This window comes from Oenanthe melanoleuca, chromosome 4 (genome assembly GCF_029582105.1).
Source record: "Oenanthe melanoleuca isolate GR-GAL-2019-014 chromosome 4, OMel1.0, whole genome shotgun sequence".
Lineage (NCBI taxonomy): Eukaryota > Metazoa > Chordata > Aves > Passeriformes > Muscicapidae > Oenanthe > Oenanthe melanoleuca.
Genome location: NC_079337.1, coordinates 39,217,969 through 39,339,947, shown reverse-complemented (window position 1 = coordinate 39,339,947; position 121,979 = coordinate 39,217,969). Strand labels below are relative to the sequence as shown.

Sequence of the window (121,979 nt, the reverse complement as noted above, 5' to 3'; positions counted from 1 at the left end):
CATTGGTTTTCTTGTTGGAGAAACACAGAGTGCCTCTCATGGGTCAATATCTGAATGTGCATTTATAGAAAATAAAGCTCACAATGTAGTTTATTTCTAAACAAAGCAATGTACTGGTCTTGTTTCAGATAAAGAATTTTGCAATGATCCCATTGTTTTCAAGCCCAGATATCCAGTATGTTTTTAGGTCAAGACCTCCATACCAGTTCTGTGTTTGTCTCAAATTTGGGACTAAAAACTTTTCTCTATTTAGGAAGCTGTTGTATTTTCAAAGAGTTCATCTTGTTTATTTACAGCAAATAGGAGCTGACAACTCCAGAAGGCTTTTCTTGTCATCCCTCCTGGTCTTACTGACTATTCAGGAATCCAGGAAGATCACAACACAGACAAGCTAAGAACAGTCTCCATTGCACACAAACCCCCTGATGGCACAAACAAGCAGCAAAATATCATGAAGAAATTTCCAAGTAAAAGTTCTCTTTCAGGGTAGATCTATAATTTCATTATTTAGAACCCTTATTTGGTCTGTAAACTGATAGTACACCACAGGATTAACTCTCTCGTTGGCTGAGATTCACACACATACTTCTGTTAATGCTAACTTGATGTGTATGTCAATTCCTGCCATGTGTAGTGGCAGAACTCACTGTTCTTAATGGTTGTATCTTCGCTAATAAAGAAGATGCAATATTCTAAGAATATTGTATCAGGAGTCGATAAATTAATTTAACATTTATTCAATTCAAATGGTGAATTACTCTTGCACCACTAGTTCATCTTTCTTCCTCTTGCATTCCTTGGAAAAAATGCTTTCTGCTGTCCCCCAGACCTTTCATGGTATAGTACGGTTTTTTACAACTTAACAAACATTTTGTAAGTTACCTTTGACAAAACAGCCCAATATAAGAAAACAAAAAAAATCTTACTTGATTTTATAGCGTATCTTAAGGACAAGCCGAAATGCCCAACTCAAAGATCAAGACTGCTAACTGTTAAAAGCCAATCCTAAAATTTCAAGGAAAAATTTCTCCATCAGCAACTCCCAGTAAAAGGTTCTAATTCTAGTGAACAGAAGAGCACTGAAGAAACATGTCTGGAGACAACTTTGTCACTAATCTTAGAATAAGATCCATAAAATTCTCCAGAACTGTATGCAAGGGACAGATTTTAGAAACAGATTTTATGCTGTATTAATTATGGATTGCACACATAAACCAGAGTTTGTTTTTCTCCTTGAGATGCCACAAAAATTAAAAGCAAAAATAAATTATTTCTCAGCTGATAAGTAGCTAAATATAAGATTTATGTTAGTTGGTGTTGTGTAATACTGCTGGCCTAATTCCAGACACTAAACTCTTCAGCTGTCCCTCAACAGGTGTAAAGTGGTTTCACTAACTTTTTACTTCTGCAAAAACACATTAGAACTATTTGGAGACTCTGAAAACCTTGGGTATTACCATTCTTAAGGACTGAAAATCATGACCCCGCCTTGACTCTCTTCCCTTCATAACTGCAACTACCCACCCAAAATGATGCTCAAATGGACAACTATCAATGTCTCTGTCAGCCTGCAGAACTATCCTCTGATGCTATAAACACATGTAAACTTTTAGCATCAGCACTGAATGACAGGTCCCGTGAGTGAATATTTAAAAGCCCAAATTTCTTCAACATCTCCCACTACTGAACTAGTCAAAAAATTATATTCCAAAAGCCTGGGACAGTGCCACCAGCACTGTTGAGAGATTTCTTCCCTGTGCCTGCCTTGGTAGTCAGAGAAGTCCTGGTCTGTCAAGCGCTCTGCAAGGTCTAAGTCTATACTACCGATTTATTAATTTGAATGCTAAATTAAATAATAAATTATAAATATATATAAGCGCCGTGCCCAAAAAATCTCTTCTAGCCTTGCACTGTTTGTAGTTCACAGCTCATTTTGAGTGCCATTGTCCAAAAGCTTCAGAGGCTTAAATTAACAAATGTTATGTCTGCCAGCAGAGGGAGCCAATTTTATTCCATTACATCGTGAGGGAAACATTTTTGAACAGGAACATTCCTGGGTTTTTTACATTTATCAAGTCAGAAAATAATAAAATATAGTAATTCTTCAGTAACATCTGTATAGCATGATTTTGAAGGTCTCTGTGACCCATATAACTTTATTATTTGAATTTCATATGAGAGTAGGAATAAATTTTGAAACCAAGTCTTGTGGCATCACAAGACATACACTTCTTCCCCTTTCTTAAAGAATCCATTTCTTCATTTATTCAATTATTTTAGACAGTAATAAAGAACTGTGCTAATCACTTTTGATAAATAGCATATACAAAACAAGAACTCAGAGCAGCTTACTTTACCACATTTAAAGTTGTTATTATGCTTGTAACAGGTCTGCTTTTTGGTCCAAGAGGATGATGGAAAATCAGTCATTCCTTATTATTTATTACATTCTTAGATTTTTTAATTATACTTTAATTACACATGGGTCAGCAAAATGCCTTGAGTAAGGATCAAATGTGCCTCCTTTCATACCACCTGACAAAAAAAGATCTTTTCTATGTGCTGATTTACAATATAACTAAGCTAATAAAAATATTTTTCATGCAGAAGCAAGTAATAATATTGAATAGCAGACTGCGTCACATTTTTATGTGTGAATATATATATATATATATAATTAAATGAAATTAAAGTTTAGTCTAAAGGGAATGGCATTAATTTAGTATCTAAAAAAAACTGTATCAAGATGAAATGCTCTGTGGAATGGAGTATTATCCATTTAGATTTTAAGAAATAATGACACTAATCAACTAATGAAGTGTGTTCTTCTATATTCTTCATACAATCTCCAGGCTTTATTTCTCATGCCCTCTAAGCCCTTCACAGATATTTATTCCCATGTGTTTTTCATCCTTTTCCTCCTTTTTTCTCCACTTTTTATTCCCTGTGGAAACTATCTCACCATTTTCATTTTCTGCACTGAATGCTTAGCTTTGACTCTGAATTCGTCTCAACCACAGGCAGCTGAATTATTTCTTCGAATATTTATGTTTCCCTAGACCAAAAATGTCCTCTGGCTGTCATTTTTCACTGCATATGGTGAAAGAGAAAGAAATAGACAGGATAAATATAACCAGTGCAAGCAAATTTGCAAGTTTTCTTAGATTTATAAACTTACACGAGAAAAGGAACAATGGGGGTTTTATATAACACCTAGAAGAATGTGGTCCCATTCTTCTGACAATGTAAAAGTATTACTGCACTTTTAACTGCAACTGTTTGGTCACAATTGAATTCTTGTTTAAGATCTCCAAACAAAAGATGAAGGTCAAATCCTGAGTAGTAGAACTTGTGTGGGATATTGCCAGATGTCTCAAAAAAACACCCATTATCAGTAGATGAGCAGTATCTACAGAGCCAAGGCCTTTTCTGCTTTTGGTAGTGCCACACTGGAGAGCAGACTGGGGGTGCATGGGAGACTGGGAGGAGACACAGCCAGGACAGGTGACCCCAGCTGACCAAAGGGACATTCCAGACCATATGGCATCATGCTCAGTGTGTGAAGCAGGGGATGTTTGGAGTGATGGCTTTGTCCTCCCCAGTCACTGTTAGGTGTGATGGGGCCCTGCTCTCCTGGGGATGGCTGAACACCTGCCTGCCATGGGAAGCAGGGAATTCATTCCTTGTTTTGCCTTGCTTGTGTGTGTGGCTTTGCTTTCCCTGTTAAACTGTCTTTATCTCAATCCATGAGTTATCTGGCTTTTATCCTTCTGATTCTCTCCCCAGTCCTGCTGGTGGGGGACTAAGCAAGTGGCTGCATGGGGCTTGGCTTCTGCCCGGGCTGAAACCACCACAATTTCCAACAGAAAGCTCTGAAAGATGAATATCACACATTAGCCTTGTCTGGCATTTGGATGCAGAATAGAAAAGCTGCAGCAGCACAGCACTGGAAACACATCTAATTAAATAGATTTTATACACTTTATTGTAAAAAGCAATATGCTGGAACACTGTGTATGATGGAGGGCTGAACCGTATTTTACTTGCACTCAGCACGTGGAACAGACCGTATGCCTAAGTTTTAAAAAGCTCGCAATTTTTTTGGTTGTTTTGGGGGAGAGGTTTTGCAACGTGTTGGCTCACACTGTGTGAAACGCACCATCACTTCGTCAGTGCTGTTCTTCGGCTGTTTGGAGATCTTACACCGGGTAAGGAACCAAAGGGCAGGCCACAAGAAAGAAACAACCCGGGATGACAGAAAACTGACCCCCAGAAACCGGTTTAATGGCTCGCTGTTTGAAGCTAGTTAGCATTATTTGTGAGGGCAGAAATACTTCATCGGAAATAGACAGACTGGAGTTAAATTCTACATCTTAACGCGTTTATCAAGGGATTAATGGGGACGACTTTTGCACCTCAGCATGCCGGTGCGCCTGAGGAAGTGCGAGGGCGGCCGTGGACGCGCCTGGCCTGGAAGGATCAGTAACGCGAGACGGCAGCCGGGCCAGCGGGATTCCGGAACGCCTCCCAATGGATTTGTAGAAATGATGAGGCAGTAACTGCAGGGCGCTGACCCCAGACACGCTGGGCTGAGCTCCGCCATGGCTGCCCAAGGAGGGAACGCTCAGCCCAACGCGCTCCCCGCAGCGCACGGCAGCACGGCAGGGCAGAGAACGGAAGGCGGGTGATCCCGGCGGGAACCCGCGGCAGCGCAGCCCCTCCTGCGCGGCCGAAAGGGCGCAAGCACTCGGGCCCGGGGCCGGGCGAGGCGGGGCCGCCAGCACCACAGGCCGCTCCCCGCGCTCGGCCCGGCCCGCCAGCAGCGCGCCTGCGCCTCCAGGATGCGGCCGGGCCCGGCCCCCGCGGCGGCGCTGACGGACGTGGTGAGTCCGCCCCTCCCCTGCCCTGCCCGGCCCGGCCCCCGTCCCCATCCCCCGGGAGTGGATGGATGGGTGGAAGACCAGGGAGGTAGGTGGTGGGTGGGTGTCCTGCCTCGGCGGGGAAGCGCCCCCGCTCGGGCCGGCGTTCCCGCTGCCGGCTGGGTGCTCGCCCGCCGCGTTTGGGCCTCCGGCCCCCGGGACACCTCGGGGGGAGAGGCGGAGGCCCCTCGGTGCCCTGCCTGCAGGGCCCATGCTCTGTCACACGGGGGGCGTGGTGCCTCCGCACTGACCCCCTGCCATTCTCCATCGCCCTTGGCGAACTCAGCTTGCCTGGCTTTAGTCAGGGATTTGTTGGAAGAGGTCATCATAATGGTGCGAGGCTCTTCTCGGTGGTGGACAAGAGGCACCGGGCAGCACCTGATGCCCGAAGTTTCACCTGAACACGAGAAAGAGCCTCTTTACTGTGCAGTGACAGCACTGGAACAGATTGTCCAGAGAGACTGCAGAGTTTCCCTCGGTGGAGATTCTCAGGAGCTGTCTGGACACAATCCTGTGCGGTGTGTTCTAGCACGACCCTGCTTGAGCGAGGAGGTTTGGCCACATCACCCTAACACCAAGGCTGTGGGTTTGATCTCCATCATGGGCCATTCATCTACGTGTTGCACTCATTGTCCTTGTGGCTCCCTTCCAACTCAGAAGATTCTGTGGCCCACTGTGCTCCTTTCCAGTTTCACCCACACTGTGATTCTGTGATGTCCATGATGAGCCACTATCAAAACTGGCTCCTTTGCAGAGCTCTTTTTCTTATTCATTAACATTCTTCTTGCATCGCTATAATTCGAATAAAAACATATGTTACATCAACCCAGGCAAATATTTTTTCACATTCTGGCTGGCACTTTTGTGGGTCCCACACTCCAAGACCTTCTTAAAGCAGATAACTGTGTTATCTAAAATACTTCAGGATTATGCTTCAGGAACCAAATTTTTTCTTGGCACTCCAGAATCACTGAAACATGAAAATCCTTCACCAGCAGATAAACTGTAGTAGATTATTATATTTTAACAGCCATGCATATTTTGTATATTTCTCTTTAGAATGCTTTTAATGGAAAGAAAATTAGTCCTATGTTTTGGGCTTTTTATTTTGTGAGTAGCAATGGCATTGCACATGTAAGTGTCTCATATTTTGTAAGCAAACAGTAGTCCAATAAGTCTTTCCAAAGGGTCTTAGTATAATTATTTTTACAGATGCTTCGTGGTTTTTTGGAGCATTTAAAGCTGTTAGGCATTCCTTCTGTGGACTGTTATACTGAGCAATACCCACACTCATCTGTCACCTTTTGTTCCTCTCTGTACTGCCACAGCTGGTTTTGTTTGGTACATTGAATGTGATTGGGGATTGATCTGTCTGAAATAATCCTCTCTAAATAGAAGAGTGAAGCATGAGCTCTGGTGAAGTTCACGTTAAAATGTCTGCAGTGAGTAGTTATAAGGACACACAGCAGGGACTTTGGAAGGGAGAGTAAACAGCTGGCTGGTCTCTGTGGTGGCATAAGCAGCTCTCCTGTCAAATGTGAAACTCAGTCTTATTTCTAGAGGTTGGGTATGTCACACACCCCCACCCCCCCTTTGTTTTTTTTATTTCCCTGAAAGTATGATTTCCTAACTAATGAATGCATACTTATGGATGTGCCTAATTACCTTTCTGCTCAGTTCTGCCCTTGCTTTACTTGAACTGGAAGAATAAATATTGTATATATATTTATATATATGTGTGTGAGTGTAAATTATGGGAAACGTGACATTTGGATTAAAACAATGAGAAACAGTGACATTTTACCTAAAGTATTCCTGTATGGTAGAAATATAGAATTATGGCTTTTTTTGTTGAGGTAGGAAATGTGTTCCAAGGTGTAATTGAGGCGCTGGTTGCAGGGACTGTGCGCTGCTGCACCACTCACTTCCCTGTTTATTCACTGGCCTTCTGTAACCTGAGCAGCTGCAGTAATTGCTGGTGTGCTTGCACACTGTGGTATAACAGCAGTCAGTTGTGGCTTGAGAGAAGGCATGTTGAAATGGCTGTTCATTTTCCTTGCTTCTTTTTCTCCTTAGGCAATTCTAGAAGCTATGGATATACTCTTCAGAATAAGAGGAGGCTTGGATCTTGCATTTCAGCTTGCAACTACTGATGGTGTGTCTATAAGACTAATAGATTTACTACTTATATGAACTTTTATTAAGATGCTGTTTATTATATTTATTTTATTGGCATTTTAGCAGATGTTAAGTGCTTCTTCACAAATCTATATAGATTATTCTTTTATCTCCATAAATTTTCTGATGCTCTTTTTCCATCCTAGGTTTTTTGTTTTAATTTGAAATAAACTTTACGTTGACATTTTAACTAATTTCATTTGCATATACTTCTTACTTATGGATATGTTATTGGGATCACTTTTTAGCTTGAAGCTGAAGTTGACCCTAAAACTCTAAGCAAATAACTTCAGAATAACTTCAAAGCAATGAATTATGTTATAATGGGATTGTATTTATAGTGCTGTTTTGAGACTGTGGTCTAATCATTCCAGGAGAAATAGAGAAGGGGAACAAGCCAATGAGTCACTCTACTGAATTTAGGCAGGATTGGCTACTGCAATTCCATGTGATGGCAAGGGACTAGTCAAAACAATTTTATTAAATTTTATTAAATGTATGCCCAGCAGCTTTAAAAAAATGGTGAGAAAATTTTTGGGCTAATTAGATCCTTACTGTGTTTCAGAGGCATCAACAAAAAAGGCATTAGGATATGTTTTCAGTGATCTTGAAAACAAACTGTCCTCAGAGGTTCTTGTATTCAGAATTTGTCACAGTTCAGTCTATGTGTGGCCTAACAACGGTATGACCACGGTTCCAGAGCTGACTGATGAGTCTGCGTGTAAGGAGATAATGCGATTTATACAGTAAGTATATTTAAAAACTGGGGGGGATGGTTAACAGATTAATTTCATATTATAGAGATTTCTCTTTCTGTTAATAATTCAGATTTGATCAAGATGATGAGACCAAACGAAAGCTTGGAAAAAAAAAGGATAAAAAGTTACAGGATACGGTATGTTTCTAATACATAAAACAAATTGTCATTTAAACATTTTAGACTCATCCTCCCTCGGCCTTTCTGTACACAAATAGGCATTGACTTGACTTTAAGGAATGCTTTTAAAAGTCATTGAGACTCAATATGAATGCAGAAATCCACCAGTGGTAGATCACCACATGGAAGCTTTTCTTTACTTGCTTTTTTTTAACTCAAGTATTTAATTACTGACTTCAGTACCAAATACCTGCAATCTTACTTTTGCCTTCTTGTTTCATGTGTAGTTGGAGATGTAATATTGGTGTCTTTATTCTCTGCAGCAGCAGATAATCAATGTAGACCTCATGTTGGAAATGACATCTTCATTAGCTGCTTTGGCTCCAGTTATTGAAAGAGAAAAGAAGGAACACCACTACATAAATATGACATTACCAGTTGATGTTGTTGTATCTGTTTCTCCAGAAGAACCATGGGGAAAGTAAGTGTTATCCTGAACTTGCAATTTTCCAGCTTAATTTCTTGTTTTTCTTGAAATAATGAAGTAAAACTATAATTTACCAGTTTAATGAAAAGTATATAGTATTTTTGTGATGTAATTTTACCTATGTAAATAAAAGCTCATGTAGACAGCTGTTAACTTCAGTAATCTTGAGACACGATCCTTTTGCTGTCTATAAAAAATTCAGTTTATCAATGTCTGACAGATTTGATATCTCTTAACTATTGCTTAGCAAGGAATTGAGAAAGTCAGGAAAATGTTCTAGAAATTTTTGTATAAAAGTGAGAAGTGTATTTGTTGAGTCTTTGTAATCTCAGCCATAAATTTTGGGCTGCAGCTGGATAGGTACAGATGGAAAACATTTGAGTTTGCCTATGTATTTTTTCCTTGCATTTTTTCCGAATGACACTAAATAGAGTGGATAAAATGAAAAAAAAAAAAAAAAAAAGTCATATATTTCATTTTTATTTTGGCAAATGCTTATGCTGATTGTGTTTCTGATGTGAGAGCAGGGCAGCCACATTTGGGGGACTGAATCACTAGGGACTCATTTCTGTGTTTATACAAGCTTTGAGTAAGGCACAGTTGGGCTCTGCCTTTCCCTGTGGGAGCAGAAGCATTGAAGAAGTACAGTCATCTGGCCAGGTCAGACATGTATTTAGGTATTGTATAACTACAGCTGTGAGAAAAATCACTGCTCTCCTTTTGAAATATTCTCCCTTTTACTTTGCAGGGTACAAAATCTCCTAGTGAAAGCAATTCATGGGCAATTAGCTGACATGGAAAGATGTATCATGAAATACATGAAAGGCACATCAATTGTGGTACCAGAACAATTCCATTTCATGTTACCAGGAAAAAATCACCTCATAACAGTCTCATATCCTACGGGTATTTCAGATGATCAGCTGGAAAATTACAGAAAGGTAAAGCCAACAAACCATAACAGAACCTGATCTTATACTTTTATTTTTAATTGCTGTAGTTGAAGCAGTGGTAAGGCTTTCCATTTAATCAATGTAGAAAAAATACTAGAAGATACTGCAGGTTTTTAGACTTACTTTTATTACAGCCAAAGCAGTATACTGAATGTGGAAACTTGATTTATTAGAAGTTATTTTACTGAATCTACCAGGTCTCATTTTTGTAAGGGAACAACAGAAACTTTAAAAGTACATAAAATTAGGTATTTGAATTTCTTTTTTTTTTTTTTTGTTCTATGGTAGAACATCAGTTTACTTTTGGTGTTTTACTGCATTCAGGTTTTAACACGTGTCTTGAAAGGGTTAGTATTGGGGATTTTGTTTTGGTTTCTTTCTTGGGGTTTTGTGGTGGTGTGGGGTTTTTGTCTGTTTGGAGGGGTCTGGTTTTTGTAGCTCACAGGTGACCAGGCTTAGTTTTTGGCTTGTTTGCCTTTGGGTTGGCACATCTAGAAAAAAGAAAATGAATGAGGTGGAAGATTGTTGAGATGTGGCAGTCCTTTCAGATTGAGACTGATGCCAGTCCAGGTCACACAGTTTCTTGTACTAAGAGCAGGGAAAGAATATTCTGCAGCTTAGAGGTATAGAAGCTCTGGGGACTTTTTCTGTGTGAACCATTACTGGGTGTGTAAAACCCAGTCTAGCCTTGTGTTTGCAGAGGCCTCAGGCACTGGTGGCTCTGCCTGTGTTTCCTGCTCTGTCTGCTGTTCACTCTTACCCACTGATGGGAAGTGTTACTGCAGCTCCTGTAGCTGGGTTCAGTGCTGGGTCATCTGCCTAAAATGTATTACCTGTGTTACACACATTATCCTAGATGATCTCATCATGCCTTTCACTCTTAAGCTCTGGGAAATAAGATAATATATCTCTTTAAATGTGGCTGCTGTGTGACAAACAGAGCTTAAGAGATTTTAAAATAGACTGGATCTGCTTGAACCATAAGCCCAGTATCTTTACTTTGTCTCAGTACATGTTACTGTGTGCTCCAATATCAGTTAAGATTATAATTTGGTGTGTGTATCTATATTACTGTGTAGATAAAACTGTAATCCTTTTTTGTGATGATGTGTTTTATCATGCTTTCATAACAAACCTGTTACTCATGTTATGTAACAGGACTGCATAAAGTAGTGGGCCCTTCAGATGGGAGGTAAGCCTGCATGAGCTTCACTGGGGAGGTGAGATCTAGTAGTAAACATACCTCCTGAATGTTTAATTAACCCTATTTTAATAATTTGCTAAACTGTGCTGTTAATAGTATATGTTTATTGCTGCTTACAATGTGGTCTTTCTTTTAATCCTAAATTTGAATTTTGTTTCTTATTTTTATTTGAACTTGCATGTAGGAATTGCATGGGTTATACAATCTGCCTTGTGACAGACCATATTTCAAGAGAGCAAATGCTTATCATTTTCCAGATGAACCATATAAAGATGGATATCTCAGAAATCCACATTTACATCTTAGTTCACCTGGCATGGAGTCTGGTATGGTAAGTTTAAATTGAAACATTTTGTAGAAAGTACGTTTTTATTTAGAGATTTTTTTTCTTGAAAGAAGTACTTTAGATAGTCAGTGATGTGCAGATGAGAAAGTGAAATAATTGCCTTGACCTTTTAAGCAAAAGGGCTCCTCTGCACAAAATGGCATTGCTTTAATTTGCTGTATTTGTCCCAAAGAAATTGGATTTTCTTGGGAAAATAATGTTCAGGTTTATAGCATGTATTCTAAAAAGTTTCTCAGAACCAGGATGAGAAACTAAAACTATGAACAGAGAAGTTTAGAAGACAAAACCAGGTGGAGTAATCATGTGTGAGTTATGACCCATTGAATCTTCCAAGGATTTGCAGTTCCCAACTGAAAAATTTACAGTGCCAGGTCATATGACTTCTCTGAAAACTGCTGCACGTGTGATGAGATGCCTGTGTGTTCTCCCCTCCTGTGCAGGTTTATTTGGTACAAGGTGTATACAGTTACCACCACTATATGCAGGACCGCATGGACGACAGTGGCTGGGGCTGTGCCTATCGGTCTCTGCAGACAATCTGCTCTTGGTTCAAGCACCAAGGCTACGTGGATAGACCTGTACCAACACACAAGGAAATCCAACAGGTACAGAACATTTAAGGAGATTGTTTTATGCATATTTGTCTAGAAAGGTTGGTGTAGATTGTTCTTTAAATATCAAATTCATATATTTTAGAAGATATCTTTTGTCCCTTAGATTGGACTGGTGGTTCTGAATTGTTTATCTGTGTCAGGTGACATTATCTGTACAAATAAGATAAATTAAAATAGTCTTTTAAATGTTGCCTTGGATTTATGTTCTATTAGAAGCTGTGATATGACATTTTCACTGTTTTTGTCAAATGAAAAGAACAAAGAACCCAATGTGTCATGCTAAAATCAGTTTTAAAACTGGCTGTCATATTCAGTGACAGCTGGATTAGTTCCCAGATGCTACACAGAAATTTACTTACAACTTCTGCAACTTTGCCTTTGACAGTAGTGCACTTTTCCTGATTTTTGAACTCTCCTTCACTTCTTTTTTTTCTGTTTTAAATTTAAATGTATACCTGAATATGTTCATTTCTGTTATCAGCACTGAAGTAAAACTGTAGGTTTGTTTCTAATACCCATACTTGGGTATGCCTATCAAGGAATACTGCAGATACCTTCAGTCTTCTAAATATAATTCTTCATGTTACATTTATTTACTGAACATTTTTAGTAAAGTTTAATTCATTCCATTAAAAAACATTTATCATATGTAGCAATGATGCGAATACTAAAGGAAAAACCACATTTCCTGAACGTTTCTCAATCCACACCTAAATGCTATTGAAATCTGTGCACTTCTGTAGCATTTTTAGGCATCTGAAAGAGGGCAGTAGCCTGCAGAAGACCTTTAAGCTTTGTGTCCCAAGCAGAAAAGGCCCCTCTCAAATGCTGAACGTAACATAAGCCTCAGAATGAAGAAGAGTTTAAAATAAACCATGACCTTTGACATGAATCAGTAGCCTCTCCCTCAGAGCACTATTTTATGGATCCTTTCCTGAATGCTTTGAATAGAAATCCAGGCCTTTCAGACTGTGAAGTGGCTTCTGCAGTGTGCAAATGATGCACTCCATTATTAAAGAGTTCAGTGGTTGCCCTCCCATAAAGTCTGCCTGTGGACCTGGGGTTGTAGTCTCTGCTCATGGACACAGTTCTGCATTACTATCAAAGGGACATTTCCAAAACAGAGCTGCAGTGGATGAATTCAGCATCCATTGGTCTGCTTTTGACCAGCTAGGTTCAAAACACATGCCTATATAGATAAAGCAACTTTGTTCACAAAAAATTTGCTCCTATATGTTGTTGATATTTGGTTTTCTTCCTCATGATGTTGCAAAGGCACTGGTTGATGCTGGAGACAAGCCTGCAGCATTTGTTGGGTCACGGCAATGGATTGGTTCGATTGAGGTGCAGCTTGTTTTGAATCAGCTTTTCGGAATAACATCCAAAATATTATTTGTCAGGTAAGAATCACTACCTGTTTCGTAGCTTGGTAGTTGCTGAAAAGGCTGATTGCCTTAAAGTACTAATCATGATTACAGTACATGGGAGAAGAGGTATAATTAAAGAGATAATAAACCTTCTAAGGGTTCCTTGCTCATTAACTCTCTATTCCTACCTTTAGTTGTGTTAAGTACTTGCAGATGAAGGTGGTGTTAAATTTCTTGGGGGCTGGATTCCAGTTGCTATAAATTGCTTAATAATATGCAAATTGCCCACTTTTATAAAGCTGTGGTCTAACTCTTCCACAAGAAATGGGGCTCCCATTGGGTGTGCTTAATCTATAAATTCCTTCATGATATGCAAACTGATATGAAATTCAGCCTATTCCTTTGCACCAAAATTTTTGATGCAGGCACACAATCTGATGTTCACAGAGAACTGAATGTAGACTGACAAATAAATTATTACTGTGGCCACAGACCTAACTTGTGAGTTTAGGATTGAGGCAAATTGTTGAGAAGTCTGGAAAATAATGTTCCCCTTTTTGCATTTGTGTGACAAGCAAAGCAAGGAATTTGTTTCCATTCTGACAATCTAATGCTCTCATACGATGTAGGACCCTACAAAGATATTTGAGACAAAAAGAATAGTCTTTAGCATTTATCAGAAGAAAAATTACCATATTTTTTACCATTTAAGCAGCACTAAGTCAGCACTAAGCACACTGATAAAACTGAACATTTAATAAATACAGTGAAATTAAGAACACACAGTAACTGTGTGTATGAAAATATTAATAAAAATATTTCTCGTGTGTTATGTTTATTTAGAGTAAATTCACACTGTAGATGATCTAAAAGAGCATGGTGATGGGGATCCTTAATGTTAAGAAAATAGTTAAGGTCTTCAATATTTTAATCTCTTTTTTGTTCCAGAGCTTGTACTTGCAGATGATCCACCTATTATTTATAGCAGCTATGACAGGCCCTGCCAGTAGGAAGATTTTTATTCCTGCATATGAGGATATAGAATACACTCCTTTCTGAACTGGGTAGGATTGCTCATAGTGCTGCTACTAGGGAGCACCAGTTTTTCTCAGTGTTGTGAAAAACCAACATCACTACCATGCCAGGAAGAGGAAACAATCATTCAGATTTTTCAGCTGGTCACTGGCAGTAATAGCATTTTTGTCTTGGGCTTATTTCCAGCTAGCATCTCTAATTATTTATGGAAATAAGACTTTACAGCTGCACCAGCAGCACCGGTACTGGATCCATTATAATAAATACACAATTTCACAGTTTTATATTCTGTCTGCATTTAATCCATTCTTTCTACTTGGGAAGTAGGCACACAAACTTTCACTGGGTTTTAAAAACATTAGCCACTATATAAAGAAATATGAAGACAAGATATTAAAAATTTCTGTATTAATTTCCTTGCCTAGCAAATAGACTTTGTATTAGAAAATGTTTTCCAGATTTTGTCAGGAAGTTACACAAGAATAATCCAAGTGACTTTCTAATCAGTTATGTATGCAGTGAATGAGTATAATGGATAATTAGAGAAGTAAGCCTAGTGAGAATGACAAATCTGTTATTGTTTTTCTCTACCTAGCCAGGGTTCTGAACTAGCATTGCAGGGAAGAGAGCTTGCTAATCATTTCAAGACTGAGGGAACTCCAATTATGATTGGTAAGTGCTTGAGTGTTGAAGAATGCTAATGAAAGTGCATGGCCTTCCTGTGCTGAATTTCATTTCAATTAGAACCCATTTAATTTACTGGGCAAGAGTTAATCAAAACTGTAGATGAATTAAAAATGACGATTTTCCCAAGGTAGCCTCGAAAATTATACAGTTTAGTCTGGTTGGTATATCTCTATTCGGTATTTCTTTCAAGCTACATATTAAACATGGTAACCAAAGTCAGTTTAAAGGGTGTTTTTATAAATTGCTATTAAGTCAGAACTTGAGCTGACTTCCATTCTCGACAGGAGTAGAACTTCACAGAGCTCCCCAAAACTTCCCCTCAGGCAAGAGTACTGTTTATTTGGTTTAGATGAGAAGGGTATTATCCAAATTTGCTTTAAGACCAGTTTTAATAATCTAAAATATTGGTATGATAAGAAGTGCCATTTTTAAAAATACTGTGATATTATTTGAACTATTTTTTTTCATGCTGTGTTTTAGGAAATTAGTAATATTGAAATTATTATTTTCAACTTTAATAACATTAATATAAGCAATTCTGCAGTCTGTATTTGTAATTCCATAATACAGTGTAACTTTCTCGAAACAGAGGTGCCAGAAGTTCAGACTTTGGTATGGTGATGGTTTGGATTAGGTATTAGGAAGAAATGTTTCCCTGTGAGGGTGTGAGACACCAGAACAGGCTGCCCAGAGAAGCTGTGGGTGCCCCAAGGCCAGGGGATGGCCCAGGGCTTAAGGCCGGGTTCAGTGGAGCTTTGAGCACCTGGTCTGGTGGGAGGTGACCTGCCCATGGCAGGGGGATTGGACCTAGGTGATACTTCAAGTCCCTTATAACCCAAACCATTCTGTGATTCTATTAAATATTCTTGGCCTTTCAGCAGCCTTTTTGTCTGAATTCCAAGAATGTAGAATCCTATACTGAAAAATCTTTTAGTCTGTAACTTATCTTTCCCTGTAATGCTCTTGTGTAGGTTGGTTTTATTTTTATTGTCATTGGAGGGCTGGAGATGAGCTTTTTGAGGATGGGGTTTGGGGATTGTTTTTCCTTGTATTCTTCCAGAGATTTTGCAATCCCTATGTGCTGTGTGGAGTTACTACTACAGTATTGTGGGGATGTAAAGTATTGCATATTATCTGAAAGAAATATGCAAAAATTGACCTGTGCCTATCTCATCAAAATATCCCCTTTTTCTGTTTGCAGGCTGGGGAAAGGGAAATCAGAATTTACTATTCTGCCCCTGATATTCATTGATGTAACTTAGTAGTTACATCAATGACAAACCTCATCCAGGAATTTCTTTTCTAATTTTAGTCATTTTACCACCAGGAAATTTTGCTGATTTTTTTCCTACAGTTAGGTTTCTTTAAAGGAAAAGTGAAAAAGGGTGTTTGATATATTCTTGACTTAATCTGGTGGAAGTGTTGAGGATTTAACCTGCCTTGCTGACTTGGAAGAAATTTGGGAAATACATTCTCTACTTATTTTAGTTACTACAACTAAATGTCAGTTAGATGTAGTAAAGATACATTGTTTAATAATATGAAGAATCTTGTATCAGACACTGTCAGAATTATCTTGATACAAGCTGATCAGTTAATAGAAGGTGTTCTTGTACATTTATTTAACCCTTGCACATCAAGTCAACCCCAATGAAAAAACCTCAGCAATCTGTGTTTCTCCTATTTTAGGTGGAGGTGTTTTGGCTCACACAATATTAGGGGTGGCTTGGAATGAGACTACGGGGCACATAAAATACTTGATTCTAGATCCACATTACACTGGAGGAGAAGATCTGCATGTTATTTTGGAAAAGGTGAGGCTTGATGCACGTGTATACTCACACATTTCTGTATATCCACATATTTTGGTATTAAACAAATAAGTCTAGCCAGCTTCTCCATTCCTTATGGAAGAAGCACTGACCCCAGTTAACCTGCATACTGCAATATGCTAAGTAAGTTTCTGAAACTTAGTGTCTTTGGAGATGTATCAGATCAGCGACTACATCAAGTACTATAAAGCAATGTTCTTTATTTTATATGAATTAATCTGTCTCTCCTTTTACCCAGGAGTATATACAAAAAATGTGTTTTGTATTTTGAGTAAAACAGAAAATTCTGTTCAGGCTGAAGGATGCTCTAAATGAAACAGAAGATAATTTATTTTAAAAGTTATTTTAAAAATCTAACACTAACCCCATTCTCAGATCAGGCCTTGAACCATATTCAGAGGGTAGGTACCAAATTGTTTTGAAAATGTGGAAAAACTCCAAAGCACTCAAGGGTGTGTAATGTCATTTCCACGTTTAAAGCCGCTAAAAGGGATGATGCAGCACATTACAAACCAGTAAATATATTGTCAGAAATGTAAACTCTAAATCATCCTGTAAGTGCTAAGTAATCAATGTCTTTTCTGTTTTTCATATTAAGTTGTGAATAGTAACTTTTATTTCTAATCTTTCATACCCTTGTGTAGGCCCAACAAAAAACACAAACAAACAAACAAAAAACACAAAAAGACAACACCAACCACCAAACCAAAAAAAGAGCTTTTTTTGTTTAAGAAACATTTTGCTGGTCTATAATGATCAAAGCTTGAAATGAACACAGGAAGAAACAATTTCCAAAGAACACATAGGACCAAAGGCTGTTACAGCTATTAGCTGTTAAGAATGGTTCAGCGGTCCAGGAGGAATAAGTGCAGAACCCACTTTCCTCAGCAAAAATGTCTAGGGAGGAGCGAAGGTGGACTGTGTGTAGCTCTTTTCTTCAAAAACACCTCCAGTAATAATGTGGTACTCTGCAAACTTAAAAGCCTTTGTTAGACTGTTTCGTTCTGTTGAATCAGGTTGAACAGCACTATTTCTGGTATTAGGAGCTTTGTTTGGGGCTGAAATATCAACTATTACCAAAGAAGGCAAGGATTCAGGATAAGAAAGGGAAACTGTGAGAATGATGATGTTTTAGAATAACATTAGCCTCTCAGGAGCAGCAGAAGGTAGTGGGGAGGTGGGGATGGGGAGGAGATGATACTTCCTAAGAACTAAACTGGGGAGGGAGGAAGGAGGAGAGAGTCTTTGTAATGTGTTTTCCATAAATGTGTTTCCAGGCATTAGAACTGTAGAGAACTTTCTGAAAATTGTCACTGCATTCTATAGACATTTGAAAATTATTCATACAGCTTAAGATTAGTATGATTAGTTAAAAAATAATAGACCTAATAGTAGCAGATAGCTTTTAAATCTACTTCAAATACTGTCTTTCCTATCTTGCTTTTCCTTGGACAGGGCTGGTGTGGATGGAAGGGCCCGGAGTTTTGGAACAAGGACGCCTATTACAATCTGTGCCTACCTCAACGACCAAATGCTATTTAAATTCGCTCTTGTCCTGAATGTGCTGAGAATGAATAGTAGCTGATCTAGATAAAACTGTCCTGTTATTTATCAAAATAATGCTTTAAGTCAATCAAAACCCTGTTGAAATAGAAATGTTGGTTGAATGACTTAAATTAAGAAAATATTTTTTTAAATGAAACCTCTAGAAATAAGAGTTACCTGCTTGGAACTGTATTCCTTACAAATGCATTTATTAGGCAACGAATACTGTGTACTTTTCCATAGCAGAACTGTAGGTTTATATAGTATTTTCCTTCTGCTAGAATCTTTATAGATTAATGCCAAATCCTTTTGTTTTATGGAGTTTTTTCATGACAAAAAGATAAACTGTCCTCTGCCTTTCAAGTTCATTAGCCAGCTGTTTTATCCATTATGAATCTGTTCAAAGGCCTTGTTTGTTGCTGGTATTCTTGATTACGCATTTTAGGAGTGGGAAAAGAATGGCTGTATTTACTGAATTTTATTAATTTTGCTATTATATTTACAGAGAAAAAAAAGCAAGAGAATTCATTTTTCCATGTTCATTTATTTACAGCTGAACGAATACAAGTATTCCGGGGGGGGGAAAAACCTCACAACATTCTTCTGTAAGAAGTAATAATAAACAAGCTTTCCTCCTTCTCAGAAGGAGACAATGTCCCAGCACACACATCTGACTGCTCAGTTTATCATCCAGTCATGGTTCTTCAGACTTCAGATTCCCTTTATTTCATTTTGGGATTACAAGCTGTTTCTTCTAGCAGCTAGGAGACAAGATCTGTCATAGAAACAAACAAAATAAGTCTGGAGCTACTTCATCAGTACATCAGTAAGAGTACCTATGATTTTTATGTGTTAAAGTAGCCTCTTAAGTGGCATTCTATATATACTGTCCATTTCCATGAAGGCCCTAACCTTAAGTACCTATGGAAATCCATTCTTACTAGGAGGCTTCTAAATCTAACTGCTCTGTGTCTAACACACACTTGTTTTACTTGGATGCTAAAAACATTTCTAAAAATATCCTGAATTGTATTAAACCAATACTATTACACACCATCTGATCTTCTCCTCTTTCTGTTTATGGATCTGGTGGTTTCATTTTCTTGTTTCTGTGCAGTTGGATTCTCTCTCTGCAAACCATGTCTGTCACTTAATGAGTATCCAGACTGTCCTCTCAGTTTCATTGTCTGAGTATGCTCAATTGTCCTGAGGAACTTGGCACATTCCAGAAAGCCATAATCCAGTGCAAGGTCTGCTGCTGTCTGTCCACTGTTGTTGCACAAGCTGAAATACAGAATTAACAACAACCAATTAAATGGAAGAATGAGCGAGCACTAATTAAATGGTAATTTATGCAGCTGCATAAAAATAAGTACTGAGAATCAGTACCAAGAAGGTTTGTCAAGGATAGCATAGGGCTCATACAGGGGGCTGGTATTAAATACAAAAAGGAATAATTATTTTAAAATAAATTTGTCATCAAACTATTACTGGCTTAGCATATTAGAAAGGCAGAAAAGGGTGAGATTATGATCAGGACTTTTCTCTCAGCAATTATCAAAGAGGTATATAAACAACAGCATGTGAGCATGTGGTCTCTGCTCCTTTGTTGTTTATGTCAGTTTTTAATACTCCTATGGATATAGTCATGCTATATTTGCAGCCTTAGCAAGTTAAATGTACTCTGTAAAATGCACATCCTTTGACACTCTTACTGAAGTTACTAAACATCACTCAACTTACTCAATTTTAGCATCACCAGCAACAAGGAGAGCAAGACATTCCAAACTCCCAACTTTTGCTGCTTTATGTATCGGGGCTTCTCCAAGGCAATCCTAAAAACACAGTTTATATATAACAGTCATTTACAAGAAGAGAAGTAGGATAAAGCTGTCTTGTTCTCCAAAATATCTGTTTATGCATACCAGTCTGTTGTGAGCTGAGAAGGAGATTAAAGGAATATAGCTAGTAAAGTGTACTTGGTAACTACCATTACATGTCTGATATATTCATCACCACAAAGTCAAGTGCTGTCTCCTGCCGTACTCATTGCTTAACCTTTGCCTTCCAAAAGATAACTTACACAGAATACTCTCTATGCAGATTAAACAGCATTCCTTAGCACCATTCAGGGATTGCTGTGACCAACAGCTTGCTACCAGCTCAGAGGTGTAAGGAATTAAACTAAGCAACACGAGTAAGAATCCTTGCATTTACTGGAAGCAGGGACAAACATTTGGAGGAAAAATAAATGCTTAGTTGTATAAAAGAATTAAGTTGTTTTGACACCTGCATGCAGCACTGTAAGTGTGAAAATTTAATTATACTTTGCAAGTTAAGTTGCTAATGCAATATAGACAGGATTTCTGGTTCATGCTAGAAGTAGAATAAGCAACCCCAAATATCTCACACAATACAACTGAGTATAAAAAAAATGGTCTCTTAGATAAAAAGTGTGTAAATAATATTAAGTGGATTGACTGACATGCCAATGAGAAGTGGAAGCAATAAAATGTATGTGGTTTTTACCTGTTGGTTCAAATTCGCTCCTGTCTGCAGTTGCCAAAGTAGGAAAAAAGCTTCACCACCACAAGCAGCCAAGTGAGCTGGAGACTGACCAGAAGCATCTGCAGGTGCATTCACACCGGTTCCTGTCTCAAATAAGTTGCTGAAACTACCAGACTGAAAAGAGATATCAAAAGAAAAAAACAAATGTTACTGCCAGTGTAAGTCACGGCAGGTCTCAGAACACTGCATCACAGCAAAAAACATTCCCCTTGCAAATCTTTCATGTTCCTTGAGACTGCCTTTTTTTTTTTTTTTTTTTTTTTTTTTAAGAGCAGTGCAAGAAAGACTTTTTTGGCTTTTAATCTCTTAACCAGAAATACCGATCGACAGCGGCAGTGCCCCAACATTAATAACAGCAGCAGCTCCAGGCAAACTACACCTCATCACTTCCGCAGCTGGGCTCCCGGTAAGATAAAAATCACAGACAGACCCTCCCAAACCTCACCTCACCTCTGAACTGCAGTCCAGCATCAGCATCGCTGCCCTTTGCCGGGCGCGGGGCTGTGGAGCCGTGGGGCTGCGGGGCCCCGGGGCTGTGGGGCAGCGGGACCGTGGGGCTGCGGGGCTGCGGGGCTGCGGGGCTGCGGGGCTGGGGCCGGGGCCGAGGCGGGTCGGTCCGCGCCCGCCTCCCCGGCCGGCCGCAGCGCCGGGCCCGCAGCCCCGCCCCGCACGTAGGCAGCGGCGGCCGCCGCCCATTGGCCGCGCCGGGGGCACGGCGGGGCCGCGGCCGGGCCGGGCCGGGGCGCGGGGCTGGCGGCGGGGCGGCCATGGGGAGCGGGGCCGGCCGGCACGTCCCGCACACACTCGGAGCCCCGGGAGCCCGGCACCGGCGGGAGCCACCGCGCCCTGAGCGCGGCCTGCTGTTCGCTTGGTTGTGCTGCTGCCAGGCGCGGCCTCCGCAGTGGTTCTGCCAGCGGACCTTACCGCTGGCTTGGGAAGGCAAAACAAGGCAGACTTGGGTCTAGGAAAGAAAACAATTCCGAATTAACTTAGATTCCCCCCACCCATAAGCAGGGCCATCGTCCTACCCAAGCTCTGTCACTAGGCCAAGGAGACTGGCCAGACAAGCCACACTGTGAAACCGAGCTCACCCCTTCAGCACATTACAGCAAGTTCATCAGTTTGAGCAGGACTAGAAGTGGCAATGGTAGGTCTGGGCACAGCCACCTGTTAATTTCCGCTCTAAACACAGTTGCAAAAACAGAACTTTGATTGTCATCTACATGAGCTTGAAGTATCCCAGAAAGGGTGAGTGTCCAAGGTGTACAATTCTGTTCCTTTAGCATTATGGTATTTCTTTCTGTGTCAAATACCTTCATGTTTGTTATGGAAGCTCCTCATAATCAGTGCCATCACTTAAATTGAAAATCACGTATTTAAAAAACAAATAATAATGGCATGGTTTTATTAAACTGAGCTAGTGAAAAAGAAGCCTAACACTGTTCCCTTAGGGCGTACATAGTTCTGGAATTAATTCAAAGACATTATGAAATTACCTTCTGCTTCTCCTTTTGGAAAACTAATATAAATTATTTTAGTGGAATATGAGCATATACAGTACAATTTTTAAGGGTACAGAGATCCAGATAGATAGGCTGTGATCAATTCAGCAGAATTATTTCAGTAAGTGACAGTTTTCACTTCTCATTTACATGGAAAGAAGTACACTTGTGTAATTACCAAATGTTGTATTGGGTTTTTCCCTGAACAGCTAGCCAAGGAAATTAGTTAACAAACAAAATTCCTACACTTCTAACTATGCTTTGTTAGGGATGAAATACCTCTGCACAGATGCCAGAAATCCACAGTCATTGTTTATGCAGCTTTGAAGACTCTTTTGAAAACACACATATCCAGCATTAGCTTACAACTAAATAGTTTTGCATTGCCCAAGAGGCTGTGTTTAGGTTTGTTTTTGTTTTAAAGATCTTCCCTCCCTACATTACCTCAGCAATTCAGAGGTTTCAAGCTGCACCCAAGGAATCTCATGTTTCCAGCCTAGGCACTTACACATCTGCATCCGGCCAGCCAAAACTCTCTTCAAACTCCTGCTATTAATTAGTTCTTGAGCTTCAGGTCACATTTTGCACACCTCATTAGTGCCTGCAAAACTCTTCTGCTTTTGAGTAGCTGGTACTTGTACTGGTATAAACAGAGAAGCAGCAGTTCTCATCTGTTTTGTATGGGGCAGCCCCAAGTGCCAGTTAAAGCTTCCTGGCTACAGCTATTCTGGAACATAACTAAGCAAAAATTCCTCTGTGCTTTGTATCTCAGATCACACATCTTGCATAGACATCAACGAAATTAAATTGGAAAAATGGCACTAATAAATGTGTGAGCAGTGAGATAAACCGAGGTGTGCTGCTGAATCTCACACCCTTCTGCATCAAAAGCAGCCATGCAGTCCATAGTTGTCTTTGCTGAAGGGAAGTGCTGCTTTCTCAGACTGTTCTTCACTCTGCCTGTTAAGTCATTAATTGATGCTTAAAAAAATGTAGATTTCTTTGGTTGTATCATCTACACAGAATGAATCAGGATTAATTTTAGTAGTTTCTTGGTACTTAAAGTCATTTGGGACTGCTGGAAAACATCACGTTGAGCCCACAGCTTTAACCACACAAATCTGCAGGCATCACTCTCCCGTTTTGATTGTTGCCTCTGTCCCTGTTGCTATAGAAACAGATCACACTGCCAAAAATGGAAGGATGATAATCATCTGGAAAAAAGACAAAGCTGGGAACACAGCTAATGATTATTTTGAAAGCACTTTCTTGCATTTTGATATTATTCCCTTTTAGTAGGAGAGACAGCCAGAAGCAATCAATGAAGTGGAAGCAGTGCTTTACATTCCAGGAGAAACCTCGAACAGCATTTTCTTTCAATTATCCTTTTAAGTTTTTTAATATGTATATGGGCAAAACAAACTACATTGCAACAAACAGTTTCTGATCACTGGGAGTGGTGACTGAAGACTGCTGAAGTGTCACGGCTTGGTGCCTTTATCTCTGAATTGCATTCAGAGTTTCTGCTCCTTTTGCGTATAGTCGTGTTCGGCAGAGCATTTTGGGGTTTTGCTTTTCACTTCCGACAGGACCGGCGGTAACAGGGAAGATCCCGGTGGGCGCCCAGCCCGCAGCCCGTCCCGTCACTTATCGACGATCTGGCGCCGGGCAACGGCCGGAGGCGGAGCAAAACACAAACGGAGAAGGCCGTCGTTACATTCCCAGTGTTCCCCGTGCCCTGCCAAAGCCGCGGGAGCCGGCCCAGGCTATGGAGCAGGGCGGCGGCGGGCCCGGGCCCAGCGGCGGGAGCTCGGCCCCAGCGCGGGCCGCGGCCGCGCTCCCTGGCGGCCGTCGCCGGGAGAGCCGGGCCGGCACCGCCCGGGAGGCGCGGCCCGAGCCGCCCTCGGGCGCGGGGCTGCCGGGGGAGCTGGCCCGGTGCTGCTGGATGGCGCTGCGCTGCGAGCCGCTGCCGCCGGAGCCTTCCGCAGGTACCGCTCCCACCCCGCCCGGCCCGGCCGGCAGCTCCCGCTTTACTCCGGTGGAGGTTTGAGCTATTCCACGGTGGATTTAGCGCACACAAGGGCTAGGCTGTATCACTGAGCGTTTCTTTCGGGCTGTCTTCACTCAACTTTTCTGTTTTATAACTGAGCCTTCTCTTTTATCTTAGTCTTTTGAAGAGTTTAATAAAAAGGGTGCCCAGTCACCTTCAGACCTTTACGCAGGTTCCATCCCTATGGTACAAACCCGAACGTGTGTCTGTTTTTAAGCAGAGAACCTCTCCCCTGGTACCCTGCTTGCAAAAGCGAAGGAGCCGCTTGTGAGGAGTGATGGAGAACCTCCAGCACCTTTTCTGGTTGGACAAGAGTACTATGAACAGGTTGTGCTTTCCCTCTTTTAAGCAAATATTATAAAGCAGACAATTTTCAACACCTTTATCAGCAAAAAAAAGAGACGCCTTAAAAAACTTTCAAGAGGTGTCCTAGTGCCTGTTTTTGATCCCATTAAAATCACCAGGTGTTCCCCCTAAGTAAGCTTTTCCTACACTTTCCTCAAGCATTTAGTGAGGTCTTCCAATTCCCCCACAAGGTCTCCTAAGGACCAGATAAGTAAGCAGCAGCCTGTCCTTACAGCTAACCTCCAGGCCAGGCTGGGTTTTTGGGCAGCTGACTGCCCAAATACAACACACTTTGTTTTCAGTTAAAGTGAGAGTGAGCCATGACCAAGACACAGCTTTTGATCTTTCTTCCCCACCTAGGAACTGGAACTTGTTAAAATGTATAATCTTCAAGATCTCTGTCCTTGCCCACTTCAGCTAAAATTGGTCATCCAAGTCTTTGAAAGTAAATGCTCAGGGAACAGAGTAAGACTGGCTGGCAGGTGATCTTAAACCTCAGCTTCCTGTGAAAATTACAACTAAGTTCAGGAAGATAGAAAAGAATGTAGTACAAACACTGAGTCAGGTGTTTTCCAATGTGACATGCATGGATTCAGTACTGTTTACAGTGCAGCTGTGGTACTGTGTAAATCAATCTCATGGCTTGCAGCAGGAACAGAATTAGCTCACTCAGTCTTTCTGCTTTCTGGGCCCTGTCCTTAATGTTTTCTTTAATTAATTACCTGAGACTAACTCCATGGAGCTGAATGAACAGACTCCTGGCTGTTTCTTGACAAGCTGGCTTGGGTGTCCATGATAGATATTGCTGTACATCCCTAAATTTATTCTTTGAGGACATTTTAATTTTCAGATTTTTTAATGTATGTCTGTAGTGCCTAAAACTGCACATGCTCATAGCACTATACTTTTAGATACTAGAAAAAACCCACTTCCTAATCACAGCCCTTTGTTTCCTTCATACAGCACTAAATTCTCAGGAAAGGTGAGATTAAATGTGCCTCCTGTACTTTTTTTCTGATATTCATGACAGCTAGTTGTAAAAAGAAACTGGGTGGTTTTTTTCCCAGAGTTCTTTAAAAATACAAAGCCCCCACAGTCATAATGGATAAGCTCCCAAGACCATTAGAAGTTTAAGATACCAGTATTAATAGGGGCAATTGGTAGTTGTGAGGACATTTGACTGACTGTTGAAGTGTTGCTCGGTTCTCAGCTATTGCAGTCTGACTTTTTTTTTTAACACACATAACATTTGAAGTAAAAATATAGAGAAGAACATTTTAATTTCAGTGTTGTTTTTACTTAGTGTTTATGTGTAAAAATATTTCCGTTAGGACACCAGGCTCAGTCAGCTGTTGTATTACAGTTGTTTAACTGTATTTTTAAATATGGTTTCTTCTCACAGAGTAGAAGCAAGTACTCTCTGAGATCCATTCTTAGGAGTGAAAGTATCTCTATTGTTGCAGGTCTTAACTCTGTAAGAAACGTGTGGCAGACATCTGGGTCCATTAAAGTCTTGAGATGTCTAGTCTTTGTGAAACCAACCCTTAGCAGATGTAAAAGCGGACTGTTTACCCCTTGAGATGTTAGAACACTTGACCTAAGTTAAAGGATGTCAGATACATGGGGCAGGGACTCTGAATTAGACTTGATCTCCTCAAGCTAAAAAGATGGCAGTTTGTGGGTGGGGACAAGTTTGTCAGAATAGTTTTTGGTTACCTAGTTTTCTTGTGGTTATTAACTTACTTTGTCTCTGTTTTCTGCCAGTGCTGTGGTTGCAGTTTTTTGTTCTTTGTTCACGAGAGAAATACTCCAAGTGGAAAAATTGTAAGGGTGTATATATTATAGAGTTATTGTTTTGTTTTCCCTTTCCCAGGGGTTGTATAAAGAAGCATTAGAGCAATTTGAAAAAATCAAGGATACAGATTTTCAAGCAATGTATCAGCTTGGTGTAATGTATTATGATGGACTTGGCACTAAAAAAGACCCTGTGAGTAATTTAGCTGCACAATTTTTATTTTTCTTCCAATATTAGCTGATAATTACTAGGAGCTTCTTTGGAAGCATGATTATTTACTTTTTTAAACAGCCTTTTCATTTAGAGTTAGTTTCATAAAGTGCAGATGTTTACAGAGCATCATTGAAGAGCAAGGGCTCTGGGTTGAGGAGGTTCTCAAAAATGGCTATAATAAAATAGGAATTAAAAAATACAGTAATTTCTGTTTAATTAGCTTTCAAGGGCTTGGTTGGCCTTCGTGTGGAAGCTATGTTTAAAAATTGCTTTAAATTTTTTGCTTTTTAATAAGCAATTTTTGTAGATGAAAATAAAGTGTATAAAGGAAATCAACAATGGAAATCAAACAATGATATTTCAAAGCATAAAGTCTCTGGCGCAAAGATTTTTTAAAGGTACTTTCTAAAGGTACTTTCTATTCTTTTGGCACAGATGCCTGAGATGATTATGCTTCTGCCAATGATTGACAGTAATATTTTTAAATTAGACACATGAAAAATTACATTTACAAGATTTTGAAGAATTCAAACTGAAGAATTCTATTTTTTAGAAAAAGAAGATAAAGGAATGACTTGCTACAATAAAGAGAGTTAGTTTGTTGGTGAAGATGATCTTAAAAAGTGGCATGAGGAAAGGATACAAATATTAGGAATAAAAGGGTAGATTTTAAGACATAAGACCAAAAAAAAAGAACCAAAGAGTATATTAACAAATGGGACTCCTGTCTAGTGCTTACAGCATTGTCAGCAGAACTGAAAACATTCTGATTGGGGTTTAGAGGTGGTTTATTTTTTCTGCATGCCTGCCTAATGACCACATTTGCTTACTTGCAAATAAACATTTCAACAAACTTTCTTTCTTGCGCATTACAATATGAAAGCAAAACCTTTTATAAAGCACCACTTCTAGTGTATTTAAGCGTGGTGTCCATGCTAAATCCTAACTGTAAATCTTATTCCTAAAGTACTTCTGAGGCCCAGTTGCTCAGATGCAATGTTCTCCATCTGCTTATTTAACATTATCAGTTTTTGTTCTTTATGAATCTAAGGTATTTTAAATGCAGGGACTTGAAAGTGTACTATGTATCACCTTGCCTTCTTGTTAAGGTTGTTTTATGATTTCAGATACCTTATGCAATATTAAAAAGTTCTCAGAATTCTGAAACTGAAAATGTTACAAGTGTAGGATGTGACATTCATTTACATAAACACAGTAATATTTTCTGGAAAAATTTTTGTCAGTGGAGTAATTTATTATCAGATGAACATTTACAAGGAAATGTTTCACACTAAAAATATGCTGGGATCAAAAATTTAGGGGCTCTCTAGTAACCAAAGATCAGTTCTGCTTTGGTATGGCACTGTTTGCCAAGCTGTCCTTTCTGTCTTGCAGAAGTTAGTACATTCTCAGGTTATATATTTCATCCTCTTCACAGTCTGAACATAACTACTTAAATGGCTCAATTTTAGGAAAGGGGAGTGGAATACATGAATAAAATACTCAACTCTGATTCCCCAGAAGCAAAACACTTGAAGTTTGCAGCAGCCTACAATCTTGGCAGGGCTTATTATGAAGGATGTGGTGTTAAACATTCAACTGAAGAGGCTGAAAGGTAAGGGCAGTCTGTGATTTTCCTGAAAAAGTGTTAAGATTGTGTGTTTCTTAAACTTTGTTGTCCCCATTTTCTAAGGTTGTGGCTTACTGCTGCAGACGATGGAAATCCAAATGCATGTATAAAGGCCCAGAGTACTTTAGGAATGCTTTATTCTTTGCCAATTGTAGAAGATCTGGAGAAGGTAATGCCCATTTGTACCTTTTGAAATAAAAATTAGTTATGAATAATTTTATTTCAGAGAAATAGTACAGTGGTGTATTTGACTCTGAAAATTGTATTTTGAGTAGTTAGACATTATCATCCATTTAAGCCTGGATGAACAGATGGTCAGAATTCCTCATTTTGACTCACTTGACACTGCTAGCTAAGATTTTTTTTTTTTTTTTTTTTTTTTTTTTTTTTTTTTTTTTTTTTTAGTGAGAGTATCAGAAAGAATGATAGAATGGATTAAAGTTTTGTCAGCTTTGGTAACCTTCATAATTCAAGCAGGTAACGCTGATTGACAGCTCTGACAGTAAATTAAGCAGGTTTAAAAGCCTTAGAAGAAGAATTCTTTCTTTTATGTTTAAGCACTTCTTACAGGATGGTTGGTGTAAAAGCTTTTATGGAAACAGTATATAAGAAAATTAACTAAGCAGATATATACTCCAACTTTGTGCCTCTTGTTTAGGCCTTTTTCTGGCATTCAAAAGCATGTGACAATGGAAATCTGGAATCACAGGGAGCACTTGGCATTATGCATCTCTATGGACAAGGTACATGTCAAAACACTGAAGCTGCTTTGGAGTGTTTAAGAAAAGCAGCAGAACTTGGAAACATCTATGCTCAAGGCCATCTTGTGGAATATTACTACACTAGAAAATTTTACTCAAAAGCTGCTGCAGTAGCCGCAAGGTAATTTTTGTTTTATTTTTCGTTAGGGTTCTTCATGCAAGACCACATAAAACAGATTTCAATGATTAATGTCTTGTCTTTTGAACTCAAGAAATGTTTGAGATAATGAATTGCAAAACATCTTTTACAGAATAGCCAGTGACAAAATTAATACTAATAAGGTTCTCAATTACTCAGTATGATGGAACTTTTCCTTCTAATCCTATGAAGCAAAACAGCCTTGAACTAGAATCCAAAGCAGATGCCTACATGCAATCCTGCCTTCCTTGTCCACTATCCCCTCTAGGCTCCTGCCTTCACCATTCCCTTTAACCCCTACAGTCATGATGTCAAAGAACCCCCAGGTTGGAAGGGATCTCAGTGATCATCTGGTGTGACCTTTCTTGGCAAAAGCACAGTCTAGACACAATGGCCCAGCACCCTGTCCAGCTGAATCTTAAAAGTGTACAAGGCCAGTGAATCCACCACTTCTCTTTACCTGATTTTCCATCTTTGGTATGCTTCTCCCTTGATTTTGAGCAGGCTCAGAAACTTGGAGTTAAACCAAGGGGGTCTCTTGCTCCACCTACTTTCCTTACCTTTAAAGGGAATAAACAAACAGTTAATTGTGTTTCCAGGAGAACATTAATGAAAAATTCCCAGCACTCACCAGTTCCTTTATTCTCCATGGAAGCTTCCTATAGAGACCCTCCCAACTCTGCTGTGAGCTTACTGTTCTGAAATCTAAAACCTTTGTGTTAGTACTAAACCTCAGAGTGCTCAGTGGGATTCCAGACCCTCAATACTGTGATCACTACACCCAAGGCTATCACTCACTGAGGTCCTACAAAGTAGATTTTCTTTATTTGAGAGTAGCAAGTCAAGCAGTTCCTCATTCCTGATCGGCACATCTGACATTTGGTTGAGGCAGCAGTACTCCACTGCTCCATTCCACGAACTTCATGGATGTCCTGGGAGTTGCTGTATTCTTCTTGCATCTAATGCCAGGGTAGTTCAAGTCACCCATAAGATCCAGATTCTGTTACCCAAAGCTTACTTAAGTGACCCAAGTATTGTCTCGTTGGATTTACTGTCTTGTTTCAGAGATCAATACCAGATGCCCAGTGTAAGATTGCTCATGAGATGATCCCTCTGATCCTAGCCTAGAGGCATTCAGTAAAGCTTCCAGAATTGCCACAGTTAACTTGTCCACATTTGGGGCTCTTCTTAGCTCAGAGCCTGACTCCTCCTCTTTTTCTGTCTTTACAAAACAGCCAATCCATCCATCACGATCCTCCTGTCACGTGAGTTGTTCCACCATGTTTCAGTTATTCCTATGATTGAGTGACTTTGAGTGGGTGCAGAGCTCCAGAGCTCTGTTTGGTCCCCAGGCTGTGTGCACTGTACACACACTCTTGGTCCTCATCCTGGGAAGCAGCTAAGGAGCAAGAGTTGCTGCTCTGGTTGGCCTGGCTTATTCCCCAGTTGTTGCAAAATGGCACAAGTGCAACCACTCCAGGTCCACTTCTGTATCTTAAACTAGTCAAGTAGGACAAGAGCACTGCTGGCACAATGTTCTATAGCTGACAAACAGCACATTTCTGTGACAAACCTCCAGAGTTTACCAGTGTACTGCTAAAAGTTCAATCTGTCAATCAGATTATTGATTTGCTGGAAATAAGATGCAGATAGATTAACTGCTTGCACAAATGGCACATGACAATATTCGTGCTTTTCGGGGTATGTCTACATTGCTGTTGCTGCAAAGCAGTAAACATGTCACAATTTACCATCTTACAGAAGCTGCACTTGATGCACTATATGCCACTGCATAGCAGAAGCTCTGATAATTCAGTTCAGCTATGGATGCTATTTTCTCTACTCCATGCTGAGGAGGGGTAGAGCAAACTGTTTCTCTCTGAGCTACTGCTTTTCTTTCTTTTGCACTGTCAGCAGAGTGATAGCTGTTCAGTCTGGTCTAGCCTATCTCACCTGGAATGATTCCTCTCCAGTCAATGCTGCATAGTGGATTGTCCAGACAAAGAGTTCATTTCATCAGCTGCAATTGTGATTGCAGAAAACAGCCATGAAATACCACAGTAATATCAGAGGTGACCATTTCTTGAAATAAAATACCGCAACCATACTTGAGACAGTTCCACTTAATTAGAACTGACGTAAGCGTTGAGGCAAAAATCTCAGCAGTTCAGCCAGTAGTATCAAGCACCAATACCTTTTCTGCTAAATTTTTTCCTTCTATGTTCATAGCAACTACATTTGTTACATTATATACAAGCATAAAACACTTTGTGACTATGTACAGTATAAGCTTGCCTAATATTTGGAGTCTACATTACCTACTGATATCCCACACAGTTGTACTTACCAATTATACTTACCAATGTTCTTGAAGTCAGCTGTGCTGAAATAGAATTTTTGCCTGATTTGACTGGATATCATTATTTGCATCAGCATTCTGTAGATTATCTTTTGAAAAGGGAAAAATGTTATGTATCAGGAATAACAAGAGGTAATATGTTACTGTTGTTTTATTTGAATGTTCTTGCTAAATAAGAACAGTTGTGGTACTGTATTTGTTAATGGGACCAAATTAGGTGGAAGAACATCATTCTCAATACATCCAAGTGATCTAGCAAGTACTGAAGTGCAGGCAGTTGTTGAGAACAATCTTTCATAAACACTGATTTATAGGAAGTACCTATAAATTGAAATTACTTCCACTTTTCCTTCTTCTGTCAAGAAGACAGTCTATGTCTGTGACTTTGACACAGCTAAAATTACATGTAAAGAAGCATATAATTACTGTCTGGTACCTGGAAAGGATATGGGGTTTGGGAGTGTTTGTTTCAAGACAACAGAAAAAAATCAATTCCTCTTTAGCATTTTCTAATATTAAAGTGATTATACTTGATAATTCTAGCTTGATAATTAAAACAACATTCACTCTGTCCCTCTGATTCTCAAAATGGTTTTTAGTAAAAACATGCTGAAAGAAAATAATTGAGCTGAGACATCAGTAAGTGGTTTTCCTAAGAGTTTTATAACCAGGGGCTCTCAATATGCCCAAAATTTTCTGATTACTATGATTTGCCAATATCTTTGTAAGAACTGGAAATTTTTGAATCATAGAATCACAGAATGGTTTGAGTTCATTCTTTAAAGATGATGGTTCCAGTCCCTGTGCTGTGGGCAGGGACATTTTCCACTACATGAGATTGCTCCTGTAGTGAAATAAGAGCTACATGAAATACTACATGAAATAAGAGCTTTGCTTTCTTTCCACATATAATTTCCACAAAATAATTTTAATGGGAACAATTAGCACAAAATACGTTGCCTTTTATAACTAGTATAACTATAGTGAAAAGTTGTATACTTGTCTGCTGTTTAATATCACAATATATAAATAAGACTAACTTAAAATCAAATACAAAATAGAAGATGCCAAATACATGTAAATTTCAGCTTATTTTGGATAACAATGTAAACAGAAAAGAGGCATTGTGAAAGTCATATATGGTCAACATTCATTATTGCTTGAATTAACATTATCTAATGTAATGTAATGCTCTAAATTTCACAACAGGGTTATGGAAAATGATGACATCAACATGCTAGCCAAGATAACTGATTGTCATCCAACATATGTAGCCCAGGGGGCTGCTATGGCTGCTTTCTACTTGGCTAGATGCCTCCAGCTTGGCCAAGGCATAAAGAAAAACCAGCATGCTGCTGAGCAGTATTATTCCAAAGTAAGTTGAGAAAGTCTTACAGACTAGTTTATGTCTCCTGAAATGGAGCCATACCTTGAATCTGAGTCTAGTCTAAACTTGCTATTTCATTAAGGACTCTAACACTATGCTAAAAAAAATATTTGCAAGAAAATGTAGAGTGATGGAAGTATACTGAAAACTACTAAAAACAGCCTTGAAGGGAATATTATCTGCCCACTTGCTTAAGCAAGCAGTTTAACCAAAAACAACAAACCTGTGGTAATCACCACAGGAAAGAGCTTGGTAACTTGCAAGACAAACTAGCTAAACAATTTGAATAATTTTATACCGAATTAATTTGCTTTCTGTCATTCTCTCACAACTGAAAAAAATCAAAACTTCCATATCCTTTAGATTCTGTAACAATTATAACCTTTATTAACAATACTTAAACTGGCCATAACTGGTTCTTATGCTTATTTTTATATTTACATTTTCCATGATAGCTCAGGATCTACTGTTTCCCTGTCCAATATACACAGGGGGAAAAAATAAGTTACATTTTTTTCAAATTTCTACATTTGGAGTAAGATTGATGAGAAATAAGCTTGAGGAAAAAAAACTAATAATGGCCTCTAGAAGATTAATCTGTTGAGTAATATCAGTGATGCGTAAAGGCATCAAGGCAAGGTAATTATACCAGCTGAAGGGAATGTAGCAAGTTGGAATCTGTGCTTCACAGACTGTATGGTTTCTGTGCATGAAGTGACCATTTGTTTCTGCAGGTAGAATACTTTGGTGTCCATCTTGGTGCAATCTAAATGAATGGAGTTATGTAAATGATAAATTATCAAATAATTTTTATGGCTTTTTACTCAGGGAAGTCAAGAAGGGTTAGCAGAGCAGGTGATCTGAATACAATAATTTTAAATTTTTTTTCTCCCACTGTGAAAAGTGTTATATAGGATAGGATGAGGAGGAGATCAACAAAGGAACATAAGCTGAGCTATTATGACCACTGTAGTCATTATTCCTAGTTCAGGCATTGAAGAGGTCCATCAGGATTAAATTGCTGCATGGCTTTGTAGGGGTGTAGTCCTTCCCACTGTCTTCTAAGGTGTAGTAAAACTGCCACAACTGAAAGAAGACTACAACTTTCACTCATTATTCACTTGCTGTACACCTGAGACTGATCTAGGAATGTCACTAATGTCTTGCTATAAAGAGATAGTTCCTATGACTGATATCATGTGTTTCTAAATCAACAGCAAAAGAGAAGCAACATAAAATAAACAAGGAAGCTCCCTGAAACAGTAACTTCAGAAGAGTTGTGGGGGTGTTCAGGTTTTTGTTTTTTTTTTTAAAAAGTCTGGAAAATTCTCAAGTTAACTGTACAATGACAGTTACTTAAAGTCATGTTTGTTTTAAATGACTGCTCAGCTCTGGTTTGGCCTACCATTCTTACACCAAGTCAGTTTTGTAAGAGATGAGAAAGAGAATATAGGCATCCCTAAGAGTCCTGAAATAGATGATAGATGTGAGTGAAACTCATCCAGTCTTTAAGGAGATTTATTTTTCCAACTGTGGTGCTGCACATGCCATGCCAACACACAGAATTAAAAAAATAAACCCAAGACTAACACTATAGTCCAGTATGCTAATTTAAATACTATTTTTTTTATCATGTGGCATCAGAAAAAGGACTCAAATCCAAATATGTTAACTCTTCTATACTTTAGCAAGTTGACTCAGTTTTATCGGTACTTAAAGACTTTCTAATGTCATATTGATAACATACAGTTTTATTGTAGCTATAAACCAGAACTCTGATATTTTTTGTTTTTAAAGGCATGCCATCTGGATCCTGCTGTTTCTTCTCACCTTCAACTGGCAGCTAATCTTGGGAGAATTTAGTGTTTCTTCTAACTGTGACTGGTGTATAAATATATTCCCTACAATAAACCATCATTAATCTCCAGCAATTACAGACTGTTCATCACTTAAAGCTTGCTTTTCAACTTTGTATAAATTAAGATTTAAAGCAATTCACTGGTTTATTTTATCTAAAATAAAGAGAAGGTCAAAAGCTCACACTCTCTTTAACTCAGATGAAGCCAAGACAGATTTTTTAAAAATCATATTGAAGACTTAATGGTTTATTAAGGACATTTCACTGGGACAGATGTATTTTCTTCATGTCATATTGCTACATAGCACATGAATCATATCAAACCAAATAAAGATGGTTGTTTCCTTTCTGCATATATAATATTTAAATTTTAATATTCTGAAAAGCTTGAACCCAAACTTGTCTTATTTTCACATACAGCCCACTCACAGGCCATGACCATTTTTAAAGCTTGTTAGTGGTGCTTTTATTTTCTTCCACATACTTTCTAAAGCATCTAGATTTACTTAAGAGTAAATTAAAGGAGTAAATTAAAAGAGATACATTTTACTTTTGGATTGCAGAGACCCAAAGTTGGAAACTGACCAGCAGAACACCAAGCTTTACAATTCAAACCATACCAGCTTCTAAAACTAATAAATATTACTCAAGAACTGTGGGGGGAAAGCCCCAGGCATTAGTATGGAAATACTCAATACACATTCTCAGGACAAGACCTGTTTTCCTCAATCCTTCATATTGCATTCACACTGCCTCTGTATTAGAAATAGTTGGAAATCTTCTGGCTAGAAGTATGTATGTCTGAGCAATGTCAAGCCAGATCTTTTATCAAAAGATGCTTTGATTAACCACTAGAAAAACTTACTGATTGGTATGATAAGCTTGCACATTTCTAAATGCCTGTTTACTCAGGAAGCTTTGTAAGTGCAGAATTTGCCTTGCTTCTTAGGACTGTGCCATGACTTGAAAACTTTCCTGAAACTGTTGGAACAGAAAGCTAGATGTTACTAAAAATGTTGATTTAAATAGACCATACAGACTGTATGTACTTTACAATACAGCCAATCATAACTGCAAGTAGTTCTAAGAGCACAACTGTACCAAGTTGAGAAGACAGTAATGAGTGTCAGCTAGGGATTTTTGATGATGTTTAATTATTCAGATGTGCATTAACATCATATTTACATGTTTTTACATAAATTAAAAAAAAAAAAAAAAAACAACCACTGAAGACAGTTTTCTTTCCTTGTATAAAATAAGAGAAAGATTTGAAGGTTATTTGAAATTGGGGCATTTGAATAAAACAGCCCTGAATAATATCAGGGAAGTTATCAGAATGGTTTAATTAAATGTCTACTTGATCATTCATAGAAGCAATTCATAAGCACTAATCTCTGAACTAACATTTAGCACAGGCATTCTGTTAGGACATACCAGTTACAATACATAATTTTGACACAGACTTCAAAGCAATGTAGATATTTCTTATGAAACTAGTGCTGTCAAACTCATTGATCCATTGTCAGTACAGCCTCATTATGAAGTGCTGCAATCCAGTTGTGATATTTATTGCTTACAAATGCTTCAAACTACAGGAAATCTTTGGTAAAACCAAAATTGATAAAATTTTCACAATAGCTTTACATGTAGTATTGCACAACAAGGCTTTTTCAATACACAAGAAAAAAAAAAGGAATGCTCAGATCCTCAGTGAGGAGATTAGAACTGTACAACATTCATTATTTTACCACTATAAGCAAAATTTCTTTCCATAAATGTTTAAAATATCTTCTGGTTTCTTTCAGCATATATGAACATTTATTTTTCAATCTATATTTGAAACAGAGGAGTAGTCAAATAGAACAATTTAAATAAAAATTGGCAGCTATACAGCAATTTTTTTTGCCTACCCTACGACAGCATCAGATCTTTTCAAGTCTGTTTACTTCACAAAAAACTCAAGAGGAAAGAAAAATGCTAAAAATAATCATAGTCCTCGGCCCTCTATGGAAAAGAGGAAAATAAGTTTCATGTCTATTCTTGAACATAGACATTTCTCTAGTGGTCCAATTGTGCAGATTCAAACCTAAGTGGCATTAAGCTGCTCTAAATGAGCTCTCAGCTCAGGACACAGTTCAGTTAGCAGCAGTTCCAGCAAAACCTGGAAAACAGAAAAGAGTTAAGATGATGCAGGTACCAACCAAATGAGAATTTCTTCTTCCCTTCTGTCATTTTTAGACAATCAAAGTAACAGAAGCACATAGGTCTGATGACATTCATCATTTGTGCAACTACTTTTCTTTCATCCAGAAGTTAGCACATGCCCTACAGATAACATGGGAGATGTCTTAAGGCTGAAAGGAGGCAAGATTTCCCACCCACTATAAACTGGTGCTGTTCTGTCAAAGGCTCCATAGAAGCAAGCAAGCACCAGGGCATGCACCTTCTCTCCACTGCTGGGGCAGAACTGTGTGACAGGCTGCTGTCTGGAATGTGCCAGAAGAGACTGACTGACTGTGAGAGTGTTATACTTAGGACATGACAGCCCTCCAAGTGTTCACTCCTCAGCTGTTGGAACTAGTTGGAATATGCAGCTGGATCTAACTATGAGCCTGTCCTAGAGCTCTCCTTCTCTAGAATTCTCCAAGGTATGTTTATTTTTCTAAGCTGTATGAAGAATTAGTTTGTACCTTATGAAGTCAGCACATTGATGTGATAGAGGATCTCTTTCAGACAAAAACAATGCTGCCATTAAACAGTTTGTTATTCAAACTTAGTCAAGTGATCAAACCTAGAGCATCTGACTTATTTTAATAGTAAATGAATCTCTGCAAAAACACACCCCCTAGGCTTTAATACTGAGTGAGTAGAGCTTGGTAACTAACAGGATGATGAAGTTAAAAAGCTACTTTTCTGGTTACTCACATAAAGTAGATGCTTATTAGCCTTCCTCTCTTGCAATGCATTGAACACTTTCACTACACCATGACGGGCATTTTGTTGACCGACAAGATTCTGCAGAGTATCTGCAACAAACATTACTTCAGTTTATATTGTTTCACTCATGCTAGGCAAAACCTCCACCCAGAATCACAGAATCATCATTGTACTACCCAAAATCACAATCATCATGGCTGGAGGAGACATTCAAGATCATCTAGATAAACCATAAAGTCCCATGAAGGAGGGGAAGCAAAGCCACTGCACCTCATTGGCCCTTGGCTACAAGATACACACAGTCCCTACTCACCAATCTTTTAAAAACACAGCTTGAAAAGATATCCTTATTCTCAAGTTACCCTATAGATAATAGTGTGTGCATCTCAGAACATTTTAAGTGTTCTAACATGATACATCAAATGCCTTTTCAGTAGTTCACCTCACTAAGTCTCATCTCACACATCATAAAACCATTCACTTAAATACACCTTCAGCCACAAAGACAATTTCTACAACATTTAAAACAAATTTAGCACTTGAATTGCCTCTCTGTCTTCACAGATGATACTTCCCACAAGAAGGCAGTTAAGAGAATTCTAAGTCAATTATCTACTTTTTGGATTAAATTAGAGACTAAATAGTGATTCAGTGCTCCATCATTAATCTAAGGTGCATTCAGCTGTGTCCTGACATATGGCTCCAAGCTTAGAAACAAACAGAAAATCAAACAATACAACAAGCCAACCATGGAAGGCTGTTTAGGTTAAGTAGGTGAGTATATAACACAGGCAGTAAATGGAGGGTTGTTTACACATCAAATGACAAATATTTACATGCATGCATCTACAAGTTAATTAAGCTACCTAATGCATGGGGGTATATGAGGTACCTAAGTGAAGCCATAAAACAGCTCATTCTCTTCACATGGAGCAGAGAAAAGGCATTCAAGCTATGTTTAAGTGCATTTCCAAGTGCTAAAGGTAATGATTTTGATTCTTTTCAGTTAGATGCCTTTGGGTTTACATGATCTCTGAGAAGTCAGGAACACATAACTGGATTTCCTGTCCTGTGAGTGGGACAGAATGGAGCATCTCAGAATGGTGCTCCAGATATATGCTTGCTGAAAAGGCAGCTGCCCAGGCTTGGGAGATAAGGGTAGGCAAAGGAAAGTACTGAAAAAACCACTCCATCTAGGATCTTCTTCTGCCCAGGCTGCAGGTCACACTCACATTCAGTGCCCTGAGACCTCTTATCAGAAATAACACACAACACTGACAGCTGGGTAGATCCCCCTCCCTCTCCAACTTCAAAATTTAAGAGGAAGAAGTAGTTGGGGCAGTGCCATTCTCTTTATTTGGCAAGTAATTTCAAATAGCTGAGCCACATATTTGCTCACAGAAAACCAGCAGGGAGAATTGACTGAGGTTTCTTGATGAATATTATGCACAGAAATGCAGCAATTTGGATTTTGCATCCACCAGTAATAGCTGAATCCATGCCTTTTACCAGACAGGCACTAGAGCCAAAGTCTAAGACCAAAATCATCCTTATTTATGCAAATAGCCATAACTTAGAACTCTACAGGAAAATAATTTGATTAACCAGTTTCCTTACTAGTTACTAAATCTATGATTAAGCAGAATCAAAGTGATCTCACCTGGAATGTTTTCAAGTAGTTTTTGCTGTGCTCTCTGTTTTGTCTCCTGCTTCTGTTCATCACTCTTGGCTCTCGGTGGTGGAGCTAACTTTCCATTTGGCCAAAAAGCATCTCGAAACACCCCAATGTAGTAAACAAGCATTGGTTCACTGAACATCCAGTGTACAGTGTCACGGATTTGCCTGTAAAGAAGTGTAGAAGGGAGCCCATCACAGCTAGTCTTTCATGTTTTATCCAGATTTATTCTTTTTACTCCTCAAAGTAGTGGAAGAGAGATTTTTCAAGTAATCTTGCCAATATACCCAAGTTAATTTCACTGGCATCACAGCAGGTCATATTCAGCTCTGGGTGCTCTAGGATCTAGGTCACTCCAGTTACCTGGCTTAGATCTGGAGAAGGCTGCTTTTCAATGTAATCCACAAACATACATTACAAATTACAAGTACTACACTGAAATATGCATAAAAACTACATTTCCAGGATGGGCACTACAAGACTCCACCAGGAAAAGTCAGGAAAATTATCTAACTAATTGTAGCACACGCCAAACTAGTTGCCTGCAGATAAAACAGGATAAAAACAGACAGTTTTAAAAGAAGCACAGTAAGTTCCTTCACAGATAGCAAAGCACTTTACTGAAGGGATTACAAAGAGACAGCAGCCTTCTCCTATGGCTGCACCACTCACTGCAGCCTTCAGCACCAGGAGTCTAAGGTGGAGAGCAGGCTCCAGTCAGTTCTGCTGCCATACAGCCAAATTCCTTAAAATCAATAAATATAAAGTCAACCTACATGTAAAAAGCTACACAGGAGCTTTGCATGCAAGCTATTGTCACACATTCCCTCCCTCTGTTCTCCTTCAGGCATTTTCCAGTTACCATTTTCAGCAGGGAATGAACAAATGAACCAATCAATTTAAAATTCAGTGAGTGGATACTGTCTGAGATCAGTCCAATTTACTATTACACAATGTATACATAAGAGGCTTTAAAAGCCATGCTGGCATGTGCAGATTTAGTCACTGACTGGATGGAGAACAGCCTGCTATGCTGGTATAATACTTCAAAAATTTCAGACCAGGGATACAGCTTCCACATGAAGGTGTTTACAGACAGGCATGCTCATAGCCTCAGGCCTCACCTGACAATGTAAAGATAATGCATATCTGTGTTTTCTCTAATAAACATAACATAGATGTAAACTGAGCTGTGGAAAACAAATGCAGATTATAATATCCAACAGGATGTCCAGATAATTTTTTAACAGTTCTGCTGTCAGCCTTATTTTCATAGAATGATGATGAAGGTTCAGTTAAAGCAACAGCTACTTACTTGTTGATAGTTCTTCCAAAAGTGACTTGTACTAGTGCAATTAATGTTTTTCTGACCCACTTGAACACTAGAACAATGAAAAATGATAAAAAATAATGACATTAGAGAACCCATAATCACATGCAAAACCTTCCCCCTATCTCCCACCAAACCAAACCCAAACAACCCATCCCTATAGCAAACACATTGTTATAACCCTGAGTCCATTAATTGTACAGAGGTTTGATTTTTCTTGATTATGTTCCTTGTATTGTTTGCTGTTCAGTTTTTAAGTACTGCAGATTATATAAGCATATATATAACGTGCATTTTAGGCTATACTGTAAATTTTTATATGCAAGAATATATCAAGTTAATTGGACAATACAACTACTCAAAACCCTTTTTCTACTACAAAAAAACCCAAATGTCCTCAAACTTCCCACCCTTTTCACACCTATTAGTATAAAGTACACACAGCAGCACCACTAAAATTCTGAAAACATTTTCACTCAAACCAAGAAGTCAGCTTTCCATTACAAATAAAGGAAACAAAATTGCGTGCTTCCAATCTTTCTTTTATACTGTTCACCATCACAATAAAGTCTATATTTGGAAGATACATCTGCCATTTTTGGAAGGTGCTACATTTAGCAATAGTTACCCTGTAAATAATTTTATAGAATATGCACATTCAAATAGAAACAAAAATAGTTTTCTTTATTACCATCATTCAGTTACTTAAAGGAGGGGAATTCAGTATTTAAATATACCACAATTCTAGCATCATTTTCATCATATAAATTGCAGAACTAAAATGTATAGATAATTCATTTTAAATGGATGTTAAAATTTTATTTCTTTGTCACAGACCCGTCCTATAATAAAGCCATCTTTCCTTCCTCAGGAATTCCTGCAATCTAACAAACAACCTATTTACAAAAAGTATACTGTCCTTTTTTCCTTTTTTTTCTATTTTTTTCATGAAAAATTGGAAAATATTAAGTGCAAATGCTCTCCTCTACCAGTTACATTTTTATTGTCATTTTATCTTTTAATTTCACTTTTGACTGAAAGCTCCAAAGTTATGAACTACTTAAGAATAGCTTGGTTCTAAACTGGCTGTATAGATGTTTATTGAAACAGCAAAAAAATCTGAATTAGGAAGTGCCCTACAGAGCCAAGGCATTCCCTTAGCAGTTGAGCAGGTTTACATCTTACTTCCTCGCAGTTCAAAAATCTCTCCAATCAGCATGAAACACGGCTCAGCAAGAGAGTCCTTCTTCCCATCCACCTCCTCTCCGTAGTCTGACAGGTCACTGTCCTCTTCTGTTTCTTCCTAGGAAGAGAAGGACAACATGGGTATGTACTGCAGCTCCCCAACCTTCTTCCAGAATGGATTTAGTTAGTGCCATGCTCTGGGGAAGGAGCACAGCCAGTCCTCTCAAAAAACAGCGTTAGAGCCAAAACTGCTGCTGGCAGGACCTGACAAACAGGAACCTCACTAGGGAGTTTGAAAACTTCACATTGGACTAAAGTGATGAGGACACTGCACTGCTGGAATTGTCATCAGTGCTGTATCTTCTGCTTGAAACCTTGTCTCAGTAAGCACCTCAATGCTGCCCAGATTTTCAGGATCTATTGCCTATATTGTCCCATCAACACCAGCTGGATGAAAGAAAGCAAGTGATGTGGGAGTAGTGTACTGCTAGGAAACAGATGAGAGCTGTAAGCAGGAGATTGCACTCAACAGTGTTTGTGACTGCAAAGCCTCTCTGACACAGCACATAAAAAACACTCAGGATGGGGAGCTAGCCAGCTGGAGCTGTTTGCAATGCAAACAGCTGGGAAGAAAAGGAAAAATCTGGTTATGGCACAGGGAGAAGCAGGTAGCTGGCTCCCCAGGAGAACAGACAGTGCCTTCACAGCTGAAGCCACTCAGTGGGATTAGGCACTAACCAGTTGTCCTTGAAGTAAGCTGGAAACCAATCCCAGCAGTGGAAATGGAACTGGCCACTGCAGAGACAAGCACCATTAATGAAAACTAGTCACAGGCAGGAACACAATATTGTAATACTTAGTGACGAACCTGAGGACACCCAAGCACAGGGCAGCAAAGGGAGAAGAGTTATTCAGATAGACTCCCAGAAGATGACTGGGTTGAACCACTTCAATTCTGGCAGTACCATCTATTCAAGACTGAAGGGCAGACAGCAGGTTGTTTCTCACTGTCATGAAGATTGCTTCAGGATCAGGACAACACCACCTATCATTACTCATGGCAGCCAACACATCCCTTTGCTTTCCTGGATCTTGCCCTGCCTGCCTATGCTTCAAGCAAAGCTAAAGAGAGGCAGACCTGACCTCCACTGAGGATGGTGCAATGCCCCAGTCTCTGGATCAGGAATTGTCAGAATGATGTGCAAATTTTCTTCTTCAGCCTGGTTTTCAGAGATACCAATCATCTCTTCCTTTCATCCTCATCATTCGATCATCTAATACTGGTTTATTTTTCTGCTATTCGGTGAATCTCCAACCATTTAGAAAATGCAACAAAAACTGTAAATTCTTACACTACAGTGCATTTTCAATCCAGTAAATTCATAAATCTAAAAGCCTTTCTTTCTAGACTATATCAACTACATTTTTGCTCTGATTTGGTTTTTGGTCCAGAGAGCTAAGAAATACATTCTAAAACTAACCCTGTCCAAGGAGTTGTATATATAAAGAAATTGCTGCTCTATCTAATGCTGAAAACAACACTCAAAAGGTAATATTATTGCTCTGACATGTATTTGAAAAAATGTGAGATGAGATGTAAAGGCAAAGAGAGCTGAATTAGAGCACTCTCTACTACAAAGTCCAAAATACAAACTAAATCAGGAATTCTCAGTTACAAAAAGAACACAATTACACCAGCTTTACTTGTGGTTTAACACAGCTGATTGCATTTATGAGCTTGTACTAAATGACTAAATAAAAGCAGTTTAACTGCTTTAGGACAGTATCCAAGCTATCAATGGGGCAAGACTGAGCTGACCCAAAGCATTACTGAAAGACACGGGACTCCAGGAAACAGCAGAGCTAATCCCAGACTGCCTCACAATCCATCTCCCTCCATTTTATTTTACTATTCTCACTTTAGGACAATTGTTTGACATACTCATTCAGACGGTCTAACAGTTCCCACCATCTGTGTTCTGTTGTCTTCTCTTATGTGTAAGCTTAAGGAAAGAAGGGAGAAGAGAGGGAAGATAAATGTGAAGCAGGATGGTCTTTGTCTGCCTTTGCACAGTGCCTGGCATAATACACTCCAGCCAAAATTAAGCTCCTAGTCCCACAAGTAATAAACAGTATTAAATTTAAACTCAGTAAGAAGTTATCTTCCAACTCCTCTGTTGCCACACTCTGTGGGCATTTTTTGCTCTACTTCCTTTAGTTTTTCAGTAACTGCTGCATAATTTCTGCTTTGTTTGTTCTCACATATTTGTATTAAAAATTCTCTTTCCTTCTCCTGTATTTCCTAACTATTTCCTCCTACACACTCATATAATACAATATCTATGCGGTCTAGTTTTGTCTTGAGGATGTTTTTCAATTAAATAGCAAAATACCAATAGCTTCACACTTCAGTGCTTTTATGCTAATTTCACCTACAAGTCATTTTAGTGAATGCACTTTGGATTTTAGAAGTCCAGTACTTCTATCAAAGTGGAAAACTAGTTTCTCAAACTTTCTTTATATTTATTACTCTGAATAAAGGCACATGCATTTAGCATCTAGATGCAAATACAGTGTAATTGTGAAAGATACAAATATGATTTTCTTATTTCTGAGATGCAAGACCACCTTTTTCCCTATTAAAAGGCTAGAACTGTACATGCTCCCCAAATTCAAATTATCCTGCATAAGACCCATCCATTCCAGACAATTACAGCATGTAAGAAATGAACTGTTTTCATATGTATTTTGTATAAAACATAACTAAAAGGGGGAATACAAACAGCTCCTTGAATGTTGCATTATCTGAACATGAACAACACAGAATAGAGTGCCATGGAATTATGGTCAATTTAGTCAATGAGCTATTTAAGTCACTAATCTATTATTCATTGCATTTTGATAAACAATGGGGTTTTATAGCTTAATAACAAATTCTCCAACTGCTTTGCCCACATAGGCTCCTGCCTGCATTTGCAAATGCCCTCAGTAAGCCTGTACTATTTGCCAACAGTTTTTTGTTGAAACTAGCTCTGCTCTTCAGAAGCAGTCTTGAAATTAAGGATACACAGCTGTTCTTGCCAAGAGAATATTTCCAAGTGATAATTATTTTTACCTGCCCAAACCCCTCTGAATGTCCAGAACTCAAAAAGTGGAAAATTCTGCTATAAAAAAATACACAATCCCACATGAACTGCAATTTACTTATTTGCAATAGCTTACACATTTACCCATATGCATGTACCAAAAGGCAGGAAACCTATTTTATTAATAAACATCTTTTAAATTCATAGGCAGCTCTTCTGACTCTGTGTTCGCTTACAGCAAATTACAAATGACCTTTGGAAATATTGCCTGCCATTCAAATACTAATGACTCTCCCTGCTTACTTAGGATAAGTAATTAAATTGGGAAGATTACTTTTCTACCACTTACCTCCTGATGAGAAAACAAATCACCAGGAAGTCGTTCTAGAAATGAGGAGAGTGAGAATGATGACTTCTTTCCTTGCACATCAATAACTTTGAGGTGCTCTGGGGAGGGGCTCAAGAAGGCATAAAGTGCTTCACTCTGGCAGAGTCTTTCATCAGACAGTAATTTCTATGAAATAAAAATAATGACACATCACAACACAGCAACACGTCAATTAAATATTTCTTGTTAAGGAATAAGAGGTGTTGAGGCATTCAATAAAACTGATTAAGTCACAGCTCAGAGGTAGTGTGAGAAAAAAAATCTCTATCTCACAAAGATATTTAACAAGCTATTTCTAAAGTACTGTAACTAGTAAGAATAAAGCTTTTAATCTTACAACTTTCTTGTTTTATAACGATTTCTCATTTGCAAGGAATTTGTTGTGAAGAGTTTTAGCTGAAACTGGCAATTAAAGGTTTCATTACTTAATCAAAGTTTAACTTAACTTACCACTAGAGGAATGGCTACAATATCAAACTAATCTCAACTTCAGGCATTTTGAACAACTTTGATATTTGTAGTGTCAAAGCTTACATTTGACCTATTTGTTCAAGGCTCTTTCTTTAGGCAATAGAGAGGCACCAGTCTCTCAGTTCTCCTGTTCAGATATCTGTTGGTTTTGTCTTTATTTTCTTACCTGCAGAAAGTTATTAAGCTGGTTCTTGGATTTCTCCATGAATTTCTGGTCTATGGATTTGAAGGGCAGTTTGCTGAGAGAAGGCAACTGAACTTTCTTTAATGATGGAAAACACTGTGTAGGAGAAAGGAAAGCTCAATTAAAATGTATGCAAAGAAAAGGTGGTTTAGAATAGAAATGAAGAGACTCCTTTTTGTTCTTATCTCCCTTTCACACTCCTCTCAAGAAAACACCTTCCCCCTCCCCTATGGGCTGACACATCTAAACCCCTTCCTTTTACAACACCATTATCTATTCCCTATCAGACAGAAAGGTTAAAGCACTGTGAAAAAAAATCCCAACTTTCTGTCTCCCTAAAAGCTCTCATTCCTAATACTTCCCTAGAAGCCAGCCATAAAATCTCATTCTTATAGCAGGCTCTTGTATGACAGTGCAAAGCATATACCATTTTGAAATGGGGTTAATCCAGTAAAACATTACTAAGGGGAAAAAATAATTATAAACAAGTTTATAAGCATCTGTCAGAGACCAGAAATATGCAGATAGAAATCTAGCTCTAAAGGGCTAAAAGCCAAAAGGCTGGCATTAAAACTGGCAGCATTAAATATTTTTATCATTCTGACAAATGTTGGCAGTTTGTATCTTCTCCCTCCGGCAGCCAGGATTCATACCTCACTGAGTTTGCGGTGTAGGTTCTGAAACTCATTGAGCTTCCTGGGAACAGTCCAGTTCTTAGTTTCAGCTCCACCAACTTCTTGTAAACTCACCATGACAGAGTAACAGGGCACTTGTTCTCCATTCTCTTCTAAAACCTAGTAGGGGAAGAAAAACCAGCTAAGGTAATCTCTCTTCAAAGTAAACAGTGGAACATTTGAGCTGCCAGACGACTGCCTTGCAAACTCATCAGTCCCACACTTCTCTTGGGATTTGCAAGCTGCATATGGAGCAATTTCCTTAATGAACTAACCTTCATCCAAAATGCTGTGCCAGTCCTGAATCAGTCCTCCAGCTAACCATTACACCTTACATACAGTTTTGCCATGCTGTCCACCAGCAGGCAAGTCCCTCTGACATGTCTTCATCAAACAGCTGAGAGTATTATTTCAGTTTTTTAGGTAGCTACCATCTAGCTTTGTGATTGCTCATCAATACTCCATCTCTCCTATCTGCATTTACCTCAGTGTTCTCCCTTTATTTCCAGCCTCCCTTCCCAGTGCTTCTGCTGAGGCTCACCCACACACCAGGCACAGCAGCTCTGCAGCTGGGTCCTGCAACAGCTGGTGCTGTTACAGAGCGATTTCTCTGCTCACTTGAGCTGCTCTCCTTGCACAGTTTGTGGTATCCATGCACTATTTCTGAGGGACTCACAACTTGACAAAAATACTAATGAATCCAATGACAATCCTCAGCCAGAGGAAGAGGTAACTAATCACATTGTGCAAATGGGAAAACTACAGCAAAGTTAAACAATTTTTTCTTGAGATAGCAGCAGTGTAACCACACTTTCTTAATATGGTGTAAAAATTGACATGAGAATTTCATCCTTATGTCCTATTGGTAGCAAATTTTTATTTACTTATTTTAAGGAGACACCCACATTGATTACAAAAGACAAATATAAGAAATACATAAAATATTTCATTCTAGAATGCTTATTTTATATACATGCAAATAACTGTAGAGTAATTATGAAATACCACTCCCAATCTTTTTGAGCAAAATTATAACTTCAAAGCCTTTTTTATAAAGAATATTTAACTAATCTAAGTAAGAATAAACTTTAAAATTCATATAATTATGACACCTTTTCTGAGAAGCCTGTAGAGATCTGACAACACAATGCTATTGATGAATAATTTGACAAGCAACATCACCATTGTAAAAGCCATGTGGCTGAAATGTACCTTCATATTTTTAAGCTATTCAGAGCTGTACATTGGTAACATTCCCTGTGATGCATTGCTCACAAAGCTGCACAAGGACCACTGGGAAGCCAAGTCTGATGCCCAGATTTCACAAATCTGTCAAAAACCTGCAGCAGCACTCAGACAGAATACAAAGCACCAGCCTGAATGCCTGCAAATGTGCCTGGTTCTCAGTGCAGCTATTTGGAGAAGTGCCTATCTCCTGCCAGACTACTGCAGAAATAGATGCTTGAACAGCCTCCAAGATGCAGAACAACTGGGATTGTCTGGGACAGTCCTTGCCCTGTCTACCCTGAGCTAGACTGGATCTGTGTTTGTAGGTGACTCACAAACACCTCCTGGCTGTCATTTTTCAATACTGGGAAATCAGTGCTGAAATTGCTGATTTAAGTCATGCCTGTGATTTTCCATGCCAATTTTGTTCCAAGAGCAGGGCTTTGCATGTGTAGGGTCATCTGAACTGTAATTGTCAGGAGAGAGTCATCCCTATGAAAGTACATTCTCAAAATGGGAGGACTTAGTTCTCCTGCTTCATTAGGGTGTATGTGCAGAATCATCTAAATTCCAATTACTAGATGTAGACACATTACAGCCTTTTTTCAAGTGCTCCCAAATACCCTCATATAAATAATGGTGTTGTTGAGGATCTTCTTAGGAATGCAAAATTTTTTATCATCTTAGGTACTTGTCAATTTGTTTTTCCAAATTAATGACTCAACTGGAAAACACAAAAATGGGATGTTAGGAGATCTTCTAAACCAGGAGATCTAGTCCTCTGCTGTTAGCAGACACCATCTCATAGAACTGCTACATGAATGAATTCAATCTAGAGAACCCTATTCCTCTGATTCTCCCTTTTGCTAAATTAAGCAAATGAAAGTGCTTTCAGACCCACTTCTCATGGGAGCAGTTCCTCATTCAAATCTACCCTTCTCAAGGGACACAGCCCAGCACCTGCAAAGTGACTGTAACACTTCCTCATGAGTGGAAACTGCCCTTCTAACATAGTCAAGGGCTGCATTTATCCTGACAGGCCTGCAGCCCACTCAAGAGGAGCTGCACATCTGACAAGCCACCAGCATATCTACTGTTTCCAGCCAAAAGGTGCTCCAAAGATCAGAGCTGAATCCCAGAGTTCCTGCTGAACACAAACCTTGCATGCCATGCCATGAGACTGCTCTTCTAATACTCCTACCTAAATAATCATCCAGCTTTTCTCCAGCCTTCCTAACCCTTTTCTAGCCCCACTTTCAGGTGCTGCCTACACAGTGCTGAGTACAGGGCATTTAGTAGACCAGTTTAAAAGGTCAATGACTGGCTATTATACTTTCAGCTCAAAATCTATAGCAAAATTTACTTTTACAAAGGTTTTCTGCTAAACAAAAATGCCAAGGTTTTCTCTCTCTAATATCACTGAGCTATATTCTGGGATTTGCAACAACATATTTTGCAGATAGAGTGACTGTGACCTACTCACGCCCCCTGAAATCATCAACTGCAGCTAGAACATTCCCAAGCAATTAATTAACACAGATATCTACAACACCCATGTTTTCTCCAGCCTACCCTTTGAAGCATGGAGCTGCAAACAGCACAATTAATGCAAGCCTATATTTAATTATCTAATCCAGTACTACTCATAAGTTATAGTTAAAGCAGCAAGCAATTAAAAGTGTGCAGAAAGCTGCCATTCTGTAGTTTTTCTGCCCCCAGAGTTTACCAGATTTTAAGACCAGGCTTCAAAAGCTACAAATAACTCTTAAGAAGACAACTTAAGAACTTTCCAGTCCTCAATAGTGTCACCTGCAAACAGCATTAAAAAAAAAAAAAAATCCAGATGTTTCTACATGGAGAATTTGGTTTTAAAACTGGCATCTTACATTTTTTGACCTGTTGGATTTATTTCTTCTTTTACAATAACTAACTGTTGACAGATCTATCACTGGCTTGCAAGAGCTTAAGACAGAACCTAAAACTCTGCAGCACATACTTTTTTCCTCCAACAAAGAGTTACCTCAAGAAAACTCTTTATATTCATTTCAGGAACACTTTCTTAATGGCATACAAAGGCAAGCCAGTAGAGATTTGATTAATCTTTAGTTCTTCATAGTGATACTGTCAAGATTACTTGCCAGCCTACACTAAGTACATAACAAGCATTCACTGAGTTCCTTTCATAGTAAGTGTTAATAGAGAGCCAGAAGATAGTAATACTTTTTGTTAGCATTACAATTTTTTACATCCGTTCTACAGTTGTCTGCCTATGCCCAAATGGAACAGCAGAACAAAACCAAAAAGAAGTAAAAAAAAGTAACAACTTCTTCAACTGAGAGATATAAAGCACTTTCTTTCCAGGCATTCAAGCCCCTTGAAACTGTACAGCCATTAAATACAATAATACAAAACCCAAAAAGTATAAGCACTCCATCTTTGAGACATAGCAGAGACTCAACTGCACCCAAGTGCAATAGTATGGTAATATAGGAAGAGACAGTTCTCATGAAAAACAGTGCCCCTAAGATAGCAAATTACTTTACCCAGTGCCAAAACTTGTTTATGCACATGCAGGTAATTTTTATAACTCCATTACAACAGAGTCTGAGGAACAGAAACTCTGGGTATGCATCATAGGAGCCACTAGGGAAACAGAAGAGGTTAGGGTTCTTTCCCCCATAAGTAAATTTTAAGTATAAACAGGTATAAGGAAAGTATCTGCACATTTTTCTTCTGCTTTTCATGCAAGTTTGAACAGACTCAGAAGATAAAAAGCCAGAAAAAAAATCCCCTACCTCTCCTGAGACAATGAAGGCTTTCCACATGCCAAGATTCTCACACCACCAGTCTGTTCTTGCAATGTGCAGCTGAAGGTCACTGTGCTCTCTCTCCATCAGAGTAATTTCATCCTTCAGCTTAGAAACAATCTGCAGAGAAAAGATTATTCATTACAATTGGTAGGAAAAAACTTATGCAGCACACAAGCTTTATGTCTTTAGGGACACTGTTCTGAAAGAAGAAAAGATACAAAAGCAGAGGGAGAACAATTCATGTGGATTAAATGAAAAAAAAAAAAAAAAAAAAAAAAAAAGAAAAAAACAACAAACAAGTGAAGGAATCAATGATGCCTCAAACTTCTTCAGTATATAGCAATCTTAAAGGTCAACCCTCAAACTAAAATAGAAGTACAACTACTATCACACTACCAGCATAAGACACTTGAGATAGGTTTATGTATTACATATGGTATGTTTTATAAGAATTTGAAATTGCCATTAATGAAATATACCTTATGAACACATCTTTATTATTTTCAGGTACACATCATGTGACTGAAGAACCTGGGAATAGATTTCATTTCTAGGAATTTCTAGAAATTCTAAGCTATGTTAGAAATCACTCAAAGTTATCACTTATTTCATTTTCGTTTTGAGGTTTTTGGTTGGGTTTTTTTGGTTTTTTTTTAGTTTTAACAAGGATTTGTTAATGTAGAAAGCACAAAAAGTAGCCAAACATCCTGCCAGGAGACAGTATGACAAGAGAAGGTGGAAATATACATAAGATGTGACATTAGAAACACAGCAAAAGCAGATGGCACTTTTTCGTTTTTAAATACGAATACCACTTAGCCAAATTTATCAGTTCTGTCACTTACACCAAAAGGGGTACATTCTACAGAGCCACAAGAATTCTACCTTCAGAATTTTTGTCTCGTGTCACATGTCAAATATTATCTATGCGACAGCTATGTAACAATTTTCTAGCAAATACCTCACCTCCAAAATAGTTTTATATTTAACTTTATTTGCTATCAATGCTGAGGCTTCTCTAGAATCATCTTACATTGACTCCAGTGGCATCCAGGAGCATTCAATAAATACAGAACAACTGGTAAGATTTTATCATAAGTAAACAGCTGTTACATTTACAAACCCTATACTGAGACTTTATGTAATACTGGATCCATTTGACTATTCTGTTTCAGAGATATATCTATTTTCCAAGACAAAGAATATTCTAGAAACAAAAATATACAGGGAAAAACCCACTACTTTCAGTAGGGGTACAATCCCCATCTCCCCAAGAGCCCAAGTATAGAAAGAATATAGCTGTTATGGTTTCAAAAATGCAAAGGAAACGTAGAACATTCATGTGAATAGAACACTAAATAAAGGTTTAGTCATATAGAATCATAGAAGTGCTTGGGTTGAAAGGGGGACACCCCAGAACAGCTGCAAACATTTTCAGCTGTCTGTAGTACCCTCTGGCAGAAAAAGATGTGGAAGGACAGAGGGAATGAAGCTAGCCAGGGCGACCTCAAACTCTAGTGTCCACATCTTTCTCCTGGAGGTAGCTGTGCCCAGAGCTGGGGCAGCAGAGAGTGAGTGGGGTGTCAACTCCTATTCAGACAAGCATCTTAGCACTCACCCTGAGTGTAAGAAAAATGTATAAAGAAGCCAGGTTCTGAGCAATGGCTAATATCCAGGTATATTTTTGTCATCCCTAGCAGGAGGATTTTAGGAAAACACCTTGGCTGCTTGTTCATCTTACCCACCACGTACCATCTGCAACCAAATCCCATTACACCTCACAAGATAGGCACAACAGGCCTGTAATAGCAACACAAATAATTTAGCCCAAGCCACGTGCAAGTCACTTGCTTCTCCTGAGTATATTCTCAGGTTGCTTACCACCTGGCAAAGAGAAAAGGCTGGTTTTTGTTTGCCCTAGTCCAGAGATTTAGAGTTTCATATCCCTCAGAATTTTTCCTTTGATGACAGTGTGCTTTCTCCTAGCTCCTAATAAAGGAATCAGTCACTCCTAAAGGTTTGGGGTTTTTAATGCCTTAGGCTCAACGGCGTTGTGCTGAGCCCCTGAGCCAGCAGAGGGCACATGAGCTGAGCAGCACATCCCCCTGGGCAGCACAGGGAGGCAGGGGAGAAACACCTCTTGCCACTGACAAAGCAGCAAGACACAGCAGAGTGGTCGCTATTCCATGGCCAACAAAGCAATACATATTCACAATTTTAGTTACAATAGCTTTTAGATATGGGAAAAAAGCCATTAAAACTAAGTTCTGATTTCACCTTCTATTTAACAAATTGACTGAAATAATCATGTGACTCATCCAAAATGTGATAACAGGATATTACACAAACATACAAAAATAAAAATCAAATAAAAACTGAAGTCATTAAAGGTACACACCTTTTTGTCGGGTTTTGGGGAATTACAGATGGAATTTAAAGCCTGTTTCTTATACTCAAGCTTGTCATTTAGCTGGCGAAGTTTATTTACAGCATAACTGGCCTGTTCATTAATTCTTGTGCTGCATTCTTCAGTAGCTTCTTCACAACCTTGGCTCTGGGAAGAGAGGAATGAGGGTAATCTCTGCATTAATATGAGAAGAGACAGCTATTCATAGAATGGTTTCAGCTGGAAGGGACCTTAAGGATCTCACAGTTCCAATCTCACTGCCATTGGCACAGACACTTTCCGGACTGGTCAGAGCCCCATCCAGCCTGGCCTTGAACACAGCCAGGGATGGGGCAGGAGGTGGGTTATTGTTGACTTGACAATTCTTTTATGTATAAGAACACTTCTATATAGATGAAAATGTATGTATAATAGACATTACAACCATCATGCCAGTCTGTTATAAAAAACCAAAGCAAAACCAAAAACCCCAACAGACAAAGCCTCATTACCATTTCTACTACAGTTCTTTGGCAACTCATGGCAACTGTGTAAAAATTACCTTTAAGCTAAGGCTTTAGTGTAAATGAGACACAGAGTTAAAGTTTGTTTTAAAAGCAAAACAGCTTAGTAGTCATGATCAATATTCAGAGCAAGAGAGAAAAGCAAATACTTAGCACTGAACTGAAAGATAATGAGGATGGGGCAGCGGGGAACTAAAAAAAAACCAAAAACCCATATTTCTAACAAACAGTCTTGCCTCCCACAAACCTTCACAAAACAGATTTGTCATCCTGCAGAACAATCTAAACTAAATCCTTTTGCTTTCTCCGCAGATTTTGCTGCTGTTTTTAGAAGTGTTAATAAAAATGTGTTAAAAGCACATATGCCTTACCCTAAATTCATAAATCATTTACATATATTCATTCAGACAAACCAATAGCTTTTTCCATCTTGTGTACTACAGGCATGCAAAAAAATAGAAAAACTTCACACCTTTCAGTGACATTCTCCTTAACATCTTCTGACATATAGCTCAGCCGCCCTCTTCTTACTGTACTTCCCCAAATAGACATGAAGACCTTGAAATCTAGCAAACAGCACTCAGCTTTTATTGCTTCCATGTTCAAAGATCTCTGAGGTCTGACTGAGTATATCTAAATTTATCTGTGGGAAGCTGAGTCTATTCTCATGAACAGAGGTTTCATGTTATTTAATGATATTCCAACTAAGCAAACTGTATCCTTATATCATGAAGAAAAAGCAAACAGAAGGAATTCTCACACTCTTGTAAATTCTGTGAGTTTTAGAGGAGACAATCCTATTGGAAATTCCATAGCATCTTATATCTTATTTTTAAAAGTCTGAGAAGATATAATAGTAGCAACAATAACTAATCTCCTCTAGCATGATCCTCAACATAATGCAGAAGTCAGAAGTTCTAGGCTAAGAAATTCATGCCCTTTTCCAGCTCTGCATTTGCCTGCTATGTGGCTGAGGAAAAACCCTTTATCTCTATGTCCTGTTCCTTCTTCTATCTATTCTGCATCTTGCCTCCAAGCAGGCATACAGACCTCAGCTCAGAATGTTGTCTTTTGGCACTACAATAACACAAATAATAATAATTAACAATATTGGGTGTTATTTAAAATGCTAATGTAAAGAACCATAAAAAAAGCCCAAACTGTACACTTGTTAGGGAGCATGGAGGTAAAGAAACAATCAAAAATGTTACTTTCAACACAGAAGAATTAAAAGACTTTTCATATGAAGTTCAGTGCTAGCAGTCAATGAATTGCAATTAATTACAAATCAGTGAGGCTGTGCTTCCAGAGGTAGGCTACATGATTCTTCTGTCATTAACTTGTCAGACACTTAAAGCAAAAACCACTGCTGAATCACTAATTTTATCACAAAAATGCTAGAATTACAAGTAACTTGCATTCAAAATATCAAATTTAACAAATAAGCAGACTCAAAGCTGAGATCATAATGGATTGTGCTGTCTTCCCCTGATTGGTAAACTGATAATGGCTTCCATTTCTGTGAGTGGCACAGAACACAGATGTGTTATTTCAGTGATGGGACACATGCAGCACCAATGCAATCACCAGATCCTCCCCTCAAAGTGCTGGATGCAAGCACTGCCTGCCTCTGTACTTCCACCTGGGATGTCTGTCCAAGTAGAAATAGTTGGAGGTTTGTGGAGGTTTGTCCCAGAAACAAAGTGGTAACAGACTGGGAAGAAGAAAGAGCTTGTTCCACTTGCAGCAGAACCAGCAGTCTGGCCCTTTCCAGATTCCTATCTTATGACTTGATTTTCTCACATTTAATCAGGGCTCTACCTTTTGTCCTCATCTCCATGAGTGCACTTTCTATCTATTTTTATCTATTTATAGCAGTGAAATTTACAGAAAATTAACACAGGTGATGCCCAGAGTGGCCCAGGAAGTGAGGACGCAGAACTAAAACCCAAACTAAACCAAAACCAATCTGTATTTGCTAGCAATACATACCCCTCCAGAAACATCCAATTTCTAAGTTGTCATCTCAAATATATGGGGAGGGAAAAAACCCCACAAAGTTATTCGTCAGTACTGCATTTTCACCAGAATTTGAAAGAACAAGGGAAGCTTCAGAAAAACTCTCATAATTGGTTTTTACCTCAAAGACCCTGAAGCATGACACAGCACCATTAGAACTGTTCTATTCAAGACGTACTCAAGCAGGATATACAACTTCATACTTAATTTGTTGTTAAAAATAAAATAAAATAAAATACAAACAAACAAACAAACAAAAAAAAACCAAACCAAAAACCAAACCACTTTGAATGTTATAAGCAGAGCTGGCAATATATTAGTCTTTAAGGCTTCATGGCTGACACAGACTTCATATCTGGCCCCTACATATCCAAGGACTCAGAGGAAGGACAGATAATACTGATGTCAAAAATCTAACTTTTTGGCAGTTACAGCAGGTGTTATCAGAGTACAGCTAGCCCTAAAGTGTTGTGTCAGTTTTCTTAGAGAAATCATTATCTGTGTTAGACTTTGAATAAAGCATATGAAGAAATTAGAAAGCACAACATTTAATGCTTCAGGATGTTCTGGACAAAACTGTTAAGAGCAATTGTGAAAAGTCTCAATGACTGCAAGCACAAGGACACAAAGTCTTTGAAATACCTACTACTTTCAACAGAGCTGACTTAGCAGTGAGAAAACTAGAAAACACATCTTCAATATTTTATCAAGGAAAAAAGAACACAGGGAAAAACAAACACTGAAAAGATTCATCAAGCTCTAAAAGCACATATTGCAAGTAATTTATTTATAACTATTCATCTCTGCAGATATGCTGATATGCAAACTACAAAGACTAGAACAACTCACAGAAATAAAAGTAATTTAAGGAGTAAATACAAAAATTTTAGGTTCTGGAAAAAATGTTTCTAAACAGCAGAATGTAGATCAGCACTTCTGGATTCTGCTTATTTGTTTATTTAGAGCTGGTTTTAGACAAACTTATATTTCATTGAGTTCTGAGCAAGTTAACATGTAAAATGAAGAACATCCATGCTGATCTGAAGCAGCAGCCTGACTGAAAGAAGCACTCAATAGTTTGAGACATGGTCTTGTCAAAATGTTCTTGGATAAATGCAACACAACTTCCCCTGACATGAGGGATTTAGAAAAGCCAAGGAAAAAAACCTGCCCCAAGAAGAGTTGCCATTGGCTTATTGCTTATAAGATTTTGAATGCTCTGTTGTACTCTGTAGAGTTCTTGCGCTAGATTTATCTTCCAACATGGCCTACTAATTTATTCAATTAATCAATAAAAAAAACCACTAAGATTACCTTTTACATTGCTTTTTCTTCTCTTTTGTGCAACTTTTAATATCTACTTAGTATCTAGGAAATGCATGGGAGACAGAGACAATGTCTGGGGCAGAAACCTACTGATGTTTCAGTGAGAATTTTTTCACTCAAAAGCAAAGCAGCTGAGCCCATACAAAAGCTTATATGAGCCTACTGCTCTCTGTTTCTAAGGAGCATAATGAAAGATATGAAATACAGAAGGCTTAGGAATCTGAAATATCTACTTCAACTAAATTGAAATTTAAGTAGTCTGTCATTTTGTACCATTTTATTTCAAAGTACATGTAAAACAAGCTTTACTAGATGAGTATATTTATAAATAAATGAGGAAAATAAAGAAGAGCTCACGGACAAAAGATGCTACATGCCTTTCTCAGGACAGTCTCTCAGATCACTTTAAATAGCAGTGAAAGAAATTGTCTGTGTGACTCACCACTTCATCTTTGTCCTCAGGAGTTAGCTGAGCAGAACTTCTTTCTTCCTCCTTCTTGACTGATCTCTCATATAAATCACTGACAATGAATGAAGGGTAGTATCTGTCCTTTAGAGTTTCATAAACATCTGCCTGTATTCTGTAGAATACTTCAATGCCTTTATTTCCCACAAGACTTTGCTGAATTTCCTTATAAAGGGATTTTTCCACAGATATTTCTCGGCTTTCCACAAAAAAATTCTGGTAAATTTCACTCACCAGTTGAGGTATTTCAGCCTAGGAAGAGAGAGAGAGAGTGGGAGAAAAGACTAATGAAAAGAAATTGAAAATATCAAGATGACTCAGGACCCAGGTGCACAATTTGAAGGATAATCAAGCTAATTTCCTATCCAAATGTATGAGAAGACATCTGTAAACCTCTTACTGAGATCAAGCATGCTGCCTGCCTGTGCACCTCTGCTAAGCAATCAATTTTACAAGTATGGATATTTGTTAAGTGAAGAAACATCTGTGCCCAAAAATTGCCAGTTTCCACACCCACTCTTTTAAATCTATGTTCCAAAACCTGGCATTAAAAAGAAAAGTGCTAGAGCAACAGTGTGGTCACCATTTTAAATTCAGATGGTAATGCTCAGCTGAATCAGCTCTCATGTCTTCTGCTGAATAGAATGAATTCACTTTATACATGATTATAATTAGCTTGTGGGGGAAAAGGAAAAAAACAGGAAACAAGAAGAGGAAAAAAGCACAACTGAAGAGACATTTGCCAATACAGGAGGCTGGGTATTTTTATCATGTCCCTAAACTGGCCAGAATTGAAAAGGGTTTATCCAGTCCCTCAGTATGGCACAGTTCTTACCTGCCTCATCTGACAATACCACAGCTGCATGACACACTAACTTTTTGTAAGCTGCCCCTGTAGTGGCAGATATATCCATATCCATATGTACATACATATTGTTTTGAACAGGAAGAGAAAAATCACAGCTGAGAGGTCATAAAATTATTTCTATATTTTTTCCAACCATGAGCAGTTTGCAATCAAAACTGATTTACAGAACTCTCTTCACAGTGCCTGACAAACTGTTTTCATCAATACTCTCTAGCTTGAGTTGGCTGGTAGTCATTTCTTCAGATTGTACTAATGGTTCACTACTCATACTCTACAATTTGTCTCTCTGTTTACAGGATGCTTTATGTTTTCCAATTGACTGGAATAAGAGCAATAAAATTACAGTGAACAAAAAGTTAACTGATAATCAATAATGAAATCTGTATTTCATGCTAATGTGAATCCTGAAGTTCTAATTGCTTCCCCCAAAAATCCACCACAGTGGTCACGAACAGCAAATTTGTCCTCTACAAATTCTTCCTCTGCACCATTGCTTCAGGGTACTTAGTATAGTTTTAAGTGATATTCCCTATCCTTGTTTCAGGGTTCTAATTCCTACTGTATTTTAGCCACTATTACAACATAGCATTGTTTCTTCTCTCTATCAGTAGTGGGGCATTCCTGGAAAAAAACTTAGCTGCTACAGATTAGGGATAGGTCTTTTAAAGGAACACCTCTCCTCCAAAAAGATTTTCAGAACACATATACACACAATTTCATTGTTTTGGATTGAATGGGCAACCTGTAATTGGCATATAAGAAGCTTATGTACAGACTGTCCAACTGGAATGTGCTTCTAGGTTCCACATTAACTGATACAACTAAAGCCTGCATGTTTTCTCTGGTGGAGGGGGAAATAATTCTACTCCTTTTGCATATCAAGTATTCCTTTCAACAGATGTTGTTACACCAACCAACAATAAATCACCATCACAACAGCCCACAAATTTTAATTGCAATATTATCCTCAAATACAGACATGAAGCAGTTAAAAAAAACAAATTGCTTAGAACCCATCCTATGCTATTGGAGTTTTAAAAACCTAAAGACATTTTCTAACATCAAGATCACAACAAACAGTGTCATCAGTGTACAAAGCCATCTAGGCTTGCAACTTCTTCCACCTTGTTAGCATTCTTCAGATTCTCCACAGACTCCCAGAGGCCGATCAAAGCCATCTTGTCCATCCTCTCCATGTAGATCCGAAAGTGCTCTCGGTATGAAGGGTTGGCCAAAATTTCCTCAAACTGAAGAATCTGAAGAAGAGAAAACCAAGAATAAAAACTGGAAAAATGCCTAATTCTAACTCCTTTCCTTATAGGGAAAATCGTTTCACTGTGCATCCCACAAATGTGTCCTGGATTCAACTACACAGACCTCCTACAGTAATAGTTCTGCTTCGTTAAAAAAAGAAAAGGAGCTTTAAGTACTTAGAAGATAAATTCTTCTATGCTTCTATCAGATAGTAAATACCTCCACATCTTCCTGATCAGGATATATTTCAAAGGACTAAGGTGGCATTTCGTGTCACTCATGAAATGTTATTGTCAAAAATTTAACTTCCAGTGTTCCTGCAAAGCAGAGGAGCCAAGCTGAAAGCTAAATTATCTTGCTCTTTACTTGCTGAAACACCAGCAGTTTCCATACCACAGCCCACAGAGCTTTGAGATGTATCTCAATTATTCCCAGGGACGCAGAGAAAGATGGAATACCTTGGCAGCTAGGGCATTTAGTGGTCAGTTCCCACTGTTATTGAAAAACATCTATCAGAAACACAGTCAGGAATGAGTATGTTCTGTGATATAATGCTCAGGACTTTTCCTAAATGAGGAGGGTGTACATCAAGTAGTAAAGGAAATTAAATACAGACTTCCTGTACCAATGCAGATGCTACAGCCATTAAGAAGCTGCATTAAAAAGCCATTATCTCTTCCTTATCCTCTCCTGTTTTTGTGAATCCAGGTCTTTTCTTTGAGACAAACACCTGCAAACAACATAATAATAATGATAATAATACAGTTCTAGTCAGCATCAGAATACCTCCCTCTCTGGGAAGACCACTTGTTCTCCTAAACCTAGTTCCTCTGGAACTCTACCACCAAGTTATGTTTAGGAAAAACAGTTTCTTTGTCTCAAGCTACAGGTGAGGAAACCACCTATGTGGGCACACACACAATTAATGGCACAAAATCAGCACCTTCCCAAACCAAGCTAAACGTGGTTCTTTAACAACTGCAGTCAACTATGATTCTCTGAAACAGCTCTCCCAAATTTTGGGCAGTGTTTAAGTAAATTATATTTGTCTCATATGAAATACTCATTTACATCTTTATAGTTGCCCTGTGACCATCATGTGCCATTCTTCTCTTTATCCATTATCATACCAGTATCTTCTGGACATGACTTTGCTCTTAGCTTTAAAACTATTTACACATATGAACATCTGCCTTTAAAAGCTCACTCTATAAACCTCACTGAAAAACAGAGAGTATCTTTTTCAAGCTAAGCTTAATACAGAAATGGTGATCAGGCTGTCAAAAAGATCAACACAGACATGGCAATTTAAAGGTCAGTCTGTGATTTAGCCTCATTACTGTGCATCATCATATTTTCTATTCAATCATTTTACCAAGGACGATTATTTAAAATACAAGTGTAACAGGGTCTTCCAGCCCCTTGAACAGATGTTTTCCCCATCTCAGGGACTGCCAGCTCTGTAAATAATAGCAGAGTTAGTAAATCACAGTCATGGGGAACGTGCTGTCACTTGTGTGAGAGGTGACTTGGTCTCTATGTTTCTATTATCCAAGCCATACCCCTCCAGCTGCCAGCAAGGAGGGTAACAAACAAACAAACCCCTTTCAGATGAAACTGGGGCTAAGTGCTGCTGCAGGGAGCAAGGCAAGTGCAACCTTCTCTCCCACCTAACAAAGGGCCCATTGCACCAGTGCCCTGTGGCAATCAAAGCAGTGGTGCTGAGCAAAAAAGTGTTACAAATTCTTCTAATATATACCTTGCAAACTAAAACACTTCAATAAATTAACAGGCAGAAAAGCTTCTTCTCTTGCAGAAATGAAATCTCAAATGTTTTCTTCATTTTTCTCTAAGTCTGGACTATCCTGGAATTATTAAATATGTTACCAGTGCTAAAAACATTATGTTACAGTCACAATGCCAACAATGATAGACACAAGAGGGTTTTAGTTTGGAGGTGAAAAATCATAAAATGCATGTGTGCTGGTTTTGGCTGGGATACAGTTAATTTTTTTAAGAGGCTGGCAGGGGCTATGTGCTAAACACAAGGCTGATAACACAGAGATGCTTTTATCTCTGCAAGATGCCAAGGCCTTTTCTGCTTTTGGTAGTGCCACACTGGAGAGCAGACTGGGGGTGCATGGGAGACTGGGAGGAGACACAGCCAGGACAGGTGACCCCAGCTGACCAAAGGGACATTCCAGACCATATGGCATCATGCTCAGTGTGTGAAGCAGGGGATGTTTGGAGTGATGGCTTTGTCCTCCCCAGTCACTGTTAGGTGTGATGGGGCCCTGCTCTCCTGGGGATTGCTGAACACCCGCCTGCCATGGGAAGCAGGGAATTAATTTCTTCTTTTTCCTTGCTTATGTGTGTGGCTTTTGCTTTCCCTATTAAACTGTCTTTGAGTTTTCTGGCTTTTACCCTTCTAATTCTCTCTTTGATCCTGCTGGTGGGAAAATGAGCAAGTGGCTACATGGGGCTTGGCTGCTGCCTGGGGTGAAACCACAAGTCATTTTTGGCACCCAGCTATTCTGTGGATCTTCCTTCCTTGTATGATTTAAAGAAGTTCTGCAATAATTTATAATCCTCAGCAAAAGATCATTTTATGATTCAGTATCACCATGGATTAAAGCACAAGACTCTAAGCTATGTATGTTGGCACATACACAGCCATTAGGGCATGTGTACACCCTCAAATCTAATATCCAGTTAACAGATATCATCTTAGAATTATTCACCTCCACAGCAACCCTTCAAATCCCGTTAACTCAAGAGCAGCTTCCGGGTTTGAAAAACCAGAAGCTTTAGGATTGCCACATCAATTCCCTGCTTCAACAGGAATGTAATTTATTTATCACAGCTGGTCACAGGCTGTGACTAAGACTAGGAAAGTTGGCTTTTTCTTAAGCATTAACCTGCATCCCTAGCATGTGTCCACAGAAGAGACTTGTCCCTGGCCCTACAGAGGGGAGACCTGGTCTAGTTAAATCCCTAAAGATAGTCACAACCTCTCTCTGGACAGGAACATAGAACAACTAGGTAATTTAGGTCTGCACAGGCACAGATTAGATGTACTGTACTGTATTTCTTTGCAACACACCAGATTCCATTCACTACAACCACACTGACCTATAATGAATAGCCCAAATAAAGCTGGTAACAGCACTGCAGATGGTTGGGATGAACAGCATTTGGGTCACTAGAGGAAGTTCTCTGCTGGGATAACAGCATACAATCAGACTGCCAAACTTCCAGTTGCTGCTTTGGATTTTTTCCCTTTTTTTTTTTTTTTTTTATTTGTAGAAGCCAGGAATAAGTGGAATGTAAAAACCAATACTGATAAATATCTTTTTCCAAGATGCATCCAAAAAAGAAAAAAATCCTTAACTGATATTTTTTTCCATTGACTAAAATGAAAGCCTGTATTTATCACATTATATTTTTAAAAGAGGCAAGTCATCAGAAGACTGTCTCTGTCACATACAGCAATGTGAACAAAATGCAATGATTATTTAAGTATTGGGAAGTATATACTGACCACATAAGGTACCTGACTATTTTACTGCACATGCACTAATGTAAAAGTCCCTGCCTTGAGATTCACATGCTCACAAACATACTTCTGTCATTAAAAAAACCCCATCACCAGGCAATAGGGTGACAAAAATTGTATCTTATTTTCTTAATATTCCCAGATTCTGTACCATGATGTATCCTGACATAACATCATCTTACAATCTGAAGCTCAGAAATCACCATGAAAATCTGGTAAGTCACCAGTTAAATCAACATCTATCCACAGATGCAGTGGAAGCAAGATCTTCTGCAGGAGTTTCATCTTAGTCCTCATCAACTGGATTATGGAACATGAGCTCATCCCACCTCAAAATACACTCAGATGGTTTCCTTGCTGTTTCACAGCTAGTTAAGGGTCAGATCCCCAGACCCCCTCCTAGAGCCCACAATCCACAAAACAGGTCCACTGAGAAGATGCTGTGACTCTGTCAAATGTCACAGACAAGGTGGTGTGGTGGCTGTGCTCAGAACAACAAAGGAAAAAAAACATTTACTGAATAAACACAGACAAGAATTCAAGTAATTACTGCAGTATTGTGCAGGCACAGTTTCTAAGAAAAAGGACTAAAACAGCACTGACTATAAAGGGATGCTTTATATGCTACACTTACTCAAACTGCTTTTTCTCCAAAAACAAACCTAACACCTTGGGCAGAGTTTAAATCAAGATCAGAGGTAATGACAGAATTCAGATTCAGAGTAACTGTAGTTGTTTGTAAGCATTTGATTTATAAATCATACTTAGGATTTCCCGAGTAACCTGGATTCAGGAAAATTAGGTGAGTGAAACAGATACAAAATCAAATGTATCACAAGACTGAATAGTGGAACAGAACACTGACAGCTCCAAATAATCCATCTCCATATATAAGCCCATAATCAGAATATGCATAAAAGACTTTCTACCTGCAATTCCATTACTCCCCAACTACTGCAGTCAACAAAAAGCTTTCTATAGGATGGATAAGTGAAACCAAAATAAAAGTTTAATTCACTAGTCAACTCTTTGTACAACTAGTACCAAAAAATTCCCCAAACTTAATAATGTATTCAAGCTTCTCACTACACTTACATAAAATATTAATTCAGAACACCATCAGTAAATTCCCATTTCATGCAAGTTGAAGAAAGGAAGTCAAACATACAGTTTCTTCTACAAAAGCTAGTTCTGCAATTTAACAGAAAAGCTGGCACAACCATACTCTAAGGAGTCTAAGGGCCACCAGCTGCAAACTACCAATTGTCTTATCTACTAAATCCCAAACAATGCCTTTCCCTTTTGCTTAGAAAAGAGTCTGAGTGTCCAGTCAATGCTGCCCAAACAGGAGGGGCCAACAAGAAAATAACACCAGCTGCCTTAAAATGAGAACCCAGAGTGCAGCTACCACAGTGCTAGAGAGGATGGGAAGCAGCAACAGTGAAGAAAGACTGCTTCCTCAGCTAACAACAAATGCCTGTGCAAGAAGTCATTATTGCTATTAATAGTACCATTAACTCAATATTGAACTGCTCATTGGTATATTTACAGGATAGAACTCCAGGTCAGCAACTCCCACTAAAAAAACCTCGTTGTTTTATGAAATATGCAATGTCAGCTTCAAGAATTTCTTTGATTTTAATAATAATATTATATTTTATTTATATTCCTGACCAAACCCTGCCCCTACCCAGTGTATCTTCATTACTGGACTCCATTCTTGAACAATCTTATGTCCCCATGTATCTATCCAGAAAAGTTCATAATGTCTCAGCAGGCATCAAAAGTGGCATCATTGGCTCATGCTGTGGTGCCACATGCTCCTATCTCTTTCTCCTTGACACCACTTGCTACACCCAGATTCAGGAAAGAGAACAACAGGACTTTCTTGGCACAATCTATGACACACCATCTGAAATCATGCTTTAAGGACAAGTGGGGAGCAGAGAATCGTTGTGTTTCAGACCTTACTCAAGAAAAACAAAATACAAAAAGTAGGAACTCTTTCTCCATTATTCTACTTTTTCTAACATGCTACTAAGTTATAATTATTATAAGGACATAATGAAAATTAAATATCCCTGCATGAAGAGATAAGCTATCTCCTACCTACATTAAAAACATAAAATCTTTTCACATTTGAATACATCAGCTACTATGCTTTGTCCAAAGGGAACAGAGTAGACTAAAGAGAAGTCAGTAAAATTTTTAAAGATTTGCAAGGCAAAGTAGTCATTTTATTTTTTGTAGATGCTGGCCAACACAACAATAGTTACTTCTAATTCCACACTACAGTGATATTGAAAACCAGCATTCAGTCACAGCAGGTTTACAGAGTTTATCTGCAACAACTGCCCTGAGTTGTGTCAATTGCCTTCCATAAGGGCTTACTTTTTAATAATTCAGTATTTTCAAAACTCACACATTTCCTAAATTAAATATAATGATGGCCAAAGACATATTTCACATATGCTGGCAGTCTTTTATTTGAAAGCAAGTTGCTACTTTCACAAAAGCTGCTACCATGTCCTTATTAACTCCCTACAGGTGGTATGTCTGAAAAATCACATGTGCTTACAAGCCATACAATCCTTTATGAAGTTTTAACTGTGCAATATTCAAAGCTGAGCCATCACTGGGTCTTTTTGGGTACTTCAGTAATCTTTTCCCAAGGCAAAAAAACATGAAGCAATTAATTTGTACTTGACTCCTGGGGGAAGGGAGGGATTGACTACAGTAAGGTAACATGGTACAGTAGTAGAACATTTAGAAAGACCTTCAGACAATGCAATTCATACCTTCTGACTTGGAGGGCCATCACCTTCATCAGAAACGCCATCTTCCTGCTGATCATAAGCAGGCCCTCCCAGGAGCCTTATTCTCTTCTCACATTGCTTCTTTGCCACTGTCAGCTGATTAATATACCTCTTCACATTGCGAGCCCTTAGTAGGTCAGCTTTCATTGCTGCAGTTTCTTTTCCTTTTGAATCTAACAATAAAGCAAATCAGACACAGTATTTTACAACAGAAAAACATCATTGTGCCACTGCCTCTGTGAAAGGCAAATCAGACACAGTATTTTTGAACAGGAAAACATCACTGTACCACTGCTTCTGTGAAACACAAATCAGAGACAGTATTTTATGACATGAAAATATTATAACTCAAGGGTTTACACAAAAGAGTTGAGAAGATAAAAAACTTATTCAAATGCATAGCAAAACCCCACCCCTCCAACTCTCTTTTTATAGTTTGTTGAAAGCCACAGCCCAAGACCTCTACTACAGAGTATACGTTTATCAGATGGCATTAAGATTACTTGCAGCCATGGCACATGATCACACATGGAGCTGATGGCCTATACACCTTACTGAACATGCACTGACTGCCTGGAGTCACGAGGGACTGGGCTCTCTCCCCTCCAGCCCAGTATGACACATTCCCACACATCTTATTTGCAAGCCCAAACTCCTTGTGCCTGATGTGAACAGCACATCATACAATATCTCTTCCAGACAACTGACCAAAGTTCACTCAAAATGGTCAGATGACTAAGAAAAAAAAAATCTTAAAATGCCATGCCAAGACTGCACAGTACTCTTTAAAAGTAAAGTAATGTCAAGATGACAGTCAGCTGAATAAGACTTAGTAACAATCAGTGTAATGTTTGTGCATTCTGCATTCCATCCTCTTCAGCTAATTACCAGGGTCTAAAATGGGAGCAGCAGATAAAGCAGATATAAAACTCTACTGTGTGGAAATAATGTTTAATATCTGCAGGAGGCAACTGATTCACATTTGCACATTGGTTTTATTTTCCTCTTGCTCAATAACACTTATGCTTTTTTGGGCTGCAGCTATTACTCAGTAGCAAAGTACTTGGCTTTTACTTGGCTCTGGATTATCTGATTGCTCAGGGATAAATAGTAAAGATCTATTCTACTATGTTTTCAAAATACTAAATGATAGCAAAATCATGTTGATAAAAACAGCATTTGATTTTCACAAGAGTTAAGAGTTGTGAAACAACTACATAGTTAGGTTTGTGAATGCAAACACAGCAAAAAGGAAATCTCTCAGAATTTATTTAAAATCCCTATTTTTAACAAGTTTCTAAAACTTTATGACAACTTCTCCTTTTACAACTGCTTTTATCCTTTTATTTCCCCCTCAAAGCCACGTGTAAGTATTGCATGCAACTCTTAAGTTTTGTCTTTTACATACTGAAGGACAACTCAAGGTACAAGGAACTCCCTAAAGTTCTACATAGTTGAATCCAGATACTCTCCCATTCTTTGCCCATATTTTTAATCTCACTTGATTTGCTTCATGTATTTATGTTGGTAGGGATGCTTCCTGATACAAATACTCTTAGTATTTTAATGGATGAGTATCATTTGCATCTGAGCTGCCACATAATAGTGAAGTAAAGAAATGATACTCACTGAAGCAAATAATAAAATTATTTTACTACCAAAAAAAAAAAAAAAAAAAGGGCCATCTGTTTTCCTGGCATGTTATCTCCACAGGGAAGTCAACAGAGCATTTAATTTAGTGTTTCAGTTCCCTAAACAGAGGTACCAGTATTAATGAGAGAAAATGAAAGGAAAAGACCTTAAAGACAATGCTCTCCACCAAATCAAAACATTTACAGCTATTACAAATACAGGAACAGAAGTTTAAAGTCAAGATTAAGACCCAACCTTTTCCCTGCTGCACTTGACTCTAAGATCATTTTTTAGAAGTCATCAATTCTTTCAATAGTTTAAATGCTTTGGGCTCAAAATGCATACTTGATATCCCACACTTTTGAAAATCCACAAACAGTACAATGCAATGATCATTCAGCCTTCTTAAAACAAAAGTACCCTTCTCGATGGAAACAAGGCATTCTTGAAGGCTTTTCAAAGCACACATCTACTTTACCTGGAATCTTATCCAGTGACTGCAGCAAGCCTCCAGGAGAGATTAATGAGCCTACCATTCCCAGTGATTATTTCCTGTCTTAACAGAGATCCTTCAAAAACATTTACCTCAGCTCTTCAGAGGCAAAAGGAGCCACTCCACCCAAGCATCACTCAGGGCAGTTATGAAGATTACACTGCCAGCCAGTTTCTGCTCCATGGATAAACAGGACTGGCAGTGATATCCTTCACAAATAAACAAGAGGCTGATGAAAAGCAGAGCAGCCCAGAATGTGGCTAATGCGCTACTGTGCAGGAACGACAGCATGGAATTGTGGACTAACACTGAGCATCACTTCCCTCTTCTAAATTATGAAAGATAAAGCTAGCAGAAATCAGGAGGAGCATTTTCAGCTCAGATGGAAAGCTTAGAGCTTGGTCACTGGTTTTCTCCAAACCCTAATCTGCTTTTGCAGTTTTAGAGATTTTCAGTTCTAAACTGCTCTGCTTTTGTCTTATTAGGCACTATCAAAACGATATTTCAATTTATAAAGATTTCTCTTTAATCTATTCTTATCTGATTCCACAATCATCAAAATACTGAGACAGAATTAAGAGTAATTTTTCCCATTTCTGAGTATCAGGAAAGATGATGGTCATTACATTCAGGCATCACTGCATAAGCCAAATAAAACCAGAAAGGCTCAAAAGGAAAGACTTGTATGTATTCACACACCCTCCAGCAAGCTTCAATAAATGGAAAAGTAGATTTATGTTACTAAGACAGTTTCACCACAAAGCAAGAAGATAAAAAGTATCTTTTGAGTAATTTTTTTTTTCACTAGTAAAAACTTTGCAGTTTGGGTATTTTTCAAAAAAAAAATTCTTAAAAACAAACAAAAGTCACTCCTCATCAAGAAGACAAGATATATGCTAGTTTGGGATTTCCTCCCCACAAGCTGCATAAACATTTACCAGCAGCAACCAAGTACAGCCTCCATCTGCAAAAGAGCAAAGTGTCTTTTACTAACTTCCTCCAAAATAATTCTCCTTATCTGGGGAAATTTTGACAGGACATGCACTCCCATGAAGGAACTTCAAATCCCAAAAGGATACTGTGCACCTCTCCCAAAGGCAACCAAAAACAGTAAGTATCAAAAAAAGAATTTCAAACTCTGCTTATCAATCCACATAAATAATTCAATTTGTACCAAACAACATTAAAAATGGTCCAAATGAGCTCAAACTTATAAAGTAATCAAAGCTACCTGTGCAAATTGGTTTATTCTATGCATTTTTGAACATCTGCAGTAATTTCTGACAAAACTTCCACACTGTCTTCTAAACCACTCATAATTATCATGATTTGAGCTAAGCTAGAAGTATAACCCCAGAAACATAACTTAGAGCCCACCAAAACAATTTCTGAAAAGTGATTTCTCACACCTAATTTTCTTTCCTCTTTTTTTTTTCCTATGGTAGCTCTGCTACTTGAGCAGGTTTGTATCTATTATATACATCAAAGTGAAGCATCTATTCACATCATCCATTTTTAAGTCAGAATATGGGGCCCTCCAAATTGTCATGGCAAAAAATGTCACACAAACTTTATTACCCTTAAGCACACTGAAGGATACACAAAAACAATGTAAATTTGCTTAAAGCAGAAACCTAATTGTATTTTAGACCTGCATGATCTGTCCCCTCTCTTAGCAGTACCAGCAGATTTCTCATTTTACCTGCAAAGTTATATATGGCAAAACATGAATGAAACAGAAAATACAAGTACTTGATCCTTTTTAACTTCAGTAGCTACAGATCCATGACACCTGGCAGTGTGTGCAACAGCACTGACCAGCCCAAACTGTCACTGAAGGAGCAACACACATTCTGCCTCCATCACAAGATTTTTTTCCAAGACCCAGGTTAAGCACATACAGGGCCTCCTAAATGCTTTTGGTATTTAAGTAGTGAACATTGATTTAACATTTTTGTGTAAGCAGTAACTGGAACTTTACATATAACTTACAAGTCTTTACAGACCTCCTCCAAATCTTAGAAACTTTGAATTACAAGTTTTAAAAGCATTTACTAAATTCTGTGAGAGTGGGAGAACCTTTAAGAACAGCACACACTCTTCTTCTACTGCCCGAAGTCCAAAGAAAGGGAAAACCAGCTCTCCTGTGGTTTGACAAGAGACTGAGTAAGAACAGTGTTAAGTCTCAAACGCTTCTACAAATATCTAGGAAAAGGGACTTACAGAGAGACTTGGAAAGTTAGGCACTGATCATTAGCAAGGCATAGTACAACACAGCCTCCCACTCACAGCCACAGCTGAGAAAAACAAAAGGTCAAGTGGCAGTAAGGTAATCTGAGCCTGGGAGCCAGTATGTACTACACAATAAAATAACATCCACCACAGATAGCCTCTGTCTGCAGGTCCTTGCACACCCTTTGGTCACAGCTATGTGAGCAGTCAGCCTCTTCCCTCCCTCTTCCAGCAATCACCATCTCTCCAAACCGACTGAGGAAAGATGTGTTACCATCACTAGCAGACAAAGGATTTCAGGAGCAAAAAGAAAAAAATTCCTCTACAAAACTGGTTTGAAAAATCACAAATAAAAACAAATAAATGTACCACAGACTGTGTAGCCTTTACCCTCATCTGCATGGATTCCCTCCACACTCACTGCTTGAGCATGACGTGCAGGAATAATGTCAGCTCTTTAAGCCTTGCCAGAAAACTGTGCAAAAATAACTGCATAGGAATGTTTATTCCTGTGTGGAGGAATCATAATACAGTTTTGACATAATTAAGTTAGATGGCATCTGTAATCTGCTGGAACACACAAGTATCCATTTTACTTCACTTTAAATTACCATCTTGACAAAACCCACACATCACAACCCACATAACTAAGCTGGCCTGCAGCCCCAGGTTTGGTTTTTTTTAAAGTCCCTTTTTACAGATGAACATTCAAGCCTCTTTCAGAACCACAGCACCTGAGGCCTGCCCCACAGACAGTTCTGTTTCTGTGCCACTTTTCAGCTTTGCTTTTAAAAGCAAATATCCAGACACACAGTGGGAAGGCTCAGCAGGAAAAATCTGCTGCTGCAAAGCAGATCTCTCCACACAGAAATGGCTGCTTATTCAATCTGTCTCACAATCCCTGCTTGAAAACGAGCAGTTTTCTCAACAGGGATGCTCTGGGGTCCATTACACTCTAGTGTCTGAAAAACAGCCCCATCCAGTCATCCAAGTGTGGTTTTCAGTCATGCTGTGAAGTCATGTGTAAGATAGAGGGCATAGAAAATTAAAAGGCAAATCAAACAAATCCCTTTACAAAAAATCCTTTAAAAAAACATCTGTGGAGAGATTTGCTCTGTGTTGCCCTAAGACAAGGTACATGCATTTTTTGGATTTGTTTTAAAAAGTAGATAGTAAAAGAGAACCTTGCTAAAATTCTGGTAGGATCCTGTAACACAGTATCAGTATGAGAAGGAACAAAAATGTGTCTGTTAAAATTCAAACCGGTGTATTTAAGCAGTTTCCCATTCATGCTACAGCAAATACCAAGTTATTATAGCAACTTACTTTTGTTGCTATTTCCCAACTGGTGTTTTTGAAACCTTTTCTTTACAAAAATTAAGATTTACTCTTGCTTCTGCTAGATATCTGCATGTCATCTGCCATTCATGCTAAAATGCCCAATCCAGATATTTGTCCTCTTACAAACTGCTTTAATAGATCAAATGCAGTAAATATTTTCAGATATGCATTTAGAGTCCTTCAAAATCTTCAGCAGATAAGATAGATGTTGTAAAAAAATAAACTAACAAACAGCTAAAATACTTAAAATTTAGCTTAAATTTTAATTGGTTCAGTATTTAGAATGAATCTGTATCAAAAGTAAGATGAGAAGAGTTGTTTATAGCTAAAGGTGTAGAAGGATGTGATTCTTTTAACCATAGCACATGTGACTGTAGAGAAGGGTTCCATCTGAAAATATCAACAGGAAGAAAAAACCAAACACAAAAATAAATAAACAAACAAACAAAAACACTACCACCAAAACCAAGCTGCCTTCTATAGTCACTGTCACTGCTTGAGTGATCATGCCTATTTTGGAAGAAGATACACAGGAAGACACTTTTGGAGAAGTGAAGTAAGGCAGATGCATGTACACAGCAGATTCTGTGCTTTTGTGCCAGTGTAAATGAGGGAAGTAGTGCAGTGTCAGCATGCAAGGTAACAGCTTCTATTTACAGTGGCCTGCACTGCTCCAAAATAAACTACCTACACCTCTGGAAACAATAGTGCTGTGTTATGTTTCTTATTCAACTTCAAGCCAAAAGCAATTCTCCTGGCCACAGAAATGTTATCATCCCCCCACAACTGGCATCATACTGTAAACCTCTCATACTGATTTGTGCCTCAATATTTTAGACCTTTGACTAAAATGTCTCCCTCTCAGGGAGTCAAATGCAAAACTTACTGCTTAACATGAATCAGATATTTTTGTATGTTTTCATTTGCTCTCTCTTATGATCATATATCAGAAGATTCAGTTGATAGAAATCTAAAAAGAAAAAAACCCTATAACGTGCCATTTTTTAACAACAGAGGATTTAATACAATGGTGTTTAGAAGTACTTTAAGTTACTTTCTGATTTTATTAGAGCATCCTAACAGCTAAATATTTTGCCAATAGGTGGCACCAGCACTAGTTAAAAAGTGTAAAGAACCCTGTCCTTACTGAGCAAAAAGCATTCCTCTCCCACCTTACTGGGCACCAACATGGAATGCATACTTTGGTATCACCAAATAAAATAGTAGAAAGGTCAGGTAACTGTAGCCCCTATGAGAAGTCATTAGTCTGAAATCTAGTCCTCAGGCTACTCGTCCTTTAATAATAGACATCTAATATTTTTAGAAAAAATAAATATTTTTGTTAAGTTTTAGAGACTTAATTATGTTTCCTTAACCAATAGTAAAGGTCCACAATCCTGCTGAGGAATACTTATGGCTAGTCATGTGGCTGTACAACACTTCTTTGCTAAAAAAAGTATAAATACTAAGCACTCAGTACTGCAAAGTTTTGGCCACCTCTACACTAACTGCTCCTCAGGTTTTTTGTTATACCTTCTTCTATTGAAAACACTGCCTCGGGAAGCTCCCATATTTCAAACTGATGGAAGCTGAGACTGCTCTCATGTGGGACCCCAGCTGAGTACTGCATCCAGTTCTGGAGACCTCAGCACAGGGAAGAGCTGTGGAGCAGGCCCAGAGGAGGGCCATGAAGATGATTAGAGCAATGGAACACCTCTCCCAAGAAGAAAGTTTGATTGTTCAGCCTGGAGACAAGAAGGTTCTGGGGACACCTAACTGCAGCCCTTCAGTACTTAAAAGAGGTCTCTAAGAAGGATGGGGACACACTTTTCATTTTTAGCAGGGCCTGTTGCAATGGTTTTAAACCAAAAGAGGGACAACTTGGATTATATTAAAGGAGCATCTTTTACAATGAGAGTGACAAAACACTGGAACAGGTTGCCCAGAGAGGTGGTACATGTCCCTTCCCTGGAAACACTCAAGGTCAGGTAGATGGGACTCTGAGCAGCCTAGCTGAAGATGTACCTGCTCAAGGGTTGGAGCATATGATTTTCAAAGGTCCCTTCCAACCCAAGCCACTCTATGATTCTATATCCACGTACATACTATCTACACTTGCTCTACTCTTACACTTTGAGAGTGGACATCAGGCTCAACAGAATGCTGGCCAGCCAGGGTCAGCTGGTCTTAGTTGAACACCCAGGCACTAAAGAAGCAGCTACATTTTCAGGACCCAACTTTGCCACAGGAAAATGGAAATAGCTATCAGTAAGACTATCTCTCACCAGGCTGGGGTTAAAGCTAAGAGATGCCCTTGGCACAAAAGGCAAGAGCTCATTTAGCGGCAAAGAAGGGACTGTCAAGTACATCCAACTGCCATGCTCAAACAACACTGCAGGTATGCACCACATGCTGGGGGAAAAGATTAAAAAGAGAAAGACAGAATGAGATTGTGCAGACACACTTTCATTTTGCATAAAGCTTACATTTAGTTATTCACCATTAAATCCAGGGGTTGCATTACACTGTAGCATCCAGAAAAAGAAACATCCAAATGTGATGCTAAGTAACATGGTAGCTGTTCTACAAGATTTCAACAATCTTTATGTTAGCAGTGAGTTGTGCTGACTTTTTTTGTTGGCTTTCATTTGTTTTAAGAAGAGTAACATATTTTTTCCTCTAACCATTTCTTTTTAAAATTCAGGCACATATGAGATTCATCACCACATTAGGTAAAATGCCTCCACCTCCTTTTGGAAAAATAAGGCACAAAACAGTCTTCAGAACAAGATTTTACCCCTCTACAGCTTTGACAGCCCTCTTAGAGTTTATTGTACATACATAGAGCCTGAAAATTTTTGGTAGATGAAAACCTGAGTGGAATAACTGAAATTAAAAAATTGCCCTAAATTTGTGTGAACTACAAAAAGCTTGTATTTGCATGCCTCTGTTGGCATACTGTTTCACGTGTGTCAAGCAAAAATACATCACCTTCAGATAATGTGCATAACCATTGGCTACTTAACAAATAAAAGGGTTAGCCCCTATAGCTAACAGAGACAGCAGTGGTAATCAACCCTTAAATGATATACAAGGCTACCATAGGAATAAACAAAAAATAAAATGCCACATCATAATACAAAACTTCAAGGCATCAGCTAGTGAAATTTCTGTTAAGTTTTTTGGTTTTTTTTAATACAGGTAGAAATCAAGAGCCCATAAAAATGCACAATCAACTTTACCACATACCACCAGCTCTACAATATTTTTGTATCTGTTCTGCACTACCAGACAACCATAGCTTAAAAAAACATAAGTGTTTAAGATTTAGAGCAGTAGGTATTTAAACAGATAAACTGAAGTGAGATAGAGGATAATTAATTAATAAATAATTAATTGTACGAACCTAAACTGTATAAAAAATATTCCCCAAATCAATTATTGTCTGACAAAGACCACTGGTAGCACAAGTGGAAAAACAGGCTTTGCAAGATTTAATTTTTCATAATGTTTTCAGAGTTTAATTCCCTGTTCTCATTTTATTATTTTATGAAAAAGACTTGCCATTCAATTTTCTTTCATCTGAAAAATATTAATATCTATTTCTATAATGTACACTTGAATAAAAACCAATGCCTACCTTCTTTTTATCTTGGTTTGATACAAGCAAGATATCCTACTGGAATGCACATCTAGCTCTATTTTAGAGTGCAAAAAAAAGGCAAAAGGCATTATTGGTGTTGACAACCTTATACTCTCCAAAACTTAAACATGGACCTCAGGCTCTTCAGATTGACAAAAATTTCCTCACCCCACAGCATGTTCATTTTCTGTTTCTGCATTTTTCATTACATTTTAATTACTTTTTAAAGTCCTCCTTTCTGGTTCAAGGAACTAGAAAATTATTTTTTTTAAACCTAGAGAGAGATAGAGATTACATGATAACCTAAAATCTTTTAAATTTATGTATAAAGAAATTAGTTTTACTATCTGTTGCATTTTTGTTATGCATTGATACAACTAAAGTATACCTGCCTAAGCAACTATTTGATCCTAATTTTGCCATGAAGATCACCTCCTGAAGATACCTCAGTTTTTACATATTTTGAGAATCATAAAAAACACTATATGCAATAAATGTAAGTATAATTGTAATATGCACTGCTTTTAAAAAGGCAGCCATTGCCAATTCATTTCAGAAAGATTTAAGAACACTCTTTATTGCAATTCAAAAACATAATACATTGAAGAGTCAAAGTCTGACTGAAATTATGCTGTCTCATTCCTTCTACTCTGTTATGGAAAGAGAACAGACTGAGATTTTGAAGAACTGATTGTATGAAAAGGAGTGGAAATATGATTGTCAGCATATGAATTTGTAATGTCAGAAATCCCAGTTGCAGCAAGTTCTGAAAATAAATGTATTATAGATATGACCTTTCCCATGATCCATCAGCTTAGATGAAGATAGGTGGGGAGATAATCATACCATGTGAGCTGCTGGAAGATTCAGACAAATGAAACAGAACCAAAAAACTAAAGGCATAGAAATCCAAAAGTCTGTTTAAAAAACCCACACACACTGATTGCATATGTATGGTAGGAGTTCAAACAGCTTTTCAAAATGAAAACAACAGATGTGACTAAAAAATGTAATCTTACCTTTCTGTCTCTTCACTTGGGGAATATTGCTGATAGTGGTTGCCTGAACTATTTCCACTACAATTTGATACCTAATTTTAAAAACAGTAGGGAATAAGGGTGAAGAGAGGGAGGAGAAGAAAAAAAAACAAAACATGGTATTAATGTTTTACAATGTCAGCATACTTTAGAATTAATAAAAATCAAAATACTTGTACTTCCTCCTCACCTGGAAACAGATTAATCTGGTAGTACACCTACAACCTAAGGAGCAGTGTGTACATGGAGCAGGGAAAACAGATTATTTTGAAACAAAAAGGAAACATTCAACTAACAATAACACTGCCCTCTTCTCTTAACTGATGGCATTGCACAGACAGGTAATATTCAGTAAACACAATAGAAAGTCACACTTTAAACATTAAAAACAAGTTTTCTGTAGGAAACCAGGATAGTGCTTCAGTTTAAAAGAAAAAAGCTGTCTGTAAGGTTCTTGCAGCTAATCCACTCAATACATATATGGAGCATGTAAAAATTTGTAGAAGACATAAATTACACTAAAATATGTAAAACATCAAAGTACTATACTCCAGGAATAATTGAAACATGTTTATCACCTAAAACTAGACTACACATTAGCAGACAGTTAATATACCTAGAAAACTTGATTTCAAGTAAAACTCATTATATAACTAACAAATACTATGCACTCAGGAAAGAAAATGACTGTCAGTTAAGTCTCTCATAAATGTCAAAGTTCTGGTCTTTCAATGCACTCACTTTGGTAGCTACTGGTAAGAAAGCAAGTATTCCAGTAAACTTGCTACCTATGAAGTTAACTCTTAGATGAAAGCTGAAGCCTCCCAGAATGGCTGCTATTTCTGTGACTACTTAGTCTCCATTTAAAAAAGAACATGTGATCGTTAAAACATATTTCCCTTCTTTCATGCAAGCTTCTTTTTTCACCAACATCACTCATTTCCCCCATTTCTCTTGCCTCCTATAAGTCTTTTAGTATTTTGATGGTCTCTGGCTCTTCATACACACAGTTTTATACACACAGCATACACTCACAACTACATTTCCAGATTTTTTTCTGCATCGAATTCTTCAATTATCAAATTGCAACCTGAAAACCTATTTGAAAACCTGTAATTTTTGTAACACTATTTCCTTTTCCATTACTGTATTTTGATTGTTTCCACCCCCCACCACAGCTCTTGTCCAATCCATCAGAGGAAGAACAGCCCCAGAGTAAGGGTAGCGGTGTGGTGTGTGTAGGAAGTCCCACAGTTAATTCCCCATTCCGACAAAGACTTCCCAAATTATTCAGGGCAGCTCACTTGGACTTTTGATGCATTGATTATGTAAATGCATTGCAATGACACTCATTCACCTCACCCAGGTGTTGTAGGCTAACTGAGAAATCATTAATTTATCAAACAAGATTCAGACGACCAACTACACATGGATGGTAATTCCCACTTATCTCCCAAGTTTTTTGCTTCCAGATTTACTCCCATTTGTTCACATCCACAGTTTCACATGTTTTTATTACTGTTACTTGACACAGCACCTCTTTTTTCCTGTTCTTTTATTAGTTTAAGTGTAGGAGATGCCTGGAGTTACATGCTCAAAGATACTATTTAGGCCTGTTTCTCCCAATCACTGGCCTCTCACTGCAATTACTCAGTGGGAATGCCATATAACACTGCACCACAGAAACCCCCCCTTGCTACACTGCCAGACCATGTAGCTGCTGTGGGATATTCTGTGGTGCTGGTGAGTAAACATCTAAGGACATTTTAAATGTCATGTATTAATTTAACTTTGAAGAAGTGACTGTACTTGATAAACTGGACCCTTCATGGCCTCATATCCACATTACTTCCTTCCTCCCTATTCTCTGTAATATTCCCTATTCATTTCTAGGCAAAAGATGATATAGAGCCAGTAGTAAGTCTTTCTTACCTTGAATTGTGTTGTGACCTTTTGCTGCTGTAATAATAAATATCAGAATAAATACAATGCTGATCCTGAGAGCAGAATAAAAACTATCTGCCAGCTTATTTCCTTATCACTATTTGTTCTCAACTATGTTTTTAACTCAGCATGTCTTATCTCTAGTCTTCTTCTGACAAAGTAAATGATTCACATCTGATGTGAAAGTATTCATCTTTTCTTCCTTATTTGTAGCAGAATTCCAATTTATCCATGCTAACTTCAGACTGAGGGGAAATGAAGGTGAAATTTCACTCTAACTTTTTCTTCTTGAAAGACAGACAACACTCTTTGTGAAAACTTGGTAATACAGGAATAAAAGTCTGCCTCCCTTCAGGACAAGCATCAAAGAAATAAAACCTTAGAAAGTGTGAGTTTGAAGGACACTTGTGTATAACCATACAGTGGTCCCTTCTGTGAAAACTGCTGTTTTTTCTCACCCCATTCCCCCAACAAATTCAACTTTCCAGATGGTAAAGGTATGATAGGAAAACCAACAAAAAAAACCAGCTCCCCAGAAATTAACAAATTTCTTTTTATTAAAACACCAGCTCCCCGATTTCCCTACAAAAATTAAAGGTATTTCCACAAAAAAATAGTTATGTTCCAAGAGATTAAGTGACTAAATGTTAGAGGTTCACTATAGATACAAATAAACTTTGAGCCCTAAAGTTCTCCAAAATTAATATTAAGTAGTTACTGCATCACTTAAATATATTCCAAAAATAAAAGCTATAAAAGCAATGCAGAAAATCAATATAATATTTCTTCTCAAGGTAGTGCTTCTAAGCTAGGAGAGAAACAAGATTTAGAAAATCCTAGCACCATTATTATTCTTTCAGAAAGAGCTATTTGCACAGCAGAGAGCTTTAGACTTGCTCACATAGCCTCCCTCTCTTTTCTGACTTCCACTGAACCAGCCAGAGGTTTTCCCTACCTTCTCCACTATGAATACCTGGATATAATCACAGGAAAGCCCAGCAAAACTCTGTTAATGGAATCAGACTGGAAGGACACCTTATCAGCCCTCCCTCCTGTACTGCAATGTGCACACATCAAGGAGCAGCCAGGAGTCTGTGCCTTCTTGACTGTGCTCAGTCAAGTGTCTGAGGAAATGTTTATCAGTGCTTCATGGCCTCTTGAACTTAGCAAGGTATTTTATCTTTATTTTATTAAATAGATAATAATCAACCTGCCAAGATAAGCGTGACAGGAATGTTTAATACAAAAATGAGTTCCCAGCAACTGTAGTGCCTTCAGTTAAATTTCCCTCAAAACTAAGCATAGACCAAAAATTGCTACTGCTTGTATGTGTTCTTTACCAAGATGTTATGTGGCAACATTACAAGTCACAGGAGGAGGCTTAGAGCTCATGAATACCATGCACTGGCTTAGAACACTGAACAATTATTTCCAAATAAAACCAAGAAAAGGAATTCTTGGTGAGCATAATTACCCAGAATAGCATCTAACTGGGAAACTCTGTTTAAGTAAAACATGCCAGTAATTTATTTGTTGTAAGAGAACTGGAAGCATTTTCCCCACACCCATCACCCCAACAGACTCTTACTGTGCTTCTCAGGAATAAGTGCACAACAGCTTATTTGTTTCCTCCTATTTAACTCTTTCTTTATAGATTTCCCCTGTGGTTCACTGCTGTGAATTACAGCTAAGTACCACCCATTTGAGGTTTCTTTCAATCTATATAGGGACTACTGTTTGGTTTTGTTAATGCAAATCTGCAAGCTTTCACTGGCTAACCATGAAAGCTTTGCCAAGTAGACTACACAAATTTGAGATGACTACAGGTTGGTCCATCTCTCTCTGGGTGCTCCCACAGTGCTGGAGCACAAAGAGGATGGGAATGCCTTCTTCCATAGGAAATGCTCTTTAACCACTATCCCAGAGACTGGCTTTGTACAGACAGGGGAAGGATGAACACTGCCTCCAAAAGCAAATACTATTTCTCTCCAAAAAGAAGATACATTTTCTCAGGCATTTACCATTAAAATACTGATCTGCTCAAACTGGTCAACATTTTGTAGCATGTAGAGGAACACATTTCAAGATGATGGCAGTTGGACTTCACAGACTAGAAAGGAAAAACGTAGGTGCAGCCAAAACCACATTATTTCATAAAGCAGATCTGCTCTCTGGTATTAAAGAGTGCAATTTAAAGTGACCTATCAGCTAAAAAGAGAACACACTGAGCATTAATGTGCTTGAACAACAACAACAACAACATAAGAGTTGGGTTTCTTTTGAAACAAACAGATCCATTAGTGTGATTATGCTAATAAATATGTCAATTAGGTTTTAGGCAGAGTCTAATAGAGACTAATTTCTGCTCTCAGGAAAAGCACATTGTCCCAGAGTAAAGAGCAAATTTTACAGCAGATGAACAATAAGTAGCCAAGCAACAGAATCATTTCACCATCACCTAAATGTATTTTCCTATTCCAGAAATGCAAGTGGTTTCAGAATCAAAGAGAAGAACAAGAGAAAGTATGATTTTATTGATGAAGCCTGCATACTCCATCCCAGTTAGCCATCTCTTGGTCTGATTAGGCCAAGCCTAACAGAAGTTCAGGGTCACAAGAGATGACACAGAATTCACCAAATGCAATCAATATGCATGTGTACTTCAGATGTTGCTGCAGCCATTTGAGAAGAGAAAAAGCTGGCATGCAGCAGCAACAGAGGGGAGCTGGGAAGAGGAAAAACCACCAGTTCTGGCTGGTGGTTAAAGCTTAGGACAAACACTCCAGAAATGGTTTCAGGGGTCCTCTGAATCTTTGCTCTGCTCAACAAAACCAACTCAAAGACATCTAGGGAGGTTCTACAACAGCAGTATCTCTGTTCCCCTCTTGCCAGTCAATTGTTCCTTATCCTTTCACATAAATCAGAGGAGAAACAGCTGAAAAGATAAGGCAAGCATGCACAACTGGCTCCTGGGCAAGCAGGCTTGAGATGCAGGCAATATCTCATATTAAGAGGAATGATATAAGGTGAAAGAGATGAGACAGGGAATTGAGTTAGTATTAAAGTGAGCAGGTGCTATTTGCATTAGAAAACAGGAACATCAAACAAACTCATGATAGGTAGGAGTTGATGTTTTTTCTGTTTTTAACAAACTCTGTACATGGTTAAGAAGGATGCAATTGGGAAACATTTCCCTGCAACAGTCCAGCAAAACTTCTCATCCAGTGGTAAAATGTGCTGGAACTCAAACCCCTTCTTTCCATGCCACAGAATCACAGCAAGCTGTTCGGAATGCTCTGTGTCCCTAAGGTCACTACAGCTCTCAAACATCGGCCACCATGGCCAGTCATAATTCATAAACACAATGAGGAGAAAACCATCCACACTAATGGAAATTCAACCTATTTCATCTAAGTCCACAGAGGCAAGCTGCAAAGAAGAGTTCAGTATGCCCTTCATACATTTCAAGCATTTCAAGAGTACAATCATCTCCAGTATACTACTAAGCAGAATTTTTATGCATTTTCTGCCACTGAGCTAAAATGCTAATTACATTAGAGATCTAACAAATGTTATAGCTTATCATCCTTACCATCCCTACTTCACCAAACAAAAACAAATCTAAAATAAAATTTAAAAAGAAAAATCACAATTCATTCAAATGCTAGTAATGGGCTGGAAAAGAAGCATGTTTAGTTTTGAATGAGCTACAGTGAAACATTAAATACCTCAGTTGTTTCAGGAACTCAACATCAGAGCTGCTGTTAATGAGCTTGATGAACTCCTCATAAGAAGGAGCATATGTGTAGTCTTTCTTCTGATGCTCATTCATCTGTTCTCTGTACTCCAGCTGGCTGAGTAGCATTCGGTTAATATAATCTGGATCACTCAGCAGTTCCACCACTGGTTTCAGTACTGGAAAGGAAAAATATTTCAAAACAAAATCCTTATGTTGAAGAGTTACTGCTGTCTTGCAAATGAAAACTGCAGATAAAAGGCAAAAATAAACATCCAAGTTCATAAACATCAAAAAACCCAAAACCAGTCTTCTGGACTACACAGTACACTTGAGATTGCATATACCTTCTTGATAAAACTGGTTATTCTGTTACAGAATTTGGTGTACATTGACAAAACTGAGCTCTATTTGGAAAATTCCAAGAGTTTTCATTCCTTATGCTGTGTGCTCTGAAGGCTATGACATTATAGCCAGTATAAATGAAAGTAAACTGAATTGTGCAATATACTTGGGACTCCATAATTTCTGATTTTGACATAAAAAATGCATATAGTATTTATAAATGTAGTTGATAAAAGCAAAATAGAAATCCCTCAATTTAAAAGAAACACACTGGATAAATCAAAATGTAAAATAATGAATTAAATATAATGATTTAGTTATAGGATCCACAGATTTAAGGATGTGTTTATTCATCTGAATGAAATATGAAAGGCCAGAATTATTAATATAATCACTATAAATAAATAGTGAAAAGTTGAAAAAGTATTCATTTATGAAAAAATAGAGAATGAGAAAGGACAATTTGTGTTTTATCCTGAAATGTGATAAACAGCCTGGCATCAAATCATGAGAGTTAATGCCTGATTTTGTGAATAGAGTTTTTTACTGGCTATCACAAAAATTAAATTTCAGAATGCAAAAGCAGAGCATCAAGACTTATACATTATAAACTTTGTAACTGCTAGTATTGTACATGTACAAATGGTTAATCATCTCTTATCTTTGATCTACCTTTTGTTGCAAGTATTTCTGCAAGGACAATGCGCAAGCTGACAGACTGGACATCCTTTGAGGGTAGGAGACAATACACCAGAACTTGAGAACATTTTTGCAGAAATCTTACTTCTTCATCAGCGCTCTTCAAGTATGAGTGCAGCAAAAAAGGTCTCGGTGGATCTTCCTGCCTAGAGGGAGAAAAATAAAAAAAGAGAGAACTTCCATACCAGTTGTATCAGAGGTAAGCTAAGATCATCAGTCACTAATTGATAAAAGGCTGCAGCATGAGCACTGGGTGGGTGCTGTGCTGAACAGCACACTGTGCTGTTTGCAGACTCCTCACAAACAAGTCTTTGGATGACAGCTCTGAAAGAAACAGGGAGCAAATCTCCCTCACCTTGATTCTGTGCCCAGTACTATCCAGTTTATCTCCTTGCAGATGCCAATGGTTTTCTGGACTTTTCAGAACATATTTGGCCAAACTCCTTAGTGCAGGTCACAGCTGTACCTTTTCTATATACAAAAACAGCTGTAGAAGCAGACACAAAGTACCTTAGCAGTTCTTTTAGGATACATGCTTGATGTGCTCCAATCCATTTTAACAAGGTGACCAAGCCAGTGGTTCCAGACAGACAGACACAGTGTCACCTGAGAGGCACCAGAGTAATTTACAAAGGCAGCCAAGACTGGTCATCAGTAGAAGGCTCTAAGGTACTACAAAGGATTGTATCTGTCATGTCTCATACCAGCACCTCCTCCTATTTTCCATAACAACTGCTTTCTTCCCAGAGCTGGAGGCTGCCATCCTGGTTAGGTTGCTGTCCTAGTCAACTGACTTACTCACAGAGCTACTCTAATCCCATTGCCTCTGTTTGTAGAAAAAACAACCAAGAATTGCATACAGTCAAACCAAATGTTTTCAGTTTGACACCAGTATAGGACCAATAATGACAGGCAGTATTGTATCATAACTAATTTTTGCTAGTCAGTTCAGGAGGATGAAAATATATTGGAATAGTAACAACAACACTGATTTTGTTCTAATAATACAATAATTTGTCTTAATGAGACTAAAATTAGTTTTACAATTAATTTTCAGAAAAACAAATGTGAAGATGACATTTGGGTTTGATTTGACAAACACCTTTAACTCAATCACAAATCAAATGTTTTGTCTGCAAACACAGATCATGAAAGTTGTTTCAATTGTTATAGGTAAGACAAATTTCAAAACAAGTTCCTTGGAACATCTTGGACATAAATACTCTTTTCTGAGGAGCAGTGGTTTATGAAGATGATGTGTAATCATCATCATCAACCAGTCCAGGTGATGCAGCTGGCTCAGCTGAGAAAGCTGTTTATCTCGTTCTGGTAGGATCTTCTCAGTGGCAGCTGAATACATAGCTATTTTCCTCAGTGCATTTCTACTACTCTTGCATACTCCAGAGATGTCCCAAAGCCTCCTCTACACAACATCAAACATTGCCTGTCATGCTCTCCCTTAAAGGCATTCATTACTTATCCAAACCCAGACATGTCCTAGGCAGATTACTCACACAAAGTCTGGGTCATTTACATACAGCCACCTCTTATTGTGGAAATAAAGTCTTCCAGACAGGTTGGTGCACCCAAAGTCATCCACTTAGAAACACAGCCAGAACTGTATGCAGAATGCTGGCAAAGAGGATGACTCACAATGAACACAGAATAATTAAGGTTGAAAAAGCCCTTTTAGATCATTAAGTCCACCACTAAACCAGGTCCTTAAGAGTCACATCTACATGTATTTTTAACACTTCTCAGGACAGTAATTTCACCACTTCCCTGGTCAGCCTGTTCCAATGCTTGGCCATCCTTTCAATGAAGAAATGCTTCCTAATAATGTAAACCTCCCTTGGCACAGCTTGAGGCCATTTCCTCTTATCCTGTTGCTTGTTACCTGGGAAAGGACACAGACTCCCACCTGGCTATAACCTACTTTCAGGTAGTTGTAGAGAGCAGTAAGGTTTCCCCTGAGCGTCCTCTTCTCCAGACTAAACACCCCCAGCTCCCTCAGCCACTCCTCACAAGGCTCGTCCTCCAGACCCTGCCCCAGCTTTGTTGCCCTCCTCTGGACATGCTTCAGCACTTCAATGTCATTCTTGCAGTGAAGGGCCCAAAACTAAACCCAGTATTCAAGATACAGCCTCACCTTGGTATATACCTATACCAAGTATAGGTATTATTAGAAATTATTCCTGAGTATTAACAACCTTGATACAGAGTTAGAACTAATAGTGAATGCTTTTTTGCTATGAACAAACCCCATTTTTTTGGGCACCTTATTTCTGGGACATCTTGAATAGTGATTAGATCGAGATATACTTTCATAGCATGTGAAAAGCAAAAAACAGAGCCATAATGCACAGAAAATTTAACTGAACTGAGATTAGCCTTCTTTGTCTTCAATATCTATCTGCCAGTCTCCTGAGGAATGCCAGTCTGTTTGGGACTGCAAACACACTGGAGCATTAACTATACCTGTATTATCACCCATGCAAGAGAAGTCTGTCTCCCTATTTTAGGAATTTATTCCCAGTCAAGAGCCAACACATACAGCTTTGCCAAGCTGGACCTATGCCACGACTTTTCTGACACACAGTCAGGAGAACACAAATGGAAAATGGAACAGAATAAACAAGCACATAGGTAAATATTTGGTTCTTACCCTTCTAATTTGTCTAATGTGTTCCTGCCTACAGGAATGCAAGGGGGGAGCAGAGCTGCCTACATTCTCCAGTCTGCAGGCCATTCAAGAAAATCTTCATTTTTTTCCTGGAGTTATCTCCATTACCTAAGAAGATATGATTCTCTAGAACAAGTTTTGCTAGTTAAACTATATCTACATGTGATCTAAAAAGCAAAAGGGAAGATATTTACGAAAATAGAGAAACAAAGTCTTCAGGAAATTCAACTCTAAACAAGCCTTGCCTGTCAGTGCCAAACAGTTCTGTCAACAAATCCTGCAGTATTCATCACTGTTGAGCAAGAGAAATAAAAGGAAGACTGAAAGCAGGAGACAAAGCTTGGGGGAAGCTTAACAGCTACAGAATAAATCAATATGACTGTCATAAAACAGACAAGACAAAACATACTGGTTTATATCCTCCTTTGCATGTATGCAGGAAGCATTACAGTTCTATTTGTCTCAATATTACTACTGATGAGTTTCAAGACTCATTTTTTTACTTAACTTTTTTTTTTTAAATTTACTGTGTGTCAACAAAAGGTCTGGCCAGTAAACAGCAGCCCTTTTAACCCAGGCTTCCCCTTCACAGATACACATTAAAAAAAGAGAGCAGTGACCAATCCCAGAAATATAAACATCACTGCTCAGCTACCAAACCATGTCTGTTTACTACTTTGGAGCAGAGCTAAGATGTCTTGATCAAGCATATTCTTAAGGCTTGATATAAAACCTAGATCTTCAATTCTGTGAGAATGTGGCACTGTTCATTTTGCAGAGACCAACAGGAAAACCAGAAACTTAAGTGCAACCCATATACATGCATACAAAGTAGAGTGCTGCTACATCTCTGCAGTGTCAATAAAGATATTAAGCACTATTAAATAATCCAAGTAGTAACACAGACATTAGTTCTTTTCCTATCTTGTTCTGAACATTTATTATTAGCACTGTGTGGTTGGATTTTACAAATAGTCCCTCAGTAATCACAAAAAACTGAACTAAAACTGTGTGCAGATATTTTTAGACAGAGCTTTAAAAGCCCAGTCAATTAGCCATAAATTCTGAGCACAACTGTGTGCAGTGAACTAATATAAATGTGGCACTCCAGCAAAGAGTTCCAAAACAGGCATGATACAAGCTCTGGAAACCAGGCTCATTTAATCTCCTTTAGACAATATTCGAGTAACAGCAAGTGGCAACTTAATTCATTTGTGTCTTCTTGAACAATTAAGACTGAAGTAATAGTGACAATAGTAGTCTTTCAAGATACAGGTACTTTCAGTGATTTAAAACAGAACATATGGTCTGTGACAGAGCACATGCTCTATACAGTATTCTTACAGATCATATCCCTTTCTCTCCCCCGTGAGCTATAAAGCCAGCCTTAACCTTGCCCAATTCCTTTCCTGTAATTTTATGAAAAGCCTTCTCTGAATTTTTAACATTATGCAATACTTTTATATAGTGTCAGAAAGGAAACTGATTTCCTTCAGTTGCCCCTCAAAGCACTGGAAGATTAAGCAGCAGAGTACAAATATAGATCCATAGATAGGACCTGCCAAAGTGAATTCCTTTGTACCAGGTCTGTTCCAAGCTGTACTTTTCTCTGGGAACAAACTGACACCTACTATAACTATCCTCTGCTCAGAGGCCACTTTGTGCATTTACTGCCTGTGTATCCCACTGAGTGTCTTCAGTGTTAAGACTTACTGCTGCAAGCCTATAGCTCATCCAGCACTTTCTAAAGGAAAGCAGAAGACCAGATTTGCTGCAGTATTCCTGAAGAGAAGCAGTTAAAGATTTACCAGGGTTACAGAAGTATCATCATTTCCTTCCCACACTATAAGTAAGCAACTCTGAGCCAATATCAACACATTTTTAACAATACTTCATTTCTCAGGAATGCAGAACCTATGGCCATTTCGTAAGACTGGACTATAACCTGGGCTTCCCAGTTTCCCAATACAGCAACCTCATGGAAATCTTTTTTTCCCCCAAGAATCTACTATAGATATCCATATTTTTGACAAGGGCCATCTAGTAACCATCTGTGTTATAAAGACTCGGGAGCATTAAGACTTTGTATTTGTAGTTGGATGTATGCACCTGACACAAAGCATCTTTGACAAACATAAATCAGTTTGCTTTGAAATTAGGCAGTACATAAAATTAACATACACATACCCTTCCCTGTAAAAATAAAGAAACAACCACAAAAAAAAAGAAAAAAAAACCAAAAAAAACAAGCCCACACAAAAACAACAAAGGGGTATAAAAAAATTAACAATTCCTTTACAGGAAACTACTTAAGGGATAGATAGATAGATAGATAGATAGATAGATAGATAGATAGATAGATAGACAGACAGACAGACAGATAGTTTCCTTCAACCTTGATATTTTTTTATGTAGTCTTTCAAGATACAGCCTTGCAGGGCTCTATTTAAGTCTCAATCAGTTCAATTGTGAGCTGAAATGCACGTGCAAGTCTAAATAAGTGGCATCAGTATATTCAACATTCACCATGCATTTTCATTAAACTGACTCTGAGAACTACCAGAACCACAAGCTGGCTGCATCTCTTCATCTATATCACCCTCAGAGCTGTAAGCTTCTTGACAATACAGCAAAGTAAAAACTGCTTCATCTATTTGAGTTTTCTAAGACATAAAAGAAACAAAAGTTTAGATCTTTACAAGTCAGTATAACAAATATATTAGAAAAAAGTATCTACTAAAGAAAAACCAAACAAACCAATGAAAAAACAAATCACAAACCCCAGAAAGCACAACAAAAATAGAAACAGTGGACAAAGCCAAACCCAAAATTTCCACAGCTGCTATTTTATCGAGATAAATCAGCAAGTTTTATAAATCATTTCAACTAATGTTTATAGTGCAAAGACTTGTCATTTATACATGCCACAGTTACCTCTCTCAGGAAGAAGCATTTGACATGTCATATTAATAACAGAGGCAAAGAATTTAGGGATGGCTTACGAGCTGTGGCATGACCACATCAGCACCAGGATGTCCTAATGCTTATTATGGTGTCAGGGTTATACTCAATCTTTAACAGGAAACCCAAACTTCCCACACTGAAGCTTGAAAACAAATGCTGAGCTTTAGACCTGGTGCTACCCATGGGCTGAATTTAATAACATGCTCAGGCTTTGGTTCTTCATGACTAATTTGCTCTCAGCACTTTCATACATAGCTGTTACTATTGCAACAAATCTCTACAGCTTCATACTAATCCCCTTGGTGCACCTTTCCAGAGGCTGACTGTGATAACCAGCTCTTAGTATTTCTGGTTTCAGGCAAATGGAATTATAAAAGAAAAACAAGACCTGTGGGAAGTGTTTAGTTGCTATCCAGACAACTTGGATGCATCTACAGAATTTACCAAATTAAATCTCAGGTGTTAAAACTCCTTTTGTATCAGTCTGTTCTTGACCTTTTATTTTAATAAAAGTCTTATCACAATACACACTGTAATCACAAAAAAAGTTGAAGTTATACACCCTATACATTCCAAGGTATTCACCTGGGCCAAGAAAACAAAAAGTTATTTTCTCCCCTTACCCTGTCTGTAATACACAGAAAACAAAAGGAATATTATCAAAACACGTATGATACAAACTTTCATCCCCAAACAACTTACCACACTTAGCACTCAAGCAGCAATTTCCCCACAACCACACTTTGCAAGAGCACTAAGCTCTTAACTATAGGTTCTGAATCAGCACTGGTAGCTGCCTGCAGACCCCAAGCATTCATTTTGCTTAATCCTAACTTATGCTGTAAATCTGGGCACAAACACACAAAAACACTTCAGCATATCCCAACAGATGCTGGGTAGCACATTGGCCAGAAGCAGCCTGCAATACCACACATTCATTTTGCAGAACCCAATTCTTCCTCTGTCTCTGGGGTCAAAGGTGCCCCAGCTGTAGGTTAAAGACAGAACATTCAAAACCAAAAGATACAGGGGAAAAAAAATTAAAAATTTAAATACTACTACTAATAAAAATAAAAACAATGTCAGCTGACCTCTTCTTGCTGCACTTTGTTCAATAAGCACTGGTTGTCAGGGGGTTCAAGACACAAGGATTAAGTCTTCCAATCCCACATGTCTACTCTGCTGTTTTTTTCAGGGGTTATTTTCTTCCCAATGGCTGGTATGGGGCAGTATTTTGGATCTGTGCTGAACACAGGTTGATAATATAGAGATGGTTTTGCTATTGCTGAGCAGCACTTGGACAGGACCAAGGCCCTTTTATGCTTCTTGAATCACCCCACTGCTGGGGGTGCACAAGGAGTTGGAGAGAAACAGCAGGGACAGGTGATTCTGGCTGACCAAAGGGATATTCCAGGCCATATGGCATCATGCTCAGTGTGTAAAGCTGGGGGAATAAGAAGGAAGGAGGGGACGTTTGGAGTGATGGTGTTTGTCTTCCCAAGTCACTGCTACATGTGATAGGGCCATGCTCTCCTGGAGAAGGCTGAACACCTGCCTGCCATGGGAAGTGATTAATTAATTACTCAGTTTGCTCTGTGGGCAGTTTTTGCTTTAAACCCATTAAACTGTCTTTATCTCAACCCACAAGTTCTCACTTTTAACCCACAAGTTCCTGCACTTACTTTTCCAGATCTCTCTGAGCATGCTGGTGGGGCTCTGAGTGATTTGTGTCGGGCTATTGCTGGCTGAGGTTAAACCATGCTACCTACTTGTGTAATGCAGGCAAATCTTATTTTGGCTATGCTGTGCCCAGCAAAAAATAGGGTTTTATTTATAAAAATCTTAATAGTTCTATAAATATTTAGAGCAGTTATTCTTAGCCCAAAGAAAGGGCAAGGGAACTCCCTTTTCCTTTCATGTGGACAGCTACACAGAAAGACACTACTTGTCTGCATCTTGCTCAAGTCTTTCTGGACTTCTTCATCCAGAAGAATAGCTTCTTCTAGCTTTCAACAAACATATCATGCTACCAGAATGAGACTACATTTCTAGGATCAGATAATTCCAGCCCCCAAGAAGTACACTGCCACCACAGACAACACTGCACCTACATACCAACCATTTCCACTATTATACACCACCTTACTCAGCTCACGGTCCACCCTTGATCACATAAAATGGTATTGCCAGTATTCAGCTTGCTTGTATTCCAGTTAAAGTAATCAAGGAAAGACTCTTGAATAAGATAAGAAGAAATTAAGGAATAAAAGGTGCTATGAAACATGAATGGCTGAATACTAACCTCTTTACCCTTGCAGGATGCACTTGGCTAATCCTGCTATAAATGCGCTCCTGATCCTGCACATACAGGAGAAGAGCAGTGGCTTCTAAAAATAAATTCAGGTCTGACTTTTCCTCCACATCTCAAATTCATAAACTAGCTAATGCTGGACACAGGAAACTATCATATTCCATTTCTATACACCAAGCTAATACTAGAAATTAAATGGTTTCCTATCTTAATTATACAAAATGCCATAAATTTTCTCACTGAAAAGTGTCAGTTTCCTTTGAAGCCCCAACTAAACCTCAAAGTATACCTCAGTTTCACATATAAGATGAAAAATTTGGGAGCTGTCTTGCCTACAGCTTGCATTGCTGTCTCCAGACAGTTCTGCCCATAGCTACCCTTATTTCTCTCAGTAGATGAGTGTGCCATGCACAGGAAAGACAGCTGCTGTTAAAGAAAGCCAGGGGATAAAATAAAGAAATGGAAAACAGACCTACCACTACAAGGTTCCTTTCTCCCACTGCCCTGTCTGCAACCAGCCACCATGAAAGTGGCCTTTCTTATTGTCAAAGAATGGTTTGGGTTGGAAGACACTTAAAGATCATCTAGTTCCAACCCCATGTCATGGGCAGGGATACCTTCCACTAGACCAGATTGCTCAAAGTCCCATCCCAACCTGGCCTTGACCCATGCTTTGAAGGAAGACAAGGTCTCCCAACACTTTTCTTCATTTCTGGCCTCTGCTAGCTATTTACCTTGAGCTGTTTATTACTGAGTGGATTTTTGACATGGTTAAGAGAAGCCAGAGAGAAAGCAGGAGCAAAAGAGAAGACCATAGCACCCTTCCTCATTCTGAAGGGTCTCAGCCTATTTTCATCTCCTCAGACATCCTGGTTAATCACAGATTGAAGTTAGCCAGTGAGAGCAGAAAAGTAAAGAAATCTCTGTGTCCAACATGCACCTAGTCACAAAACACATGAACTTCACTCTGAAAAAAAACCAGACATCTGTCCTCCTGGGCATGGATGATTCCTCTCTGCTATGGTAGTGGATTATCTGTTATCATATAGGAAAACCAAGGCAAAGTGGCTCAGGTGGCACCCCCTCCAGAGACAGTATTAGAGGTATTTAAAACTTCATAAGCTGCCACACAATAGACAAAATGCCCTTTGCTGTCATGCTGCAGTATAAACTCAGTGGTGGAAATGATGGAGAAGTCCAAGAGGTATCACAACAGGAAAGATACCTCTCTCTAATTACAGCCTCTGTTCCACTATATTTATCACCCAAAACTAACTGGATTATGAGATACAGAGGGAAATGTGAATGCCAATTTACATTTATTACTGTCTTTGAAACATTAACAGAAAGCAAAGCAGATCAAGAAGATCTACATTCCCTACCTTAGGAAGAAGAATTTTTTGTGTTTGAACTGTGGCAATTCAACAGTGATTCAACCCAGCAGACAGCTGAACACCACACAGATTTTCTCTCCCTCCTTCACCCTCCCACAGTGGGATGAGGGAGAGAAAAAGAAAAAAAGGTAAAATTCCTGACTTTGGGGTGACCTAATTGCAGCCTTCAGGTACCCGAAGGGAGCTGAAAGGAAAGGTGAAGAGACACCTTTTACAAGAACCTGTAGTGACAGGACAAGGGGCAATGGCTTCAAACTGAAAGTAGGTTTAGATTAGATTTCAGGAAGAAATTCTTCCCAGCGAGGGTGGTGAGGCACTGGAACAGTATTCCCAGGCAAGTCATGGATGCCCCATCCCTAGAACCATTCAATTTATACACTGAACATGACATCATATGGTATGGAATATCCCTTTGGCCAGCTGGGGTCTGCTGTCCTGGCTATGTCACCACCCAGCTTCTTGTGCTGCCCACCCCCTCAGCCTCCCACTGGCAGGGCAGTATGAGAAGCTAAAATCCCTGACTTACTATAACACTGCTTAATAACAACTAGAACACCACTGTTATCAACATTATTCTCAACCTAAATCCATAATACAGCACTTTATCAGTTACCAAGAAGAAAATTAACTCTATCCCAGTTGAAAAGCAGGGCAACAATGTAGAAAATAAAGGCTTCCCAGCTAGAAGTGATGCAACTTTTAGTTCTCAGTCTATAGCTTAAAATGTCAGCAGGTAAAACTCCTAGCTCAGTAAACTCCATAGAAGTAAGCAATTTGTACAAAACTCAAATTCTAAGACTACAAATTGTCTTGAACAGAAAATGCTTTCAGAATATTTGCTGTGCTTTCAGGGTCATTACCTGCATGCTCACATCACTCAGCACAAATTCCATCTGTAGTGTATGAGCACACTGTCACTTTTCTGCTGACTTTGCTATAGCCTGTACATAGCATTTAAGCTGTCTCTCCATCTGCTAAGAAATGGTAAGTCCTGTGCAATTTCCATACAGCTCCTTGGACTTTTTGGGCAAGTTTGGATAAGCATCATGAGGATACTCTAGTGCTTTACAACTTGCATCATGCATCATCATGTTGCTGATCTGTCAAACACATTAGATCCAGACCTTCTTCCTTGTGAACTCAGAGCTTTGCAGCCTACAAAAAACAGACACCGAGTCCAATTCCAGCCTCTATAAATTGTTCAGTTAGAGCTGTTGGGTTGGTTTGTTTTTCTTCTAACCTGCTATTACACTAATTCTTGATAGGACTTTTTTCATTTCCATATTAATGCAGCCTGTCTTATCCAGAGTGAAGGTGCATTTACTACTTCCAAGTGAAGAAGTTAACCAGAAAAAACCAAAATAATTTATTTTAATTCTACATAGTGGAAATAACAATCTAACAAAGACCAGATGAAATGGTCATAATTCTCAGCAGAAAAGAAACCTCACCAACAATCAGCATTAATAATACTTAATTCTGCAATTCTAGGTCCTACATCCCCAGCTTCAAACAGAAAAACATTCAGATTTAAAAAAAAAAAAAAAAAGACCAAAAAAAGAACAGCAAAAAAATTCAACTTCCTTGTTCTTTAACTGTTCAAATCAAATTCTTCCCAAAAGCAAGCACTTTATTCTGATAAAGGACAAGTGCAAGCATGATACTTTAAAATCAAGGAGCACGCTTAGGAGTTTTATCTGACGCAGAGATTTCTGCCTCATTGCAGAGCTAAAAGAAAGTAGTACCTAGAACCCATTGCAAGATCTACTGCAAAGTACATACACCTTAATTTCTTGCTTTCTTGAATGTAACCATCCTTTAGTGTCTTTTCTTTTTCTATGCATTAGCTTACATAAAAAAATTAGCTAAGACCTACCACAAATACATTAACCATCTCTTCTAATACAGAAGAGAAAGAAGTGTCAATGGTAACTGATTGATCACTGATAGAACACAATTATTCTTTTTTTGTCTGAAGGGGTGTCAAAAATACATGGATCTAACTGTAGCTAAAAACAGAGAATAATATATACATTCTAAATCAGAATGACCTAAGCATGTTCCAATTAGAATAACCAAAATGCAGGTAAGTGCAGATACAAGATCAAATTCCATGCACAATTAGACAGATTGTGCATTCAGATCTGGGATCTGCATAGGCTAAGAGATCCCATTGCAATTACAATTTGTGTGGAATTCTAGTGTTCAGGGGAAAGCTGACTTTTCAAGTGGACAAAGAGATCCTTGCCAAAGAGGAATTTAATGAAATTAGCAAGATAACTTAAGCAGAGAAAGAAAATACAGCTAGCAATTTTTTCCACTAGAAAAATCTTGTTACTGCAGGACAGGCCATCTACAGAAATCACAAGGCTTTGCCTCCCAGGGCTAGAAGAAATGGAAAACTGAATGGAATAACTCCTGGTGCTATTCTGGGAAAGGTGCAAATAACTATCTTCTTGTCTGTTGACTGCACTGACAGTGGCCCTTCTTTCCCTTGCATGTTCACAGTACTTTGCAGGAACTGCTCACACAGCCCACCTACTGTGAACAAAGGATTCATGGATTAAACTGGAAAGAGTAGTGAATCCAAACTCTTAGAAAAAGGAGTCCAAGTGTTTCCTTACAGAAATCCTGAAGTGTGCTCAATCTCTAAAACTGGTAATAAGCTTGATCTATTTTATCAGTTTCCTACACAGTCTTCATCACTTTGGTCTAGCACATCTGTAATAAAGAGAGAAGCAGAAAATTCCAATGAGATGTAGTTTTGTTTTTACCTGGCATTGGCTCCTTTAAGGTCACAGAAGTGTGAGAGTAAAGCTTTCACTACATCGTTGCAGACAACTTTAACTACATCAATGTGACTCAGCCTCTGTCGCAGCTGCTTGGCAATCTCCCAAAAGTCTTCAGAGAGCAGCTGGTACAGCTGCCCCTCATCTCTGCTGAGTTGCCCATACCAGGACAGGATGTAATCTCTATAGCTGTAGTCAAACACTGAAAGGAGAAACAAAACAATAAATTGCAAAACCTGCAAAAGGACCAGGCACACCAAGATAGGAAAAATATAATCCTCCACCCTTCTCAAAAACTGTATAGGTAATAGGCTTCACAGCTACTTCTTGCCAAAGTCAGGTTGGCGAGGTTACAGCAACCTGCACCTGACAGGTTACTGCAGGTCACTTTGCAAAGCAAAGCCTTTAAGTGGATTTGCTCAATCAGGTTACCAGCTACACACAAACCCTAGACTAATACCTGTCTCTCAGCAGTGGCTTTCGTTATATGAACTACCATATAATCTGTGTCTAAAATATTGCAGACTGAAGACAGTTTCCTTTACTTAGGAACTGAATAGGCTCCATTCCAAAGTCATGGCTAAAAAAGATTTTCTGGATTTCCAAAGTAATATACAATTATTTACAAAGTAATATAAACACAGAACACCACCACAGAAAGTACATTATAGGATGCACAGAAGAGCTAAGAGAGAACAAGTGGATTAGTGAGACCACATGAACTTTAAAAATGATAAAGCATTCCAAACCATACCAACAGGCAATAACCAATATTACTGTAATTGCAAATCCCATGGCAACACTGTCTTCTACCATTCTGACTTTGCTTTTTGACATTGTGTTCCATTCCAGCAAGTGTCCTTGGTGGTCTGAGAGGGAGCAGGAGGTGTTCAGGGAGAGCACAAGAACTATTTAGCAGTTGCAACAAGACGGGAGAAAAGCTAGGGTTGTAAGAGTCAATTTGCATCTACCAGAGGGATAACAAAAAGGGGGAAATAAAGTCATGTGCCTGATAATTTGAGCAACTTCTTTACTAAGAAGCTGGTTTCAAACTTTCCATCTCATCTGCCAGTGTAAGCCCATGGTACAAAGTAATCACAAGACTCCACAATTTCTTACCTTCCACTTTAATAGGAGTTGTTTGCTTGGTAAATTATGAAAATCTCCCTGGCACTGGTGACAGTGTACTAATAGCATATTAACAGGACAAAAACTTAAATACTTTCACCTGCCTTTTCAGGCAAAACTAGCAAACCTCAACGAACATAACTCTGACAAAAACATTTCCAGAGAAACGGCTAAAACTGATAAACATTTCTAGTCAAATACTTCACCAATTAGCTTCCTCGAGTTTATAAAGAAAGAAACTGAGTCACTCCAATGAGTATGCTGAAATATATAGTTAAAAGCCTTTTGACAAGTCATTTCAAGACTTTTTAATTAATAATTCAGAAAAAAATTCCACAGTTCCGTAAACAAATACATAACAGGTTTGAGGATTTTTTTTCCCCTAATCCAAGGGAGAAAAAAGTATGCAGAGCCATATAGCAGGATAGGAACTTCCAAAATACTTTCCTAAAATAGATTAAATATTTCACTGAATATTTTCACAGAGTGATAAAAACAGTTATAAAAAGTAGTGGGCTTCTGATAAGCAAGAAGAGCAATTACCTGTCAAGGCATCACAGAATACAGGGAATAGCATTTTAAAAATCTTATCTCAAGTCTTCCAACAATACACATTTTAAGAATCTATTTTTGCACAGCTGTCCCCATGTCCTTCTGCAGCCACCTTTTTCTTATAGCTTAATTACTCTCTTCTGTTGCAAGATCTGAAAATCTGTGGAAAGTTGATCACAGCACAAATTCTTCCTTTTAATCTAATCCATAAGACACCAATAATTTCTCAAGTGCACTTGCAACACACTGCATTGAGGTTTTTTTTTAAATCAGCATCACTGGCAGGTAGTGACTTTTCAGATTTTCTTACAGACACCCTCTCTATCCTTTGCAAGGGTGCAAAGTAGCTATTTCTTCAGCATCTTTTGCCCAAGAAGATAAGCCATGCTATGGAGTGGTGGCTCCTACAGAAGTCTGTTCAACAGAACTCTACAAAGAAAAAGCACAAGAGCAGAATTTGCAATCCCTTAAGGATATATTGTCTTTCAGAGAAAATCTATTCCTAATGACTCTTAATTTACAACTATTTTTAAGCAACTCCACTCCAAAATGATCTCAGTTTCCAGCACACTACACAACAATTCTTTTTGATTCCTTTTATCCACTCATGGATTCTGTCACAATCAATGTGAAAGAACCACAAAATCTGTTGGCAGTATCAAGCTAGAGACAAAAGATCATCAATTATCACCAAAAATCAGCCATGCAATTATGAAATACTTCAATTGTGTTTAACTCTGCTAGTTAGATACTTTCAACACCTTAAAAGGATTACACTACTTTAAACCCTAGTTTCTTGCACCTGTGTTTTACAACTCTTACTTTGCATGTCTTCTGTAGTTTCCTTGTCACTTCTGAACCTTGTTGCCCTTCCTGCATCACAACAGTGCTGTTCTCTATAAAATTCAGGGTTCTTTAGAGCTTAGGATTTATGCCCAAGTGAGCAGTGAGACAGCTTTTAAACAAAATTTTAAAAGGACACTAGCCACAGACACTAACAGCAACCAGTTTAAGACTGGGTAAGACACTGCCCTGTGTCATCCTGGCCATGGTGTGCAGCAGCTGCTTTAGTTTCATGCCCATTGATGCAGCTGGTGCCTTTTCAGCACTCTGAAGAAATACAGGAAACAACTGTAACAATTTTATACAGAGCAGCTTGCTCCCTTCAGAGGAGAAATCCGCTCATGCATCTAATCTCATTTTTATATGACATTTTCTCTAAAATATTGAAAACAACAGTCAGAAGACAAGGAAGTAATAAAAAAAGAAGCAGAACACATTCAGGACAGAACCTTACTACCACTAACTCATCCAGTACAAACATAAACCAAATTTCTTCTGATCAAATCAAATGCAGTAACCACAATGAATCTGGTGCAAAACTGTAGAAACTTGTACTGGGTTTTCTAAATTAGTTCAGAAGATCCAAATCCCAAGTTACTCCAATGTCATTAAATGTCTTTCCCATGTGAAATTGAAGTTAAACTTGTTCAACTACTCTTTTTAAATACTAGCAGAGTTTTGGGAGTAGAGAGCCAGAAGCTTGTGTGGAGGTTTAGTGAGGATACCCCTCTAGATCCTTCCTTCATTCCCACACATGTCCTACAGTAACTGCTATCCCTTTTTCCACATTCATTTATTCATTCAGAGGTTCAGTGGCACCACCAGGACCTGCAGGTCAGACTGGCTGCAAATCTGCAGTTTGCAGAGCTTCATACTACACAGTTTTTATATTGCTAAGATTCATTATCCAACTTTATTAAAAACAACAAAAATCTGAAGAATAGGGATTAAATGCCTACTCTTTTTCTCAAAGCAATATTAAAAAATAGAGCATAAATATTATATGCAAATGCAGACACAGACTTACAAGTTTCAACAAGCAGTAATTGTCCTTTCCTGAAAACCCTGGGGAAGCCATAACCACTACATTAATTTATAATCAAATCCAAAACTCTCCTGTGACTGTATGAACAAATGAAGAAAAGGTATAGCTACAACACTGCCTTGAATTATTCTAGAGCAACAAGCATTGCAGGGTGTAAAAGAGAAATACAAGGGTAATGTGAATTGTGTTAGGATTCTGCAGGAGGAAACCATCATCAAAAAGGCAAGAATCATTACCAGAATTCTGTGCTACTACAACACTAGATTCTAATAGGCATGAATGGGTTATAAGAAGCTATACTTTCAATGAAAAATACTTTCAATAAAAAATACTTTCAATAAAAATTACTAGAAAAAGACAGACTATACCACAGCTAAGTACCTGTAAAGGCACTGTTCTAGAGAAGTAAATGCTAAATGTTTTTTTACTTGTTAGAGCCATTACCTTTTCCCCCTGCCAAAAGCTAATTCAGACAAAAAAAAACCTAAACAACAAAAAACAATGACAACAAAAACCTGAAAAAAATTTTAAACCCCTACATTAAAGGTAGGTTTACAATTACTAATAAAATTGCTAATAAATACTCTGAATATTCAGTTGTATAATTTCCAAGACATTAGCATTGAAATTGAAAGAGATGAAGGCCATTATTCATTTACAGCATTTTAGATTTCATTATATTTTAGCTATACAAGTTAAGGGGATGAGGTTTTATGCTTAATATTAGCTTTACTGAAGTTTCTCATGGCTACTACATCTTTACTTACTTAGACCATGGTGTAAAAGGCTGATTTAGACAAAATGATGTCTAAATGCCAACATTTCAGTGACTGTGAACTAGCAATAGTGGTTTAAAGATCTTCAGTGCTCTTCCAAAGCTTGTGCTTGGAAAATCACTAGCATTTATTGGTTTATTTTTATATTCAAATTCTATGAAACTGCCAGTTTTAGCTGGTTAGACCCTATCATTGTGCATGGATGGACTGGCCCTGTGCAAGAAGAATCCCTGACAGTCTCCCAGTTCCCCAGTCTTTGGTTCATTTTTATTAAAATTTTCTCAGCATTTGTGTTTTACTGGGTTTTTATGCAGAAAAAAACCATGAAAATACATAAACAATAGAGGAAAAAAAAGAGTTTAAAATATCTAGGAAATGTAAAATAAAAAAATAAAAAAAACAGACAAATTTACGTCCAAATAATCTTCCACATGCACCCCTTGCCAAGAGTTCCTAGTTTCAAGTGTTTGAATCCCAGTAGCAGAGATAACATAAATTCAAAATGGTTTGGTGATATTATGAACCAAAACATTTTTTTAAAGCTGTTTTTTGAAAACATTAAAAGAAAAAAAAGTAACAAAAGAACACCCCAGCTTTTCAAATAGAGTGCAGCAGGAGTTACTACCAAATATTTTCCTAAATGTCAACAAGCACATTTTAAGTTGGGAAATGAGATAGAGCTTTTCCCAATCTTTCTGTAAAGGGAAGTACAACCTTACATCCCTAACAGTTAGATCCTAAGGGATCAACACAGACAGACAAGAGCTAACCCATAGAAAGAACCTAATTAAATACCCAAAATATTTCCAAAAAAATCACCTCAAGACATGGTTGAAGGAAAATAACCCACTCTGAAAGAAGAGATGGCTCTCTGGCACAAAATATTTTAAGATCTAAGATACAGGTGAATTTTCATAGCAGAATAATTTCACCAGTAGAGCTCTGCCAGGATTTGAACTATGGCCTGAACTGTTTTACTTACTCATAAATGACCCAGTAAAGCAGCTAAGTGATATGAAAACCATTCTTCTTGGCACACTATTAAAACCATAGAGACAAAGACTGACTGTGAAAAACAACAAAAAGGCCACAGGATCTGGAGCAATAAAAATGGAAAATGAAATTCAGTTCCTGGGTGGCCAGCTACCCCCACAGCAGATCAATCTCCTGACAGCTGCAGCATCCACCCAAGCAGTACACAATGTGCAATCAGCACGAGTGTGACTGGGCACAGCCTCTCTCAGGAGACATCTCACCACACTGCTGTGTGGATGGAATTCAGACAAGCAACAGGTAGCACTAAAGGGTATCTGTAGAAGTGGTTTATCTTCTCTTTTTGTAAGATAAATGAAACTCAAACAAAAATCAAATCAATCTCTCAAGAGAAAGCATGAAAAGTACTGGGAAAACATATTTCAGTGTTAGTTACTCAAGTACTACCAGATGAAAAGGAGACTTGGGGTTGACAACTAAAGGTCTTTTCATTCTGCTATATTCAACAAGGAACCTTACACTTGTAAGGTTACCTTACACTTACAAGTGTAACCTTACACTTGTTCTGATTTTAAACACTTAGATTTCATAAAACACAATTCACTGTGGCAGGGCTAATTCACAGCTTTCCCCCACCCTGTATCTACAGGTAAGACAAATATAATTTAATTAATAATGAAGCAGCACTCTAAAGCACCGACCTGTTATACTACTCTGCTCTTAATGGAAAAGAACATTTAGGGCTGTAAACCAACATATACAGAGGTTCCTCTTGGTGGTGTTTAGTGTCAGGCACATTGTAAAATGATGATTCCCAACAATCTTATTATATGGGCTACAACAAGACAAGACGCTATATAAGACACAGGCAACTATTATCAGCCAGCGACCATCACAAGAAAACAAACATCTAATAGTTATTTCAATAAGACTGATGGTTGAAACAGAAACATGGATGATTCCTTCAGTTAAACCAAGGATATGACCACTGTCTATCTTTCCAACCACATTAACAGACTATGATTGGAACATCAGGAAAAATGCAGTAAAGCAAGTGGCAGCTTGAAGTGACACAGAACCTCAGGTGAACCACACTAAACTCAGAGAGAAAAGTCCACAGAGATTGACTAGAACACCAGCAAAAGCATGGCATGACTAAAGATAACAGGTAGTTCTGCAGGGGTTAGCAAGGCAGTTAGCAACTAACAGTAAACCCCATGCAAACTGAATTATACAATGATCAAAAACAGTTGAAATTAACCAAATTAATTAATTAACCAAAGGGCTGTCTCTTCATACCCAGCATACCTCAGCATTTCTGAAATCAGATAACCTTATCCATGCATCTCCAAGGTAATGTAAAAAAACCAAAAACAAAATAAAAAAACACTCCCCAAAACCTCAAGAGGCATTAGGAGTCCAAACAGGTCCCCAAGATTAAAACCTCATTACAATTGTATGTCTCCTAGCTAAACGAATAAGGCTCTCTAAAGCATTTTGTTGAGTAGCACATTACCTAGACAGCAAAATGTTGTCAAAAATTCCTGGGATTTATAGATACTTTAATCCTAATCAGTGCAAGATTGGAAACACAAATACAGATGGTATTTTTTATATCGCTAGTAATAACGTTTTATTTAACCTCAAACTTGTGGAGGGGAAAAAACAACAACAACTAAAACAAAAAAAACATACCACCATTCACACCAAGACAACTACAAATTTCAGAAATGTCACAGGCAAGAAGTCCTGTCTATTTTCAGAGAGACTGATCATTTTGTGCTAATAAAAAAAACTATTGCTTCTGGGATTGCATCCAATATCTCAAACTTAAGATGACTCAGGCACCTTTCAAACCCAAAACACTTTGTATGGTTAGAGCAAAAAGTACTGTCTCATCTTTGTCAAACTGCAAAACAGAGAATTTGGCTTCATCACTTAGGACTGGAAGAAATAAAACAAAATCTGACAAGTTTGCTTTCCAAAATTCAGTGTGAGAATGGAGGGTAAAAGCTACTCTGAAAAAACAAAATAGCAGAAAGGCATGAGCTGTCACAGCATAAGGTACTTAACTCCGAAAAATGAATCATCTAAGGATTAGTAACTTAGTTTCAGCCTTCCTGAGTAGGGATGGCCTCATGCATCCAACTCAATGATGACATAGGTTGGTAGTGTTCTAATTTTACAATTTTGCTACATATCCTACTAATAGCTATTCATAAAAATAACTTTAAAAACAAAACACATACCAAGTCTAAAACCAACCTGTTTAAAACAATGATAATTTTCAAAGATACTCTCCATTTATGAAAAAGATAGGAAAAGATAGTGCAAAGAAAAAAAAAGAAAAAAGTATCCAAAATTAGATAAAATATTTACAAAAGGTTGATATACTGTATCTGCCAGAAATACAAATGTTGATTTTAGATTCAGTTTGAATGGCAATAATTGTACTAAATGGGAAGACTATATGCAAGAGTATATAGCACTTCTCTATTCAGGAAAACCCAGCCAAGAATATTTTAAGTGTTACCCCTTTGCTTTGTGTGTAAGTGTTAACAATTGTATTTCAATGTATTTATGTAAAAAAACAGACACTACAATGACAAGATACCAGTTGAATAGCAAAAGCAACATGACATTACTCACTACAGTGGATTTCTTGAGAAGATTAAGACCTTGCCACTGTATTTTACATAATGGAAAAAATCAGGGTCATATTTTAAAGTCTTGGAATATTGTGCAGTTATGGTTTGCTAAAAGGACAAGAGATATTCAGATTCTAATGCACCTAAGACTCACCTTCTTTCAGGGCTTTATCCATATTGTGAGAAATAATCACTCTCCTTGATTGGATTGAATCATGAGAGCTTCCAGACCAATTACTCTGAAATTCAAACAGAACATATATCATAAGAGGAAGAAATAAACCAAAATTTACAGAAGGATAAAACTGGAATTCAGAAATAGTACTGTATCATTTAGTCTTTATACAAATATCGTCACTTCATATGGTTAAAACATAGGAATGTCAATTGTCTATGAGGTAATTATACATTGTTCATTAAGCACATATTAACACTCGTGTACTGTACATTGTACAACTTGCAAAATTATCCTCAGTGAAGTTTTTTTGGTAGAAAGGAGATGCATTCATTTGCAAGACAGTGCACTGAGAAAAGGACACGCATGTAACAAAACAACTGGAACTCTTTTACTCAGTATTTTCACAGCAAATAAAACATTTTTATAGCCTACTGTGACAATGGACTTAATTTAGCCTCATAAACTACTTTTAAAACAAAAGAGAAGCCTTTGGATCTGCTACAGTAATTTTGGTTCACATTATTTTGTGTTTGTTTCTTCAAAGATACTTCTGGGCCTCTGCATTTTAAGCTGCTGTCCTATACAAATATTTGTCTTTATTGGAGTATTCACTCCCACAGTGTCCAAAAAGGTGGGCATACAGAGAAATATTTTTCAGTGTATAGACAAAGAGCAGTGACTCATGATGTATTTATATAGAAAGGAGTATAATTCAAATAGAAACTGAAACAGAAATAGAAACTGTTCCCACTGTCAATCAGCTTGGAGCTCACTCTCCTTTGTAAGGAGAAAACCCTTCAGAAACATCCCCAACATTTACCAAAGAATAGGAGAGTATTATAAGCCAAGTAAAAAGACAGTTTATTAAAGGCAATATACCATTATTTCAGCATTTTTTCAGGCTAATACTCTGTATTTTGGTTTAATGTTTTTTGTCTACTTCAGATACACGCATGTAAACTCTAACAAAGTTCATCTAATAGGACAGAGATAAAGGAGTCTATGCACTACTTTTAGCAGCAAAATAAATCTCTTCAGGCTCACTCACACCTAACACAGCAAAGTGTACCCATGCCTTGAGTGCCCCCTGCCCACAGCCGATTTTTTCCACCTTTTGGATGAATTCAGCAACACTCCCTAGACTTCTTCCAGTCACTATTCTGAGACCATGAATGGGGTCTTCCAGCTGATTTCTTCCCTCCTTCACACTACCAGTGGCAGGAGCAGCAAGACTTCAGCACATTTGCCTCCATTTGCAGTCCTCCCTAACTATCAAGACTATAGTTAATGAGGTGTAAGAGCAGAGTATTTAGTGAACCACTATAGATTTCCAATCCCCTTTTTGACAACACTGGTAAAAGCTTCAGCCATACCCAGCTAAACATCAGGAGAAAGTATTTTTCCTCTTTGTAAGGACACTTAGCACTATTTGTAAGGCTCCAATACATCATCTCTGGTTGCTAATGTTATCACACTTCCTCAACACAAAACTGTGTTAATGCCAGTCACACAATCACTTCAGGATTTTTCTGCTTTATTTGCAGCACGAAACTGCATGATTAAAAAAAAAAACCAAAAAGAGAGGACTCACAGAGACATTAAACACCCCAAGTACCTTAAGGGAAAGGGTTTAGAAAACCCTATTAAACAAACTCACTCAGGTCTTTCTGTGAAGAAAGAGCTCCTAAACGTGAGCCCACAATCCTGACTCAAGCTCCATGCTCAACACACTCCATCTTCCTTAACACTCACTTAGCCTGCTTGGGTATCCTGCAAGGCTAATCCTTCTGCTGAACTGAGTCCTACCTGCATGGAGGTCAATGACCTCAAGCTAACTTAGGCATCAACAGTTGCATCACATACATTGCAGGAAGCATTTTTTACAGCCTGAAGCCTCATAAGTGCTCCAATGCAGTGATCACCAAATTACTCCTTTCAAAACTAGTTTAAACACAAGTTTAAAACAAAAAAAAAAAAAAAGCAAGCAGCCTTCATATAGTTGCAAGAAGGTAAATACCTTGTTCCACCTCACCACATTACGATCCAATCTATGCAATTCCAAAAAAAAAGAAAAAAAAAAAAAGGAATTGATCATTTTATCCTTCAAACTTGAACACTCATTTTAAGAACAATGCAGACTACTGCTGCCTCAGCAAAATGCTGCCTCTTGAACACCAGACACCAACTCACATTTCAGACTGCAAGAATACATTCCATTGAGAGTATCCTCTACAGCTGGTACATTTAACTTCTAAAAGGCACCATCTATTAATATTAAAAAAAAAAAAAAAAAAAAAAAGTTGTTCAAGACGTGGTAAGAAATAATGTAAAAGGTAAAAATGAATATCACCACTAGCAATAGTGATTCTGCTGCTGCATTAATGTAATTACTGAAGGGCAAAGGAAGATGCAGAGTGTATTGGACTTTATGAGAACTTTTCCATATGCATACAGATATTGCATACAACCATGAACCATGGAAGAGAAAAGAAAAGAGCAAAATAAACCACCTTGGTTTAAAACAAGGTTTCAATTTCATTAAAAAACAAATTTTCAAGAACAGATGAAAATTTAACCTTTGAATAAACAGGAATGTTCAAGTGTATAGGAGTGATCATAGAATGATCACTAGGTGAGAAAATACTTCTAAGATCATTGAGTTCAACCATTAACCTATGATACTGGTTGGGTTAGTTCAGGTTTAAGAAAAAAAACTTCAGGGAGACCTTACTGCTGTCTCCAACCACTGAATGACAGGATACAGAGAAAACAGAGCCAGACTCTTCTTGCAGACACAAGACATTGGGAAACGTTGCAACACAGGAAATTCTCATCACAGCACAAAACTATTTTAATCATGAGGCTGCTCAAGTATCAGAATGTGCTGACAGGCTGTGGAGCCTCCATCTCTGAATCTTCCTCACTTTGAGCAAGAGGGTGAACTAGATGCCCTCCAGATATTCCTGAACCATTTATCATTCTTGATGACCCTTCAGAGAGCTGTTAATTTTATTTCATGATTGATAGTGTATCAGATGTAAAGGTGCCTTGTCTAAAACAGCTGATCAAACTTCTTTTTTCTTCCCATTTTATGAACTTGCATTTAGCAGAATCAAGACTTAAGTCTTGTTAGTTTAAGTTTGCTTTCAAAAGGTACCGTTTCTGTGAAAATAATAATGATGAATTAGTTAAATAAGCAGGCACCCCCAAGTAAGATGACATATGGCAACAAACACCTTAAAAACAACAGTAACAACTTGGTAACACAGACAACCAACACCTGTAATAACAGAATGATTTCAGAAAACTCACAGTCTAAGCTCAGCTGTAACAGCTGAGATAATGAAAAATACAGCATATATCACTGAAAGACTTTCTTCCCACCCCTGACTCAAGTCAAATAGAAGGCATATGTAGAAAACAGGCTCCACTAGAAAGCCTAGATTTGAATGTTTTCACATTTTTCATCATGCCATTCACCAAAAGAAAAATGGTTCTAGATTTCCTGAAACAGTTGGCATAACCCTGACTGAGCCAAAGACATTTGTAAATGCACTTAACAAAACTAAAGCTCTAGTTTAGATGCTCTTTTATGCTGATTAAAGCCTGGCATGTTCCTCTAAGTCCTGACTTGCACTATCACAGCCCTCAATAATATTTGTTTTTTTAATTGGTGTCAAACCAATTGGGTTCCAGTCTGTAGATTTTATTTGTAAACAATGGCAGAAACCAGACAGAAACATAAATAAAACTTAACAAAAGGACTTGAATGGGTAGGGGTGGAGCACATTTTGAAAGTACATGCTGAGAATGAGGTTGCTAACCAACAGGGAGGGCTGTTTCCTGGAACACTTCAAGTTTTCCTCAGTTTTGACTTTGCTTGCAGGCGGAAAAAAGGATGTGTGCATTTCCTGTAGACTTCTGATCAACACTCATTGTTTGATACTTTTGAAAACTATTTAAGAAGAAGAAAGCAACAGTCTGAATGGGCCAAGAAAAAAAAAAAAGCCTGACATTGAACCTGAAATTTTTTCTTCGGTTCAGTCTCCTACAAACACAAAAATTAAGTAAATGTCATTTATTGGTTTAAAGGGTATAAGTAATTTTAAATCGGCTCTGAAGATACCAATATTAAACAATAAGGAATTAAGAAGGTATTTCAGCAACAACACTCAACAAACAGCAAAGCACAGGCAGAGAACATGGTAGTACCTTCCACTACCAAGAAATTCATTTGCAACACTTGGTTGGCATCAAATACAATTTTTAGAACACAGCAGCATAAAGCCAGGCACTTGCTACAGACACACCACATGCAGCCTTACTTGCCATGGAATTAAGGCCAGAAGCAGAGAAAAATTTACAGTTACTCCTGTTATATTAATTCAGTTATAACAAAACTAGAACAGAGATCATGACAGATGCCACAATATAAATGGGCATAGTGGATGAGGCAGTTTAATCACTGATCTAAAAGGCAAAGACTGCATCTAATTCAGCACACACAAACCAACCTATTACCAGTTACTTGTTCCTCCCACTGTTGCCCTATTAACTTTCCTCTTATCTTTGTAAAACATACATTAACATCAGACTGGACCTTGATAATGGAGTCTCACAGCTCAAACAATATTTCACTGAATTCTCCATAAATTAATATTTAACAGATGTGGATAGATATGTTATTATCCACATATTACTTCATATAGGTGTTCTTATCCAAACATTATTTTAAGTAATGATACAAAAATAAATTTCTATTCACAAGAGTTAATATTTTTAATTCATACTTATAGTGCTCTTTAAGATTACAAGGCGAGTGTGTATGTGTGACATTCAGCATTAAGGGATACCATAATTACCAATTTAAAAGTCAACATACTTAAAGCATTTTAATCCTATTAACTTAAGCATCATTATCTCAATAATTATTTTATGATATCATCTCATTATTTCTACTAATACAGTTGCTCCTGGAATGTGTAAACTTTATTTATCAGATGGGGATCTTCCATCTTAATTGCACCATGTTTAAAACTGGAGAAAAAGTGTAGCAGGGCAGAACTTTCTTCACTTGAGATTTCACAGAACACCAGACAGATATGAATAAAAAAATGAAACATTTCTCAGGTGTTACTTTCATTCTCATCAGTACAGCCAAGAAATAATTGGTAAGTTTGCATTCAAATTGCTGCTCAGCAAGAAATACAGCATTATCCAGTGCTGGAATTTTTAATATTGCCATCAAAACAAAGTATTAAATGAATTCTCAAGGTACAGGCATAGCCCCAGTTTACTGAACATTTCCACACTCTCCTCCTCTGTAAAAAGAGACAACAAGAACCTACGGTCTATACTTCAAGGCCAAAGGAGCCATATGGCATGAAAAATAAATTTCTGGCAAGCCTGAAAAACCAGAACAAAATCATGCTTGAGCTGAAGAGTGTCAGCTTAGCAACTAGAGACAAACTCCTGCGAGGTCTATTGCTATACCCTCCCTGTACATGACTTTTCACCATACATACTTTTTATAGGGTGTTCTGTCTTTTCAAGAGCAACACAAAACATGCCAAATGAGCCATTATCATTCATATTATTACCATTAACTTGTACCGTTTCACTGTGCATATTTAATAGGGGAAACAATGGTATAGAACGCCTGGTCACAAAAAAAACTCCCACAGACTACACAAATCTGTTCCACTCCTAACCACATAATTTCTTTATCTTTTTAACCTCCTGAAGTAACAAGCTTTCCAAGGTTGAAGCTTGGGAAATGATACAGTATTGTATGTAACTCTTTCCTTGGGTAAATTCTACAGCTCTCCTTTGCTGAGAGCAAGAAATCAAGACTTGGCAATACAAGAGAACTTTATGTGATTTTATTTTCAGAATGTTTCTGATACATGTCTATACTATTTTCAATGCCAAAGCATACCTTGAATGCAGGATGCCTTCATTCTTGACCTTACTACAGAGGTTTTATAACCACCCTGAGGATTTCCCTGCAAGAGACTCAGACAGTAAGATCTCTATGAGCCCACCACCCATCCTTACTGACTTAGCAGAGCTTGGTTATCAGGAGAAACTCCCTAGTTATGTCTTCAATCATAAAACACCGTTTGTGTGAGAAGCAGTCCCTACAGAGGTAAAAACAGCCCATAAGGGATGTCAATCTAACACAAAGTTGAGAAAATTAAATGTCAAGCACAATAAAATGCAAAGCTGACAACAACACAGGATCCAATGAAAAGAATCAGAAAGGACTCCATGACAAGACATGTCCAAATATACATCATGATGAAAAATGTGTGGAAAACTAAGTCTGCTCACTGCTAAGGAGTTATGGGACAAGAAAGTGAGAGACAGAGTCTGAAAAACATTTAATTTCCTGAGGTCAGTCTCCTGTAATAATAAAGTTACCACTTCAAAATTACCCCTGCAGGTAATCAACATACACAATCCTAACAAAGTTCCAATTCTGAAAAAGCTTATAAATCCCAAATTATAACAGATGTTCCACAGATCCCTAAAAATAAACTATACCAGAAATGTCCAAATCACAGGCCTATGTTGAACTATATCTGAACACTTGCAACTCTGCAACATTCCCTTAACATTTTCTAAATATTTTTAAATATTTGTGGAATTGGTAGAAATCATTAAAATATATTTTCATTATTTTAATTTCAGGACTTCCCTAGCAGTAAACTCAACCAGATGATCAAAGGCTCATTGTTGACCTGCCTGTGAGACAGAACTAAGAACAAAAGTATGAGACTCTGAGTTCTTAGTGCATTAAAAATGACTAAACATATCTTCTCCTTTCAATCCAGACACAACCCATCAATTAAAAGACTGGCAGTAGACCAGAATATCTGCTTGCAAGCCCAAGACAGTTTAAAGCATGACAAAAGTGCCACAATCAGACACTGCTATTGCTTTTACAAAAATCCTACAATTTCAGAGCTCTAAATATCCCCTGTGCGGTCAGAGAATGGAACAAACCTTAGAACACACTTGGCTTTAGGTTTAGAAAAGCACATAAATACTTTTGAAGTCTTACTAAGGCATGAAGATCAAAATTGGAAGGAGTTAGGAAGCTTATCCTCTTTCTCACAGTTCCTCCAAACTACTTATTACCTCAAGAACTCTTCTGCATCTCACTTGAAATTTATGCCCACAGATGGCAAACCTTCCACTTCCCACAGCTGCTGGGGCTCCTGCAAGCTTACCTTCACAAGCTTCATCTCAGGGCAAAAGTCCAACAATGAAGGAAAACAAAGCTCTGTGTCCTTTCTCTCTGCTTCCCTTATGTTCTTTGCAAAGGGCAGAGCACTCAGCTTGGATACTATGACAGAAACTCATCCTCAGTTAAGTTGCCATCCCTTTTGAAACATTGGGACAATTTCCATTTCACTACACATCCTCCTACGGCTTGGATAAAAAGCAGGACTATGCTCCAGGATCCAGATAATTCAACAACAACCTGATCCAATGATATAAAGCTTTATACATGTCCTCTCTCCACTAAGGGCAAATTCACAAAAATACACATTCAAGGATGGAACAAGCCTTTAGGAACATAATACATGATCACATAGTGTGATCTGGCTTCAGGGCCAGAAAGCAAGAGTAAACTAACACTAAAAATTGAGAGCTATTAAATTGTAGTAAATAATAGTGACCAAATAGGTCAGGAGATAAGTTTTAAAGAAATACTAAAAATAATTGACAACTGTTAATTGTAGGAAACTAAAGATAGGACATTAGAATCCATGTATCCTTTTCATGGGGGGAAAAAAACCACATTATTATCCTTCTGTTAGTGCTGCAGACAGACTAGGTAGATCCTTCTCTATACAGAGTACCATTCACTTAATCTGAATTTAAAATGCACCACTTAAATCAAATAAACTAATCATTGTTTTTTGCATTATTTAAATTAAGTTGATAACCCAATTCCCTGTTACTCAGAGATTTTGCTTTGAATCAGAGTCAAAACATTATGCTGAAAAGAAAACCCCATCTCTGCCAGGTTTTTTTGGCAGAGAAACAACTACCAAACGTGGGAAAAAGTGTTTTCTTTCCCTTTACCACTAGCTTGGTTAACATGGTTCTTCACATGAGTCAAAGCCATCTCCCTCTACAACCACACAATGTAAAAGGAGTTTTGGGAGCTAACTCCAATTTTAAAGGGTTACATATGTCCTAACCCAGGGCTATCCTTGCTATGAGCAAGTCCACTGGTACTTGAGAAATGAAAATCCCCCTTAAAACAGACATTCTCACTAAAGTACAATTGGGTCATCATGCCTTTTTGCCGTCCTGCATTTTGCTGTTCTCCTCCATCACAAATAATCTTGCCCTAAAACAGCTCCTGTGACATGCTGAAAAATACCTGGCAGTAATGTACAATTTCAAGGACTCATTCAATTCCTATTATTTCAGTATCAATAGAAACTATTCATCAATATTATCAGCACCTGCAAATACTTAAAGTAATAAGTAATATAAGACATTATGAGTTGCCTGTACACCTCTTCCAATGAAACACAGATCTTTATGTGGAAGCCAGGAGACTGCCCACATAGTTTTTGTGATAAGAGCGGTCACCTACAGAAAAACTACACTGAAAGCACAATTTATCATGGGGATATAAATCACACAGCTTGCTTTGCAATTCCTAGCAGATTTCAAATGTTCTTGCTGAGATACCTGACTTAAGGAGGAAGTCTTCATCTTTCAAGTCCTAAAGGAGTCACACAAAAAAGGGACATCTTTACATTTGAGAAGATGGCTTCTCTAGTTGTAAGTTCAAGCAAAATGAAAAAAAGATATGCACCTTGCTCTTCTGAAATCCAAATCTGCAACACTGCACTTCCTCACTCATATTCTTCATTTGCATGAACATATCCATGAAAATCAACGGCACTGAACTCTCACATGCTAAGTGGTTGCTGAATTGAGAACATACAAAAAACTCCCTTTATTCAGCACAGCATGAGGGACTCCATCCAATTTCCCTTTGAAGTTGGTCAAGAGTACTCCCGCTAACTTTCCAAGAGCTGAGTCTGACTACCACTAGAGCAAACACTTATTCCTGAATACTTACTGTTTCCTCACATGTTAACCCCAATGTGAAAAATCATGCAAAGAATTAAAAGTGAATGGTCTAAATTTTGCACATAAAACACATGAAGAGTGAGATGTTACATTTTTGTCCTAATTATTAGGCCAACAGGTAGCTCTTCCTTATTCTTGAGGAAAAGAAAAAACAAGGCTGAAAACGTTACAGCTTTACTGTCATCCTACTACTGGCTCCCAGAAAAGAGAAAAGGATCAAAGTTCTAAGAAAAACATGAGAGTAGCATTTGAATGATAAAAAAGCAGTGTAAATGCAAAAGGATGCAGAATGAAAAGACTAAAGCAGGAAATTTTAGTGAATGGCCTACACTTCTATATACTACCTATCTAGACAATTTTATTAACTTCACTTACATGTTGCTGAAGCCCCATCTAGAAAGTCTGCTACACATATACAAAATCATGTTCAGAAGAATTCTTCATAAAGCTTTGCAGTCCTGAAGCCATTTCATACCAGAAAGAAATCAACAAAACTATAAATTGAAGGCATGAGAAACCAAATTAAGATGCCTAGAATTACATCTTCTAAATAGAAAGGGTAAAATACCTTGCTCCTTTTTTGGACATCCCATTCATAGTAAGAAAACTTTTGGGAACAGTGCAAAGAGGGAGGAAAAAAAAATTAATGAAGTCAGGGAGAGGGTAATGAAACAATCCTGGGAAAGGAGTTTAGCAGGTACTGCTGCCTTCCCTACCAGTGAATTTTAAATACCAAATTTCAATTCCCTTCTGAAACAACAAACACATCCCACAGAGCTACTATAAATGCAAACACTACAAATTAGACCACACAACAGCAGGTGTGCACTATTTATATATACAAATCCAATGGATGGATACAACAGGAGAACATCTTCAAGAGAAATGCACAGTAACACACCAAAAAAAGTATAGATGGTACTGTAACAGAAGTGACTGTTTGTCTCTGGACAGTTCTAGTTTCACTGCTGTTCAGGAGGCTCACATTTTTCACAAAGGAGGAGACAAAGCAATTTTTTTTTTTTTTTCAAATCTTGGCTTCCCAAATTAAATTGATTTTTATGGTTCAGCTGCTTCACAAATCTGAAAGTTGCTTCTCATTGCGGCAGCAGGGAGATTTTGATTGATAAGTTTATATATAGATATTTTTGGTACTATATAAAAGTAAGTTAACTCACCCAGATGTTCAGGTAAGTACACAATCCACAAATGCCACTGGAGCTATGGCATTAACACTGAAACATTTATTCTTGTAAATCTGAAAGCAACAGGAGTTGCTCTTTTGATGATCAATTGATCCATTTACATATTTTTTTCTGTTTGGTGTAACATAGTTGTACGGCTAAAAACAAAAGCATATAGCCCTTTACTAGGAGGTGCCTATTCACCTAAGAAACATTTGTTACCTAGAACTCCTATGACAAAAACCAGCTGTACAATCCCTAGCTGTACCTACCCCTTTGCTTACCACTTTGTGCATTACATCTTCTTTTTTCACATCTTAATGCTCATACACATAATTTACTCTTCAAAAAGCTGAGTGTGATGTTGAGTGTTCAAAAGAAAGAGGATGTTTAAAAAAATTCTACAGTAAGACAGAACGAGTATCACACAGAGCCACACATGGATCCTGAATGCACCTTTGCGAGTTGTATTATGCACTGAATTTAACAACCCCTGGCCAAATGATCCCTACTGACAATACTCTGCCAGCCTCCATTGAATGCAGACCAGGAAAAGCATGTTGCTCCCAAACACATGCTCCTTCTCTCCCTAGGTGAAAGAATGAAGGAATAAACCATTCCTTTAGGTTGTTAGCAATTCGATTGAACAGACAGAAAGACAGCTGTATCGGCAAGGGATCTGTGACAGGTTCTCTGCCCTGCCAGCACCCTCTGCGTTCTGCAAACTCAGCTGCATGGACTGCAGCCCCAGAAACACGTGATGTTACTTGCTGCTACCGAGTGTACGTGTACCAAATGTAACAAACTGGGTTACCAGAACAGCCAGGCTGCACACCCAGGTGACACAATTCCCTTCCTTTTCAGCGTGCTCTCAGGTATCCTGGCACTACTGAAGGGAAATAGCACTTAGAACAGTCTATTTACTGCTGCAGCAGTTCACGTGCTAACAACCTACACCTCACCGTGAGGGGCCAAGGGCTCCTGGCTGGAGTCGCCAGCTGTAACATTGAACACCACATCTCTGTGACCTATGGCAAAACAGGAGTGTGGGCAGACTCTCAATTTTCAGCAGTAGTTTTTCAGGCTCATCTAGGATCAGCTCCCAAGCACTGGATGATGGGGAACAGGATTGTGAATGGGAAGAAAGTTTCCAAACGCCTCACGCTATCAGTCCCATTCAAAAGAACCCGAAAAATACTAAGCTGGGAGGTACAGACAGATCTTGAACTAGTACATTTTGGAATATGTACAGAAAACGAAATTGTTTCCCTTTTGCACAGAGCTCTGCAACAGCTGGAGTACAAAATGGCACTATGATAACACTATCTGAAACTGTCCAACTTCAGAGAATGCATTAAAGCAACATTGAGCTGCCTCTTCAACCAAGTCTCTCTCTTTCACCAGCGACATTTCAATGGAAAGCGCAGGATAGGATCTATGATACAGCTATAGCGGAGTGAACACAGCAAACCACCGTGCGAGCATTCCCGCAATTCGGAGGTGTCTCTCAGAGCTAAGTGCTGATTTTTCCGGTGCGCCTGCTACCCCCAACACAACTTTTGCCATTTAAAGCCCCGCCGAGCGGCAGAGTGCGGGCAAGCTCCTGCTGCCGCGGTAGGACAGCAGCACACCGGGTTCGGGCGGCGCGGCGCTCCACGGCGGAGCGAGGGCCGCGCCACCTCCGCCCCGCCGCCGGGCAGGGAGGCACCGCCCGCTCCGCTCCCCGCCCGCTACTCACCCCCGCGACCGGCCGGGCCGGAGCCACGGCGGCGAAGTCCGGCGGCGGCAGGCGGCGGCGGCCGCGGCACACCAGGACGATCAGGGCGCCCAGCGCGGCGGCAGCGGCGGCGCAGCCCGCGTAGAGGGCGAGGCGGAGCAGCAGCAGCGCCAGGCACGGCGGCCCGCCGCCCCCTGCCTCGGCCCGTTCCTGCCCCAGGTGGACGACGGACACGGCCAGAAGCCCCAGTCCCGCCGCCAGCACGAAGCGGGATGAGCCGGGATCCTCGTCCTCCTCGTCTTCCGCCGCCTCCTCCTCGCCGCCGCCGACCACAGCGGCGGCCGCCGGGGCGCTGCGGCGGCGCGCCTCGCCGCCGGGGCCGTGCGAGCCCAGCGGGCCGGGGGCGGAGGCCCCCGCCGGCTCGGGCTGCCCGGCCGTGCTGCTAGCGCTGTCGGCACCGGGGAACATGCTGCTCCTGGCGCCGCTGGCAGCAAGCGCATCTCCCGCCGCGGCAGCCCCCTGCGAAGGTCGCCGCTCCCGGGGCCCCCCCTCTCCTCCTCCGCCGCCGCCTCCTCCGCCTCCCGCCGCCACTGGCACCGCTGCGGCCGCCGGGGGAGCCGGAGCTCATGCCCAGCGGCAGGAGGGTGCGCGGCGGCCGGGCCGCTTCCTGGCGGCAGCGCTGCCCCGCGCCGGGCGGCGGGAGCCGAGCGCCGTGGCAGCAGCCGGGGAGGCCCCGCCGCGCCGCTCGGTGTCCGGCCGGGGAGGGGGCGGAGGCGGGGGCGGGGGCGGTGCCTGCGGGCGGGCGGGCCCGGGACATGTGCGCCCGCCGCACCGCCCCGCGGCAGGGCCCGGCCCGGCCGGACCGCCTTGTACCGGGGGCTCCGCCGTGGCGGGGCTGGGGGCGGCTCCGCGCACGGGCCAGGAAGCGGCTACGCTCGGACGGAGCGAGGGGAGTCCCCGCCGGCTGCAGCGCGGAGCTCGGTTCCGCGGAAAGCTGCGGAACGCCGCTCCGCCGAGGGGGCTGCAGCACGGAGGGCGATGCCTAGGCCCAGAGGGACCCGGCATGATCAGAACGGGTCATCGAGGCCCTGGCCAGAGCTTATGACAAAAGCCTTGGCGTGGGGCATCTCAGAGATCCGGACACCCTCCTCAGTGAGGGCGGTATGCACCCCTCTGCCTGCTCCCCCCGATCAGCCAAAGGAAGCTACTTCAGAAATAGCTACTTCAGAAATAAAAAGTTGATAGAACAGTGATGAAAATGGTACAACAGTAATTCTAAAAAAGCACAGCCTCACCACCACAACAGAAGCCTTCTAGCCCTTCTGTCACTATCCTCCCTACGTTGTATATTTTATATCTGTTTGTGGTAGATCTGAGAACAAATTTCTGGAAGAGCACAAGGCTTGCCATATTTCAGCTGTGCTTGGGACACATGTTCATTTTGCCATAGGTGCGGCACAGTTACAGCTCCACCAAATTTGTGAGTTCATAGCAGCTACCGAGCACTGCTGGACTGGGAGGCCTTGATCTCTTCAGAGTATTGTCTGCAAAAATCAGCTTTGTTACCCAGGGTGCAACAAGCCAATAATTACATGCTCAAGAGAGACATTGACTACTTACGTCAGAGTTGTGCAAGCCTGGGTTCTCAGTGGTATTCCACAAATCAAGCACATCGAAAAGGAAAACTTTTTACTATTTATACATTTTAGCAATCAAAATAATTAGTGTTCACTGTCTACAAGTTCCATAGTTGTCTTATTAATTAGTATTTTATCCTCTACTGGTTAATGATTCTCTCGTTTCCCACGCTAATCAGTCTGCATGCTCAGCCTTCTTTTGATTTGGCAGATTTCTTGCTGTGGTGGTCCTTGAGTCAGTGGTTGCGATCTCCCTCTGCTGGAATTACCTTTTATCGAGTTGGAACTGATTTCAGCACAATTGCCTACTTGGGTTTATTGGTTTCCTCCTTTTCTTGGGAGTTCTGCCAAATGTCCTTGTGTCCCATAAATTCTTCATTCTTTGTGTCCACTCTCAGTGGTATATTCTTTTCCCCAAACTTTGTTAACCTTGCCCTAGGTCTGAGTTCACTGAACCATGTCAAGCCCAGAACATTAACAATGCAATTCCACCAGCAGGTAATTTGTTTTTCTAACACATGGACATCACTTAGAGCTTTCTTTTTAGCTGTTGTCTGTTTCAAGGATTATATCTCCCTTCTTCTTGATTAGTCTTGAAAGTATACAAAGATCAAATATAAAAGCATCCTTTCTTAAGAGAATTTTTACATATTCCACATTTTGCCACAAGAGTAGGAGTAAACGGCAATGCTTTCCTTACAGAAGCCACTATGTAAAAGCAGATTTACAAGCATTTACTCATGGGCTTCATTTTAAGAACAGATACCTGTAAACTCTTTAGAAGTGTTTAGAGGTAAAAGGGTATTGGTAAGCAGCTGGTAAGATTGCCAGTGCTCTGTCAGTTAAGGTGTAAAAAAAAAACCAAAAAAAAGCCCTGAATTTTACTTTTTAAACAGAGTTGTTGTTGCAGAGGTAGGAGTAGTGATTTATTTATTCATGCTCTCTAAAAAATTCAAGTGGACTTTACTAACCAGAGGAAGAAAATAAACAAATACCAATACTCTGATTTTATGAATCTTCCATTTCCTTATCACTTCTAGGGTGCAATAGAGCAGCATATATAAAATCAGACACCAAACTTCCCTGAGCTTCTGCTAAGCTAAGCAAGCCAGGACACTGAGCATGAATAGTGCAGGTGTCCGAAAGCCTGTTGCATCCCTGGAACAACACTTGTAATAAGGAATTGTTGGTGCAGAACTGTAATGGAAACAGACACAGAACAGCATGGGGCTAGTCAGGATTCTGAGTTACAACAAATGTTTTACTCCATCACAATCTTTTCTAAGCTGTTTCTAACCTAACTCACAGTGTCTGGCGGTCTGGTGTCCATATACACCTGCCTGAGGTATTAGAGGCTTGCATAACAACATATTTCCTATCAAAATCACAAAAGTGCTTATGAAGTGATTTGAGGTCCCCTGTTGGTCACTTATCAAAGGAGACATGACCCTTAATCTAATACAAAGTCCTTATAGTAACTTAGTCCTTAGTAAGACAGAATATATAATTGTCCTTAGTAAGATAAAATATATAATTCTATTACAGTTTGTTCTATTTAGTGGATATTAAATTGCACAAAATCCTTTAAAATGTTAGTTCAGACCATTCAAAGAGTATCCAAAATTGATTATAATAGTAACATGTCTAGTGTGATTAAAGGTAAAAATCATCATATCGTAATAGTGAAAATATTATTGCAATGGCAGTCCCATGTGAATTACTATGTGGTAAAACATCCTGATGATTCACTGAAGGGCTTTGGGACCAGGGTTTTTTCAATACATACAACCATTAAAACCAGCAGAGATTCTTGCAGAGTCTTGAAAGCTTTTGGATAAAGCCCAGCATGCCAGAAGGCTTCTTATAAAGTTATTTTATTGTCATCAGGTAGAAAATAGAAAGCAAATATCCATCTCCCAGAACACACTTTATTCATCAAAGGTTTCAGAATATACAGGACTTTGGACTGAGTTCAAGATCTACTCTGGGATCTTTATTAAGATCTACACAAGAAACCAGACAGAGACCTTCTACTGCAAATGCATTCAGGAAACTGCCTGGGCCTCTGTCAAAACTACTTAAGGAAATTGAATTTTTAAATTAACCTGAAGCAGAGAATGTAATGTTGTTAGTCCTGTGTAAACAGAGAGTATTTTCTTACAGTATTAATTCTCAGAAGTGGAGAAGAAGATAAGAAAACAAACCTACCCGCAATAACAATTTAGTCCCGCAGTGCTTATGCACAAAACCACTTCTTGTCTGAATGAGTAATCCCACCTATTTTAGCTGGGATTTACACATCACACCCTGAATTAGAGATGTCTAAATCAACTCAAATGTGTATCCATAGAGCTAGAAGAAGATTTGATTCTTTTTCTTTTAGCTCTTAGTAAGTTTCTATGACTTTTCAACCTGAGGTACAATTCCAAAAACTTTAGATGACATCTTAGTGCCACTGAAGTTAATAGCAATTTTCAAGTTGACCTAGGTGTTATTTGAACTCCCCCTTTTGTACTTTAAAAATTACTTTTCTGTACAAAACAAAAGAACTTCGATGAGGTAAATTTTCTGAACTGGGAGTTACTATAGGCTCTTTCTGTAACTATGTACTCAGTTATGGAACTAATTTATGAGAAAAGAGATTAAAATTCTACCTTGCCCAAGCATTACAGCCAATATCTTTCCTACAGAGATAAGATAATTACTTGTTTTAAAAGATAAATTATGTCTTATTTGGGGAAGGATTCAGGATTTCTTTGAGCTAGAAGTATTTATCTTTGTAACATAGCATAGAAGAAATCTAACTGATTTGAGCCATTTTGTGGCTGCCTTTAGTGACAATTGTTCAACTTGCACCTTCACAGTACTGCAAACTTTACACTTCAATGAATTTGCTCCTTCAAATGTTTAGGCAAGATTAAAATGTATACTTTCCCTGTAGGCTTTTTCACATTTGATTTCTGTTTTGTCAGCCTTTCCAGCTCAGATCCCGCCCCCCCAAAAAAAAAAAATTTAGGCCAAAAACAGAAGTCTGTGTAGTACATAGTAGTACATAGATACTTTCTATTTTTAGCATACTTATAACTTTGAATTACATGCTTTTTTATAACTGCTGTGATGCTGCATTGCAGTTAGTGTCATACTAGGAGTTTATAGAAACTTCTAAGATTCAGAGCACAAAACCCAGAAGTTCTTGTGAACTTGTAAACCTAGTGATAAACCAGGTAAACCTGGATAACTAACACTGTTAGAAGCAATCATAGTAATCCTAGAGCAAGAAAAATGGAAATTGGTTGTTATATTTCTCAGTATCTTAAATGCACAAAATAGCTAAGTTACATGAATATTAACTGATTTTATTTTTAGACACCTTTTTAGACAGTGTTATTGTATTTTGTATATTTGTAACCAGGAACTTGACACACAGCAAAAAATGACAAAAGCACCCATGTAGTGTCTAATGTAAGGTACCTAAGACTTCAAATGGTGAGGTCAGCAAAGGCTCACTATTTTGTAGCACATTTTCCAAATATAGTTTCCATTGATTTGAGCTGCATTTGTCATTATTCAACATTTCAACAGTGAACTGAAAGTGATGCCAGAAAAAATAAGAAGGAAACACATGTAATTTATGGAACCTCCATTAAACACTGTGTAGCACAAGTAGGACTTGACTCTAGTTAACTTAGACATGTTCAGTAGTATTACTCAAGATATTTCTTTCTTTTCTTGCAGTGTTCTGACACATTTGCTACATGTAATTTAAAAAATGTGTGTGTGTGTATGTGTATGTATGCACACATACACCCATACATAGGTGCCTATGTGTATGTGCCAAGTGAAATAGGACAATATCCACAATAGTTGATTTGGCTGCACAGCCCTGATTTAATTCAAAATTCAGTATGCTCAGCAAAAAATGTGATCATATCATTAAATCTCTTCCTCGATGAATGATGGAGCCAAAGTAAAGCTGAATTTTGTATTTTGAATATGTAGATCAGTAATCTGCAAGTCTCTCTTTTTATATAATTCTTTGTTGTTGAAAAGTAATTGCTATTATTAAGACATGATATTGTAACTGATCTCTTTGAAAGAACCTTTCCCATCCTTACACAGGAAACTGCTGCTACTCAGAGGCAGATCACCTGTATGTAATCACCACTTACCTACTCAGTGCCAGAAGTAATGAAACTGCCTGAAGATTTTATCCATGTTTCTACAACAATTATACTGAAATTCAAGGTGGCTTGGCAGAGGGTCCAGATCCAATCTCAAATATTTGGATGAGGCTTCCCTGGAAATCCTCCAGATGAGTTGCCCCTTCCCATTTCCTCAGGATACATTGCCCAGTGCTGTAACCCTGGCACCATAGTGAAGGGGTCCATCATATCTACCTCTGGTCCTGTTGCCTTAATATGGGGCACCATCACCTTAAAGTGACACACAATCACGTCGGCCTGGGGCTCCATTCACTCAGCTTTTGTCACCCTCCAGTCCTTATGGACTGCCAGCACATCAACCAGGAATGCCATCATCCCGGTCTGAGGCACCACCACCACGGTCTGGGGCATCATCAATATTGGTGATATGGGGCACTGTTTCCCCAGCATGGAAAACTATCACCTCAGTATGGAACCTCATTCCCTTCACCTGGGATACCATAACCTCAACCTCTGATTCTGTCACCTCACCCTGGAACTCCATGATCAAATCTAGGGGCAATCACCTCAACTAGGGGCACTATTTCCTCAGCTTGGGGCCCTACTGCATCTCAATCTGGAGATCATGAATGAATTATGACCACTGTCACTTTGGGGCTCCATTGCTTCCACCCAGCATTGCCTCAGCTTGAGGCACAATCACCTGAGCACACAACTCCATCACCTCAGCCTGGAGCAACATTGCTGCAACCTGGGGACCATCACCCCAACTTGGGGCACGATCACCTCGTCTTGGGCCTCATGGCCTTGGCAAGAGCTCCTGCTCTCTGCCCCATTCCCACAGAGCAAAGAAGGGCAGGAGGGGACTGATGCCTGTATCAGAAACAGCTGGCCGGCAGGACTAGGAAAGTGA

The 121,979-nt window shown here is 38.7% G+C and overlaps 4 protein-coding genes across 10 annotated transcripts; 2 read left to right on the top strand and 2 right to left on the bottom strand.

Annotated features, from left to right (window-relative positions):
• The first annotated feature begins 4,272 nt into the window (after window positions 1-4,272).
• On the top strand, window positions 4,273-18,407 carry UFSP2 (UFM1 specific peptidase 2). Of its 4 annotated transcripts, none has more exons than XM_056490062.1 (12): window positions 4,273-4,883; window positions 6,996-7,074; window positions 7,663-7,843; window positions 7,926-7,992; window positions 8,301-8,455; window positions 9,210-9,402; window positions 10,803-10,949; window positions 11,405-11,569; window positions 12,854-12,978; window positions 14,576-14,652; window positions 16,357-16,481; window positions 17,955-18,407. In XM_056490062.1, the coding sequence occupies exons 1-12, from the start codon at window positions 4,842-4,844 to the stop codon at window positions 18,039-18,041; spliced, it is 1,443 nt and encodes a 480-aa protein (XP_056346037.1). In that variant the 5' UTR covers window positions 4,273-4,841; the 3' UTR covers window positions 18,042-18,407. The 4 variants fall into 4 exon arrangements, with proteins under 4 accessions (XP_056346037.1, XP_056346036.1, XP_056346038.1 ...); XM_056490061.1 differs by having other exon boundaries at window positions 8,298-8,455; XM_056490063.1 differs by having other exon boundaries at window positions 4,831-4,968; window positions 8,298-8,455.
• A 161-nt stretch (window positions 18,408-18,568) lies between these two features.
• ANKRD37 (ankyrin repeat domain 37) lies at window positions 18,569-21,214 on the bottom strand. Its single transcript, XM_056490065.1, has 5 exons — window positions 21,063-21,214; window positions 20,574-20,726; window positions 19,788-19,879; window positions 19,099-19,328; window positions 18,569-18,819 (listed from the first exon to the last, which is right to left on the bottom strand). The coding sequence occupies exons 1-5, from the start codon at window positions 21,087-21,089 to the stop codon at window positions 18,806-18,808; spliced, it is 516 nt and encodes a 171-aa protein (XP_056346040.1). The 5' UTR covers window positions 21,090-21,214; the 3' UTR covers window positions 18,569-18,805.
• A 2,447-nt stretch (window positions 21,215-23,661) lies between these two features.
• On the top strand, window positions 23,662-35,874 carry LRP2BP (LRP2 binding protein). 4 transcript variants are annotated; one of them, XM_056489846.1, is made up of 8 exons: window positions 23,662-24,158; window positions 24,385-24,491; window positions 26,383-26,496; window positions 27,990-28,132; window positions 28,211-28,316; window positions 28,806-29,029; window positions 32,616-32,781; window positions 34,591-35,874. In XM_056489846.1, exons 3-8 carry the CDS (start codon window positions 26,443-26,445, stop codon window positions 34,654-34,656), a joined length of 759 nt encoding a protein of 252 aa, XP_056345821.1. In that variant the 5' UTR covers window positions 23,662-24,158; window positions 24,385-24,491; window positions 26,383-26,442; the 3' UTR covers window positions 34,657-35,874. The 4 variants fall into 4 exon arrangements, with proteins under 4 accessions (XP_056345821.1, XP_056345819.1, XP_056345818.1 ...); XM_056489844.1 differs by having other exon boundaries at window positions 23,801-24,102; XM_056489843.1 differs by having other exon boundaries at window positions 23,801-24,102; window positions 24,382-24,491.
• SNX25 (sorting nexin 25) lies at window positions 34,483-115,816 on the bottom strand. The gene is made up of 19 exons (XM_056489842.1): window positions 115,288-115,816; window positions 103,216-103,300; window positions 95,062-95,278; window positions 82,909-83,081; window positions 81,884-82,070; window positions 76,194-76,264; window positions 65,816-66,006; window positions 59,332-59,463; window positions 57,316-57,591; window positions 53,017-53,172; window positions 50,604-50,735; window positions 46,561-46,701; window positions 45,890-46,003; window positions 45,214-45,378; window positions 41,779-41,896; window positions 40,579-40,645; window positions 39,249-39,430; window positions 37,577-37,677; window positions 34,483-36,812 (listed from the first exon to the last, which is right to left on the bottom strand). The coding sequence occupies exons 1-19, from the start codon at window positions 115,732-115,734 to the stop codon at window positions 36,738-36,740; spliced, it is 3,030 nt and encodes a 1,009-aa protein (XP_056345817.1). The 5' UTR covers window positions 115,735-115,816; the 3' UTR covers window positions 34,483-36,737.
• Window positions 115,817-121,979: the final 6,163 nt, after the last annotated feature.

What these genes read in the sequence shown, in the direction of transcription:
- UFSP2 (XM_056490061.1), top strand. Translation starts at nt 4,842, where the DNA reads ATGCGGCCGGGCCCGGCCCCCGCGGCGGCGCTGACGGACGTG. An exon ending in GAGATAATGCGATTTATACA is followed by an intron (nt 7,844 to 7,925) that starts GTAAGTATATTT and finishes TTAATAATTCAG; the next exon opens with ATTTGATCAAGATGATGAGA. An exon ending in TGCATGTTATTTTGGAAAAG is followed by an intron (nt 16,482 to 17,954) that starts GTGAGGCTTGAT and finishes TTCCTTGGACAG; the next exon opens with GGCTGGTGTGGATGGAAGGG.
- ANKRD37 (XM_056490065.1), bottom strand. Translation starts at nt 21,089, where the DNA reads ATGCTGATGCTGGACTGCAGTTCAGAG. An exon ending in GAGCGAATTTGAACCAACAG is followed by an intron (nt 19,880 to 20,573) that starts GTAAAAACCACA and finishes CTGTGTTTTTAG; the next exon opens with GATTGCCTTGGAGAAGCCCC. An exon ending in GCTGGTGATGCTAAAATTGA is followed by an intron (nt 19,329 to 19,787) that starts GTAAGTTGAGTG and finishes TCTGTATTTCAG; the next exon opens with CTTGTGCAACAACAGTGGAC.
- LRP2BP (XM_056489843.1), top strand. Translation starts at nt 23,883, where the DNA reads ATGGAGCAGGGCGGCGGCGGGCCCGGGCCCAGCGGCGGGAGCTCGGCC. An exon ending in GACAAGAGTACTATGAACAG is followed by an intron (nt 24,492 to 26,382) that starts GTTGTGCTTTCC and finishes TCCCTTTCCCAG; the next exon opens with GGGTTGTATAAAGAAGCATT. An exon ending in GCTGCTGCAGTAGCCGCAAG is followed by an intron (nt 29,030 to 32,615) that starts GTAATTTTTGTT and finishes ATTTCACAACAG; the next exon opens with GGTTATGGAAAATGATGACA.
- SNX25 (XM_056489842.1), bottom strand. Translation starts at nt 115,734, where the DNA reads ATGTTCCCCGGTGCCGACAGCGCTAGCAGCACGGCCGGGCAGCCCGAG. An exon ending in CGGCCCGGCCGGTCGCGGGG is followed by an intron (nt 103,301 to 115,287) that starts GTGAGTAGCGGG and finishes TTTGAATTTCAG; the next exon opens with AGTAATTGGTCTGGAAGCTC. An exon ending in TACACCGCAAACTCAGTGAG is followed by an intron (nt 46,004 to 46,560) that starts GTATGAATCCTG and finishes TCTCCTACACAG; the next exon opens with TGTTTTCCATCATTAAAGAA.